This window comes from Lathamus discolor, chromosome Z (genome assembly GCF_037157495.1).
Source record: "Lathamus discolor isolate bLatDis1 chromosome Z, bLatDis1.hap1, whole genome shotgun sequence".
Classification (NCBI taxonomy): Eukaryota; Metazoa; Chordata; class Aves; order Psittaciformes; family Psittacidae; genus Lathamus; species Lathamus discolor.
Window position 1 is genome coordinate 66,736,787 of NC_088909.1, and position 123,976 is coordinate 66,860,762.

Below are 123,976 nucleotides of genomic sequence, written 5' to 3' on the forward strand. Positions count from 1 at the left end.
TAGAGGCTTTTACTAAAAGAGCTTGAAACATCCCAATATCTAAGTTTCAATCTTAAGAGCTGTCAGTGCTGATTATAAGTTAAAATAGTCAAGTTATTGCATTACAAAAACACTCAGTGACGTTAATGCCATCTTCTGGCACAGAAACCTAGCCAGAGTTTCCCTGGGTGAGACTTCTGCCGGGTCAGGGAGACATGACTCAACCCTTGGGTGGGCACAATAAAATGTCATGTAAGTGAAACTGGGAGTGGAGCTGCAAAGGGAAAGAGGTATGTGGCATACTTTCGCATTCAGATTGCCTAATGCCACACCTCACCAGAGGCATTAAATACACTGCCAAGGAATTTCATTGCACATGTGCAAAAAACGATCTGAATTCAGTGGTCTTCAACAGCTAAGGCTACATCCAGAATGTCTGCCTATCCCTGTGCTGCCTTTAAGCTTTGGAAGTTGTGCAGAGTGTTTCCAGACACCCTGAAAGCTCCCTGGGGAGATAGAAACAATGCAGAGTACAGCTCCGTGCTTCCCGCTTTATGGTGGTAAGCCTGAACATGCAGCCACAGCATGTTGCCCCTCTGCTTTCTGTTTTCAATGATTGATGTAACCGGAGGATGAACAGTCACCTTGCAGGTAACCTTTTCTGGCTCTAGTCGTGGTGAAGCTTTGAAGGCTGGCTGGGAAGCCCTTGTTTTCAGGGGATTCAGGACTCTGAGACTAGTTCTGACTACACCTAGCAGCAGATGAAACCCAGAAAATTCATAATGTATGTCAATCGATTGAGAGTGCCTCCTTCCTCAAATTGGCAGGACTGCTGAGGAGTCCTGAATCTTAAAAATTCTCTCTTCATTGACAGCTTCTCAGAGGCCAGCTTTAATGACCTTCAAGCCACACTACAAGACATAAATATCTTAGTCAGTTTGCAGAGCAAACGTGACACAGAAATTAGTAAAATAATAATTCACTGTCTATAGACTTACTGAGAGTGCGTGAAGAGAGACAAGGAGGAGCAGTCATTCTCTTCAGCTTTATGTTTCCTCTAGATAAAATTCAAAAGGTAGTTTGAGATCCAATTTACAAAGAATTGAGATTTCAATAAAATTTGCATCAAGAGAATAAGTAAGTGCAGAAAGTTATTCTGAGCTAAAAGAGAAACTGAGAAGGAGGGTACTGGCAACATTTAACATTTCTCTGTCTCCAAAGTGAAGGAGCATCATTAAAAGATGCAGCTCAGCAATTCTCACAGTGGAAGAGACTTTAACACAATACAGTTCAGTTCCCAAAACTCAGGGGGCTTTTGCCTTGCTAGCTAGGGATAGGCTAATAAGCTCAGGTAGCCAAATCCATGCTTTAATTAGCATCTTTCCACAGCTGCCAGGCAATATACTGACATTTTGCCTACTCCCTGCAGAAAGATTTTGTTGTGTCTTTGTTGTATTGTAATACAGAACTCCAAGAACATATGCAGTATTGCTGTTTTGAGGAAGTCTTAAAAAGATCCTAAAATTTCATGTCAAACGGTATGTATTTGTGTGAACTTCGTATTGAAAAAAATCTGTCAAAACCCCCCAGCCCTTCTTTCTACAGCACATACATCCATATAGCTTAGATCTTCAACATAACCAAGTGCAAGATATACATTCTGTTGAAAATTAACTTTGTGTAGGCATAGGCTGTCATAAAAACATGAACATATTTGAACAAAGTAAAATGCTGAGTAATACTTAACAAAATATAATTTGTATATCCAATATATTAAATATACAAAAATCAGTATTAAATACATCATATGGCTATGTAAAAATATTTTAGTGATTACACATGTAGATTTTCTGCACTTATGATTTTACAGATTTATTCATTGCCAAAATAAAAGCTAAATTGAAATGGGTTTTGATGAGTTCAAAGCAAAAGGAGAGAAAGAAGAGTTGGAATTCCTGGATGGGTCTAACTTTACGTAAGAAATGAAACCTAAATGGTAAACTGATTTTTCCTTTTCTCCCAAGCAGTTCTGTGGTTTGAAAACTGATCTACTGGGAGCAACATAAGGCAAAAGCTCCAAATATTTTATGTTTTCTAGGGCTCCCACAGAGATACTTTGGCAGATTTAGTACTGCAGAACCTAATTACTGGTCCCAGTTTTCTGTCTCCCAGGCTTCCAGCCCATATAAGCATACAGATGCAATTTGGTGAGCTACCTTAATCCAAGAGTGAAGGTTTTGCACTGAAACGGGAGTCCATGATCTGGGGCAACTGAGGTGGAAACGCAATTTCCATTTTGTCATCCTGGCTCGAAAATACAGTAACCTGCAGCTGTTAAAGAGGAATGGGCAGGTGAGGGTAGTACCATCCAAACCTCCTGCAGCTAAATCCACCATAGCTGATCTGTTAGAGTTCTAAACCTCCAGCTGAAGTTGTCAGAGGGAGCCAGCCTATGCAAACCATTTGGAGCAGCACGGAGGAAAAGTCAGGGTCAATCTACGCAGTCAAATCAACCACTTCTCAAATTCCTTAAAATAACTAAATTATCACCGGTGCCAGATATTAGCCTTTGTAGAACAGCAAGAAGGGTGAAAAAATGATGGAAAGGAGGAGCTAAAACATTGAACCCTTCACTAGGAAGACACAACAAGAAACTCACTCCTCTGCTTGACGACTATGCTTTGATATCTGAAACCAGGCAGTGAGCAAGAATGTAACATGATAAATTGCTGGACTTTTCAAATGTTCGTGCAGCTGAGATGCTTATTTGTACATGGATGTTATGTGCTTTACGATGCCTTTTAACATGCTTGTTTTCTCTCCAACTGAATCAAGGACAAGTAAACTGGAACAGAGGGAAGAGTGCCACAACTTCTGAAATCCAATCTCTCTTACCTTATACTGCTAATTTGGGGATGGAGGAAATTATGTGGTTCAATTTACAATTAGGATTCCTCCATAATGATGCCTTTCCTCCACAGCTCTCACATAGAACACAAACCTTTTCCAGAAACCTGAGAATAAAATATATTGCACAGTACAGCTGTACTGTTGTTTAACTTGGTGTGATAGATTGATTAACACAAATATAGACCACACAAAGAGACAGTTAGGTGCTCTGACCAAACATGATTTGAAGGGCATGGCAAAGGAGCAGTCTGAGCAGCTGTCAAAAGGGTAGACTTTCTATAATGCGGCTAATGTTCCAAAAAGTTCTTTATTGCATGCTTATCAACTGCTCATCACAATGAGGCAATACATGTTTATGTAGTGTCTTTGCCTATTGATGCTCACCCATTCCATCCAAATTAAAAATAATTTTACTCACTGCGTTCCAGGTAAACCTGCAGTGAAGGCAAAATCCTGTGCCCTTTACTGCAAACATGAAACTAAACTTACGCAATGTCAAAACTTCTTAATCAATATTACTTCTCATTTTGGCTTGCCAGATTTCAGCAAGTTTAGCTAAAAAACACTACTACCCTTTAGGAATTATGGTTGCCATCTCCATTAACTATGTCAAACTATCTCTTCAGAAACGGAGCTAGAAGTTTGTTATGACACTATATGTTAACTCAAAGATATGTTTTACCTCCAAATTTGCTTCCTTGGAGAGAGGGAATGATGAACTGTTACCCAGAATGACAGGCTAAATGTCTAAAATAGCACCCATGTACTAAGAAATCACCAACACATTATTTTTTCACTTTACTGAAGTTTCACTGTGCAAGAAATAAAGAGCCATAGGGAACATGTAATACCAGCAGCATAGCAAGGTCTGTCATAAAGCTGCTGCTTGGCAGATCAAGCTTTTCTGGAATGAGATGACCCAGTCTTTTGAATTGTGTGCCCTTCCTTTGCTTGGCAGAGAGAGAGACTGCACTGAGCTACCAAATTTGCTTCATGTAAAGCAAAGAACATGCATTTTTTTTCTTGGACAAACTAGATTTAGAGAGCATTCAGAACAACTGGCATTTTTTTCCCGTAGCTCTGCTGTTCTCTGTATCACAAGTGGTGGCTATAGATGGATGGAGGATAAGCGACACAAGTTAAAATCTCAGCCCCTTTCAAATTAATGGAATTCTGCCATTGTGTTCAGAGTTGCCAGCTTCATTCACCAGCCAAAGAATGGCAGGGAGTTGGAGCTTTAGGGGTAAGCACATAGACCTACTCAGAATATTTTTCCATTTTTGTGAATTTAGGTAAAACCAGCCTCAGAGATCCTTCATGTGTCCTCCTGTAATCTGGGGTCTCTTTCAACTCCTTTCCTTTCTTCCCTCACTGGCAGCAGCATTTCTGAGGGTCACAAGAATCACGCCTTTATGAAACCAAATGCCAGAGCACCCTAGGCAGGTTTCCTGCTTCTGTGCCCAGCAGTCCAGACTTCTTGGGCAAGTACTGTAGCTGTCTCAGGAGATGACAGGAGAATACTAAATCAATCATACCATTACCATAGAATATTTCGCATTATATAAACCAACAATTCCACAAATTTCTTTCTCCTCCTCCTCTGTTATTTCTCCAGTTTACAGCCTTGAACATATAATTCATAAACACATAAGATTTTGGTGTGCTGTCTAAAATTAAAGAATTACAAATCAATTTTTCCTTATTTGCACAGACTCCTCTGCTTTTGCAAGAGTTCATATTCAAACATCATAACATTTACAGGAATTGTTGGAGTGCCACCTATTGGAAATAAATATACAAATGAAAAATACTTTGGTTAACCTGCATGAAGTAATCATTTTTACCCAAGTGCTGGTTTAACTATATCAAGTTAAAAAACTTTGAAATACACACATTTCATGTTCCATTCAGAACTATGTTAAATGTTAGATCAGCATGTGACTTAAAAAAACCTGAGCCTCTTTAAGGGGTAAAATACCTGAAACTGGTAAAGATTAATAGCCCTCGAGTATAAAATAGCAAAAATCGGAGGAAATCCACTAAAGTAACAACACACTTAAAACCTGAGTCACATTACTAAGCTCTATATCCACTGTTGTTGCAAAGTTTATATTAAATCCTGGTTTGCACTCTGCAGAGACATATGTATCTTTAGGCTCACACAGTTTAGCTGTGTTTTAGAGTTCAAATGTAAATTATCAATTTTCCCTATGGAAAGCAGTCTCCTTGGGATAAAACAGCTCTGTCTTCCCACAGAAAACTTACAAATCACTCTTGATGTCCCGGGTTTCTTACAATCGGTTTTAATACAATCTTCAACTGCCACTTCTGTTCAGAAGATACTCAGGTAATGCCAAAGCGACTTCTCTCTGTCTCACATGAGCAGAAAAATTTACTGTTTTTATCTCACTCCCTCCCCAGCTTCAGGCCTTGTAGCATCTATTAAGTGAAAGTGTGCTGAATTATACTTGAATGAGACTGCAAAAAATCTAAACTGAAAAATCTGACCCAGTTTTGAACATTGGACTTCACCCTGGAGTTAACTGCCCTCTCCCCTTCCTTACCACTCAGAAAAGAGCAGGCTGGGAGTGCCATTGCCTGAAGAGCATCACTATTGAAATTCTCACGCGTCTGCTTCATCTCCTCATCTTTATTACTGCAGCTTCGTCCTCTGTGTCTTTGTGAGCTCTCACACTAAAAGAAGCAACTGTGTTGCTTAGCTCCTTTCTTTCTAAACATCCCAAGCTTAATCTCAGAACCACACTATTCTGCTTCTGAGTCCTCCTGTTAATTAGCACTCACCCTTACCCAGCTCATGACAGTTTTTCTGACAGCTCTTTTCATGGCTGTGCTTGAGAGCTACACAAACATATAGAGAGGGAGCTTTTGTAGATGGCTCTAGAAAAAAACCCCTACAATAAAAAAAACCCTGCAATTAATTATACCTGAGAGCATATAGCAGAAAAAGTATCAGAAAAATGACATGACACAAAAACAAAGGGAAGCAAACTGCGTGAAGCAAAATACACTGAGTGCGGGATATTGCACAAGCTGAATATCATATATTCAGTCCTCAGAATTATTCTGGTGGCCTGACGTTCCAATCTGCTCAGTCATCCTCAGTGGTCCAAAATTCCCAACTCCAATTCTTTGGCTAAGTAGCATTTTATAATATGTTTACAAAAATGACATATGGCATTGAGTTACTGAAACGCATGCTATTTTCTGTTTTATGCAGTAAAGGCTAAAATCACCTTTCTATTCATGTTGCCTATGAACTGATTTAGATAGTTCGTGACAGGATCACTTTCCAAATCGGTTCCTACTCTGCCATATCTTTATTTCTAGCAGGTGTCTGATAGATATTTTCATTCTTCACAGCCACTTTTTATTTCTCCTGGTAACTTACATCATCCTATCAGTGCACATTTTTTTTTATTTGTTGGTTTTATCTCTTCCTCCAGATCCCACAGAGTATGCTCCAGGCTTCTCTGCAGTTTATAAAAGACCTTTTCTTCTACAGCTTTCTCTTGAAACTTCAATCATTTTCTGTCTCTTCCTGAGGCATGCTCTCACATATAATTTCCTTCCCTTAACAAGCATATTTTCTTCTTCTGGGGACATATTTACAATAGAAGTTCAGGGGCATCAGAAGTAACATTTCTTTGGTGCAACAGTTGTAGACCTATGTCTAAGGATAATGACACGTCTCTTATGCCCACTGTAGTTTTTGCGTTTATATTGCATACTGAGAAGAAGGAAATGTGAGGAGAAATAAACCACAACACAATTCTCAGTGAAATCAATAGGTTTGCTTCAGGTTCTATGCCATATTTCCAACTTAAAATTACTATGCCGTAAGCATTTGGGGAGAGAACTACTAGGGGTAAGCACAGCAGTAATTCTTTGATGATGACAAAAGTCTTGGAAGACTTGCTTGTGACCAGGTTTTTGTGAGTACAGATCCTGGGCTGATCCTGGTCTTCTTTTCCCCACTAACTGAAGCTTTTGGGCACTTCCAATAGTTGTGGAAAATAAATGTGGCACATTTCCTCAGTCAGTGTCTTTCAGACTGCCAGTCAAGGCCTAGATATGAGGTCACCTCACTGTTCTAAATATTCATTTACCTAAAGTGCAATACTAGTAGATTTCTTAAAAAATCGGTGGGGGAAAGGAAATGTAGTGTGCTGATTCTTTTTCTGTTGAACTGCATGAAATATAAGTTAGGTCAGGCTAATTTCCATGTTGTTGTTTAGATACCAGGACTCATTCAACTGGGAAAAGAAAATTGAGTATTTTAAATTTTATCCATAGCTTGGAAGAAATTGCAATTTCAACATGATCTTCAGCTGTAGATAGCTCCTACAATTTTCTCAAAAGCTTTTCTGAACATATTTCAGAGCTGTAAGGAAAGAGAAGTTCAGCTGCACCTATCAGCTAAAAGCAGCAGAGGTAGACTTAGGGGTCATGTTGGCCAGGCTATACAAAAACTCTGAGCAGGTGACATGGCAACTGTGGATGGAAATTAAATTAATAGACATGTTTTTATAAGCAATTAACGTAGCTGGATGAAAACAGAAAAGATAAGTAGGCAACCATCATTATCCTCACTCTTAAAAAAAAAAAAAAATACAAACAAAAACCACACACACAAAAAAACACAAACCCAAACCAGCTGTAAGGCCTGAAGGCTTCTCCAGTCATTTTAGGTTACCACTGATCATTCGATTTAACATGAATAGTCATACTAAATGAATGAAGGGATTTATAATTTCCACACTATGGATTTCTCCCCTGTAGTATAAATATCTGTAAAAGGCTCCCATAGGGTATGGCAAAAGATGCCTTTAACCTTTGCATACATAATTCAGATCAGCTTAGCATCATTTTTGTCAGAATGAAACCATATGTCACCTAATGTCTCGGGGGAGATACTGGCATATGGAGCCTTTCATGCTTTAACTGCCAGTTTGAATCCAGCCCAGGTCAGTAACAACCAACACTGCTATATATGAAGGCTGCTGGGTAACCTATGTGAAATGAGTTGGCCATCTCAGATCAGATCCTACAGCAAAGTTGTACACCAGAACTGACTACTGCTCAAACCCACCTTCAGTCAGCAGTATCAGCAAGTCAGCCAAAGATTAGATGAGCGTTGCACATATATGAGCTTTCACTCTGTAGAAGTCACTCTTCCACGCCAGCAATAAGAGATGCTGACATGCAGGGCTATCACCATGCGACACCACCCTGGAGGAGGACCTCCTCTGTCTATTTTATATTGCCATTACAACACCTCCTCCCAACTCTTCCTCATACAGAATTAACCCATTAAACAGATCAACATTTAGTTCCTGCATCGATATTATATGCAGGATAGCAGCTCTTTGAGTAATGACAACTCTGCTGTTCAAAGTGAGGATTCAGTCCTAGGAGAAATTAAAGAAGGAGAACACAGAATTAAACAGTGTCATGATGAGGTGGGGTTCAAACATGCAATCATTTTATAAAGATTGAAGATAATACTGTATGGTAACAGTTACCTTTCATTGAAATAGTATCCAAGAGTAGAAAATGATTAAATAATAAATATGCATTGCAGTAGAGAACACTGAAGACTTGAGAAAAAGAAACTTTAAAGCCTCTTAGAAAAAGATTGCCAGGGAAATTGTTCCTAATTTTCAACAGGAGGGATTTTTATCACTAAAAGATGTGAGTTTTCTCTTTGCAGTAGAGAAAACATTACATGTGTATATTATTGGTTCTTAGTTAGGCTTCAGAAAGTGTAATTCTGCTTTTATTTCCTGCCGGAAAATTTACAAAGACGGCTATTTGAATGCATCGCAAGGCACTGATGTACAGCTGGGAAATGAAGCCAGGCAATCAACTGGTAATGCAGCTCTTCATGCTGTGGGAGCTGTGTTGCAAAGGAGTCTGACAGTAGGTGTTTACAAATAAAACAGAAACTGGGAGGTAATTTTAAAACCAGGACCACTTTTACTGATCAGATTCTATTCTGCATACTGCCAGGTGACAAAAGCTGTTACTTAGTGTTAGTGAGTCATTAGTTCATTGATGTAACAGCTTCTCTATACCTATTTACATAGGCTTTTGTCTGTTACCAGGATTGTTATTTTGCGTTTTTTCCCATTGAAGCTTTGTGAAAGAAATACGCATACACCAGAAAGCAGCATATACAGTTTACATATTTGCCTTTTTTAATTAATATTTCATAGATTCATAGAATCACAAAATAGTTAGTGTTGGAAAGGACCTTAAGATCATCCAGTTCCAACAACCCAGGGACACCTCACACTAAACCATGCCACCCAAGTCTCGATCCAACCTGGCCTTGAACACTGCCAGGGATGGAGCATTCACAGCTTCCCTGGGCAACCCATTCCAGTGCCTCACCACCTTTACAGTAAAGACCTTCTTCCTTATATCCAGTCTAAACTTCCTCTGTTTAAGTTTCAGCCGGTTAGCTCTTGTCTTATCACTACAGTCCCTAATGAAGAGCCCCTCCCCAGCATCATTATAGACCCCCTTCAGATACTGGAAGGCTGCTATGAGGTCTCCAAGCAGCCTTCTCTTCTCCAGGCTGAACAGCCCCAACTTTCTCAGCCTATCTTCATAAGGGAGGTGCTCCCGTATGAAGCCTGTTATTTTTTATAAAAATTAATTTTATTTATTATTATTTTAATTATATTTTTATTTTAAAAAATATATGTATTAAATCAAGTTCTGGAAAGGACATTATCATATTCAATATATGCCCTCTTTCATCACTATACTAACTAGGCTGCTAATCTGTATCTCCTGTGTCAGACTTGATTCAGTTCACTTACAATGCTTCACACTCATGGTCTTCCAGAGTATCTTTCTACATCTGTCCTATGCTGTTAAGCCTCATAAACAGAGCTATAGCAAAGATTCCAACACAGGGTACCACTCCTGGTGTAACTGTGTGTGAAAAGATTTCAAATGAGGGTATATATGCCCCTGTAATCCTCTGACTCCTCTTGTGACCCAAGTGATGAGCTGAGCAAGCAGTACTGCAGAAGATAAAGAAGTGACTGGTGAGAGCTGAGTGCTGTGCAGAAAACTTTCATATCCAATTCCATGGGTGCAAGAAGTGAGAAAGTGAAATGAAGTGGAGAAACAACATCCTAAAGCAATGGTACATTGCCCTTTCTGAAAAACATTTGGCTGAATCCCACCACTTTTTTCTTGAGATGCCAAATGATACATCACTGGAAGTTATCTTGATTTCTCTCTTAAACACTACCCAGCTATCCCAGTATTTATACTCAGCTACAGACCAAAGTTTGATCTGATAAACCTCAGCCTTCGCTATAAACACAAACCATGTCATCTTCTGAAGCATTTGATTTCAGATGATTAACATAATGCATTCATGTAATATGTATTACATTTACTTTTTCCTTTTTGAACCTTAACTTTTGCCTTATATTTCTATTAGGCACAGAGTTCAGATTTACAAAGGCTTTTGCAAATGGAGTACAGACTATGGTTTCTTCCACTTCTTTTTTGTATATCCTGATAACAAGGTGTTTTCCTCTGGGTTGAAGAAAATATATAGAACAGCAGGAATTAATCTAAAGTTTACTAAAAGACGATTAATAAAAATTTGTCCAGGAATGATTTAGGGAATTCAAAAAAATACTACTTTTTAACCCAAAGTTGTGTTCAGCACAGAAAGTATACGCATATTTCCATAGGTACAGTAGTGGTGATGAATCATGAAAAACAGACATTTGTCTCAATAGGCTAGATAGTCTACATGAACATTAGAAACAGTGCCTTATTGAAAGAACAATGTGCGTAATACTCTTAATGCCTTAAAAAAGTTGGCAGCTTATAAAAGTTAGAGAAAAAATGTTGTTCTGAGGTTTAGTGGTATTCTGCCCGGAAGTACCATTGGTCTGGCTGAGGAAGAGATATGATGTAGTTGGTTTTGGCACGAAGGACTGAGATATTTCAGCCAGGTTAGGTAAAATGGAATGAACAAAAAAGGCTGATACTTGGGCTGCAGAGCTGGTTTTACCTTTTTTGCACCCTCTGTTTTATTTCTTTTGTATTTGACTCCCTTCTTCTGTACTTCTATTTCTTTTTAAATTTTTTTAATTTTTTTGCTCTTAATCACAGCAGTTAGGTAAATAATAGATAAAATGCACATATCTGTCATTAATTACATAATGCACTTACCAGAAAAAGAACAGCCTGTCACTCCTTCCCCAGAGATGGGATGGTTAAGTTTACTACATCATGACATGACATGTTTATCCCCTTTTCTAAACATTTAGCAGAAGCACTGTATTCATAATTCTTTCAGACTTGAAAAAATTAACCATGTAACTTCTGGTTCAGATTTTTCTCAAAGGAGATCCACATACAGGCAGTACAGAGTGGTGAAGGGGAGCCTGGGAAGATACCTTGAGTTCAGCAGCTCAGACAGGAGAAGAAATGAAGACATTGAAGAAATGGGGTTTGTTCAGCCTGGAGAAGGGGGGGCTGAGGGGCGACTTGATGACAGTCTTCCAATCAGCTAAAGGCCAGATGCAGAGGAGGTGAAGATACTCTCTGAACAGGGATGCTTGGTGGCAGAAGGCATAACAGACACAAGTTACTTCAGGGAAGTTCCATCTGGATACAGGAAAAAAATGCTTCACCAAGAGGACACAGTCCTGAGAAACCCGTTTGAGCAAGGGGCTTGAAGCAGATGACCTCCAGAGATCCCTTCCTGCCTCAATCATTCTTTGATCCTATGACAACTAAATTCTGGAAGTGCTAGAATCTCCTTTACTGGAGATACTGATGACTCATTTTGATAAGGTGCTGGATAACCTAAGCAAAGGCCTCATTTTCAACAGAAAGTTGAATGAGGTGATCTCCAGGGGTCCCTTTCAATGTAGACTTTTATGATCTAGTTGAAGATGTCCCTGCTTCTTGCAGGTCGGTTGGACTAGGTGACCTTTGAAGGTCCCTTCCAACCCATATTATTCTATGATTCCATAATTTCTATCCTACTGGAAATTAATGAGGTTTTTAATTTGCTTGCAACCATGTTGAGCCAAAAGACAAATTATTATCAAGAATAAATACTACGTTGAAGCAGATTTAAGAAAAAAGAGCTGTTTTGGAGCTGCTCAAATGTATTATTCCTGATGAGTTCAGCACAGACTTGTGTCTACTCAGCTGCTATCCTGTCTCACTACCATCCAGAGGCTTCACATCTCCTTTTTGCTGCTATGGATCAGACACCAAACCAGGCAGCAGACTTATGCCATCACAGAAATTGTGGGCAAAGTCTGGTCAGAAGAGAAATAAGAATATCAGTTATGCTCAAACTATAACTTTGCATGTAAACATATAGTCATACCAGTATGTCGCAAAACCATTTTAATTGCCACCAAAACTGCAAAAATAGTGTCTACCTGTTCAGACTTTCAGATCTGCAGGGACTAAATCCATTCCAAAAAGGCACATATTTCTTTTGTGAAAAATTCTATTTATACTGATTGCTACAGAGGGCAACTATTCTGGAAATGCTTCTGAGAAAAGAGTGAGAGTACTCATTGCTTTCTGGGAGTTTTAAAAGGGCATGCTAGAACAGGACTACGTGCTTATTGCTTTGTTTAGAATGCAATATAATTACCAATCATAAACAGATTTGGCTTAATTTTAAAAAAATCATTTAAGTCTGCCTTTTTACACAGTTTTTAACAGTGCACATTTCTTTCATCCACATCAAGGCCTTTTACATTTGGAAACACACTTTTCTGGTACAAAGTTACCAATTTCCAGTAATTGCATTGCCTCAGGTATTGTAAGGTACTTGCTTCTCCTCTTTGACGCACCCTGAACTCAGTGTTGCACCCTTTCCCACATAGTTACATACTTTCCCTCCTGTGATGACTAGTACAAGACATGCTATCCCTCGCAGACTGACAGATTCCAGTTTGAGGAATACCATGAGGAAATACTAACAAGGAAATTATGGTTCTGGCATCATTTAGCATAAGGAGCTCAGAAATAGTTACGGTGCAGCTCAACCAGCTTATTTTCTCTCTCCCCTCTGCTCTTACATCCAGATAGCCATTTTTATTAGTTGCTTCCATAATTTTGCTATTCATCACATTTCCCAGTAAATTTTCCAGACTAAAGATAAACCCACGTTGAACATTATTTGCTAAGATTACTAACATCTTGAAATACATCACTGATGTACACAGTTTGTTCCATCATTCTAAGTATGCCATAGATCAAGCTATCTACCTGCATATGGTGAGCATATTAAATCACTTGAAGTTCCATTTGCATGATCATCTTTCCAAACACACTTGCTGTGTTGCTGACTCAAGCACTTTGAAAGACTCACTCGAAATTACTGCTTGAAAAAAAAGCGAACAATGTCTCACTGAGTATGCAGGAAATGAAATGTGTTAACACTTATCCATTTCAAATTAGATTCAGCACATAACTGTCTAACAGGAGTGCACCTAGCTATAGTTTACATTTGTCTCTCAAGTAAGCTTTTTAATCAAAAGCAATCTAGTGTTAAGCATATCGAAAAGCCCTTCATTAGCCATCAAGGGGACTTGATTTTTCATGTGCTGTGTGACATATGTTGCTGGTGCTGCTGTCTACCACATCTCCAATTCTAAACAAGTGTTTCAGTTTGGGGTTGATAGTTTGTAAAGAGCACATCTGCAGTTTTGCATCGTGCAAGGCAGGAATGTTTGGTGTGCTCAAGGGTCTGGTTTGTACTGGTGGCTGAGCTGCAGAAGTGGTCAGTCACAGGACTTCAGGTGGCAGATTGAAGGGGACTTTTCTGTTGGGTTTGTTTTTTTTTTTTCCCTGAAGTAGTTTCATTTGCATGCTGTTTTTGTTGCATAACTGTGAGATGCAGTTCAGAACTTTTCAAGTATGCAACAACAAATGTCACAAGCCCCTGTTTTGAATGAGGCATCTATGCTGAGTAAGATATTTCATTGCACAGCCCAACTGCATGGGAAAGCAAAGCTCAGTGGTCATGTCAAGACATGGCTGTGGAAAGTGGTTCAATGCCTGCATCCACTAAGGTGTCATAAAGTAGGTCACACACAACTAGAATTCTTACAGGTGTATAGGAAGCACGGGGGGACTGCCAAGAACCCTGTTTAGTTTAGCATTATACACAGGCATCTCTATAGCTCCCAGGTAGCTCTGCATATCAGCTATGTGCCTTTCAGAAAGTCCCACCTAGTTCCTTTGAATCTCAGTTGCCCACCTCCAGACAAAAACAAGCAAACCAAACCAACCAACCAAACAAAAAAAAAGCAAACCCACAAGAAACACCACCAAACCAAAACAAGCTTTCTCTCATGCTTCATCCCTGGCAGTGTTTAAGGCCAGGTTGGATGGAGACTTGGGCTACATGGTCTAGTGTGAGGCATCCCTTCCCATGGCAAGGGGGGTGAAACTAGATGACCTTAAGGTCCTTTCCAAACTTAATGTTCTATGATTCTGTGCTTCCTTTTGTCTAGTTAAAGTCCTTCAGAGCAAGTTTCTCACACAGCATGGCTGAAATCCTGGCCATTATTGAGGTAGGTCAGACTTTTGTCAACATTTCACTTCTGTTTATGCAGCAAGAATCAAGAAGGGTCACCTTGGGCTTGCACTAGCTAGGGAGTGTCTGATAATGAGAACTGCATTGCCAGTCCATATCAACATGGAAATCAGTTATGCCACCAGCCAAGACAGAAGCACAATTAAGCAGTCATTTCCCACTGGTGACTTAGATAACTCAACAAGCCCACATTATCTTACATGTTAATGCTACCAAAAGATGTATTTTTGAAACACTGTTGTGAAGATGCTCAGTGCTTTAACAAATTGAAAATAAAGGTGTTCCAGTATATTGCAGAACTCCTAGATATTCTCTAAAGTCAGACTACAACTAGGCAAGACATCATTGTGCATTGTTTCTTACCTTACTAAAGTACCCAGAACAAACTTAACAAAATGCCAGAATCTTGTTGATTCTTTAAAGATACATGCTTACAGCTCACAGATTTAGATACTCAGAAGCAAGTCTTTTGAATTCCCACAGTAATGTGCACTTGTGCAGAGCTGCTTTTATTATAGGGTAGTTGGTGACTATGTCTGGCAACAACTGTTCAAATGCTCTAGTGGTGAAAATTAGCAGGCTTTCATCAATTCAGGAGGCTGGAAGGAGGGTAAAATGAGAGACAAACAGCCCACCAACATAGAAGATGAAGTTCATTTCCATTCATGCTGAGGAATTCAACTCAGATGAATATCCATCACCCAAAATATTTACATTTATGTTAAAATACATGTAATCTCAACTGTGGCAGGAGATGCAGTTCAGCCTCACTTCATCAGTTTTGACTTTGTATCTCCTCAAATGTAGAAGGCAAAGAACAGAAACTGAGGTTTTTTTTTCTTCTGTTCTTCCCCCCACAACCATGAGGGAAGAAAACTTGCTTATACATAGTCTTGCTATGCTCCCATACCTCAGTCTGTTTCTGACAGTCTCTTTCCCTTTGACAATATTTGAACTTTACTTTCAATTTCAGCCAAATAAGACAAAGGGGTCTCAAAGGAAGTTGCTTGGAAATAGGCAGGCAACAAAAGGAGAGAGAGAGACTGCAGTAGTACCCCGAAGATGGAGAGGCTAAAGCATGTATTCTAACATTATTAGTCACCTGAGATACCCCCTGAAACAAAAACTTGGTATTTCTCAGCAGTATCTGAATAGTCCAATTGCTAGCATATGTTAGATTAGAGCTCATACCTATTAGACTCCATAAGGAACAGACATCCATTGGGAACTAGTTCCTAATAGTATTGCAGTTCCTTGAGGAACTGTTTTTCTCTGTCCCACAGCCCAGCTCCCTCTTCCTTCATTGTCTCTACAGATGAGATTAATTTTGTGTGTGTGTGTGAGATGAACTGTTAAAAATCTGCTAAAACAGCCTTCCTCAGCATCACCCTGATTACCCTTTGCCTCTGCAGGCTCTTGTGCACTGAGGCCTTCTGCACCTAGCCCCTGGGACCAACTGCCTCTAGTTATCCATTACTTCATGTAAAGAAGGAAGGCACTAGAGCCCAACAGTAATAAAGGAGTAAGGAATATCTTCTACACAGGCTGAAAAGGGAGCTATACCTGCCTTTAATCACTGGGAAAGCATTTCCTGCTATCTCTTCTGACAAAAGAACTGTCTCTCTGCTCATCTCTCTGCCCCACAAAGACCTCCCTAATCTGTAGGGGACTGACTGGTGCTTTACAATATAAGGGTATGACTCAGGATACTCTCAAAAGCAGTCTTGTAATAAGCTAGAGCCAAGGAAAGGAAGTGATACAACCACAGGCACAATTAACTTGCAATGTTTCCTTCATTAAAAAGGGTATTATTAGAGTTATGAATGGACGTAATTACTTGTATTTGCTACACAGAGTCATCTGTCTCAATAAAATAATACCATGTGAACAGAGGTATATTTTATGATATAGAACGGTGCAGGGAAAGAAAGCATGTATTTTACAAAACAGTCTTTTTTCTGCTTTTTTTTTTTTTTTTTTTTACACTTTAATATGGCAATATTAAAACAACACAAGATGGTTTTAATTTAAACAAAATAATCAAAAGTATTTAATTAAATGAGATTTTGTCATATGGAACTTTTTAATATTTTTTTTTTTCCACCAGCAGAATCTGCTGATGCACTTGGAAGGTCTCCCGCTAAAAGCAGATGGAAACAGAACCTGGATACACATTGCCATCTTGTGGAGCTCTGCCCAGCAAAGCGTGCTGCAGAGACCTGCAGGCTTGCTTTACTTTGGAGCAGCTCCACTCAGAGCTGGTATTGACATTTAACTGAAAACAAGTTTTCAAAGATACATAAGCACCAGAGAGTCCTAAACGCAGTTTGCACAGCCAGATATAATGTTAGAGTTTAGGTCAGCTGAATCCCTGCTGGGATATCTTATTTGGGAAGTAGGACAAAAAGCTTTTCACCTTTAAAGCACTGCTTCAAATCAGAAGTAAAACAAATAAATACACTTGTCTGTTCCGTTTTACGAGAAGTACATGACTGCTAAAGTGCTCTGTTTCACATTTAAGACCACACTCAACAAGCAAGGTGGCTGAACATTTATCATGCTCACCTTTAGGGCAGATTTGAAGACCAGTGGGTCAGTGGAGAGAAAACTGGAGCTTTCCTACTTAAGACCTAGAAATTTGCAGACACAGATGTACAATTTTGTTAGCTTGATGACCTTCTTAAACATGAAATTTCTTTCAAAAACTAAAATGTTTAGCTCCAAGCTCAGATAAGTCAGGGAGTTATTTGGGGACTGATTAATGAATACCAAATAAAGAAAGCCACAGAGGGATGAGTCATATCTCTATAACAAAGAAGTAAAAGATATAGCCCTTCTAGCTCTTACTCCTTTTGTGGCTTTTTTGTTTGCTTGGTCTCTGTTTAATTTCATCATTCAGAGTAACTTCCAGCTATTGCACTTCAATTATAGTTTCTTTAATTATTTTTTTACTAGAGAGCTGACTCACAGATGAAGGAAGTATTCAACCTCCCAATACAGTATTAAACAACCTACAAACTGTGATCTCTCAGTCCTTTTTCTCCTGAGACAACTAGTGTTATCCCTAAAGCCTTTTCACTATGAAGTAACAAAGTCCAATCCCCCCTCTAGCATTATCACTCCTTAAATTTGTCAACTGGGACAGCTGGTAAGCTACAGCTGTGCCAAAACCAGCAAGAGTACAAAGGGACTGTGCATTCTTCTGCACTTTTTTGACAAAGGAAATGCTATCCTTACACAGGTTTCATAATACCTCACTCAAATCAACAGTATGCTAAAAGATGATGAAAGCTGAACCTCAACAAGAATGAAGAATGATGTCACTGGGTAGTTAAAATGACTAATCTGAGAGAGAAGGTGAAAATGATCACCTAATGGAAATGAGGCAAATGGGTTTCAAGGCAGATAGCACGGTCATCTGACTGACCTGTGGCTGCAGCATGAGAAGAAAGGAGCAAAGGTAACTCCATTGCATCAAGAAAGATGTCTTCAAGGTCACTTAGTGATGCTTTACAGGTTAGGTATATACACCCACTTCCAATCAGTGCAACGCAGAGCGTACACATTGTTCAGCTTACAGCACTAAACAGATTAATTGGTGGCTGTTGTCCTTTTTGTAGACTACTGCCAGTGAAATGAATAAAAGCAGTCATTCTTTCTTTGCTGCAGAGTGATGTCATCAGAGGTGGCAGGAAGGGATGTTGCATGTGTGTGCAGCAGTATGCTGGTAAAACCAGCAACATGAGTACCACCATTTAGTAAGCAGAAGCAGGCTGACATGAAGTTGTACTTGAGAAGTGGCTTTGAAGAAGAGCTTGTAGGTCACATTTAGTACCACAGGCAATCAGTAAGTGTTTCCTGAGCATTTATTAAGTTGCTTTCATACAAGAAGAATTGGAACCACAAATGAAAATGCCTGGACCACATGCTACCAGTGACATACACTTGTGGAAAATATATCAAATGCATACAAATTTCATCAAACTTCTAGCCTAAACGACACCCACAGATCACAATTCTATACAGATCAATTACATCTTGCATCATATACTTCTATAAAGTTCATGTTTTCCATTCAAATCTTTATTACAGTGTTTTTTTCCTTAACCTTTACCCCAAGGAAGGAGTCATAGAAATTTTTCTTCTCATACACCTTCACTAAGATTATTATTTCTACCAAGCAGATGGGGTGAATGAAGTTAGGTAAAAACGCTCAGAATTCAGATCCCAGTGAGGGTTGGCAGCTAGAAAAAAACAAGCAAACAACATGTATTATAACTGAGTAAATTTGTTACCAGCACCACTGAAAGTATATATATACCATCACATAATGTCAGTGATTCAGAATGAAGTGTTATAAATGTTGATTCTTATAAGCTGTGGAGGCAAAGGTTAGAAAAATACTGTAGATTATTTTTCAGGCACTGCATAAAGATGATTCAATATATTCCCCTAATTCCAAAAATTTTATCTAAAAATAATATGTCTTTGCCATATTCACAAAGCACCTCTTATAACCATCACGCATTATATTTATATAGTGAACTAGTTATCAATGATAAGTGGCATAAAATTTTTCTCCATATTTACAGTCAGTTCAGAAATGTTCTGTTTCTAAATATGAAGGACCATGAAGTGAAGAATTTTAGCTCATTTAGCTCAATTAGCATGATGTCTACTGCCAACAGACATACAAGAACAAATAAAAATCATTTATCCTAGTAACGTTCTTGAGCATCTCAGTTTTCTTTGAATAGAGCTCAGAGTTAACCCTGAAACTTCAATAACAATAGGAAGAATTGTATCAATGAGGTGTAACATAAACTAAACAAATTAGGAAAGAGCAGCCAGAACCACATGACTCAGGAAAAAAAAAAAAACAAACAAAAAACAAAAACTAAAACCAAAATCCATGTATCAGACTCTCTACATACACCTGTGTGTAGTGACGTGTTCTGCCACCTGAGAACTGGGCTTGGTTCTAGCACTGAGCAAGGAAGTACAGCAGAAATACACACAGCAAGAGATGATCTTGTAGTCCTTAAGATGAAGTACTTTAAGTACATTGATACACTACCATGCAAAATTTCCACCTAGGAACCCCGCATTACTGCCAAGAAAATCCAAGAGGGTCTAAGTCTTTGACCGTGGAGACAAGAGAAGTTCTTGGAAGAGTAGGTGCACATAGAAGAACATGAAAGATTAGGGATAAGGAGGGTTTGCCAAAAGGTGCTTTTGAAATCAGAAGAGGCTGGCCTTCATTCACTTTGTTTCTTTTATTTCCTACCAACTAACAAGAGCCTCAGTTCAGTGTGTTTATTTAAAATCAGCAAAAGGAATTGAGACTGTTGTATAAGTACCCCTTTAGGCCTGTAATACCGTTGAGCACAGACAATCGGCCCATCAACAGCAGCCAGAAACAAAGAGCAGGCCTGATCTGCCTACTTCCACAGTGATGTAAACAGGGTAGCTCTGTTTTTAAAAGAATGGAATTTATTCAGATTTTTAACAGTGCAACTGAGGGCAGATTTGGCCCAGCTTGTTCAGTGGCCACCAGGGCCCACAATGCATGTGCAGCAATGCACAGATGTGCACTGAAGTTTGAAAAGCATGTTCTGTCTTTTTATAAGGTGTGTACAATGAATATTAAACAACCTTCTAAAGTTAATGTTGCCACTCACCTAGAATTAGCACTGCAATCCTTATTGTATGCTGCACTATGTGGAACATTAATGACTACTTAAACTAATTCAGAGTGGATGTGTAGTCACGGCAGTGACAGGGTTATGGCATATAATAAGTGCAAGATTGCTCTGTAGCTTTGTATGATCCTTTTCTTTCTTCTTTATTTCAAGGAGACATTTTTTTTCCCAATTGACTATTTTTGATAACTTCGGAGGACAGAAAATGAGATTTCTACATCCAAATGGTTAACATACCCCCAGGCCAATTTTTATTTAGGAGAAAGGAAAAGTTACCTTTGTCCTGAAAGTACCAGAATACTATGTTGAAGGCTGGGGTGATCAATTGAATCATAAAGGAAATCCATTGGAAGCTTCATTAAAAGTATGGTATATGGAAATTCCCTATGAACCAAAATGCTTTGTATCCTCATACTTGCATTCCAGATGTATTTGCACTAGGTTTCAAAGAATTATAGCACTGAAATATCAGGAATCTTTAGCTAGGAGATAGCAAGCAGGTGAAGTGACAGCAATTATTTATGTAACTAGAAAGACCACATACAAAATGACATACAATCTTCATTAGCATATCTCACTTTCGCCTTCCTTTTTTGAAAAACACAACAGCTAATGCATCCGTCAGCAACAGTCAGAGGACTCCACTTGCTGACATTCACTACAGCTTGCACTTATTAACCCAAATGTGGGTTAGCGTCTTTTTAATTGTTTTTATAACAGGGTTGCTTGTGGCTTGAAAGAACCAGCATTCAAACATTACTCATTTTATGCTACAATAAACTACAGTTAACAGGATGTACTCTGTTCTGGCTTTGTGCCTCTATGCTCTCAGAGGGTGTCTTCCCAAAATCATTACTTCAGTAAATCCTACTCTAAGTTTAACTCACCACTGGACCAATATATCTTCTGAGGAATGCTTCCTCGAAGGGGCAGTCACAACCTGAATTGCATTTTTGTTGGAGAGGGAACTTGCCCAAACCGAAAGTAAATTGTGGATTCTCTGACAAATATACTGGCACAAAAACATGAGAACCTGAGCTATAATTAGCTAAAAAAGTAGACTACAATGGAGTATCCAGATGAACCTACTTGGTTTCAGAGTAAGTTCTGCTCCATCTGAAGGAGAAACAAGGAACTCTAAGAAGCTGAAGCACTTTCAAAGATGAACTCAAGCTGTTAAACCTGGGAACAGACCTAGGTTTTAGGTACTCTAGCATACCTTGACATCACAGTATTAGATGAGACATATGAAATGCAGCACACTGTATTTCTCCAAAGGAGGTTCTCATATAGAAATGTGTATACTACTCCACATTTCTATATTGCATTCTCCACCTGGCTGATCATACCTGTTCCTTACTATCTTCTTCACCTTTCCATGCTCAAAGCAGCACAGTGTCAGAGAAACTGACTGCAATATGAACTGTGCTTTTCCCAGGACGGAGATATTGATGCTGCTATTTCCTTGCCAACTGTTCATAAGGTGGGAAGGATGGAGACAACTGGTCTGCATCTTGCTGACTGCTTGCACAAGGGTTAGACACAATGTAATACCCTCCCCCCAACAAAGCAAACAAATAAATAAATAAAAGCAGCTCATTTAAATCCCTAAAAGGAACATTAGATTGTTACCTAGCTGTCTTTGATGTTCCTTGCTCAGTTTATAGCATTCTTTTACCTAATTAAAACAGTGGGAAGTTCTGTTAATTTTTGAGTAGATGCACTTCTTTACTCCCCTGTACAAACCATTTTAAAGCCAGAGAGCTTCTTTTAAATATTCATTCCTTCAAGCTGCAATTCTGGGGACAAATTCTGAGGACAGAAAATATCCTTGGAAAGATTTGTGTTTCTTGCATACAGCTCCTGCCAATCACATTCCGGAAGGTTTATTAGCATTTTGGCAAACCAAAATAAGTGGCTAAAGAGGAAGATAAAGATGAAGGGGGGAAAAAAGAAATTAATCATGAAGGCCTAAAGATTAGAAAAGAGAAAAGAAAATTAAGAATAAAGAAACGGGAGAGCTAGCCTTTTCTAAAGCCACATCTTTAAAATAAGCCTACACAATGTCAGTCGCAGTGAGTCTAGACATCGTAGCATCTGAGCAGTGCTGGGCTACGCTTTTGTGACACCAAGTGGTTCATCTGTAAAGGTGCATTCTGCCAATCTGCTCCTCCAAATTAAAAAGGCTGTTAAAAGATAGTTGTTCTTAAAGGTGCTTATAAATGCAATCCTCCACAGCCCACCCTTGGTTGGGTAACAGGTCTTAAGATGCTCTTGCATAAGAATGCCACTATAATGTCAACTAAACATTTTTATTATTATTATTATTTCACACCAGCCCCTTTACCTTTCACATGAATTTTCATTTATTCATATTAAAAATACTGTTCAATTCAGAAGTCACATTAAGTATTCTAAAAGATTCCATCCAAGAGAAACCATATTCATGTTCTGTGGAGACTACTAAACACCTACACTATATATTTTGAAAAGAACTCATGAACAACAGAAGAGTCCCAACAGGAGCTAAAACTAAGCTTGTCATGGAACAGACTTGTCCCCCTCCCCTACTGCTAGAAGCAAGGTAGAAAAGAAAACGTACCAGCAAAGAAGAATAGCAAAACAAATGCACCAGCATGACTGTCATTTTGTCGATACAAATTGTTTCAGAAAGGTAGTGATTATTTGGACTCAGATGTCTTCAGACTTTGTCAACAGTAAAAACTCTGTTCCTATTGAATAACTGTGATCAGCATCCAGGGGAAAAAAGATTGAAATCCCATTTTTCTTTTTAATTTCTACATCTAATTAACAATTAAAATGAGCATAATTATGTTTATTTCTGCTTCTCGCATGACCAACACCACCACAATTCCTACACACTTTCAAGTCTTTAAAACATTCAACAAATGGACTCTTGCTCTCCAAATGTCCCTGGTGGACATTTAAGCCAAGTATATAAAAACTTTCTTGCTGATTTCTTTCATTCCTGACCTTCCCATAAAAACAATTCTGTCTGCAGTAACACAGAAAATATTTTCCTAGCAGGTAAGCATTGCAAATTACATTGTAGATTCATATTTATTTCATCCATTAGATCCTTCTACAGCCAGATGAACTCCACTACAGCCAGGTGACTTCCTCAAGGAACCTCCCCCATCTGTCCAGAGCTTTCTATCTATCTACATGGTTTCTGAGATCACAGTTTTTGCATCAAGCTGTAAATGAAGAAGAACTGTTAAGGGCTCTCAAATAGATACTAGAATGAAAATAAGAGACTGGACGATTCCGGCAACTATAGCAACCTGCTGGTAGTGCAGTTTTTTATACAAAGAAAATTAACTGCAGCATTTACACCAGGTAAAGCTATAGCGCCTTTCACGACCTTCAAATTAAATAATTTCAGCAGTCTTTACTGAGGTGATGATCACGAGCATGGATTGTTGTGAGTAGTTTCTTATAATAAAGACCAACAATTTTTGTCTAGCAAGCTGAACATGAAAGAAAGCATCTCCTCAGTCTTTACACAGACTCAGAGCTTTGCAAGACTCATAACTGGTAATTGAAGGCAGATATCTTCAAAGAAAGACAGTTGTGACAAATCATTAACATATTTAATCTCTGAATAGCCTCACTTTCAATTCCATCTGCTTTAATTTTGCTTCTCTGTTTTCAACTGTTATGTCAGATGAATACTCTGACATCCTTGAGGAGGAGCCATTGTCAAAAGAAACTTTGCTACTAACAAGCAAATGCAAATGATTTCTATTTCAGTCTTAAGTATTTCATAGATACACAGTAACAACACACAACCACAGGATACACAAACCAAAAGGCAGCAAAACAGGTATTTAGGTAAACCCTGAACTACCTTGGGACATTTTGGGAGCCCGCACAGTAAGAATTTGTCTCTTACTGTGAGACACAGTATGCTATACCAAGAGACTACCCAGCTCCCACTGGGCACAAACATCAGGTTTTTTGTAGCCAGGGGCTGCAAGGTTGTCCTGCAGGGAGGAATCCATTAGCTGCCCTGTGTAGTAACAGCTGCTTCCAGCTGGCTCTGAAATCAGTGAGCGCCGCAATATTACACACCAGAACCTCAACCAACCACATGGTGCCTCTGTTCAGGCATGTCTAAGAAAGAGTAGCAGCTGCTGGGAGAGGAGAAGCAGGGGGGACATACATACAGGGACATCCCTGAGGTCACAGATGGAGATGGATTCTTCAGAGATGCTCCATGCCAGAGGAGGTGCACCTCGGAAGGGACTGCAGCCCACAGTGGGGATGTCCTGAAGGGACTGTGGCTCATGAGTGACACACACTAGGGTAGGAACACCCCTGAGAGTCTACAGCCCATAAATGGTCACCACCACAACAGGGACATTCCCAAAGGGACTGTGGCTCATGAACAATACATGCCAAGGCATGCACTCCCTCAATGAGACTGTGACCTGCGTATAAACCACACCAGAGAAGAGGAAAACAAGTAAAAAGGGAAGACTGACAGAAAGAAAACATTATGCGTACAACCTCAACCCCAGTTCCCCAGTTTGTGACCATTTTGCTTGTGACACCAACTCAACTGGTCCCACTGGCTCAGGATTATCTTACAAGGTTCAGCGAAGGAAGAGACTCATGGAGCCATGAGATATATTCATGTGAGAGGTACGTAAAAGGTGAGTCCCCCATCAACTCTTCCTCACATTCAGAGGTAACGGATTTGTCTCAGCACTGGCATTAGAGTCTCACAAATTCTTGTTTCCTCCAGGTGCTGCTATATATGCTAATTCTCTGAAAGACAATTAAATCTGAAAGATTGCTAAGTGTAACTTACATAAAATGTATGCTGTGTAGCTTCTTCTTTTTAAAGTAACAAATAACTGCCAAATAGCACCTGTTTCTAGGTATATAGCAGACATAGAATCATAGACTAATCAGGGTTGGAAAGCACCTTAAGGACATTAACACCTGTAGCCCCATAGGTAGTATCCTTACCACTGAGGTGTTATTTAATATGTCAGCACAGTACCAGGCTGAACTCTTGGAAGCACAGCCTTTAAGATGCAATATTAAACCTATATCTGAAATATTTACAGCCCTCAGAGATCTCCACTGCACTGTGAACAAGGTTATCCCTGGAGTTCTGACTAAATCACATTTTTGCAATTCCATTCTGTCAAGCTAAATTTCCACTACATTTTTATTTAGATGATGTACATTCCTTGCCTCTTGTCTTAGAGTGCTGTGCAGTATTTGTGTATAATTTTAGAAGCCCATATGTTGATAAGTGCTTGGAGAAGAAAACACAAAGTCATGCTGCAGCTTCAATGGGAAAACTGCTTTTATTTCACTCAGACTTGAGAAGACTGGTACAACTACATTCTCCCTTTCAAGTACTATTATTTTGAAAGGGGACAGGCTAAACATTGAAGCATTTACAGGAAGCATTAGAAAAAGTGGCCAGTAGTAATGTCAAAATTGCCAGCTTCAAATAAAGGTAGCTCTTGAGCCAGAATCTTTTCAAGGGTGGCACATTTAGGGATCTTTTTCAGCTGAGTTTGAATTTTTTGTTACAAGAGTATTGTTTTCAACCTTCTGCTTGTTACAGAAACAGAATTAGTAGCTTTTGTTGTGAAAGCTTGTAATTTCAGGTTGACACTTGTCATTCAAATAGTCAATGGAGCTAGTAAGAGACTTCTGCACTTACGACACACTACCCTATTCACTACATCTTTTACAAGATTTTCATGAAAGTTCTAGTTCATCCTGCAAAAGTGTAGGACGAAATTCTGTGGCACACTACACTTAGAAGTAAACCACTGTCTAGACCGCATGAATGCTTCAACAGTGCACAGAAGGAGATGGTGCTCCCAGGAAAATAGAATTTTTACACCCACAGCAGGCAGCTTTTCGCCTTTACATGGAAAAACTCTTTCTGGGACTGTAACTTTGTAGAATTTAAGGAAGGTATGACTTCCCTATTTTAGATTATAATACTTAAATTTGTGTGGAAAACTGCAGGCAGTTCTGTGCAAAGACTGTCTATCCATCACTGAGCACAGCAGGCCAGCTGTTGACTCCCTATTGATCATGCTTTATTTTCTGGAACTGGAAACCAGTAAATAACTTACTCTAGAAGATTACCATAAATTTTCTCCTAAGTAGTAGTCCTCTCAGTTGAACTGCAAATTTAATACTCTTTTATCTAAGTGACATCAGAGGTAACAACGAGACTGCAGAAATTTGTATCACCTAAGGTTCTTATAAAAAGCTAAAATAGTACCACACAAATAGACTTCTCACAGCTTGTCCACAATGGGGTACAGATAATATGAACAACTTCATGTTTCCACATGTCTTTTCCTGAAGAATTATCCCTTATTCAGATTTAGTCTCATTATTTGAAATTTATTCCAAATAAGCAGAGCTCAAATAAGCACAACCACAAGTGGAGTTACTCAGCAACAGCTATAGAAATTAAATTTACACCTGCATTAAACAGAATTAACTTTCAAGTGTGAACAACCCCTTATTATAGTGTTGGAAATGGAGGCTGAATTACAATGATCTGGTTAGAATGCAGCAGCACAGATATACAAGGAAAAATACTTGAAAGTAAGATTTTTAAAAGTATCTTGTTAAAGTTTTTTATTCACAAGTCAACACCGTAAGGACACAGAGGCACACACTGCAGAACAAGCATTCCAAAGCAGCTACACGCACGCCCTGCCCATGTGAAAAATGTATTATGGGAAAAAAAGAATAATTACACATTCATCTCCCTGGTGGACAATACTTCCTGACGAATTCATTTTTGAAGTAGAATAAATATGCCCACAGATGAAGCAGATCAAAAGCCATTTTATACATTTATTTAAATAAATGAATAGATACATATATACGTATATACAATCCCTGTTTAGGCTCATCTGCCTTAGCTATCTGCAGCCTATTAAGCAGTAGGAGGGAGGTAGAATGGGATGCACAAAGATCACCCAAACATTTCTGATTAACTTTTTTCTGTCTTATGATCTTCCCATTTAAGACGAAGAAACAGTAGTTATAACCACTTAGAAAGGGACACACAGATTAGCAAGAAGTAATTCCTGCAGGTATGGCAATTCCAGATGCTGCACAGGTCTCACTTGGACTGCCAGCCAGATTTCTTCACTCTTCTGATATTTTCAAACAGCAACTATTGCTTCTTTAAAGAATTTAACTTTGTAGAATTAATGGTAGCAGCAGCATAGAAACAAATATGTTTTACAGATTGACTATTCTGATACCTAGCTAATTTATTTGTATGACCAAACTGATAATGAAGTCATTAGAGATGTATGTCAGGACCTCAGAAATCATAGCAGAGCCAGAGCTTGAATGTTTAAGTGCCTGATGAGAATTTTTAACCAGTGGCTGTTGATCACTCTTTCTGAAGAGAACATAAGAGCAAACGAATTTAGTCTGAAAAAATAATCTGACTCACATACTATGCAGAAACAGTAAAAGCTGCTTTTAACAAATTGTTGATGCATAAAAATCAGTATCAAGGAAACTGTGTTAAAATTGTTGCAAATATTTTATCAAGGAACAACATGGAAAATGAAAGAAAATTGAGAGAGTTTTGAGGAGAATGTAATCAGACATTTTTTTCCTTTTTCTTTTTTTTTTTTTTTTTTGTATGTACTTTATTCTTGAGCTTTTATGTGCAAAATCTTTGGTTACAGACAGAAGAATATTGCACATGCTAATTTATAACATGAAAGATGATGGTGTACTGGAACAACAGTACATAAATTGGTACTAATTTAAATGACATTTCACCAATCTGCAAAGAAAGATAACACCTTTTTTACATTTACAGATGTTTCAGTTAGAGAACTTGGCGTTTAGGGGATAATGTTAATACATTTTTATTTATGATTGCCTGTAACTAAAGTATATATAACTTATTTGTATTCCCCCTATTTTATTCCATTCTTCACTTTTTTTGCTGGCTTCATGCATAAACAAATGACTGCATTCGAAATTTATGTATAAAGAGAATTGAAAATAGCAATTGAAAAATAAGGAAAGAATAAATAGCTTCATTAGAAGTAAAAATCTTCTGAAACAGATTGACATCTTTATTGAAACAAATAACATAATTACGATGCAAACAGCAGGAAGGAAACAGCAAACACATTTCTTGTTTCAGCACTGGAAGATACAGAAGGAGTCAGATTCTTTAGCTGTAAGCCAAGGATCAGCTCTTAAAGCACCAAGCACAGGATTCATGCTGACATCCACACAAACTCCAGAGCCAAAAGGCTTTCAGAGTTGGGTCCTCTTCCTCAGCTCTGGCATGAATTTCACTAGCTGTGGTGGAAGTTTTCATCACTAACACACCAAACACATTATTTCCACTGGAGAGGATTTTAAAGGCCCTCTTAGGACAGCCAGCTGGAAAGTTCTAAAGTTCCTGTCAGAAGATTCACATGATGGCCATCAGACACTTCACCTTCAGACTCCTTTTTTCTTATTTAAATAATTTATTCAGTAAGGCCTTACTAAATGAAATCGGTAGTTTATTTCATTCAAGTCTGGCACACACATCATCTCTGTGAGACACACAGTAACAAGAAATAACTAGGACACGAATTTTAGCCATTTTGAATGGGTGGAGGGCAGACATGAGCCACGGATTTGTTGTCCTCAGGATACGAGCAGTCAGTCAAGTTTAAATGTTTGCAAAAAAATCAAATCTACCTCTGTATGGGAATTGGCCTGGGTTCCTAATTGATCCCTGTAGCAAAGAGGCACAAGACGTACGTCTGATGTTAAAGTGATGCTACTCTTAATTATATACCAGGAAAGAAATGAGATCAGTTTCAAGCGTGTGCTAAAATCAGCTCAAGTTATTAGCCTCCAGCAAATGCATTATACTATTCACTGGCCTTCAGAAGGGAATTCTTAACTGCAGCTAAATGTCAATGTTGCCATATTTAAAAGAACCATTTGAACTGAATCCACGGCTAAGTACATACCCTGCTCTTTATGAACACAGATAATAGAAATAGAGGCTGGGAACCACAAATTTCTTACGGTACGCTTTTCCTGAACAAGCAAAAAACAGTAGAGCAGTACGAGGGGGAGGAGGGAGAAAGAACGAAAAAATTTTAGATCATTTGCTGAAAGCAAAAAAAATAAATGGCATCTGAAGCTTTCAAGAAAGTTTTTGTTTACCTTGTAAGACATCAGTGCAAGAGTCTTAAATAACAAGGCTTAATCTGACGTGAATGGTTCCTGAGATCACCTCCTCTTTTCTTCACATTCTTCATCTCTTAATCCTCTGATCTAGTCCACACTGTAATTTAAACACTAGAGATAATTAGCTTACTTTCTAAGAGCTTTCTTGCTAACAAGATGTAAGACATGTCTGTTTGGCTAGTTTGGATTGCAGCATATCTTTTATTTGCTTTTTCACTGTGTCTCATCCATTTAAGTAGTGATTTCTTCAGGTGACAGACTTTCTTCCTCCTGGTTCTTTGAAAGAAGATTCAAACCAGTGACACTCAGAGCAGCTAAACAGCATCTTCACATATAATTTACTATTTTTGACACATCATCTCTGTTTTTCATTTGCAGCACACAGAGCAGGTAGCTGCAAAACAAAAATAGATCAAATACAGAGAGCTCTTACTAAATGCATTATAGGTTCTCTCTATGCTTTGAGGCTATATTAACCAAATTGTGGGCATTTAACTTAATACTGTTATATTCTGGCGTGTGATGAAGTCTGTAGATACTGGTCTTTCTGTAGGGTTTGCATTATAAAATTAAAAATGGAAAACAGGACAAAATTGAGAACAGGACAAAAAAATTCTCTCCATATGTCAATATAATCACTAAACTATTTTTAATCACATTTACATTATTAGTATTGTGAAACAACAGTTAATCAGTATGCAACACATACTGACTGCAACCAAACTTAAAAAGCCCTTAGTCTTGTAAGTAATCATAGAATTACAGAATCATAGAATGGTTTGGGTTGGAAAGGACCTCAAAGATCATCCAGTTCCAACCCCACTGCCACGGGCAGGGACCACCAGACTAGGTTGCTCAAAGCTCCGCCCAACCTGGCCTTGAACACTCTCAGGGATGGGGCAGGCACAGCTTCTCTGGGTAACCTGTGCCAGTGCCTCATCACCCTCACAGTGAAGAATCTGTCTTATATACAGGACAGTACACATTTTACTGCTTTTTAATTATAATAGTTTAAAAATTACCTATTCTTAGATCTAGAATTGCACACACTTATTTTTAGCTGATAATAACCATCTTATCTCTAGCTATATAATACTTAGGTAAATAAGGACAACAAGTATACTTGTGCTAAGTAAACAATACATCTTGCAGTAAATTGATAATAATGTATTGCTTTACAAATACGCACCACATACTCTAGAGAGTGTTTATTACGTTGATAGAGGTCACACCTCTTGTTAAGGTATTTTGTTCAGCTGTTGTAAATAAAGGAATTCAGGTTGCATAATTACAGATGGTATTTTGTTTCACTAGTCAATACGGAACAAGTAAATTATTCCACATCAGTCTGCAATTATTGTTCTTCCTCTTGAAAGAGTAGGAATCTGAATTTCTGTCTAAAGCACAAAGTAACCCAACCCTTGGTTAATTAAATATTAGCTAAGTGTCTCTTTACAACTGTAAACTGCACTGCAGAGAAGAAAGTGACTTGCATCTTGCATGGTCCATTGTGATTAATAATGCCAATGTACTAATTCTCCTTAAAACAGTGAAAAAGATATCACTCTGCTATAAGTTATCAACATTTCTATATTTAAGAGCTATAAAAAAAAAAAAAAGAGAAGGGAATAAAGGGGAAGTTTCCTTAATTATGGCCCACCTTGAGGAACCATATGCTCAGTAGACTAAACTCTTACAGAGTCAGTGTTTTCCAGAATATCAGTAGATTTCTTCCCATGTACATCAGTGGAACTTGTATCTGTATTTTTGCTAAGCATACATAAATAAAAGGCTTTACACTTCAGCTTTCAAAAGTGACTGCTAATTTTGAATGTTTCCTCTTTCAGAGGATATGACACTGCTCAACTGCCTTTGCCTCTGTTCTTTCTCCATGAAACTGGGCATGACAGCAATTTATATTTTTATTCTAGCCACAGTTAAGAATCAACACCAAAAATTAGAACCATGCTGTCTGAGGGGCTTTAGAGAATGCTCTGGCAAATAGCCTTAGCGGAAAGCTGCTATTCCTCAATTGTATCCTGCTGAAGCCAGGTGTTAAGGATATGCTTCTAGTTTAAGGAGGCCAAATAGCATAAAAGAGCAAGGTCTGCAGACAGTTTCGGCTGGCTTAGTAGAAATGTTTACCAGCTCTCCAGGCAGGCTAGGCTCCTCAGCAATTTCATTTCAAACCAAGTGAGAACAAGCTCTCTGGACTGTAAGCACAAGCTCAGCCTTGTGCAGACTGAGCTGGGGCAGTGTCCTTTGAGTTCTGACACCACAATGCCCAACCCTTTTCATCAGGAGCCTCATCCATGCCTGTGCTCCCAGCCAGAGGCTGTGACAGCAATGTCCTATAGTGGTACAACTGCATGGACTGCAGGCTCTGATTTCCAGCTGCAGTTGTAAGGGCTCTGCTTCAAGCTGTACTGATGACCAAGTGCTGAGCTGTGCCCTTTGGCCCTGCTCAACGCTACCCAGAAGTTTTACTGCAGCCGTAACATAGCAAAGTTATGCACTTCAGCCTCAAGTCAAAGAGCAAAACATGCCAAAAGCAGCCATCCCTCCCTGGTTTTCTATGTCCTGTGGTAGTTAAGGAAAGGGAGGCCATTCCCACCAGTGCAGAGGAGCCACAGAGCAGTGCTGCACAGCCCACGTTTGGTTCACATTTGCTACTTGAAGAAATCTGTCTGACAGTATAACATACAGGCAACTGTTAAGTGAACAAAGAAGCCTGATGACAACAACAATGGGGAATTAATCCTGCCCGAATTCTTACAGAATGATAGAATCATTTAGGTTGGAAAAGACCTTTGAGACCATCAAGTCCAACTGTGTCTAGCAGATAATTTTTAGAAATACTTTTCCAGTTTGAGCTCATTACCTTTTAAATCAAAGTCACTGTAAAGGCATACTGGCCTGCAAGATCAGTCCTTAAAAGTACACAGCCATAGGCATAAGAAGTGCTTTGCTAACATTCAAACACTGATGCAAAGTATTATTATTAGGAACACGTTAACCTGGCAAAGCCAGAAGCTGGATCTATATCATGAAATAAACTTTCATTCCTGAAAAAACAAGGCGATACTTGCGGCCAAACAGTTTCACCTGCGTGTATGTGCTGGAAACCAGTAAAGAGCTATCAGTCAGGGATCACTTTCTCTCACGTTGTTGTTTAAAATGCAGAGCTGTTAACAGGGCACAAAGCATCTTACATGCCCTGAATGCCTTTTTGGCAGGAGTTTGAAAACAGAGCTGGGAGGTATCCCAACTGGAAGGCCAACTACATTGTATCATCCTGTGTAAATATATAGAGCTTATTTGACTTTTCAGACATTGTGACATTGGAGAGAACTTCTTTCATTAAGTATTGTAAGAGAAATGGTGGTAATGCACTCCCTCCTAGGGAAGGTGTGGAGCAGAGTGTCAGGGAGCGATAGTGGCTCTCAGGCTGAACAGGAGTCAATGTGGTGTTGCAAAACGCACATCCACAATACCAGCGTGTTTAAGTGGAGGTGCAGATCCAGGATGTGAAGAAAACCTAACACGTAGCTAAGATACTGTGTCTAGGTTTCGGCACTGAACTTTAAGAATGACTGAAACTTTCTAGAAAGTCCAGAGGAAATTACAAGATCAGTACTCTAGAAATTCTAGGAAACATGATATAGGAGAAGAAAGAATTGTTAAAAAAACAAACCAAACCAAACCCAACCCCAAAAACCACACACACATAAAACAAACAAACAAACAAACCAAGCAACAAAAAAGAAGGGGAGAGGGTAAGGATTACCTAGCATAGGAAACAGATGATCTGGACAACATAGGCACAGTCTGTGTATAGTGTATAAGGGGATTAACCTGTTTTGTGTGCTAACTCCTAGTAATACAAAAACAATGGGCTTAATCCAATAGTTTCAATAACATTAACATTACAGACACTGGGACAGTTTGCCATAAGACATTCTAGAACCAACATCATCAGAGAGCTTCATAAAGCAGAGTGACTTCTGAACACCCCCACAGTCCCATTCTCCGTGATGTTTCTTTGCCCGCTAAGAAAAGTGATTGCCTCCTCATAAGCTTTCAGCGAATACAACAATCCAGAAGGCTATGATACTCTCTCTTCAACTGGCTCTTAAGATCTGTTCACTTATTTCTGGGCACACTGGATGCACTCACACGTGCACTACTCGACATCCAAAGCTCGTCACCTGCCAAGGTCTCTTGGGGTTCAGCTTCCCCTTCAATAGGGAAACTGGGTCTGGTTTTTGATGATGCAGCAGCTCGACAGTTGCTCTGGAACAGAATTTTCTAGCTTGCTCAGTCCATGAAACCCTGCAAAGCGAACCCTGACCTTCAGGCTACAGAATGCTGTCAGTGCTGCAGTTTGCGCGCCGCTCCTGCGAGGCTCGCTGCGGTTTTGTTTCGTTTTCCAGGCATAAATCGCACCCTGCCTGCTAGCGGGTTCCGGCATCGCCTTCCCCACTCTCGGTGCTCGAAGGCCCCAGCTCCCCGTCTCCTCCTTAAGCGGGAGGGGAGCGCTGCACTCCGAAGCGCCCGCAGCGGGAAGGAGGCGGTGCCCTGCCCCGCAGCCCCAGCACTTCCTCGGCGCCCCACAGCCCCCCCTCCTCTCCCCGCCGGCCCCTTCCTTCTGCGTGCGAGGCCGGGCCGGGCCGGGCCGGGCCTGGAGCGGGCCATGGCGGCGCAAGCGGCGCCCCCCGTCACGCAGCAGGTGGGCAGAGCGCGGGGCTGCGGGGAGCGACCGGAGCACGGGGAGCTGCGGGAGGCCGGCCGCTGCCTGGTGCAGGACGGCGACGGCAGGAGCATCCCCTTCAAGGCCTTGTACAGGGAGCAAAAAGCCATCGTGCTGTTCGTGCGGGTGAGGAGGAGCGCCTGCCCGGGGGGTGGCTGGGCGGCCGGGAGCCCCTGCCTGCCTGAGGTGCTGTGCGGGGAGTTTGCGCAGGCTAGGCTGGAGCAGAGAGAACAGAAAATACAAAGCAGATAAAGCAGATCGGTTCTGCTTCCAAGAACTCCCATTATCTGGTAAAATGATACAGTGTTTACCTGAAAGGAAGTAATCCTTCGACCGCGTTTAGGGAAACAAGGGTCGTGTGCCCTCATTTCCCAGCTGGCAAGCCACCGTTCATGTTCCTGAAATATACAGAGATAAAAATACTAGCAAGGTCCCAAGCTCAGTGTCCTTGTTCAGGCTTTGATTAAACCAGGAACCTAAGCCAAAAATTCAGTGACTTCAGAGAACTTTTAGTCCTTCCAGTTCCCTGATCAGTTCCACAGTGGTTTGTGGCCGCAGTCAGAATCTGATGTTACATTGCTACACAATCGTGTCTGTTTCTCACATGTCCAACTGGTTATGTTGCAGAATTTTTTATGTTACACCTGTAAGGAGTATGTAGAGGACCTAGCAAAAGTCCCCCAGTCGTTTTTACAGGTAAGTACTCTGTTCTTGATATGTACATCAGGTTGCTGTAGTTGAGCAGATTTGTGATGTCCCACTGCAGGCTTGTGTGAGGCTTAAACCTTTCAGGAATCAAAGCTTAAAAGTGAGTTTGCACTTTCATTGTTTGCTACAATACCCATAAGGTGTCTGCCTAGGAGACACAGGAAAGGATTTATTGCACTACACGCTCTTTTGCAGCAGCATTATTTCTCCTTGCTCTATTAGCTCAGTGCTGGTTTTCTCTCTTGTATTCTGAGCAGTCAGACAACACCTGACAGGCATTTCTTTCAGTATTAGTATGCCCTGGGCAGCTCTCTTCTCCTGACTACTACCTGACTACTGCCCTTTCCATTATGCTGGTACAGCTGACTGATGGTTGTGCTTGGAACAAGATCAGAAAATTGATCTGGATTAAAAATAGTCTCTTTTTCTACAGTTATTTGTAAGCTGCATCAGTTGTGTGACCTGTTCTCCAGGCAGCTGCACAAACAGGGAGACATAGTGACTGAAAGGACCCATGGCATGGGTAGGGGTTGCTATAGGCAGGTATTTGTTGGGTGGTAGGAGATATTGGAGAAAGACACTGATCTGCTAAAAATGGAAGGTCAGTCTGACTCTTCTAGACTGCTGATTGAAGCTCTGTCATATTTTATTCCAACAGCAGCATAAGTGATGACAGAGACTCAGCTCCCTGCTGACAGCAAGCCTTAGATGGACTAGGAACCTGGGGATGGAAAGAAGCAATTTCCTTGGCAGCTTCTCTTCTCAGGGCAGATATTTCTAAACTGTTCAATCAGTGTTACTCAGAATGGCATTTTCTTAGTTTGGCTGCTCAAATAAATGTATACAGAGAATCAAAACCATCCATGCTTTTCCTAGTGTGAGTATTCTGTTTTTAGCAGGGCCTCTTTTCTTAACAAGCAAAATGTTTCTATATGGGAAAGGCAAGAACTGCACCCTAATAGTAAAACAGCCTTACATTTTATTAACTGTTGTACTGGCATCTGAACGACTTTAAGTTCTGGCCTCTATTTTAGACTCAAGCCTAATGTAAGACCTGCAAAAGAAGCAGTATGTGCGGATGCAAGTTGTATCTATTAATGGGCATCCATATATGTAAATCACAGATGTATGTGCACCAGTATTTGCGTGCTGCTTCTTCAGATGCAGGTGCAACTGAGTGGAAATTTTGAATTTCAAAGAGCAGGTTGCAATCAACTGAAAAGCTGGCCCTACTAATGCTACAGAAAACTTAAAAGTTCACACATTGGCAACTTAAAAGTTATCTTCAAAAACATTTTTTTTTAATTAATTAATGTAGCTGCTAACTGTGGGTGACAGACAAAAGTGCAAGCTCCAAACATGTAAGTGATGTTAGTTTCAAGCAATTTTAACTCAGTGATCATTAACTGAGGATGCCAGATTCTGTTAATGCTTTGCACCCATGCAGAAACACCAAGTTCCTCTTTACAGTTTCAATGCCAATGTTTTGTTCTAGGAGGCAAATGTGAGGCTTATAGTTATTGGACAGTCATCTTACCATCACATCAAGGTAAATAGTCATTCAGTATATTTTATCCTCTGTTGTTTCTTAATGGTTTGCATTTAAGGAATTTTGCTCTGAGTGAAAAGATTTGCAGCCACAGGAAAAAAAGAAGACAGTGTGGTTTTTCATGAAGCATTTCTAAAAGTAGTACGTGAAGAAAGCAAAGAGCAAAAATTTTCTGTTTAAAAAAAGCTGGGGCTTGCAAAGGAAACATTTTTTTATTTCACTGGAAGTTTTGTTTTAGTAAAAGCTTCAGGGATAAAACTTTTTTGCCTTTATTTTACCATGACAAATTTACAGGTTTCCAAATTAGGGGTGGGGAGGGGAAGGGAGCTGGGAGAATGGCTGGGTGTTGGTATTTTTCCACTGTCAGTAGATCCTAACTACTTACTATCTTAACCTTAAAAAAATTACTTTTTCTTGTATGCATGTATTTTGCAGCCCTTTTGCAATTTAACTGGGTATACACATGAAATGTATGTAGATCCACAAAGGGAAATTTATAAAACTCTTGGCATGAAAAGAGGTGAAGGTAATAACGTATCAGGTAAGAATAATTTTCTCCCCTTGTTTGGACTTACACAGAACAAGACCAGAATGCTCTGATAAAATGATATAATCACAGTGTAAATAGGAAGGGAGTTGCCCTCCATCCCGCCTCTTGCAGGCTGTATTTTTTTAAAGTGCTGGTGATCAGAAAACTCTGAGCTATTTGTAGCAGCTGTTCAGTTTTTGTTGTCCTCCTTACATACTTTTGAATTTTAGATAACAAATCTTTTGCCTTTTTGTTCAGTGTGGAGCCCTCATGTTAAATCAAATACACTCCTGGGAAGCATTAGGAGTATGTGGAGAGCAATGACTGGCCCGGCTTTTGATTTTCAAGGAGACCCTGCTCAGCAGGGAGGAGCTTTGATTTTAGGCCCAGGTAAGCTGCTCTGTTTTGTGTGAAAGTTACAGTATTCTCCTCCAGCTGTTCACTTTAATCCCAGCATCTCAGCCACTGTCCCTGTGGATCCCAAGATGATCTGAACTGTGTGATTTGTTGGCTGAAGGAACCTGTGGAAGTGTCATGGTATAGTCCCACCTCCCACAGAGATGGCACAAAGCTGATCACAGTCCTGCAGGAACTGATAGGAGTGCTGGTGGAACAACTGTCTTGAAATTCTGAAGGGTTTTTTGACATTATGGTGTTCATCTACATTATGCTTTCACATTTGATTCTAGCCATTTAATGTGTGTTTTAATAGAGGAATAATGCATGAATGAGGGAGGGGGCTGCAACATGACAAAGTCATCTCATCACATCGTTAGGAAACATCATGCTACAGCAGATTTAATTCAGTTAGATGCCTCAATACTCCTTGCTTCTATAACTTCATTAAAAAAAACCCTAACCTTTGTCATTGTTTACCATACAGTAAACTGTGCCAGATACAGAGCTAGCACACATTTGTATAAGAATTAGTAGGAAATCAGAATGCTTCTTTGAGTCACTTACACCTTTGAATAAATATTTTATTCAACTATTTACATGTTATTCTCATTCCATTCCAGGCAATGAAGTTCATTTTGTGCACCTTGATAAAAACAGGCTGGATCATGTTCCCATTAACACAGTTTTGCAGCTGGCAGGAGTTAAAACAGTAAATTTCACAAACCAACCCCAGATTATTGACATATGACACTGTCATAACATGCTTATTTATTTGTCCACTACAAGAACAGTTTCCTGGTGATGTTCCACCAGCATCAGTACTATTGTGTCTTTATGGGTCATCTGTAACCTTATCTAGAAAATCAGAGCACAAAACAAACTACTTGGCAGTGAGGATGGACACAAAAGTGCTATTTCCATAGCTTGTAAGATAAAACCAAAAAGACAATTGAGGCTTATTGGAAAAAATAAAATCCTGTAGCTTATTATTTCCTTAATCTTGCTACTGTATTTTTTAAAATCTTTGTTCAAGATGCACTAAACTAAAAAATCTAGTTTTGCTCGGGAAGAACTTGGGATTCTCACTTCAGCAGATCACACTGGCTTTCAACCCAATACTTCTCACCAGTGTTTTAAAGCTTCCATCACCGAGTGACACTTGTGTATTAAAGTATACCTTGAAAAATCATGGTTTCAAACACTGGCACTTAAGCTTATGCCTACCTTTGCATCTGGCACTGGCAGACGTTATGAAATACATTTTATAGTTTTAAATAAATAGTCTAAATAAATCATCCATTGTCTGCAATTCATTTGTGTCATGCAAAAAGGTGGGTCCGTAAAACCAGGGAGAGGTGTGTCTTAAATATATTTCTCATTAGATTGTTGTGTTTTGAGTAGGCCATAGGAAATTACTTCTTTTCATATGAAGATTTGTAGCAGAGTATTCTCCCTTGTATGTATGTACCTTCTCTCAGAGAAAGAGGTCTTTGAAAAAATGTCCTTGGTTATTTCTGTCCTAGACAACTGAGCTAAGGACAGTTGGGCAGTGAGTATTTTGGCTTGCAGTACTGTCAGATTTTATTTTTCTAGAAATGTCTTGTGTTCAGAATCTAGTTTCCATTGAAGTAGATGTGCCCTCTTTTTTTTGGCCAGATGAACCACTTCTTTTCAGTAATTTAACACAGACTGTCCAGAATTTATGGAGGAGCATATCCTCCTCTGCAGTTTCTGATCTTTGGCCTTCACTAAAATGCTACTAATCATACTTATCTTACCTGCAAATTCTCTCCGCTTTTAAGCTTTAACAGGAACTCGACTGCAAAATTGTGTTCTATGAAGAGGTTTGTCCCTGCATCATTAAGGTCACTGGCAGGCTCAGAGCAAGCTCTGGAGATCTCTACCATTAAGAGCATGTGAAATTAAATGCAGTGTTCCTTGACAAAAAATAAAGGCTTGCTTAAGAAACACAATGCTACTGGGCAATGTAATGCTGTTAAAAGGTTCTAGACCTTAGCATCTTACTACATACACGTTTTGATACAGTGTATTTAGAAGAAAGATACTGTTACTGTAAAGCTACTGTGCTCAGCTCTCAGCTGTGACTTATCAGCACTCAGCACAGGGCTAAACAGTCTTGTGCAGACTGAACTAGTTTGATGTCAGGGCTGGCTGGAGGCTTCATCAGAACTCAGTGTAATGGACCAGCAGCTGAGGCTCTCCACAGAGTAAAGTCCACTTTCCATGAACTGCTGCCTGCACATTCATAAATAAGAAGCTGCCCTCTTACTCCAGTGCTCGCTCCGCCTACTGAGCATGTCTGAAAGTCTGGAATGCAGCTGCCTCTGTGCTACGTAAGCCGCAGCAGAAAGCAAGGTAGAAAACTGGTGTTATATTTGTAAAACGAAGTCAAGACACGCAGAAAATGCAAATTCTTTTCACAGAGAAAGAATGCTGCTCAGTTTATTTGTAGTGTTTCCACTCTGCTTCACTCACCTGATCATCACTGCCAAGCACAGGCTTTGGTTTGTTTTGTAACCATTTCACTTGCATATTCTCAGAGCTTTTGATTTTAAACAAAGTGTTTGGCTACATGTTTTTCTGCTTGTTTTGCTTCCAGTAGAATTAATACTCAGTGGTAAAAGTTCTATTGCCGCTCATACATTAAATACAACTAACTATAGCTAAAAGAACTGTGGACTTTTAAAAAGGATTGTAATTAATGCAGTTGTAGTTTGACAGCTCTGTAGTCTGAAGTCATCCACCCTCACTGTTTCCATACTGACAGGAACCATACCACAACCTCTGTGTTACCCCATCAAAATCACTTCTTCAGAAAGATTCACAAAGTGCAGACAAACAAAACAAGGGAAGAAGGCACAGAGGAGGATCAATCCTAATTTGGGCCACAGCTCTACAAAATTCACCAGCGCCCTGTGATAAAGTGATTCCCCCGTGCAGAGCGAGCAGGAACAACCGTGGCCCCATTCATCCATGGGAGAAATGCATTTCAAAGTGTCAGCAGAATTTTAGGTCTCTGGTGTCATTTAGAAAAGTTAGCTATGAAATGCAAAGTGGAAGACACTGGGAGAATAACACTGATTTCATACTGACGGCAGGATACGTCAGCAGGGGCTTTTGACATGGCCAATTAGACAGAAGTGGGTAGGGAGCACTTTTCCAAAGTTGTTTTAACTAAAAGCTTGATTTATCCCAACATCTACTTAACGGTTTTAAGGAATCATTGCGCCCAAGAAGGAGGCTCAAGCCCGGCTGGTTCAACTTTCCGTATAAATCCGTTCCATGACCGGACTAGAACACGGCTGCACGCACGGGGCCGCTTTCAGCCGGCCTTACTCGATGCCATGTCCCCGTCGGACCCTCGCTTGTCACGTGTCGCGACAGGCACCTGGAAGGCCTCAAGACGCGCCGCCGAACACCCCCTATTCCAGAGGCGGGTCCCGCCGCCGCCGCCCCTCGCCCCGCCAGCAGCTGGCCACCGCAGCGCGCCCCCCGCGCCACCTGTTACAGCAGACACCATGACATCACCGTCCCCACCGCTCCGCGCTGCTGACGCCACACCGCGCTGACCCAATCAGAGGCGGGGGAATGGGGGGGGAAGGAGGCCCGGAGCTGCCGCTGGCTCGGGGCGGGGTGGGCCGTAGGTGCATGGGGCGGTGGGAGGGGGCGGTGTCCGGGGAGGCGCATCCGCCGTCGCCGCCGTCGCGGGGTCCCTCCCCTCCGGCGGCCCGAGCCCCACGGGGAGCGGTGCGGCGGTGATGAGTAGGGCCGCCTCGCACCCACCATAGCGGCGCGGCCGCCTCCGCCATGAAGCGGAAGAGCTGGTCCGAGGCCCGGCGCCGGGCAACCCCGGCCCCGCCGGCTCTGAAGAGAATTCGGGGAGCGGTGTCGCGGGTGGCGGGGGGCGAGGTGGAGCTGCGGCAGCCACCCCCCGCCGCACCGGAGACCTGCCTCAGGATCGCCGGTGAGGGGGGCGTGGCGGGGGGAGCGGGCGAGGGCGGTGCGGCGGGAGAGTTGAGGAGCAAGTTGGGGACGGGGCAGGGGACGCTGGGGCGGGGGGCGAATGCAACCGTCCTGTCCCGTCCCGTCCCGTCCCGTCCCGCTCCGTCCCGCCCCCGGCGGTGGCCCCCGGTGGGCAGCGCCGCCGCGGGGTTGGAAAACTTGCCCCAAGCCGTGGTGCGGGGCTGTCCCCGCGGAAGCGCGGCGCGCTCGGCAGGCGCGCCTCCATCTGTGCGATGGGTCAGTTCTTGCGTCTCTCTGGCGTTCCGCGCAGCGAAGTGTTACTGAAAAATGCATCGGTAGTGCAGCCAGCCTTCTAGAGGAAGGAATGCCGTGGTTTTTTAGTAACTCTAGCTGTACCGAGCAATTGCCTTGTGCGGTGTCTTTTTCTGCTTGTGAAAGAGTAAAGGGAAGATACATTTGAACCAGTAAAACATATTTCGGGGGTGCTTGGGGGGAAGTAACATCATTTTCTCTAAATTGGGAATATATGTCTTTCTTCTAATGTTCGCTCGCTGGCTAACGGGTAAAATAATGGGCAAGCATCTCGCCTCTTCTTGACACTTGAGTCCCAGCAGCTTCTGCAGGCAGGTCTGCTGAGTGTCGTCTGTCCTCTTCGTGGCCTGCTGGTTTGAGCAGTGCTTTGTTTTGGCACAGAAACCTGCCTCTGTGGAGAAGCTGAAATGATTCTGGATTTATGTTCTGAGTTCCCCAGCTAAAAGGCATGCTCGAGTTTAGTTTGCCTAAAAGTAAATAAAAAAAAAAAAATTACTTTTCATGGCCTGTGTCAGAATCTGAGAGTGGTGACATTTAAGAAATAAGCCTCACAGTCCACTTGTCAGTGAAGGACATGGGAGATTGTCTGTGGACAGATAAAGCAAAAGTACAAAGAGCAGATGTGGTCTAAAGGCACAAGTCTTACCTGTGCCAAGAAACAGCATTCCTTAAATTAATGAGTGTGTCTCCTAGATAACAGTATGTTTAAGAAACGGTCAGATTTTGTTTTGAAAACTGGGTATAGCAATGCTATCAAGAGTGTAAACTCCCAAAGTGTACCAGATTCCTCTTTTTAAAAAGCTCTCAGAGTGTCAGGGAGCAAAATTCTAAAAACTCCAGCTTAAAATACAGCAATATACAATACAGCCTGCTCTGCACAGGAAAACATAGTGGTGTACTTACATTCAGAACCCTAATGCTGCAGTAACTCCATGTGTGTATTTTTTCTGTAACTGCAACCATTTATATGGGAAATGATGGTGGTACAGTTTAAAGGTTAAATGTAGAAATACCTCATTTGGCATGTGATGATGCTCTGATGTCAAAGTAGTTTCACTACCTAGAATACTGTGTAGCCGTGTCCAGGTAGGGTCTCCAGCAAACAAGTCTGTCTATCTTCATGCAGCAGTTGCTTGGATCTGATAATGCACGTTTGGCATCAGCAGGCCCTTAAATTGCTGTATTTTCTCCTCCAAATAAGTGTTCACCCAGTTAATACAGTAGAGCACCTAGGCATTGACATTTTTTTAACTTCAGTGGGATTTCAACATGTGCAGCAGCACATCGTGTAACAAACTTGATTAAATGCAGTAGATTGTTACATTTAATAATACTTAATTTTGTCTTGATCTTACTGCACAGAGTGGCTGCTTTTTACAAGCTTCTAATAATGGAAATATTCTAGTCTAATTTTTATTGCACTGTTATGTCACATATTTTTTAAATGAATAAGCTTACAGTCTTACTCAGCTGTTTTAGAAGTTATTTCAAGTTTTGAACTGTCAGTTCTGTGTTTTCATAATGCAGTTCTGAGAAATTAATTAACAGTTCTGGACTGGAGATAGATTAAAGCATAAGGCCTTATTCATGCAAATGGACACACTGGTAAATATTTTGGCCTCTGTAAAGGCTGAGAGATCTGTGTTAGCTTATCTACTTAGAGAAACAGTGCCAAATTCATTAAGCACATTGCAGGCAACCTTCATTTTCCTTCCTAAAAGAGGCAGAAAACAAAGCCAAATAGCTGTAGATTTATGGATCTTTTCCTATGTGATGTTACGTTCATAAACAGCAAAATTTTCAATCCATTATTTGCATGGATTTCGTCCTCAAAACACCTACAGTAGTTATTGCATTTCTTTATTTCCTAATAGATTACATGAATTAGTCATATGTCAGGATAATTTAAAATCAGAATCATGTCAATATTTTTGCTCAGGAAAATATTCTTTTAATAAGTTGCTCATTTTTGTCTGTTAAGCTGTGTGGTAAGCCTTAACATTTTCTCTTTGTCAACTAATGCGTGAGGCTTGCTGGTATGAATTCAATTTGCTGGAACTGAATGCATTTCTTCTGTTCATTAGAAGCATATTCCCATATCCTTCTGATCTCTGAAAGAAGTAATTTATATGATCTAAAGAAAATGTAACAATTCTCTGTGTGATGCTTTAAAGCTGTTGGTTTCTTTTCCTTGACTGCTTTTCTTTGACATTGCTCTGCTTTTATAAATAACATTTTAAAGAAGAGAATTATGATCCATAAAGCTCATGCAAAAGGTGTGTATTTCTCTCTTATCTCTTTTCAGTAGTTAATTCTAAAATGAAGCAACTACAATAACTATACATGGAATTAAATTTTAAGTGATATAACACCATGGGGCATTTCTTGACGTTTGTTCTCTTGATACGTGTGTATATATATAGTTTGTTTACAGTGAGGAACTAGTATCTAAAGGGATGCTGTATGCCTTTTTTTGCATTGTAATTTTTTTACTTACAGCGCTACTTGGAGTTTTTATAAAATAGCTTTCAGTTTAATACATTCATTGATTGGTGGGTTTGGTGTTTGGTTTGGGGTTTTTTTTTGCCTTTGTGGTGGTGGTGTTTAATTTTTTTTTTTTTTCCAAGCCATTGAGTTGTCTCTTGTTTTTCCAGCACTGCTGGCTTGTCATTAGAAACTTTGCGTATTATGTAGAAAACTATTTTCTGAATGCTAAGGACACTTCTACTGAGTATCATCAAGCTTTCCAACATTCTATCAACACTTTCAATTAGTTTTCATTATACAACTCTCAGTACAAAAGCTGCATTTACTGTTTAATCAATGTGATCTCTCTTACTTGTGAGTATTTTTCAAAGTTAAGATTTTAAATACGAGTGTAAGGCTTTCAGCATATAATCCAGCACTGAAACTGCATGAACGTACATAAAGTAGTTCTTTGTATCAGACTGCAGCAGCAGAGAGCAAGGTCTCTACTTGAGTAAAGTGACAAGAGTGTTGCTGATCAGTCATGACATGACCCTGAAAATATTTTTTTTCATGGCTTTCTGTTAAATAAGAAGTTTCTTTAGCTTTTTAGTGTGCTTTCATTTTCTTTTTCAGAGGCCAGGCTGTTGTTCTAATTGCCAACTCTATCTAAATTTGAAATACCATAGTGATGAGTGAAAGAGCCTTCTCAAGGATAGAACAACTAAAAAGAAATTTTGCTTTACTTCTTGACATTGCAGCAGAATTTGTCTTTTATGTTTTCTTATGTGTCTTTGTGATATTTTGGAGTGTTTTAAATCAAACACAAAATAATACCAGGTACCAACTCTGAATTTAGAAGTACACTCCCCTTACAATAATAACTCTCTGACTACATTCTTGGTAATTCAAAACAGACTTACGTTGTTTTTTGTTGTACTCTCAATCTCCTCTGAATTTTTCATCTAAGGCATCTGTTTAACAATAAAAGTGTAGAATTTATCTTTGTATAAAATAATCTTTGCTGATCATATGCAGACTTGTCCTCCAGCAAGTGCCTTTTGGTATTTAGTTGTCTCTTAGAATCATAGAATTGTTTAGGTTGGAAAGGACCTTTAGGATCATGAAGTCCAGCCATAACTCTTGAATTACTGAAAGGCCTGTGCAGCAGATACCAAGGAGCATCAGGCTTATTCAGAGTAAAGGGAAGGAGATTGTTTTGTCATCTCTGTATTCACATTACATTATCTTGAAGTGGTGTAGCTCTCAGTTTTTCACAGAACACGGTAGATCTGAAAAGCAAGCAAAATGTTTCTCCTCCTGTATGCACACTGCAATCGCGTAAGTGCCTGATTATTATAGCTTGTGTAGACATGCTATAATGCAGGCTTATTTTGCTGTACATTGGATGCTTACTCAAATTAATTGCCTACAGTGTCGTCCATGTTTCTGTATTGTAACTGTTCTGTTCTATGAGGCTAACAAAATTAAGTGTAATTGAAGTATATCTAACATACTGCAGTCATATCTCGTAATTGCAGTGCAGATGCAGCCTGTAAGGCAGCGAGCCCTACTCTCAGAGTTGATTAGAAATGTCTGCTGTAGTTTGATAGTTTTAGGATGACTATTTATCAGAAATTTGCAGGAATCTGGAAGTGCTCAAGCACACTATGTGTCAGTGAAATACTAAAAAGCTAAAATTAGCAAAGGAAGCATAGAAATAATAAAATTGAAGCCCTGCTCCTGCAGTCCAAATCTTTGTGGAGTCCTAGTGGAAAACAGTTCATCAGTGCTGTGGTGTATTTTATGTATGAATCCTCATCCTGCAATCAGATCCTTAATGAAGGAATTCTCCTTCCTCAGCATTTTTTACTCCTAAAAAAAAAAAAAAAAAAAAATCAACATATTAATCCTTGGCTAAACAGAACTGGGAATGTGTTTGCAAAAAAACCCAGGTAAAAACAGACGTGGTGAGTAATGCAGCATTTGTCTCATATTGAACTGGTAAGCCAGTGGAAGGGTAAATAACACTTATGGGAAAGGACTTCTCTGTGTAGCTCATTTCTAAAATCATGTTAAAAAGATGGAGCCTGCAGTTTATGTAATAGCAATTGTTAGTGGTGCACAGGAACAGACAGCTTGTCAGGATATTGGCGTTTGACACACACTTCTCTTATTGTGAGGTAGTTCTGTAAATTCATTAAATTCTAGTTTCTTTCAGGTGTCTCAAGAATAGCAACAACTAACACGATCCAGAGATACCAGTGCAAATTGAATGCCAACAGCAATTTGAAAACCCATATACACACTGTTCACTCAAGATAGGAATTCTCATTTTTGCTGGACATTTTGCAAAAGCTGCCGAGGATTTTCAGTAAAAGTGGGAGTGCCAAGGAAGCAAGTGATTCTATTACTTCAAATCCTGTTTAGGAGCAAAATGTGACATTATTTTAGGTTTCCAGCCTGGGCACATGTATTTATTTTCATTTTGATCCTGCTTTTGTATTTGAGGATTTTGGATTACTTTTTGTGCAGTGCTTTTTTATACTTTCAGAAGTGATGTAAAGTTTATGTGAAGAAGCTGGTGTGCAAGGAGGTACTATGTCAGTTTGAGTACTACAGCCATCCAATTGTATCCATTCTGTGATTCTGCCCAGACTTTGATGCCGATTTGTATACAGACAGAGCTCAGTGTATATCTGTATCTAAAGGACAGATGCCACTGAGGGAAGAGTTCTGGCAGCGTATTCCTACTGTTAACCCTTAGCAGGCCAGTTCAATGAGCGAACTCAGAGAAGACTTTAGCTGGTGGCAGCTAGCCATTACATCAGTTTAGAAGTGGTATGAAATTATAGCTTGGGGCTGTAGCGTGGCGTGTTTAATCTAGCAATGCCAATTTAAACACAATCCCTAGATATCATATCCTCTCAGTTCTCCTTTCTGCTTCCTCCTTTGCCCTCAGTCCTCTTCTCCCCTGCAATGTTAGCTCTGATTCTCAGGGCAGAGAGAAATAAGTTGGGGATTTTTTGGTGTTTTTTGTTTGGTTGTTGGTTTGGTTTGGTTGTGGTTTTTTAGGGTTTGGTTGTTGGTTTTTTTTTGGTGCATTTTTTTTGGGGGGGGGGAGGGGGGTGTTGTTTTGTTTTTGTTTTGTTTGTGTATTTTTTTAATATTGTGCTCGGATACCTGTTACAGTTTCCAGTTCACACAAATCCACCTTGACACAGCACAGGGAGTAACACAGTGGTGGGGACAGATGAAGGGGAGGTGTGGGAAACAGGGGTTCTCTCCACCTCCAAAGTATTGGCCTAAACACTTTCCCAGAAGTGCCTCACTGTGAAGCATTTTCCCCGTAGATTATTTTGCATCCAGTTGTGGTATCAGTGTACTTTCTTCTCTACATATATTTATCTTTTTGGGCCAGTTTAGTAGCTGCTTAAAAACGCACAGCGTTACTCTAAATTTTATCCTTTGGCTCTTTTTCAGGAGGTGGTTTGGTAAATACTGGGAGGTACAGAAGTTCTTAAGCAGGTAAAGCACTTCCCAGCTAGTACTGCAGCTGCTGTGCTTGCAGGATGGGACTATTAGAAATCAGATAAGCAAGTCTGGCGTCTTGCTTCTGCTGAGAGTAAGGAAGGAGGTGCCTGACTTCCTTAGGAATTACTGTACCATCCCACTGGTTGTACCTGACCTGTAAATGTTTAAGCCAAACCATTTACATCAGGCTTCTGTTCTACTGAAATGTGCATTTAGCAAATGTACACTTTCTGATGGTGTTGCCTGCCTTCACCTCCCCAAGATACTGTCATACATAGCAGAGCACTGGCCATGTGAGTGTTGAAATGCAGACATGGGGACCCCTGTTGTGGCATACTTTACCGTGTATTTTCAAGATACAAGTAATATTTGCAAGTACTAGTCATGGTAGATTTTGTTTTGAAGCATGAAGTGATATATTTTTTTCTTTGCCTGCTTTCTGAAAAAGGAGGTACATCTTATCACTAATCACTCATGTTTATGTTTATATGGAGGTGATCTGGTTTGACATTTAAGTAATATATGTGCGCCAGGCAACTTTTTTACAAAAACTGAAGTCTTCTAGGTTTGAATTCTAATCCAAGTATTTTGTAATGATATTTTTGCCGCAGGAGGAAGAAAAGTTTTGCTGTGGTGCTGCAAGGCCTCAATTTTTACTGACCAATTACCGCAAGCACAGCAGTTTACAGCAGCAGCACAGTCAGTGTTTAAAGTTCATTCCCCTCTCCATAAAAATAATTTATACCTATGTGAATACCTACTCCTGGCATTTTTTTCCCCCCTCAGCTCAAAGAAGGCCAGGGCAAGCACAAGGTGCCTCCTGCCTGTGTGCAGGCAGGCTTTGAAGGGGTAGCTGGGGTGGGGATGCGGATGGGGATGCAGATGGGGATGTCTAGGTGGTGCTGTCATAGGCATCAGTGGGCTGGTGCTTTGATCCCTCACATCCCTCCAGCATCTGTCACCTGCAGCTTTAATTGCACACCACTACCGTCAAAATCAGTGTTTTTCAGGAAGGTGGGAAATGCCTGTCTTGGCACAAGCACACTTTGCTGTTTAGTTTATCATAGGTGCTCTGAAGTGCTGAGGGATTTGTGGCTTAGCTGGGGCTGTGTGTGTGTGTTGGTATTTGGAGTGCAACTGGTGGGGTCTGTCGTCAAAAGGAGGTGGCTCTCCTCTGTGTGCGTGGGTGCAAGTCAGGCTCCTGCTGTATTAAAGTTGTCAAACAAGTAGCCTTCCTGGGAACGCTTTGGGAAAGAACACTAAAGAGCTGTGGATTACAGTAACACTGCTGAGAAAAAAAGCCTTAGTTCTGGTGTACCTTTTCCTTAACACTGGAGAAATAATAATATCTAGTTCAGTAATACTTAAAAGGAGATGTGGTGATTTTAAACCATTTTAAGCGATTCTCTTGACAGGTAGTACTTCAGACTTTCTGCAGAAAAGTGTGATGTTTGTAAAAGCGTTACATTTTTCTTACATTTCAGATCGCCTTTATTTTGCAATTCTCTGCCAAAAACCAAAGAGTGGAGCTGCAAATACCCATTATTTCTGCATAGATGATGAATTTGTGTATGAGAAGTAAGTACAGACCTTTTTCCCCCCTATTTTTTACAGAAATAAATTAAAACAACAGCAATGAGGAACCAGTCTAATTGACATTCTGTTTTTAAATGTAGCTGAGAGAAACATACCATTCCCATTACAGAACTAATTACACGAGTTTGGTCCTCTCAGACTTATCTGCCATGGTGATTTATATGCTTAGAATGGCTTCTTGGCTTCCCATCAGGATTTCTTCAAAATCCTTTCAAAGCAGAAGCTTTCATTGTACCCATTCTTATTAGAAGACAGAGGAACATGATACAACAATATGTATTCAGAAGTGCGCACTGGACTGCCAAGCTGAAGGGGTTGTCTTTGGTTGCTTAAGTATTAAGTGTAATGTCTAAACTTTATGGAATAAGAGAAAAAACTGGCAAAATCAACTCAAGCCTTTATGAGCTGACAATGGATATATTATTTCCCCTGTAGTGAACAGTGTATGCCTCTGTATGTGATCTGGAATGCTGCTAATTCTTCAAATATTTTTGACCAAGGGTGTGCTTACTGTTTTTGAAAGTACTAATCAATCTTTATTCTCAGCATTCACTTTTCTTGAGCAATATAATTGCCTTCTTTTAAAGTAAAGTTTTTGGGTTGCTTTTAAAATACAGTTTCTGTATTCTGGTGTCACAGGGTGATACAGTATGAAGAATTTTTCAAACCTCAAGTATTCCAGTTTGGTTTTGAGTGGTGGTGTGTGGAAAACAAAGCTTTAGTTCCTATTTAGACATGACAAAGCTGTTCCCTCCAACAAAATAGTATGTTTGCAAGAAGGTATTCTTGTTTTTACAGTGATGGACATGTTGTATGTATTACTCCTTGCTTTGTTCATCTGATGTAAGAAAAAAAAGGGCATTTACAGAGGTCATTGCAATTTTTCCTCTTTCTCCTACCAGCTTCTATGCAGACTTTGGACCACTCAATCTGGCAATGGTCTACAGATACTGCTGCAAGCTAAATAAGAAATTAAAGGTAATACTTAGATGTTTTTGTTTAATATTCTCAACTTTTCTAAAGAACAGAACCAAATGGACGAGAAGTTTGTGTTTTGGTTTGGTTTTGTTCAGGTGCATTCCTGGGTTCGTAATCAGGTCAAGTTTTGAATATAAATGCCAAATTTTATCCAGGTGAATTTAGGGAGAATCAGGAGCGAAAACCCACTTACTTTTAAGATCCTGAAGATGCACCACTGTGGCAGTAACTAATTTTAAGCTTCTAAAAGATGAGTTGCTAAATGGGTACAGACTTTTTTAAATGAAAAGCTCCCCTTCTGGAATTCATTCTTCTTGGAAATCTGCCAGTATTGAGTGAGCTTGAGGGTGAAGTGCAACACATTTTTATTTGAGATTGGTTTTATTTGCCTTGGGCTTCTCTTCTGCTGCTGACATCTCTTTGATAAGAAGCAACATTTGATCTTTGATAACATTTATGGCATTGTGCTGACAGGGAGTGCCTTGCTGCTGTTGCAGATTATCTTCTCTGAGGGGTGCTCAGCAGTCTTTGGGATTGAGCTCTTGATAGAAAACAGTGTTTTTTAAAACCGAGAGTTCCTATATTAATTAACATGAACGACTTCAAGTTAGTTGACCTCTCACAGATGTTTGAGTATAAAACCTGTCAGGCAGATAAAAAAGCTTATTAGCATTAATGTGGATCACAGTTTGCCTCTTCAGAAATGCTTAGAACTTGAAACTGCCGCTGAACTGTGAAAATTGAGAAGCGTACAAAACATTATAGTTTAACAGACTTCTTTTTTCTTTTTTTTTTTTTTTTCATTCATTCCTTGAATGTTTGTCAGTGGTATTAGTTTGCATAATTCAGACTTGCTTTATCAGTTTTGTCGGTGACTAGATTCTCTGATTTTTGAGTACAGGATGCTCTGAAGCAACACATGTCTATATTATAGTACCTTTGAGTGTTGTGGGTGTGATACTGGAGGGGCATGTTAGGATTGCTGAGAACATACTACTGCTACTTATCTGGCATTTGTCTTGAGTGTGTTGAGTAGTATCTAAGCAAGTAACACTGCTATTTAAATAGTGACATTTTATGATAGCTTAGCATTTGATCAAAGTATACAAACACATCAAAATTTGTTTCAAAGACCAGTTAGGGGATAGTTTTTTGCTGTCATCACAGATACAAGTGTCTTTTCTATTGGCAGTACCATTCCACCTCCTTCTAAGGTAATTGGAGAAAGCCAAGGTGAAATTTTTAAAAATATATTTATGATAAAGTTTAAAAATACTTTTAAAATATTTTAATCTAAGCATATATTTTTCAGGGATTCTGATCCTTAGGAACAACTCCAAGTTGATTTATCTAAAGTCAGGTTTTCTTAAAACAAGTCTAAATTCTGTCTTCCAAGACTGTTGTGACTTTAACATGCCAGTGATGTTTATGAGAATGACACTTTGTATTTACTTCTCATAAACATCTGTCCGTCGTTACATAGGGCTTGAAGTCAGAAATATCAAATACATTTAAGAAGAAAAAGAAAGATCGCTGTAATTTGTACCAAAAATTATTTAGGTAGGATACTTGGAAAAATTCTGGAGCAATCTAGGTAGGGATGCAAACAAAAAAAGTCTTGTAAAGCTTTTGAAAGAGTAGTTTATAGTATACTTGGTTCTCTGAATACAGATGGCTGGAAGTAGGTGAACAGACCCTTGAATTCCTCTAATTTTCTAAAAGAAGGCATGAAGAGTAAAATGCAAAATCATAACATTGTTCATTTTTTGATACAGTCATTTTCATTGATAAGGAAGAGAATAATTCATTATACTGGCTTTGATCAGAAAAAACAAGCAAATGCTGCGTTCCTCATAGGCTCCTACGCAGTAAGTATTTGAATTTTTACATTACATTGGCTTGCTAAATGTGTTAATTTTTCCATACTCAATTTGTAAAAGAGCAAGAAATTGTTTTTAACAATTCTTTTCTCTTGAATAATTGCCATAAGTATGTATTTTATAGTAAGATACCACACACTAAGAGAGTTTTTAAAGTCTAGCAGGTATGTTAGTGGAGTTGTACAGTTTTGGTTTTTTCCTCTTTACAGCAATCTGTGCTCCTGAGAAATAAGAGCACCACTGGAAAAAAAAATAAATCTCTATGAATATTTTAATTTAGAAAAAAAAAATACTGCTTCTTGATGTTTTTGCTTTCCCCCTCCCACACATGGTTTCTTTTGTAAAGCAGAGAAGTATTATCTTGCACTAAGTACAGTGTATCATTTCCCATTGCATGCACGTCTAAATACATATTCTTGCCAGCTGCTTCTTTTCTAATGCAAGGTGATCGCTTCAGTTAATGTAGAAGAAGGAGTCAGATCATGTGGTAGGCTTAGAGCCTGAATGAAGCATAGGAATATGGTGGCTAGAAATGCACTGAGCCAGGTCTCTGATTGCAGGGGTCAAAATGACTGGCTTTACATCACAACTGCATATGTTCAGTACACAAAAGTGTGGTCAAGGAATAAAATGCCTCAGAATGAAAGCTGTGGCGTACCATATTCATGTTCTGCTTTGACCTATAACACACCTTGATTGTAACCATCCTTCTTGTTTATGGAGTAATAAAATGTAGTGAACCTATGTGGTTTTTGATGTTGGAGATTTAAGGGGCCAAAGTTCACGTAGCCCTAGGTCATTCCTGTTTATTGGCTGCAAGGCCATACAGTACTTACTGCGATGCTGGCAGTCCCCTTGCTTCCACGTTTCTCTGTTGTGTATTTTCACACAGTACTTACTACAAATAAAGAACTAGATTTCAAAATGTGTCAGGATTTGAAACATGGTCACTTAGAACTGTTGCTGTAGACCTTTTCATTCTTAAACCAGGTGGCAACATGAGTTACTAAACTTGTTTGGGGTTAAGGCATCATGTTGACAAAACAATTGCAGCTTTCAGGAAAACTGCTTCTACCTAGTGACTTGGATCATAATGGAGGCCAAGAAAGCGAATGGGAACTAGCCTCAGTTATCAGCCATTATTTGAAAGGAAGTGAGTTTTGGTTTTCGCTAAACTTTTGTTCTGAACGTGTATGGTAGTACTGTCCAGCGCAGCATTTGCTCAACATTTTGAACACCGTCCACAGAATGGTAAATCAACCAATGCCCATACAATTTAAACTGAAAATGGTGTGTCTGACTATGTAAATGTGTACAAAAAACTAACATAAATTTTATTTCTGGTCATGCAGTAGCCCTGCCATGTCACAATAACAACATGCAGTTGAAGGGTAATGCTTGGACAGATTTGAATAAAGCTTTAAAATTAATCTGTATGGATTGTGACAGTCCAGAGCATGTAAACTGAAAATGGAGGCTCTTGTACAGATGAGTAGACAATTCCTGCTTCAGAGAACCACAGTGAAGGAGGTGGGAGTTACAAAGTACGAAACAGTTGCTACCACAGATCCAGCTGAAGTATGACAGGAGGTCATGACTGACTAGCCAGTGCGTGTGGGTGGGCTAGTTGTAGACAGCTGTCACATGGCAGGAAGAGGCTAGTCAAAACCACTGGTAATTTGCAGAGTTTAGAGACTTCTGCTTAGGCATTGTACAGGCTGAATATTTCAGCAGTGTCCCTTAAAAACCCATGGCAAAGTGAAGGCACTATGTGAGTATCAGTCCCTCCCTGAATGGGGGTGTGTGTCTTGCATAATTGCAAGTTCTGGGTGGTGAGGTAGCTCTAGCTAGATGCTGATTGTCTTTCCAGTGCAGCAGACTTTGGCTTTAGTACTGCTTTTTCTCTAATGTAGGGTACAGTTTCTTTGCAGATGGATGTGGGAGGGATTCCAGTGAAGGAAGATCACGGAAGAAAGACTATGCCCCTGAGGCTTACTTTTTTTTTCCTGGCACCCTTTGATGATCTTTCATGAAGGGGCAGGCTTAATTACAGCACTTACTGCTGAAATGTTCAAACATACATGTCACACATTTCTGCTTTCTGTAAGGAGAATTGTATTGTTCTTCATGGGATGAGCAGTGGTATAGGATCTGTTCAGAATGCATGATAAATACATCTACAGGCATCTTTCCTGATTGAAAGGAAATATATTGAGACCTTTATTTAAAACATATGTAGACTTAAGCATCCACCTGCTGCTTCAGAGTGCTTTGGTTTTTTGCTAAAAAGGACCCATCTAGCTATTGGCCAAAACTTTTGGAAGCTTTTCTGTAATTTTAGTCAATCAGCCCGTGTCTTGTTGGTAATACTCTTTGTTGCTTGAGCTATCATAATTTAACTTCTGATCCTTTGTAGCGTATGCAGTAAGTTGCCACTGTGTTTTGTTTTCTGAGGGTTGAACGTGGTTTTTTGTCTGATTTTGGTTTTTCAGCTTCATGATGGGTTCCCATTTCAACAGTTTACCTTAAGCTGAGGAACTGCATGGCAGTGCATCAGATTGGAAGAGTTCAGGTTGAAAGAGCAAGGAAGTAGAAAGGGCAAGTAGCCTTTGCAGAGTTAGTCATGAAAATAGTGCTTGTCTGTGTGTGTTGTAAGGGCTTTGATAACTTCAGCATAGTTTTCGGTGCAAGGTGCTCTGTAGAGGCAGGTGCCTTATATTACTTGTTGGGAATAACACACTACCAAGTTTCCAAGAATAGCACAGACACAGTAAATGTGTGTGCTTTCTGGTTCTGTTCTCTTTTTTTCAACACAGTCACATTTTAACTATAAAACTATAAGGAACTGTATATGACTTGTTCTTCTCTGGAACTTATATGTCTTCATAAACATCAAATGTTTGTATGCTAGCAGCTTCTGAGCCTGCCATATTAAGGGCTCGTTGGACTTAGATTTGTATTCTTAAACAGAATAAATAAATATTATTTAACTTTTATTTAAAGTATTGGAATATATTAGCATAATTTATTATTCAGAGACCTTTGTTTATATGTGTGTGTGTGTATCACATGATATATACATACACACATATATATAATGATATGCTCATTTTGATTACTAAGGCAATTACAAAAGTCTTCATTAACTATGGTGAAGTATAAGGGCAGCTGTTAGTGTTCTGGTTTACAAGCAAAGTCTGTTCCCAGTCCTTCTTCACAGTTCATGTGTTTTAATGTTTCCACCCCCTCCCCTTCATATAACTTGTCTTTCTTTCCTCTTCAGTGGAGATAGTTTCTGAGCTCTCCAGGCTGCATACTTTCTTCCCCCTCCTGCATCTGCTGCTTGCTTCTAGGTGTACTTTGATGAGACAGCACAGCCTAACTTAAGCTACAGGGCTCTTCAGTATAACATGGCCTTAAAAATGAAGAACAAAGGTTTAAAATACATTGTTATATATGTAGGCTTAGAATAAATACAGCCTTTTAGAGTAAATCTTAACAATTTATATATTTATCCCTTTATTGTTCATCTTCCACCCATTTTAATTCTGTATTTTGTTTCATTTTTACAGATGATACACTGCATAATGGGAATAATATTCTTCTGTATAGATTAGCATAAATTTGGCACATTCATCCCCACAAAGGGTAGCCAGAATTCAAAGTGTGGGATTGAATGTTTACACATTATTTGTGCACCCTTGTTCTTCACCCTTTAAAGAAAAATTGTTTTTCCTGGGAAGCTGTCTGCACTGTTCAGGCCTTACCACTCTACCAAAGCATCAGTGATCTTCTGAGTTGATCTCTGCAGTGGCTTCTCTTGATTTTCGTCAGGACTTGGCTGTGGGTGAGGAAAGTCTGCTTCTTCCATCATTGCTCCTTCTGTATTAAGAAAGAAAATGTACCCTCTGTGCCCTGTCCACCAATTCCCAAACTCCCCCTTCTTCCCTTGGCTGCATTAACTTAGTGTTTTTTTTCTCAGGCCTGGCTCTAATTATGTACTTGGAGGGTGACCCTCCGAGGGTACTGCCCCATGAACTGCTGTAATTTGGGTCATCTCCTTCAGGACTCATCTCTGTACTTTGTCTATTTTCTCATCTTCTTTCGTCAGGGTAAGCAGCGTTTTTTCCTTCATCTGTTCTCATCCGTAGTAGTGATTTTTTGCCTTTTCAATTTGTTAGTGTCCTTCCTAGCTGTGGGCCTAATACTGGGTAGAAGCTGGAGTCTGCAGAAGCAATTAGCACCCATCCCTGTGATGATGAACTGCTCTGTTCTTACTGTGGCACTTGCAGAATTATCTCTCCCTAGGAAAGCAGAAAAACCTGTTTGTTTAGTGGTCCAGGCTGAGTGGTGATAAAAGGGTAGCTCCAGCAGCACTCACATTATGGGTGGATAAATCATGTGTACCCTCAGTTACGTTTTGGTGAGAGGTGCTTGTGCTTGTGAAGCGAATGGCAGAGACAAGATGGACAAAGTACTGGCCTTTAATTTAAGCAAACGCTGCCTCGAGTCTTGGCTTTCTCTGTGTTCGTGTCCCCTAAAAAGCTACTTTCTCTGAATTGCATTTGGGACGATTTTTGAATTGGTCTTCATGGTGGCACCTTTTCTTGCTGTTTGGACTAGGTGCTTCTTCACAAAGTTCTTAACCAGGGCTCCATAGGGGAAGAAGGGTTGCTCTTTGGGAGTCCCTCACTATAGTACTAGCTTGCTTTCTCAGCTGTTGTGAAGTACTGATATGCCCAGCCTGGTCAGTTCCCAGCTAATAGAGATTTCTATACTTCCCCTCAGCTGCTGAAAAAGTAATTGAAGGTTTCTTGCTTTTGTTTGTGGTGAACAAGAGAGTTGCCCCAGACAGGCAGTTATTCCCTCTCTGCCACTTTGTCCACTTAATGACTGTTTCTGCTAATGAAGGGACTGTTGGCCACATGTGCCAAAATGCATACACTTCCATACAGGAAGCTTTTTATTCTAATACATTTCTATTCTAATTTTGCTGAATTTAACCTTTTCTTTTAAGGAATATTCCTAGAAAATTTAATGTATTAACTGACTAGTATATCCCGTGGAGGTTTTAGTGAAATAAGATATTTAATACTTTTAAATCAGAGTAAAATGAGGCATGTGTGTGAGCTTGTGTTTGAATCTGATCACACACAGAAGTTACCTGCATTTGTTCTGAGTGGGTGGGTTCTGATTATTTGCAGTGTACAATATTTCAGACCATTCTGGGTGAGCGTCATTTTTGGCATATAGTTATATCACATGAAATTTGCTTGTAAGCAGTTTAAATTGAATCATCTATTTTTTCTTGTTTCTAAGCCAGTATGGTTGGTAAAATGTGTGATTTAGAAAGCAACCTTAAGCAGATTTTAGAGTTAAGGTAGATAAAGTTTATTACACTAAGCACATCATAGGTGTGAATTTAAAGTGCTGTTTACAGTCTTGAATTGGTACAGTTTCTAACAGTACCGCATATTTAAATATCCTGTTTAGTTTTCCTGAAAGAGCAACAAGTTATGTCATAGATGATTATCAAACATGTTTTGTCTTGCATGCAGCATTTCTATTTCACATGGCAGTCCCATGTATTGAAGATTAAGATGCTTTTTTTCAACCAGAACCTCCTTTTCTTGTTTACCAGAAATACTTTTCATCCTATTGCGAATACTGTTTTCATGATTGTAACGCTAATTTAGGAAACCTTTGTTTAAAAATAGGGCTGGTTTGAAAACACTGATATGAATCAGATAATAACGTGGCTTGCTAAAAAAGCTCTCATTCTGGGGTCAGTTTTAAATGCTTCCAAATAAAGACTGGGTTTCCATGACCTGCAAGCCCTTCTACTTCATTCAGTGAACATTATAGTGGCTGTTAACACAGTGATGTTGGCAGGAGCAGTGCTTGAGTGCACCTTTCCCAGTACTCAATGCTTGGATGGTTCTTGACCATTCGTAGAGCTGCCCACAGTTCCTTAATTAGAAACAGATGTCCTAAATGAAAAGGTTGATTAGACCAGTGTTAATGGTTCAACTGCTACTCGCAAATTTCTGGCTGTATATTGAAGTTCAGTAGGATATTTTTTTGTATGCATAAAGTAAATTTCTTAATTGTTGGTAGACAAGTGATTATACAGTGTGATAAAACAGTATGTTATTTTTAGTTTGAAAGACATCAGTTCCTTATAATAACAATTTTTCTGGAAGGTATTCTAAGTAAAAGATCCATAAAGGATTTTAAGAGTGTGTCTGTGTGTATTTATGTATGTATATAGATGTGTATGGATATCCTTCTGCAATTGCATTGAGTGCAGGAAAATTCTAAAACTGATGCGGCTGATGGTGGATGATTTCTTTCAGGTCTGCTGAACTTCTTATGTTTTTTTTGGTTTTTTTTTTTAAAGCCCCTTGGGAAATCAACATAAAATTCTAAAAGACTCCTCTTGATTTGTGTGTACAATATGGGATAAAAACTACCCCAGAAAATGCCTGCTTCTGCTAAATAACAGTTAATATAATAGGTTGAATTTTAAGATTTTTCATCTTTTTAATAGTACTTCTTGTTTTTTGCTTTGTTGGGATTAAGATAACAACTTCATTCATTTAAGTTTCTGTCATCTTAGAAAGCACAGCAGAAACATAATCGGCATCTGGACAAACCAGTTTCAGCTGTTGTATATTTTAATTTCTGGAGGTTATGTCTTTTCCCATTTCATCTCCTTCTGCCAGTACATACCTCATGAATTTAAAAATACATCTTTGTTTTGCTATTCATGAGATCAGCATTTCCACTCTCTTCCGAAACTTCAGTTCCGCTTACTGCCTTAGAAAGTTGTTCTGTCTTTCAGCACTTCTGTCTACTACAGGTCTCTCCGATAACCTTTATTTTCTCATTTGCTGCCTTTCTTAAGTACTTTGTTCATGCACATCATTCCAATGAAATTGTTCATCTTTAAGGTTTTAGTGTCCTCCTTGTGGTCAGAAACTGTTTCATATATATGTAGTGTTATATACATATATATATAACAGTTTCAGTTTGTGTCAGGAGTATGTTTTTCAGGTGAATCTTTCCTTAAACTCTGCTCACTGCTTCACTGCAGATGTCAGATTTTCAGTGCTATCTCTCAGTCTACTGCTGGTATTGCAGCTGCATTTCTGCATATACATGCATATACAGATGCATTTCCACTGCCTGACATCTGTTCCTTCCCTGGGCTTTGCTGCTCCTTCCTTCACTCCTTCAGTCTCATCTGTTTCCTTATCTGAAGTTCGGTTCACCCACAACCTGAACCCAGGCTCACTCCTGTTCAGCCTCCAGCCTTGCTTGCATCCAAGATTTTCAGCTGGGTACTCACTTACGGTCTTAAGCTGTGACAGAAATTGATCTGTCTCCACTTCAACTGTCACAGCTTCTTGTGTTGTGTTACTGCCAAGATAGTTTCCTGGTGAAGTCAGTATCTGTTTGTGGTCTTTCCTGTTCTGTGTAGAGACTGAATGCCATTTTTAACTTTTGAAGCACTGAACGCCACTACACCAGATACTCTCAGAGTACCAGATACTGCACAGATACTGCACAGAACATCCAGATATTCTCATACTAATTTGACTTTTTTTAGTAAGCCGCTTTTCACAGAGAACCTGATCTGACCATTTTATGAACTTCTGGCTCTGCAATTGTTCATGCATAGTATCTTGTGTGTGTAGTAGTGTCACAGCTAAAGTGTACTAGGATATCTCTTTGTTTCAGAAAATTCTGAGAAATTCAACTCAAAGAGCCTCCTTCTTCAGTGAATATACTGTATATTGCTTCAGTTATATAGGAAGAACTACATACTTTGCATAGTAGCTTGTTCACATTGAAAAATGCCATCTTCTTGCAGTGTCGTTTTTGTACATACTGGACAATGGTAAACATTGGATTTTTGTGTCAAAATAAGGCTGGGTTTTTTTTGTCCTTATATGTAGCAAGTGTTAATAGAACTGTGTTAAGGAAAGTACATACACACATGCGTGAATGTTAAGATTGTGTTTCTAGCAACTTCACAGGTAATGTAATTTCAGAAGTTGGATCTGTGCATAGGAACTGACATGTTTCAGTATACTGTTAACATAATTTAGACTTATTTTAATACAACACTTCATTTAATGTTGTGGAAAAAAACTTGCCTCTTGCAGCTTCTGCGTTGAAGCTTGTTTTCTGTAAGAAACTGGTAAAAGCTCATCTGAGATACAGGAGAAATCCCTGGCCTTTCTGAGCTACATACACTTGAAGGATTAGCTGGTATTAGCTGCACTTCTGTTTGCCTGTTGTACAAATAGTACTCTCTAGATATTACCCAGCCTTATAGTACTGAATCCCACGTTTTTTCAAGGTGACTCATTTCTGGCTACAAATTCTGTTCCTGTTGTTTAATTAGTTTCTGTTAGCTAATGCCATTTCATGTGTCTGGTTTGTAACTCTTTCTGGGCACGGCTCTTCTTCTGATAAGCAAGTAGTGCCTGATTTATATGGATGCTGGCAATATGTGTTCACTGTGCTGCAAGATGCAAAGTATGACTGTATCAGAGCACACAACTTGAAATTTCTTGGAACGTAATCGTTATATCTGATTCAAGCAATGAATATGCCCGCAGAACAGAAAGTGAACTCTGGTGTCAGAGGAGCAGCCATTCAGTGATATTTTGGGGGCTTTTAAAGTCTCTCTTCTGTTTCTGTTGTATAAATCCAATAGCGACTTACCCCTTCCCAATGAAAGCACACTCACACACAAGCAAAACATGCAGTTTTCATTACTCAACTAAACTACTTAAGCAAGACAGATTTATTTTTTCTTCTGGTTTTGCTAATTGCACAGGAAGAATGCTCTGAAAATAATTAACACAGTAGTCAAATCAGAGGAAAAATGAAGGGAGTCACCTGTTGCCATCTATGTTTTAGTTGCCTGTTAGGATGTATTCAAGCTGGGTTTATGTTTTACGTTTTTTGGCAACATCTCTTCCACCACCCATTCTCACCTCACACGGGTGTATGTATGAGTGTTTGTGGTGAGAGGATGTTGACGGTGTGTTAAGCCATTTGTTCAGACTGGCTTTGCAGCAGCATCAAACAAATTTGAAAGGCAATTCCAACTTTTAAAAGAAAAAAAATGTCAAAAGCACCAGAAAGCAAAAATGCCACACGTAGATTTTTAGGGGATGTTCAGTTAATACTCATTGGGATTCTTACTTTCAAAAAGCCTCTAAGGAAAAAGGTCATTAATATGAGATGTAAATAATTTTACTGATCAGCAGTCTGTATTGAAAACTGCCCAACTTTTATACAGTGTTAAAGCTTAGATAATACTGTTTTAAAGAAAAAGTGTTAACTTGAAATTACTGAATACTCACTTGCTAATGACAGCTTATTAATAACAGTTGTTATGTCCTGCCATGCTGGGTGTGGTATTTGATGGTATTGGAAGACATGATTTGCATAACAGAAGAGTTTTACAGTATTCTGTAAGGATTAGTGTTAAAGGCTATCCAAGAGGGATCAGGCAAGACCATATGGATATTTGTTTTGAGTTGGTCTTTTGTGGATTATTTTCTGAGTGTTTTTGACAGTAGAAGGTTTGATATGTGGTGCTTCAAGTATGTTGCTTCGTTCTGTTGTTAGGGTTTTGCCTCTGAAGATACAGATTTCCTTTTTTCCTTTATGGCATCTGGATTTAGTTACTGGATACTCCCTCACCAGTGGAAATTTGGAATAATGAAAATGAAGTGTTGTAGGAAAATCAAAGCATACATGAATTACTATTTTAATCTTGTCTGCTGAGTGTACACAGTCTTTTGTAGACCAGATGACTCATAGCTTTGCTGATACCTTTGCGGTTTTTTGTGTTCAGATTTATATCTTTAAAGTTTAATTTAAAAAAAGTAAATATATAGACTGGTCCAGCGGAGTTGTACTAGCAAAATGGAAGAATCCAGATAGAAGCTTTTTCACTCTAGCCTATAGTTAACAAAACTCCTGCTTAAATCTGTAGGGTTTTTTTAAAAAAATGCATATTCCTCTGGGTTGACCAGTATTTATACTGTTTACATTAGGTTTATTGTTGTACATTTGCATACATGTGTTCTTGATGCCACTTTTCCCCAGTTTGAGTTTTGTGATAATTGCCTTACTTTAATAAACAAGTGACTTAAAGTTGCTAATACCAATCTTAAAATAATATTTTTATTTTCTTTTTCCACAAAAATAGATAATATACCTGAGAGAATCCCCAGAAGACGTGTACAGGCTTATATTGTCTGGAAGCGTTTCATATCTTCCTTTCAGGTAAATAACAAGTTGTTAGAACTTTCTGTAGCTTGGTACTTTGAATAAGAATGTAGCATTTGTCAGTGCTAACTTCATGGAGGTTTTTTGCTGAAGTTTTAACACGTGACATATTCACTGCCTGAGCTTTAAGTGCAGACTTCTGAACAGGGGTTTTAGCAGCTGGTACTGAAGTGTACTGAGGGAAGGTGAAGTAGCCACACTGCTTTGTACACCTTCTTGTTGAGATTTTTGATCTACATTGCTTCTCACTTGGCAGTCTGCTTTTGTGCCAGTAGTTGATAGTTAAATGTATCAAAATATCTGTCATTCATCACAAGTGGCTTGTAATACTCTTAGCACTCCATTTTTCCTGCTTGTGGAATGCATACAGGAACCCACAAATACTGTTATGTGCATAAAGAATGCTGACTACCCTCATATGATTTAGTAGCTTTAAAAGTATTTATTTTTGCCATTGAGGAAATGTGTAAAACCATTGGTTTGTGGTTGTTTGACCTTGAGGGAGTATAATCCTAGCTGTTTCAGACCACAGACTTCTCTCTGTGGTACATGCTGTGCTGTTCAGTGTAGCAAAAAGTCCACAAGTTGTGCAGAGGAGCAGCTTCTTTTCTTCCCAACAAGTGTTTCTGAATGTTAGACTAATTTTCCATTGACTGACACAATATGCAGAAAAGAATGGCCAGAAAACTTTAGGAGGCAGTTTTACTGTCTATATTGTTATGGGTTGATTAATTCAGTCCTTGCTTGTTTGTTTTCTAGTTCTCTTGCCAAGAGATGGGCTTTTGATGGTTTGAATTTTTATTACTTCCCCCTGCCAACACCACAGTATAATGGTGTAGTAGCATCTCTCTTTATTTGCATACTTCCATCATCCCATTTCTAACTTTTAAATTCCATTTTTATATTCCCAGAAGAACAAAGGTGGTGCTTAGGAATACAGTAAGTTTTGTTTCTAAATATCATAAAGGTGTATGTGAGTGATGGAGATAGCTTTTCACTCAGGTCATATACCTTACCCAGATTTCTAGACCGTCACTTCAACAGCACTACTGAAAGAAACACTGAGATGTGTTATCTAGTAAGACTGAGAGCTGACTTCTGAAGACATGTCTAGCCCCTGGGATAAAGAATACAGTCTGCTGAAGCATCTGCGAAATGTACCATTTTCTTGAGTTTACCAGTGCAGCTAAACCTGGTTGATTTGGAGAAAACTCCAGAACAAATTTGCCAACAAGGTTTTCAAGCTGACAAGCAGGTATTCTTTATTGCAGTGCTGGGAGACACGGGGGATAGCTCCTCCTAACGTGTGTCTCTGTGTTGCTACACCAGCCATCCTTATATAGTCCCTGGGCACACATACATTACATAATTTTCCAGGAAGTTCCCCGTGTGCGTACAGAATTGCGGTGGTGGTCTCTGAAGGTCGTTTACTTCTTCCAACAATCTTCATCACTTCTGGCAGCCTTTGAAGCAGGCATAGTAGATGCTCATACCAGTTTAATTGGTTCGTTAGCGCCAGAGACATAATAATCCTCCTATCCTCCCACTTATCAGTTAGTTTAACTGTAGCCCATCCTGGACACCTGCTGTTCCCAGATACTCCTTATCCCTGTGTCCTGTTCTTCTGGACTGTTTTTCTTAAAACTATGTCAACTATAGCGATTTATCTTGTACAAGAATTCTCAGTGTGTTCTCTAGCTGCACTCTATTTTTTTTTCTATGTATCATGCACTTTAGTAATTTTCCATTGCTACTGTTACAAAGCCATCAAACTTAACATTACTTAAAACTGATTCTAAAGGTTAATATATTCCATTTTGTGATTTTGTGCCCCCCTTGTCTCAGTGTAAATAGAGAAATTCAGATTCTGTTAATAGTGTTGGGTCTGGGCTCTGCTCCTTTAAGATCCACATCTCTGCGAAAAGCAGTACCTTCCCACAGTACAATAAAAAGTCAGTCAGGTAGTTGCCACTTAGGGTCATTATCAACAGGAAATCTTAGGTTCTTAGGGTGCAAAGAATTTTTTTGACTTACAGAATCATAGTGAGGCTGGAAGGAACCTCTGGAGATCATCTGGTCCAACATCCCTGCCCAGGCAGGGGCCATCTAGATGCAATTGTCTAGGACCTAGCTGTTTTCAGCTAGGCAGCCCCCAGCCTATACTGGTGCCTGGGGTTGTCCCTTCCCAGGTTCAGGACTTTAGACTTTCTCCTTGTTGAACTTTGTGAGGCTTCTATCAGCCCATTTCTCCAACCTATGAAGGCTCCTCTGGATGGCAGCACAACCCTTCGGCATATCAGCCACTTCTCCCAGTTTGGTGTCATTGCCAAACTTGCTGAAGGAACTCTCTGCCCCTTCATCCAGATCATTAATGAAGCTGTTGAACAGGATCAAACACAGTATTGACCCCTGCTGTACACTGCTAGTTCCTGGCCTCAGATTAGAGTGTGTCACTGTATATCACTGACCGCCACACTTTGGGCACAGCCATTCAGTTTTCAATCCACCTGTCTGCTCAACCAGGTCACATACCACTAGCTTGTCTGTGAAGGTCTTACATAGACAATGTCAGAGGCCTCACTGAAGTTCACGTAGACAATATTCACTGCTTCTTCTTTCATGTATCAGGCCAGTTATTTCATTGTAGAAATTTATCAAATAGGTCAAGTTGGCTTTTGCCTTGGTGAACCCATGCTGACTACTCCTTGTGATTTTCTTGTCTATATGTATCTGGAAATGGTTTCTGGGATTAGCAACTCAATCACCTCTCTGGGGATTGTGATGATCCTGACTGACCTCTAGTTCCCTGGGGATGCCTTCTTGCCCTTCTCGAAATTGAGAGTGACATTTGTTTTCCTCCAGTCTTCAGACATTTTCCCCAGTTGCCATGATCAATCAGAGATTATTGAGAGTGACCTTGCAATGACATCGGCCATTGCTGATGCACTCATGGGTGCATCCCATCAGGACCCATGGACCTAGATATGTCCCATTTATCAAACTATTGCCCAACCCGATCCTCTTCCACGAAAAGTACATCTTTGTTACTCGAGCCTTTCATCCTTGTTTGTGAGATCTTGGGTTCCTGAAGGCTGATCTTGCTTGTAAAGTCTGGGGCAAAGAAGGCATTCAGTACTTCAGCCTTTTCCATGTCCTGTGTAACCAGGTCTCCCGTCTCATTGAACAATGGGCCCACATCTTCCCTAGTCTTCCTTTTGTCACTTATGTACGTATAGAAGCTCTTCATATTTTCTTTGACATCCCTGGACAGATTAAATTTCATTTAGGCAGTAACCTCATCCCTGGATGTCAGATAGCGTCTCTGTATTCCTCCCAGGTTACCTGTCCTTGCTTCCTTTTTGTGTTTGAGTTTGCCCAGGAGGTGCTTATTCATCTATGCAGGTATGCTGACATTTTTGCCTGTTTTTTTGCCTGTTTTATACTCATTGGAATGAGCTGCTCTTAAGCTTGGGAGTGATCCTTGAATATTAACCAGCTTTCTTGGGCCCCTCTTCCCTCCAGGGTTTTATCCCATGAGACTTTTCCAAGCAGATCCCCACAGGTCAAAATCTGCTCTCCTAAAGTCCAGGATTGTCAGCTTCCTTTTTACCCTCCTCCCTGCCTTCTGGATCCTGAACTCCATCATCTGTCTCATAGCAAGGCTGCCTTTGACTTTCATATCCCCACAGAGGACCACATTGTTGGTGAGTGTGAGGTTCCAGCAGAGCACCGTTCCTCACTGGGTTCTGTATCACTTGGAGAAGTAAATCATTACCAGTTCATTGGCAGGAGCCTCCTGGATTGCTTATGTCCTGCTGTGTTGTCCCTCCAACAGATACTGGAGTGTCTGAAGTTCCCCATGAGGAGTGAGGCTTGTGAATGTGAGGCTGCTCCTATTTGTCTATAGAGGGCCTCATCCACTTGTTCTTTCTGGTCTTTTGGCCTGACAGCCTTTACTTGTCCTCTCTTTTACCTGAATGGGTTATGTTATTTCCTTCTCTTGATGATTTCCCCACCACCACCTCTCACACTGATCCATTAAGGAGGAAAATAAACAAATTGTAGAGGCAGACATACAGATTCTTCAGAAGTTTGTCCTCCTGTCACTTAAAATTTCAACACAATATATTGGAAACATTAATGATTCTCTGCTGATGAGGGTTGCCTGGTCTCAAAAGAAGATGTTCTGCCAAGACATAATATTCTTTGATGTAGACTGCGTTTAAATATATTTCGACTTGACTGTAGCATTCCTGTGGAATGCTAACTCTTTCTGTGCTTATGGAATCTAATAATGGGTGAGAAGAGAGTTTAATGAAAACCAGCTTCTATTCATGTTTGAGCGTTAACTGTGTTATGCATGTTAAGGAAAGCCTTTTAATACATCTTACTAAATAAATATTTATTATATTCTAGTAAAACTGTCAAGACACAACTGTGTATCTTGACAATTTTAGTAAAAAGGTGCTTGCTGTGATCATATTAAGATTTACTTTTTTGAAAGTGTGCTTCATAAGAAAATGTTCTAAGAGTGTGTGTTAGAATATACAAATTTAGGCACTAGCTTTTGTATTGTCTGTTCTTCGTTGACATGAACACTGAAACATGCTGGTTTCAATGCTCATGTCAGAAATTGGAACATGTCAGCTTTACCAAAACTATAACTGGAGTAATCTTACTCTTGGATCATCTGTTAACATAACTTGCTTTATGTTTTGCTGTTATTGTAAGATGCAAGGTGGGGAAAATGAAGTAATCATTTGACATAATTATTTCACTATAATTGTAGTTATTTTGAAACAATTTTTAAAAGTTGTTTTAGAGAAGTATCTTCAGTTGCTTTCACTTTGATTAAAAAATAATAATTTAACTGTTTTGGTCATCATATCTTACAGGGATGCTTCATTTGGTACTTGCAGTTTTCATCTGACACTGCTAGACTGTTTTCATGCAATAAACAAGGTCAGTAAACCAATGTTTTTTGTATTGCAAAAGGTCAGCTAAGTATTGCCCAGTAGAAGAAGTTGGCTTAGGAAACTACCGTCCAATTAAAGCTGTGCAGTAGCAGCAGATTTTCTGATTGTTGCCTAGTTTATTATTCATTGTAACAAAACTTATGGATACAGCATCCATGGAAACTGACCAATACGTTATGTAGCCATCTAGTGATTTTAAAGAGGGAATCTTAAGTTTTATTTATGTAATATTCCAGGACAGTAAATCACGCCTCTAATCCCTAAGAGTCTTGTGATAAGTTTATTTTTATTCCCTCCCCCCCCACCCCGCAGTCTTACAGTTTAGGATGAATATAGCCTTTGAAGGTGGTTTTGCATTGGTTATTGATATGTGCTAATGATTTCAAGTTTTGCTTTAGTAATACAAGTAGAACAACTGTTAGGAGTCAGGTGCTTATTTTACCACCAGTACAGTGGAAAAGTAACATATTGAAGGCCAGTGGATTTTAGCTGCATTCTTTTTTGTCTGTATGAGTAGTGAAATGGGGAGTTCTGCAGCTCTCCACCCTACTACTCTCCACCCTACTACTGTCTACTGCTCCACCCTACTACTACTATATCTGCCAAATACGGGCTGAGATTAAGCCATCTTCTTGCAGATTTGTGATTTTCATCCTTATTGCATGTTTTGACATTGGCAGCTTGTATGCCAAGAGTGGTGAATTGCTGTTCTTCTTCATACCAGTGAACAACCAAGAAAAATATATAAGATGATGTAGTGAAAGAGATTAGAATGTAGTATCTTAAATACCTGGAGATGCAGGATTATATGTGTTTGAGCTTCCTGACCTAACAAGTGGGTAAACTGCCTGTTACCTGAATGTTTACATTTTTTATACAGTATTAAATATAATGGTGTGGATAATTACAGGACATTGGGGACCTCTCTAGTGTCTCCTTACATACAGGCCATGTGCCTGCAAATAATTTAAAATCCATGAAGATACTAGCATTGTAGTGAGAGTAAATAGTGTTCATGCACAAAAATACTTGTAATCCTTGAATGCAGACTTTAGAATGTATTCATAATTTCAATAGATAATTTTTGCCAATTTTTTTATCTTTTTTAAATTTGTACAGCTAGTAGTAATAAAAAGACACTGCTTCTGTAGTCTGGGATTTTGTAGTGGTTAGGTAAAACCAGAAAAGAGTGGATTTGCTTGTCAAACAATACTTAAAATTTTCAAGTCTGTTTTGTACCAGGACTGAGTTGACCTGTATTTTTTTCAAACATGTGAAGAAGTCTCTCTGAAAGAGTAGAACAGGTATTAAGGGGGTTTCAGTAACCTGAAAGAGTGATAAACTGTCTTCATGGAGAAGGTTTTGTCTTTTTTAAAAACTGTATTCTGAATTTTAGGCTTTGCAATACGGTTTCCTGGATTTCAGTACTTTTGATGTAAATGAATATGAGCATTATGAAGTAAGTGTTCAGTATCAATCTTCTGATTTGTTTGCTGTTAGTAATATTAAGATCATTGTTCCTAATATGAGCGGGGTTTTTGTTTGGTTTGTTTTGGTTTTTTTTTTTGTAGTAGTAGTATGTTCCATTTCTGTTTTGTCTCTTTAAACTTTATTAAATAAAGGTGTGTTGTCAGAGAACGTTAAAATTCGGAGCTAAGCATAGTTGGCCTCAAACGTGGTGGGAAAACAGAAACCAAAAGGGAAATAAATACTTTTTTTTTTTTTTCCCACAATTATTAAAGCCCTAGATAATGTGGAGTGAAAATTTGGCCACTTTTTAGAGGTCATGCATATTCTTGAGCAGTCTTGATGAAACACCCGAGGGCATAGTGGTCCAAGCCTAACCGAATTCTGGAGAACAATTAAAGTATATATCTGTGAACACATGGCAAAGGTATAATAACAACACCCTCTGAGGTAAAGAAGGAAACAGGGCTGGGAAATGCTAAGCTTACAAAATTCACTTTGGGGCATGGGAAATGAATGTGACAATGAAGGGCTGCAATTTGTGACAGAATATGTGTAGTCTCAGAACTGCAAAGCTGCCAGTTACCTGAAAGAGAAAATTAATTGTTCTTAGAAGCTTAAAAAAAATAAAAAATCATTATTTAAATTGTGAACAAAGATAAGTCAAGGTTATACTTTAGAAACCTATAAAAAATAAAAATTAGGAGTTCACCTTCATCAGAAGGCCATCCGTTGTGGTGTTCTAAACTAATTTAGAAAGAGGAGAACACAGGCAGAAAACATGAGGTTGAGAGCATCTGGCATCCTCCCAATGGAAAAGAAACCAGGCAACTAACATGACTTCCTTTGGCAAAAATTGTACATCAATTCTATCTAGCATGTATTTTGAACAATAAGGAAAAGCCTGAAAATACAGGGATAATGATAAACCAAGCATTTTCTCTTGACAGAGAGCAGAAAATGGAGATTTTAACTGGATAATACCAAACAAATTCATTGCCTTCAGTGGACCTCATTCAAGAAGTAAAATTGAAAATGGTATGCTTAAAAAAGGAGGTGGGGGACAGAAGCCCACTGCTTTCTTAGTTGATTGTTATCAGTAAGACCAAGCTTTTAAAATTGTTCCTCAAACAGTGTGTTTTTTTTCCTTGGCTCTTTTTCTTTTATAAGAACCCTGGCAGTAAAATTTTAATGCTTGGTTTAATTGTATCTGACTTGGGTCATTATGTTAAAATTCCATTTTCGAATATTCTCTTTCTTTATACTGAACATGAATTCTATTTTGAAAGTGTTTTCATCTGTTGTTGCTGAGTTTTTGTTTATTTCTGCAGTTTGAGCCTTACTCCCTTTTTTTTTTTTTATTCTCTTTCTTTTTTCAAATAGGGTATCCCCACCATGCTCCAGAGGCTTATTTCCCATACTTCAGGAAACATAAGGTCACTACAATAGTACGCCTCAACAAAAAAATGTATGATGCCAAACGATTTACAGATGCTGGATTTGAGCATTTTGACCTCTTCTTTGCTGATGGAAGCACACCTAGTGATACTATAGTTAAAACCTTTCTAAATATTTGTGAAAATGCTGAAGGTGTTATAGCCGTTCATTGCAAAGGTATAGTGTAAAAACTGTTTATATTACAAGCGATGCTTCTAGTTACAGTTCCTGAGGTATTTTGCACTGTAATTCCTTGAACTTGGTAACAGGTCTGCCAGTCTGCAGCTTTTCCATACAAATTTTTTCTGTGCTTATATAGAATCATAGAATCATAGAATAGTTAGGGTTGGAAAGGACCTCAAGATCATCTAGTTCCAACCCCCCTGCTGTGGGCAGGGACGCCTCACACTAAACCATCCCACACAAGGCTTCATCTAACCTGGCCTTGAACGCCGCCAGGGATGGAGCACTCACAACCTCCCTGGGCAACCCATTCCAGTGCCTCACCACCCTAACAGGAAAGAATTTCCTCCTTATATCCAATCTAAACTTCCCCTGTTTAAGTTTTAACCCATTACCCCTTGTCCTGTCACTACAGTCCCTGATGAAGAGTCCCTCCCCAGCATCCCTATAGGCCCCCTTCAGATACTGCAAGGCTGCTATGAGGTCTCCACGCAGCCTTCTCTTCTCCAGGCTGAACAGCCCCAACTTTCTCAGCCTATCTTCATACGGGAGGTGCTCCAGTTCCCTGGTCATCCTCGTGGCCCTCCTCTGGACTTGTTCCAGCAGTTCCATGTCCTTTTTATGTTGATTATGTTGTTTATATGCTGCACCTCGTCTTCTACTGTCTTTAAGTTCCTGAGAAAATTTTGCAGATGTGTCCAAAAACGAGGCTGGGGAAAGTGAGCTTGCCAATATCAGCAGCTCTTTCTACTACTTTCTACTATATTTGCACTTTCAAAGGACGCTTTTGAGCCGGAATTTGAAGTCCTGGCAGGGTTTATAAATCTCTCTGAAAATACACTTTTAAATATACAAGTCATAAACTTTTGAAAATATCAGTCCGTTTTTTTGAGGAGATTCCTCATCAAGTGTGAGAGTTCTTCCAGACCACAGAAGTCTTTATCCCTTTGAAATCCTTTATACTGGCTACATTGAGCATGCTCTGAATACCTGTTCTTCCAGAGTTAGACTGCCAAGGAAAAGATACTCAGAGCATGCCCATTGCAGCTAGAGCAAAGATACAGTTTTCTGTGGTTCTAGAGGAACTATGTTTCTCTTCCTACACCAACTTTGATTGTCAGACATTCTTGCTCCACAAACTTTGCCTCACCAGCATAGCCGCTAGTAGTGTGATTGAAGTAGCAAGGCCTTTTCTTAACCCATTTGCCTGGGACCTGCAAAGACTGCATTTTTATACTGGGATCTGCCATCCATTTGCTGCATGTTTAACATGATTACACAATGAAGTGAAAGAACTGGTTAAAAAAGCATCCTGACTGCTGGGAAAAAATTGCACATTCTTATTCTCCACAGAGGTAATAAATTTGGGCATACTGCTTGGTTGATTACACCTGAATATTGAGTGTCAGTGATACAAGTGCTTTGTTTTCATTCAAATTAAGATATTCCTTGATATTTACAATATAAGTGGTGTCTGAACTACCTTATGTCCCTCAACCTGCGCTTAAGTCTTGAGGAAGACTAGAATACTGTAGCCAGTTCTTAAAGCTGGGTAAGGCATGGAAAGTGCTGTGAGGTTGTCTTGGCTGTTGGGCTATGCTTTTACACTGGGCTACAAGATTTTATGCTGGTGTTGAGCAGTTTATTGTCAAATGGGAGAAGGTGATGTGTGGCTTGACGTTTACAGCAAGTGGTCAAGAAGGGACGCTTAGATGGAGCTGTCCTTTTTTCCCTCTCATGTTTCCCAAGATAGAACCGTTTTGAGAGCCATTACAAAGAAGTTCCTCATTCTAGAGTACTTTTTGCCTGTGTCTGCTAGTACACAGTCCTGTTTATTGCAAAATTGGTGGGTTTTGGGAGCTAAAGTAAGAGCTTAGTTAGAAATGGGTGGGAAGAGCAGCTGGTTTCAGTTTCAATTTGCAGTTAGGTGCTTTGAGAAGTTTGGAAAAAAAGCCAGCTGTTTTATCCCATGCATAAAAGTTTTCTCGTGTCTATATAAATATCAATAGATAAATGTATAAATAAGGACGGGCCTACAGATTTTGTAAAGTCCCTGGCTTTGGAAGATTACCTCACTCAAAAAACATGTGAACGATGTGTTAGTAACCTTGTATATGGAAAAAAAATAATCAAAAGGTAAGTTGCACTTTTGATCAGTAACAGTTTAATATAATTGTTTAAATAAACCAGGCAAGTCCAAGTAACAATGTATGTAGCTACAGCAGATTCCATATGAAGATGGGTGTATGAAAGAAGCCATTCTTTTGTCTTACACAGCTGGTCTTGGGCGAACTGGTACACTTATTGCCTGTTATATTATGAAGCATTATCGGATGACAGCTGCTGAAACTATTGCCTGGATTAGAATAAATAGACCTGGTTCAGTGATTGGACCACAGCAACACTTCCTTATGGAGTAAGTAGATTAACTATAAATTATTTTAAAAATAAATGTAGATGTCTTTTTCTTCTTACTTTATTGAACACTTAATAATCTTTGGTGTTAATTTCTTGTGTTTTGGGCTTTTTTTTCCATGTTATGATAGCAAACAGGCAGAACTTTGGAAAGAAGGAGATATTTTCCCTGCAAAGTTGAAAGGAAACCGTAAAATTGCTGTGACAAGAATTCTGTCAGGAGTAGATGATATTTCAATTAATGACATGAGAAACAGGCGAACTATCCGAAAGGACATTGAACTGGTAACCATCGAATATTGTGCTCTTGTGAAAGTTGTAACTGCTGTTGAGAATCTCTCAGGTTCTGAACAAACCTTTGGGTAAACTAAAACTAGGTTAATTAGATTCTTTTTCTGTTTGCCCTTTTTTTATCAAGGGCACTACACAGGTGAAGTAGGAGCATCCTTATTGTACTTCAGTAATTAGGTAAATATCAGAACAAAAAAAGTGCTCACAATTTGCAACCAAGCAACTGCTTTTTTTGTTGTTGTTGTTGTCTCATTAGATGTGGTGAAAGCAAAGGGATGAAAGGTTTTCTGCTCTTTTAAGTTTATAAGTAATTTCAACTCCTTTAATACCTTTTGATGCTGTGTTTAGAAAGAATGGTATTGCTCTTTTAAAAAGGCATTGAAGGAGGCAAATGCTGTACTTGAGTGAAGATTGTAGGGCACCTAAGCAAAGATTTGATAATACATTTCCACTGTTTTAAAGGTACACAACATTCTGATGCATGTAATTCATGATACCAGTTAAAGGTTTACAGCTTTAAAAGCAGGAAACAGAACAAACAGGAATGTATTTATTCCAGTGAATTTCCTTTGATTTTATGCTGGCAAGCTTGCCTGTTGTGATAATTGTAACTTTAAGATTTAAGATAAGGTTTATTGTTAAATGTCTAAGTGTCTATATTTTAATCTTGTTTTATCCCTTCCACCCTCCGCTGATACAGTACAGTGATGAAGATGAAACAAACTGTGTAACACAAGGTGATAAGCTGCGCGCTCTGAAAAGCAGAAGGCAGTCAAAAGCTCCAACTGCATCTCCGCTAGCGTAAGTCAGTTTCTGAATATATAAATCCAGAATGCTTTTATACTTTTCTTTATGAATATTTCCCTTTGCCCCCAAAATTTTGCTGCCAAGGCTGTTTTTACAAATCTAAAACAAGCATGGGTTCACCATTTCTCTGAAGGCTTAATGAGTGCTAAGGATGCCGATCTTGGTTAAAGAACTGCGTTACTCCATTTCTAGTTTTCTGTGGGTTTTTTTATTCCAGTAGTCTGTGCTTTACAAGCTTCCACTGTATATCTGAATGCTTTCCTCTTAGTTTAACCACAAACATTTTCTTCTTTCCTGTGGGAGTGTAAAAATGGAAGAATGTGACTGTGTGGTGGTTTGACTGTCTGAAGTAAGGTGCACATTGTTTTTTTGAAGTAAAATCAGCTATGTGAGAAGAGTTGGAAGACTGATCTTCAGCTTTCTTTCATTTCCTCCTACTTGGAGAGCAACTTTCCCTGAATCCTGTGGGCTTTGGGATAATAGCTGCTGTATCTGGGAGGAAGAGACAAGCACTATTTCAGCAAACACATTCAAAAGGAGTGCTTTTTTGTCAGGGAACCTGAGATACTAGTGTCTTTATTTTAGACAAGTACTGAAACACCACCTGTAAAAGAAAGTTCATAGTCATCTTTGCATCTGCTTGTAGCATTAGTAACTTTTAGCAGCTGTAGGTAGAAAAACTGTCCATCTACCCTTAAGTAAACTATAGGAGAGTGCAAGACGTGGAAGATTATTTGGATCTCATTTGGGTGCTAGGAATGGAATGGTGACCCCTGGTTGTCAGACTTTTGCAAGCAACCAGAGTCACAGACCAAAGGCAACTTGGCTTTTGTTGTGCTATCTTTCAATAGGGGATGCTGCTGCTAGCTGCTGGCCTTTTTTTTTGTTTCTGTTTTGTCTTCTTTTTTATGAAGACCAGCCAGTGTCATCAGACTTACAGAAAAAATGTGAGAGGTATGTAGTAAGAATGTGCTGAAGGTAAAGGAATGTATCTTTGGAAACTCTCACACATTGCTGTGTATGACTACTGCTTTTGTTTTAAAAGATTCTCTTTTGTTCATACTCATCATTTACACAAGCAGTTGTATAAGAACTAACAGATTCAGAACAAAGCTTGTACCCAGCTGGCATTACAAAAAGTCAAAACACATCACCTCAGCTATCTTGAATAGCTCAGTGAAAAACAGCTACCTTGCACATTAGTTTCTAAGGCACTTAGTGTTTTAGTTTCCACTTAATAATATTTTTTTTCATAAAAGCCACTTTTAAGTCATGCAATAAAGATTGTGAAAGATCACATTTATCTACATTCCATAGAGTGGACGTAGACTGTACGGTAATCTGTTCAGAGCCATTGTCCTAACATGCAGAAAGCCTATCAACTCTTAAAAAATTATTCCATTCAAAGAGCATTCTGCAACATGATTGCTCTAATTAAAACTAGTTAATTTTTACTTCTGTACAATTAAAATAATTGATCTAGGGCTTACAGTTTTTTCTTACAATATGCATTGTGGCATGGGGAGTTAGAATTTGCCTCCTCCTGTTCCTTCACGTTATTTATACGATGTGCAGCTTACACTGAAATAATGTGGTGAAAAATGAGTGTATAACTTCTTAGATTCTTTGTGTTACAATTATTAAACCAAAATATCCCGAGGAATATTTAGCTGTCCTACATGGGTGTTCTGTATTAGAAGAGGTGTCAGTCTTCTTCCATTTTAGGTGACTGTTAAAAATAATTAATCTTGCAGTGAAATTGATTAATTTTATCTAAGCAAACAAAAAGGAGCTTATAAGTCTTCTGTGTAGTTTTATTTCGCAGAAGTGGAAAAGGAATGAAAGAAAAGAGCAGCAGAAGCTGGGACAATTAGAGCCTTTGAGAGCTGGAGGTGTTACTTATGTACAAGTAACAAGGGATCTGTGTATAATGCTTGTTAATGTTTCTTGAACTTGGTTATTCTCACTCTGTGTGCTTTAATGAATGGATACTTTCTAATTAGCAGTATTCTGCACCTTCTGCACCTTTGGCAAAGGATTCTGAATTAGCTTTTGCTACTTTGAACACAGGAAGATAATACAGCCCTTCATCTGGGAGTTTACATAAGTTGCTTGCTCCTGCAAACTCATCTGGCTCTGATCTAATGTTTTAGTATTACAACATATGATGGTGAAGTAGGTTGTATGAATATAGGCTGATCAAACTGCATAAGAAGTGGCAGCAAGAGAACAGAGATGTACTGCTCCAGCATACACTTACTTTCAAAAGAGCAATGCAGATTTTCTTCGGAATAGATGACTTCAGTGAGGATTTCAGAAAATTTGCTTTGATTCTAGCAACACATGGATACTACATTTGGCAATTTATGATCACATGGATTGTTACAGTCATAGAAAGTAAGAAAATGCTTGGCAAAGGTTTTAGGGCAGTATGCTTTTCAAGAGCTTGAAACAAGCCTAAATGCAGCAATAGCTTTTGCTTTTGAATTTTTGTTCATCTTTTCCTCCCCCTCCAACCCCTTTTTTAGATGGCTCCTAGCTATGCTGGTGTCTGCACTGTGTAGCATTGTCATCTGGTGGATTATACGTGGCTCCCTCCTGCCCAGCCTGCTATTCTGTCTAGATGGTTTAAGAAAATAGTAACCATCATCTGAGAGAGAGCCACTGTGTAAGTGTCCCATTCCATTTCTCTACAATAGCTCACGCTTTGTGTCTAGTGTGTCTCATAAATGCATGTCTTCATATCATGTTTCTTACTGGCTTTGTTGCAAGAGTATTTCACTGCGCTGGCTTTGGGGTTTTTTTGTATGTATTATTTCTAATAACTGAGTGATTTTTATGGCTGGCTTGCAATACAAAAAGCTGAAGAGTTTTTATAATTAGGATAACATAATTTTGAAGCCTTTCTTCTGTGCATGCTCCTGCAAATAAGCAAAACTATGTAAGCAAAATTATATTTGTAAAAAGGAAAAAGTACTGCTTTAAAATATGATCCTATCCTTTGCATTTTGCAGATGATATTAGCTCCAGTTTTACTTTGAAATCCATGAACTTGCAAAGTGGGCTAGGTTCTCAAAGGATGGTTTTACTCACGTGAAATGACAGGAATCAGAATTTGTTAGAAATGTCAGTAGGTCTTTGTTTTCACTAAGAGACTATAGGAGTATATGCCATAAGAGGCAGTAACATGGGACTTCTTTTTTCCTTTTTAGCGTAACAGAAGATGAGGCAGGTTGCAGTATTAGGTCAAGGCTGACTTGTTTACCCAGCCAGTCTGGTTTCATCTTCTTATGATCACAAATAGCTTTTTATGAAAGATCTTTATGAAACTACTTAAACCCTTTCTTTCTGTTACTTGGATTCAGGAGCTGGGTAAAGCATTAAAAGCACATTCGTTCCTTGACTAAAGTTTTCACTCTTTCTCCAGTCCACTTTTGTCAGAGTGGCTTCATTGATTGCTGTGCCTTCCTTCCACTTATAAAGTGCCATGTTTTCATCAAGCTACAGCTTCCATCTTTTGGCTGAACAAAAGTTCAGCAGCACACAGAACTGCCAGGAAACCCAAACAGGAACTTTTTCACTTGCTGTGGTGTCTGTGCTTAAGACTTTAGTGCTCTCAGATTAAAAATAGGTCAGAAAAGTATTTTGCATCAGAGTACTAAGCAAAAAAAGACACTATCTCTTGGCAGAACATTAAGAGTTTCTGCCCTTCTTACCTTCAGCTTTGCAACTTTTTGTCTGCACTTTTAAAAAGCCTGGGACTCCTTCTAAAGTGATTTAATAACTAAAGAATGAGAACTGGGAGTTGTGGACAAGTTAGGTACACCATCAACTAAAGATCACTTTCGGTTTGTTGGGTTTTTTTCATTGATGCCTATCTTTGTCAAAGAACAGACTTAAATAAGAGACTTGCTCTCAAAGTTTTGCACCAAATGCATAACTTCTTCTTGTTTCAGTGTTTTCCAGAGTCAGACCTCAGATTTCTAAACTCGGATTAAAAAGCTAAACTTAAAACCTGGGTTTAAAAAATGAAGCCATCTGCCCTGTGTTTTTCTGTACCATAAGATCAATTCCACTCAACTGTCATCCTTTCTTTCTCTTTTCTGTATTCTGTCTAAAATCTTAGTTGCTACAGGGAAAGAGAAAAGATTGTTTGTTGTTGGCAAATACATCATGATGCAAGCAATTGGGTTACTGGTGCTGCTGCCTCATATACAGGATTGACAATCATGCAGTGTTGGTTAATGTCCAGGCAGAGAAAATGCTTAAGCTTTTCTGAAAAGCTAGGCTAACATTCTCTCCCTCATGCAGGTAGTGTCCCTTGTGTTTCAGGAGGATTTATCAAACAGGATCATGAATAAACTTGGGCTGGCCTGGCAGTCCTAGTAGCTGGGGCCCTGTAGAACAAACAGTATCAATCGCTCATTCCCTGTTGATGACTTGGAAGAGGCTATTTTCCTATTTTCCTAAATTCAGGCCTATTTTCCTAAAAATCATGAGGTGATGAAGGGGAAAGCAATACTGTGTTTGACACACCTCATAAAACAGGTAGTCTTGGCAAGAAAAATTGCCTATTGCAGGACAGAGAACACATGCTCCTGTGTAAACTTTCTTTCCCTCATCCTTCTGCAGGATACTGTAATCAGTTTTCTTTTTAAAAAGCTTGCTGTGTGGAATGACTTCCTCCAAGATATATTATCTTGATGACATTTCGAGTTTTGTGGATTTTTTCTTGGGTTGTGGGGTTTTGGGCTTTTGTGTCCTGGTGGTGTACCCGCCTCCACACCCTGCTCTGAGTTAGGTGGTGAAAGAAAAGTAGTGAAGTTCTGTTCTGCCTTTTTTAAAAGTAAAAAAAATAAAAGTTCAGTTAGAAAACCTTTGTGTACTTTAGATGCACCTTCTGCTGGTGTTTCTGGAAGTTCATCATCATGATGTACAGCACGACATGATCTTTAACATGAACAGTTACAAAGCACCAAGGCAAGTGTCCTGAGGATTTTAGCTTTCTCTAATGTAGATAGGGATTTTTTCTGGTGCTGAGATTTTGGGAGGATTTCCTCTACTGTGACCTCATCTCATGTCCATTTAAAAATCTGTTAATCAAACCTGCTGTCAAGTGAGGCTAGTCTCATTGTGTTCAGTCAAAAGTGCATACATTAAAGATAGTTTCTTCTCTTACCTTAAACATATATGCAGTAACATTCTAATGAAAGCTCTGATAGCAGTTAACTTATCCCAAGTTGACAGTTACCGGGCGCAGAGGCAGCTCTGGGTGTTTTATTTATAACACCGTGACAGACAATGATGTAAATGGGACTTCGTCTGTTTTTCCTTCAGGTGCTATCAGCCTTGGAAGTCTACAGTCTTACTCTTCGGTAGCCATGTGAAGTTATGTATTGGTGAGGTATAAAAATGACATTGACTGAAGAGCAGATGATGCTAAAGGTTCTATCATGCTCACAGCTGACTCTGAGCTCATCCCATAAGCCAGCTCCTTCTCTCCCTGCCAGTTGGTAGATACAGCAATTTAAGATGATGTTGTGGTTGGTTTGGTTTTATGGTGCAATTATATATGTGACTATTTCTGTAAGTCAAGTTCCCATTTAGAGTATCTTTTCTTTGTTTTGAACAGATAAAATGAAATTCTGTGGGAAGTAAAGACATCCCTATGATATGCTGAATAAATGAACATTGTTTGTGTAAGAAGCTATCTTAACACTTCATAATGTTTCTTTTCATATTTATGAAGTGTATGGGTTTAAGCCATGTATACTTACCAGTTTTCTAAACTTCTGGTGCCTGGAAAGAGAGAAAGATTAGATCCCGTTCCAATAACTTTTGTTTGCTTTATACATACATTACATGAATTTTATACAACGACACACTGTATGTATATCTTTAAGGAGAAAACACGATTTTTCCGTATTTCTGTCTGTATGATCACTTACAAAGCAGCATGTACCAATATTTGGTCATGCTTATATTTCAGTGACTGAATGTTATGGAGTTAAGCCAGCTTTGTACCTTTCTGTTCCATCCTGGAAGTAGCTAGTAGCACAAATAAAACTCGTGTCATTTTTAAAGCTTAGTTGAAAATGCAGTTGCTCAAATTTGTTCATGTTTTATGGCAGCTGTGGCACCGAAAAGAGAATTTTAAGTCTTGATATTAGAACTTGCTAGAACTGGTTTACAAGCACAGTAGAAATTATAACGTGAACTTTCAGGCTTTGAGCCTTTTCACCTTGGGAATGCAAGGAAAACAGATATTGTTAGAAGAATTTGTGTTGTCTACAGAAGGATGATACAGTGTTGAAGGTATCTGGGTTTTGTTTCCAGCTTCACAAATAAATGATCTCTCCAACTTCAAATGTGTTGTGTTTACAGTAGAATTTCCTTTGCAACTTGCCATTACAGTCTCGTATCTTATCTTGGAGGAAGAGAAGGCTGTTTGGCTTGGAGTTTTGCAAATCAAATGACAAGATTTTCCATGCCTGAAATACTAAGAGAGGCTTGTTGAAGCAGAAATTTAAAATACTTGAACTTTGTGGCTGTGTAGCCATCTGTTTGCTAAAGAATCTGGAAGTACGTGGTAAATAAGGTTGCTGATCAGTTTTACAGCTGTAAAGAATCTATTTTAGATGAAATTGTATTATCTCTAATGCATATTGTACTTCTGGTATCAAACCCATATAAAAAAATGAAAGCAGAGGGTTTGGGTTTTTTTTCCATTTCTGTTTTTTATTAATATGTTACACAAGTATGAAAATACTCATATTTCTTCCCATGTATGCCTATCCGCCTTTGCTCCAGAGGTTAAGTTTTATGTTCATATTTGAGATTCTTTGAAAACAGTTTCTTCAGAGTATTAAACAACCGGACTGCAGTTTACAACCTAATGAAGGTTTTTATTTCCAATCTAATATAATCCACTGACACAAGTGGACTCAGTGAAGCCACTGAAAATTAGAGTAATTTAATAACATCATGGGAAAAAACGTAATAGCCAAGTTACTCTTGGCTCTGAATCTCTAAAATTATACATATTTTTATAGTTGGAATCTTGCACAGATGGAATGGCTAGGAAGTAGACATATAAAATGATCCACTAAATAGGTATCTGTGGGCTGCATTGGCCAGTTGTCTCTTTTTGTCTCCATAGTATCATAATTGCACTACAGCTGTTCAGAAATACAGAAGACAAGATTTCCCTAACCAGTTGGCTAGTGACTAAAAATAGTTGCTTGCATTTCACAATCTGGAATTCTTTGCTTACTGATGTAAGCAACACGAGGATTTGTCCGCCTGTTTGAGAAATAGTAAGTATATTGCTGTGGAGTCTTCCAGAGAAGTGGTTGAGCACAACCACCATCTAAAGCTGAATTTTGAGCATGGTGTAGTAATTCGCTGCAAGAACAGAATGCCAGTATATGCAATGGTTTTCCTAGCCCTACTGTATTTCAAGGGAATAGCTCATGGTTAATTGCAGGAGATTTAGACTTTGATCTTCACAAATTGATTTACTTGGTTTTTTTTCTGAATTTCTGTGTCCATCTCAAAAATACTGTTTATTACATACTTAAGATTTTATCTTGTTTTGTTGTTGTTTTGTTGCAGTAATTTAAAGTACAGTTTCTTTGCCCTTTTTTTTTTTTTTTTTTGTCTCTGAAAACCAGGAAATTCAAACCCATTAATTTAATGCATTATTTGAAAGGAAAAGCAACAACAACCAACAAACTGCTATGCTCCTATTAAACCAACTTGCATTACCATAATTACAAGAAGGATGTTATAAAGAGAAGGATGTGTTTCAGGCAGAACAGTTCGTTTTTTAGTATAATTTGTGAAAAGCCATCTGGTACTTGTTAGCTCCACTGCAACTGTAATATCCTCTTTTCAAGTGTTTTCCTAGAAACGTGGAGGTTATATAATCTTTCTTTTTTCCTACTCTTTACAGAGTAATTCTGCAGTCCAGTGTTCAGAAAAGTAAAACCTCTGAACCTAGCATTTCTGACAGTACAGACATTACTAAAAGAACTACCAGGTCTGCTGCAAGAAAAAACAGTTTAAAAAGGTGAGAGTTACCATCTTTATAGATCCAGTAACTGTTGTCTAGGCAAATACTTTGAGCTGGCGTACCCATTGCTGACAGGAGCTTTTGCCACAGTTCAACTCCTTCGTCTAGCAATGAGAAATGAGGAATTCTATGGTTTATGTCATGTACTGAGAATATTGGTAATGTTAAATCTTAGTTGTGTATGTTGCTTAGTCTTTCAGTTTCAAGAATATTACTTTGTAATTCCTAACGTGAGTCCTAACAAAACTTTCTTTACCAAACCTCTGCCTACAGTAAGAGGTGGAAAGGTTGTTCACAGCATTAAGTCAATTATTAGTCAGTACATTACGTCAAAATTAAGAGGAGTTTGGTGGACAACTGAAATGCAGTGGTACTGGAGAGGTGAAATGTATAAAATGCATGTGTATAGTGCATGAGATTTTGTACTGAGAGTATGGGCTGATAATCTAAAATGAACCTGTTTAATGAAATTTTAAGTTCAGATGGACTTATGCAAAACTGAAAGTGTCTTTTGGCCCAGAAGCATATGGCCTCAGTACTACTATGTTTCTTTGTGTGTGCATGTGTTCATGTCCCTCTATGGCAGCTCTCCAGGCTCAAAGATGAGGCTTAAAGATGAACCAGAGAATATAGCTTAAAAAAATTTCCACGCAATTTCCAGTGGTTACAGTTGACAGAATTTGTCCTGTACTTTCAGTGGAAACCTTTTGAATGTGTCTGTCAGGTACTGAAGAGACTTAATGTGTTGAGAAGAGTAAAACACGGCAAATAATATTAAAAAAAGTAGTTATGTAACTTGATTTGTAAATATTGCTGAAAGTTCCAACTTCTTCTGCTGCTTTTTCCTCACAGAGCTTTTCTTTCTCCTTCCTCATCCTGTTGTCTTGAATGTAACCAGCATTACAAAAAATTTACTATATCAGACAATGGAAATAGTCATTAATAGTAGATTGCAGTAAATTCTAGTCAGAGAATTTTTACAGTGGCTATATTAATTACTTTTAGATTCTTATAACAATGTGTTAAAAATAATCCCTTTTTCCTGAAATGAGTGTTTTACTAAAAAGCCAAAGTATTTCTCAGGTTTTCCTGTTTGGTCACTTGTTTTTTTCCTCCATTTTGCATCATTTTCACCACATCAGTTTTGGTCCAGACAGAATTGGTGGAATTTTGCCTGCTATTTTTCTTCTTCATGACTCTCCCTGTTTTGTAGCTGTATGCATGCACATGTGTAACTGAATAGAGATTTTCAGTTCCTGGAAAACACACCTCCAAGTTGGTCTTTGTGTTGTGTGAGACGAGAATACCTGTCCTTAGTAGGAAACAACATCCCTGAAATAGAGCTCATAGAAGATTTCAGTTATTTTGAAAGAAATCCTTTAAGTATATTAACAGATTTATGACTTTGAGGACCACAGATCAGGCTGATCTCAAACTTCAGGAACTACTTCATATTTTAATGGATTTTCCAAAACTTCTACCCCAAATACTTCATTCTGTATACTGTTTCTTTTCTTCTAATATCTGAGGTCAAAGAATTTAGTCACTTGATGCTTGGATCCAAGAATCAATTTTGTCCTAAACAGTTACGTCACAGTTCTGGAGTTCTTAATTGTCTTGTCATTTGAGAGGACTAATAGGTCCCTGCATACTGGTCCCTTAAAGGGTGTTTCAGTATGATTGTACAATTTTATGGACTTTGAAAGCAGTACCTCGTTGTTAATCTTTTAGGTGTCTCTTTATTTTTCCAGTAGTATTTGGCAAAACCTCACTTTTTCTTTTTTATTTTTTTTTTCTCTAAGCATCCCTTTGTTTTTTCACCTCAGTTTATTGTAACTTCTTGAAGTCTGTGCAATTTGCATTACCTCACAGTGCGTGAATTGATTGACCTGTTACAGATCAAGTGGATTGCAGGGTAGAAGAGGAGAATCATTATTACAAAATTGAGATCATGCCCTTGACAAAGACATCTGTCAAGACCTTGTTGCCTTCTCTGAACTTCCAAGATTACTGTGTACCCTTATTCTTTCAGTATCTTGTCTGATTAAGTTCCAGTGGAAACATCTTGCGGTATTTTTACATTTTCATTCGTTGATGCTTTAGGTCATTTTAGTCAATTCTTACTGTAGATTAATCACATTTGCGACCCATCCTAATGCAGAATAATTCACAGAGCTGGATTATTCATTTGCTGTTTCATCCTTCAGACTCTTGGAGACACTATCATAGAATTCCTCCAGAATGACTTGTTAGCCGAAACAGCAATTTACATCTAAACCCCTCTATTCTGTCTTTGCAAAGAGAGTTTAGGGAATTTCAATTCATTGCATTTATTTGCGGAACTTCTCTAGATGTTGCATGTCACTTAGGAAAGACCAGTGGACATTATATCTTGTGACTGAAATAAGACTGTTGTTGAACTGCAAGAAATTGCATTACTAGAGCATTATCCACAGCCTTATTCTGTGGCTGCCCTTATTTCTCCAGTTAAGATGTCTTCCTTGTAAATTTGCCAGTTACTGAGGAGTTTGAGTCTATATTTTAACAAGGTACATAAATAAGATCCCAACCAACTGAATCTTAGTAAGACGCAAATGAAGCAGTCCTTTCTGTGTTACCACACATAATAGAATTAGGATTTTATATATATAGTAATTTGTTGATTAGAAGTGAAAACTTAAGCAGTGAAAGAATTTTGGTAGGTAGAAGTGCTTCAGGGAATGCAGGTCAAAAAATAATTGAGAATATGGAGGAAAATGTATGAAAAGTGTATTGTATAAATTCCTTTACTTCTGTTAATCAGATATATCACAAAAATTAACAAAGATGAATATGCTTTAAAAATCTCATATGCTTTTGCTTTGCTGGGAATTGTAAAGCAGCCTTCTGCACCCTTGTTCAAACACTGAAAACTACCTGCAGCTTTTCAGAGCTTGTCTATATATAATCTAAATCTAGCTTTAAAAAAACGATGTTTCTTTATTATTCTTTCTACCTTTCCTGCAGTCTGATATCTCAGAGAGAGAATGAAAAGGTATGCTTTACAGCAAATGCGCTTAATGAAGTTATGGTACCTTGAACCCTCTGTTGCTTTTCTCTATGGAATGGAACCTTTATTCATATTGTCTGTAATCAGAGCAGTCCTTGCTTTCTTTACAACCAATACTGCCGTGTACTTGAATGCAGTGACTTTTGTCTTCTGTTTCTTTTACATATTGTTTGCTCATTTTATCTTGCCAGAAGTGCTCACTTGAAATACTTATCAAGTGCATTTTTAACATTTTTCCTTAAATATGTTTTATTTCAGCAGCCAGTCCATCCCAAGGGCTAGAACAGTATTGCGTTAAATTTCAAATAAGGAACCGGTATTGAAGAAGATACTCAAGAATGATGGGGACATTACTAAAGGGGATGTAATGCAATTCAAGGAGGATTACTTTGGCTCCATCTTTCAGCAAAAGTGAAACAGAAGAATCTCTTCCATACTCGTAGAATAAAATGAACTGTCAACATGCTTGGTAGACATGTTTCTAATGTGCTAACACTTTCTCAGACAAAACCAACAAAATCAATGTACATTCAAACTCAGGTGTAAATACTTAAGCTCTCTATTATAAAGAGGGCTTGCTGGTGTGTATGATGCATGTGTATAAATTGTGATGGCAATCACTTAGCTGCTGACCACCAGAAATTAAAGATGGTGGGAGCTTTTAAGTATATAAATCTGTGTTGGCTGTTCAGACTGGGCTCAAGTCTTCACTTGGGTCTGAAAATCAACCACAGTAGGTTTTTTCTTATAGTCTTGGTACTCTCCTGTGTTAATTGGCTATTCTTTCTTATTTTGTATGAAGTTTTTTATGAAGCCGCAGTAGTGAGTACACAAAGTGACTATTGCCCACCAAAGAGTGCTTTATTTTCAAGGGTTGTGTGGCTTGTTTATTTTGAAATACACTAACTGTGATTAACTTGTTTTTAATAGTAGTAGATTCTTAGTTGTTCACAACCAATGGCACCTTTAACTACTTGCAGTCGCTTTAAATCTGGTACGATTTCAAGGGGGAGGAAAAACAACTTACATTTAAAGCAGTGTCATCATATTGAAATGTCATTATTGTTTCCTTCCCTATCTTCAAGTCTTTTAGGTGACACTTCAGATTAGCATACCTAATAGGTAAGATTTTTTCCCAGGTTTTATTGGTACACTTGACATGTGTATGTCAAGTGTACAGTGACATGTGAATGTCACTGGTTTTTAGCTTTGAGACACTTAATGAGTGCAGCACACTAAAAAGGGAAAATAAGCTTGCTGTACAACTGAGATTGGTAGTGGAACTCAGGGGTGAGTAGAGTTTTTTAACATCTAATTAACACTTACAGCTCCTCTCTGTTAAAAAAAGCAGTGTGATTTTTAGAGAGAGCTGCCTGACATTTTCATCCACTACAAGACTGCCTTCAAACACTGGCAGCATTTTTTCCCTACCACTTTTCGCATTATGAAATCTCAAAGCTGAACTTTGTAGCTGCATATCCCTCAGACGAGGACTGTTACCACGTAGCCTTAAATATGATGGAGTTATGTGTCACTTTAGTGGCTCTAACAGTAGAAAAAACAGAGAAGAAACAGAGATCTGAAATGTTAGCAGTGGAATAACTGAGGATTTTAAATACACAGATTACCTCTGCACAGGGAAGAATTTTCTTTTTCTGAATGTAAGTGGGCAAGTTTGGTGACTAGTTTCAATCTACATCCTTCTAAATTAAACTGTTAGGCTGGTGATTTTTGAATTCTGATACGAATAACCACACACTGGCTTGAAAACATTTTGTGGCAAAAGCAACTTGAGTTGGAGAGGAGGCAAGATGTAAGCTTACAGGTAGCATCCATGAGTTTGGATAGTCAAAATTTGCAAATACAAATAAAACAGAAAAGGCTTATATGGTGCAAAATAAAGGACCATTGAGACTCAGATATTTTTTGTTTTCCTCTTATTCTTAACCGTCACCACCATTTTCTTACACGTGAAAGCACCTAAAAGAGAGGGACTGAATTCACCTTGATACAGTGATTAAAATGTGTATTTTCTTTTTATTTCTTTATTTTTTTAAAGCCATTTGCCCAAAAGCTGAAGTACAGGTAACCACAATAGCAGATATATTATGCAAACATGAATCTGTGTTTATTTTTGACAGAAATTCTTACCTTGGAAGGCAGAAGGGATGAAACTAGTGATGTGAGAGGGTGAGAGTCAATACAAGAAGTAATATTTATTGTGCTTGGCTTTACCCTTCTCTCAGCTGAGCTTCCTGTTTTACCATCTTTGTTCTAAAAATAACCCGTCCATTTCACACCCCTTATGAATTCCAAATTGGAATCTGCCCTTTTTAAAACTAACCAGCATAGCCATTAGCACTTTCAGGCTCATCAGAAGAAAGTTTGCATAAAAGAAGCGCACAAACACAACAAGAACTCTAGCTAAACCAAAACTGCATGTTTGGCACGAGTGTGTTTCAAGGTACCCCTTCCACCTCCCAGTATCTTAGTGACATGTAAATGTCAAAGGCAATTTATATTTGAACTCTCCAAACAGCCTTAAATGGAAAATTAACTCGTTACCTCATGGTGTCCCATCTAATTGTATTGCTTAGTTTGTTTTTCTGAATTTTTAGTACTTTGTCTAGCATTTTTATTGTACCACACCAAAGCTGTCTTAAGTGCAAGAATGAAGAGGGGGCATGGGTGAGCATTGGTGGGCATGGTTTCTCAATCTTTTTTGAATTGAGGGGTAGTATGTGCCAAAATGGAATGTGTGGCAGCAGCTGCATCACCATTGCACCACAGAGCAGCTGAAGGAAGTTATTTCTGCTGTCATCAATTAGAAGTTTTCCCTTAGAAATTCTTTCCCCCCTTTTAGATATATGACAGATGGAATCTTCTTTGATCTCTTACTCAAAAGTATGCAATATACTCAAAAGCTGTAATACCTTGTGTCAAATTGCTAGCTCCCATTACAGCATCAGTACCTTAACTTGAATGTTAACCCGTACGTTGTCTTTTTGCCCCAGCATGGCAATAGAAGAGGTGTTGCTGATTTAAAGCAAAATAGGATTTGGAGAGACTCGTGCATTAAAATGGAAAAAAAAAAAAAAAAAAGAAAAAAGAAAAATGTGATGTTCACCAGTTTGTTGCACTGCAGTTTTTATATTAATGGTTTGCAGACTGTTTGTCTTGCGTAAACTCATGTACAGACTATCAAGAGCTAAAATTCCTAATCTGTTCATCCTGATTATTTTTAAATTGTATATTTCTAATCGTATTTTTTTAACTTAGATTGACAGAACGGGAGTTTATTTTGCTGACTGTATTTTTAAGATAAAGCTTCATATTATCTTGTAATATTAAGTAGTTCAATACGCATTTGTGTCTCATTGGAAAATACCGCATATTGATTTTATACAAGTATTGAATAGTGAGAATTGTAAACATGAACTGTGTAAAATTAAAAATAATAAGAAATTGTTTTCTCACTTTTATTTCCAGTATTCTAAAAAATTCAGCACAAAAATATCATCTGTACTACACTGACTCAAATGTGCTCTGAAAAATAATGCAGGAATCTCAGCTGCCTGAAAACCTTTAATTAAAGCACAAATCCTTGAAACATACACTTGTTTCATTTCATAAACAAAGCCCTTGGGCTCATTATTTCAGGGGACTCACTTTGGAAAACAATAGTAATTGTACTTGAATTGTTGGGATACTGCTACATAGTAAAAAACGTGGGTAAAACAGAAAAATGGAGTTCTGGTTAATCTGTTTCTGGTTAATCTCTATGATCAGAGTGCTCATTTTTGGAAACAGGCATTGTACTTTGATACTTACTATGAAAGGGAAGGCTTCACAAAACTAAAAACTAAGCCTTGAGGAACACTTGTTCTTGCATAAGAGTTGATGGTGGTCTAGTGTAGTCTTTAAAAAGAAAATCTAAACACAACAGCCAAAAATACGGACTGACTCACATGGTTCTGATCGCCTCACCTACATTAGAAAATACAGAACTTGCGGATGCCAGGCAGAGCCTGTTTGACAAGCAAGTAAACTTTCACTTGTTCCAAAGGTTTGTTTTTATGGTTGGAAAACCTGCATTCACCTCTTGCAAGGTCAACTTTAGAATTCTAAACTTACATGAATGCTTAAACCACCTTTCCCTGAAAAACGAGTTGCCTGCTGAGGATTGAATGGTGGGTTTTGCCTGGGAAAATACTGGTCTATGCTTATGTCAGTTAAGCCCTATGGTATAAGTAGCCACTTAAGGAGTATTTCACTGGGCAGGGGCGGGCAGATGACTAAAAGATCCTATAGAGAACAGACCTGTGGCCCATGTCAAATCCATCAACAAGTCAGTAAGTGCACTGCAAGAGTAAGCTCTTTACAGTATCTCTGAATGTCTTTGTTTTGGCTGTCTTTATCCTCCTTTGTATTACAGTTTCTACACAGTGTATGTGAGAGGAGATAAAAATAGGCTATATCAAAATGGATGTGCTGCTTAGAAATACTCAAGTTTGTTGTTAAAGAGAAACCGCATGCTTTAAGCCTAACTCACTGAGAGATTGTTGGAGGAGAGGCATCTGCTTTTTTCTTGCATTTGTGGTTTGGGGGTTGGTGTCACTTGGGTGTGAGTGACCAGTTAGCCCTTAAAACACAGGAAGGATGAGGGGAGATGGCCAAGGGTGATGTGCTTGTGAAGCTGGGGGAATGACTGGACCACAGCTCTCACAAAGAAGGTGATTTTATCTCAATACAAAGGGATTGGAGGGTGGCCTATGTTTCAGATAAACCACTATCAATATCTGAGTATTTCAACTGGTGATGTTGATCTGGTATATCAAGACTGAAGGTTTCCCTGAGCTGGCCAGGATCAGCGTGGAGAGAGAGAGCAAATACATAACAGTATAATCCCCAGACACCTGCCAAAAGAATTTTGAAGAGAGGAACATGCTTGAGCTGGCATCAACTCTCCTATTCCTTCCCGGCTACTGGGGACACCCTGCATGGTGATGGCAAGGGTATCATAGGGACCAATAATGGGAAACACACTGGTATTGTGATTGAACTGTGCATTGCAATTGCTCTAAGTTACACCGTGTAACCTTCATTTGTGTTTTGTTTTCGGTCTACACCAGAAATACCATGTGACATCAACCATCTTCAGGTAAGTAAATTTGGTATTAAGCATGTCACCCTCCATCCATGGGTTATCTCCCAAGAAACTGGTCCAAGGGTTGGACGGTGACAACAGGGCTGAGGGAAGACATCTAGAAAGGCTGTCACTTGAACAGCTCCACTCCTGGTCCGTGTCCTCCCTATCAAACTCTGCCCCAGTTCACTATGATGTAAGGAAAGCAAGTACCTGGAAAACATAGGGTTAAAATACTTTTAACTTAACTTAGGTCTAACATAGAGAACAATGTTTGTGTTGTAAGTCTGTGGTGTGATAACAGAATTTAGTAGGCTTACTAACAAGAGTGAACTATTTCTTTCCATCCCTCTAATGAGTGAGCATCCTTCTAATTATCAGTTAGTCTGGAGACAGTGACTCCCAAACATCTGCTAGCTTAGGATACTCCTTGTCTGCCCATCCTGTTCTGCTTGCAATAAATTTTGCAGGAAGGTCACACTGTTCTAAATCTTTGCCTGCAAGTTTTGCAGATATGGTTGGTTTAGCTAATTTGTGATTACTGGGGCATCCAACTGTGCCAAAGGTGAAAAGTGCACCCTGAGGAAGACTGCTTACTTCATCTTGAAGACCCCTGCCCACAACCACTGAAGGGCAGTGAGCAAGCTCCAAAAGGGAGGAGACTTATGATAATGAGTGCCCAAACTAATTATAATATTCTCGGGAACCTAATGAATATGCATGCTTGTGTGTAATAAATTTCTGCTTGCTTAACCCCTCGGTGTGCAAGTTAGGAGGAGCGATCCGCATTGCACCTGGCGCCGTAATAAACACACCTGCTTTATAACTCTCTCTGAGTTGTAGAGTCTGATTCCGTGCTTCACACAAGGCTGCTAAAGAATCTCCAGCAAAACCAGACAGTCCAAGCAACTTGTTTTCATCCCTTGGCCCGGCACAGCAGCAGATACAAAGGACTTGTGTGTCACTGGTACCTCTAAGCCCCATCTCTTCCAACTACGTCAGCTATGCCACAAGCAGGATAAATCCCAAACTCCTTGTACCCTGACAGCATAGAGGGAAATTACCCTTGGCAGCAGCTATTATTGAAAACAAAAGATTTCCAAAGTGATTGCTGCCCATAGCAGAAACATAGCAACTATGCAAATACAGAAGCAGACCAGTTCTCGCTCTTGTGAGCTTGCTCTTGCTTCCATCAGTGCTTTGATGCCATTCTCTTCAGATGTCAGGACAGTTCCTTGGCTTTATACTCAGTGAAAGGGTTCCTTATTACCCCTCCTTTATACACAGTTTCTCTATTGGCCTACTTGTGTTTCTTCCCATGTTTGAGTTCTCCAATTACAAGAGGCATTTCACTGTTCTTCACAAAACATCATGCTCATAGGACTGAATCTCTACTCAGTACTCCCAACAGGTGATATTTGTCCTGCTGTCATGCTTCCAGGTGCTTTTGTCCACCTCTTGCACACTAACATAATCTCTCATCTTAAATAATTAATGTTCTTTGTTGGGTTCCCTTCCCTTCCTCCTGCTGATCAGACCTTTCCCAGCCTATGGCCTTCTTTCACTTCTCTAGAAGCTTCACTGAAAAGGTTACTAGGTTTTAGTTTCCCTATAATAGCTTCTTCCAAGGTCCAGAGCCTTTGCTAAAGCCAGAAAGACCTCTGAAAATAGCATTCAATCTGCAAGTAACAGAAATATGACAAACCACGAGCAAGCACAGAATTCCTGCATTATAGTAGGTCAACTTGTTTCTTCTCTTACCGGAATAAATCTGTATCTTGTTGCTACTAGATTTGCCTTTTGTCAAAGCTATCTTGCCAATTCAAATACATTACGCAAACATGGTTTCCTTGATTAAGTAGTAGCTACTGTACAAATCTAAACAGAGGAACTACCAATGCTAACAGTAGACAACAGCTTACTGAGTCTGTTAACTAGATGTAAAACATTTTGGACCAAAAAACACAGAATTCACACTAGCTGCCGAAACAGGGTGAGCAAAAACTTTATTCAGTTCATTAACTGCTAGTTTGTCTCAGATATAACACAGCCATTAAGTGTGATGCAGTATCTAAAGCAGTTCTGAAGATGCAGCTCTAACATTTGCTGAATCACACCTTCAGAAAGGCATTTGTGTGCAGACAATAAAGCTGAAGATTTCATGTATTCCACGTTAAGTTCTAAGTAATAGAGCCAAAGTGTAACAGTTACCAGTTCTTCCAAAGACTTCAAGCACAAACTGCTCAGTTCTTGCCCAGCTTGTGTTACTGAAAGAGAAAAGCTCTTAATTCCACGCCTGTTGGTTGGTGACTGAAATGCACTTCTGCAAAAATAACCACGTTTCACGTTCAATTGTTGATCCACTGACAGTGAGTCACTGTTACACTACTTTCAGCACTGCATATATGTATGCGTATATATATGTATCTCTATGTTGATGAGGATGTGTGTGTGCGTATGTGCCTCTGATGGCTCTGAAAGGAAAAATAAAGGCTAGAACATTATGTGAGACTAATCTTATTGACATCGGTGTACTAGGGCTACAGATCTTGGTTTTGGGCCCAAAGGCTGCACATACCCCAAGCCCTGTCTTCACGTGAAAAAGTGTAATCAGAGCTGAAAGCTCTAACCAAAGTTTTTTACCAGGGCTTTTTACTTTTGATTCTATTTAGTTATTCTTTAGTATTTTTAAGTTAAGCACAGACATTCCTCTTTCCTTTCAAGGCACTTTCATAGTAATAGAGAGAGATGAATTCCTTTGTTTGGAAACTTACTGTGATTTATGTTAATCTAAACCTCAAAGCTGAAATGCAGTAGTTTTTCCCTACACCACTCACTACAATAATCCTAACAGCAGAACACCTTGTAGTAGTGCATTAGAGAGTAACATGAGTAAGCAACACAACTTAATCTTTTCCTAAGATGCATGCCATGTTCTACTAGTGTTTATATTTACAACTGCTACTGCTTTATATGAGGGAGTAAAACTAAACCAGAAGTAACTTAGCAGCAGACGTGTGCTTAACAGACACGCTATTTTGATACCTTAAACATGAGCCAGCAGTGTGCGCTCGCAGCCCAGAAAGCCAACCGTATCCTGGGCTGCATCAAAAGGAGCGTGACCAGCAGGTCGAAGGAGGGGATCCTGCCCCTCTACTCTGCTCTTGTGAGACCTCACCTGGAGTATTGTGTGCAGTTCTGGTGTCCTCAACATAAAAAGGACATGGAACTGTTGGAACAGGTCCAGAGGAGGGCCACGAGGATGATCAGGGGACTGGAGCACCTCCTGTATGAAGACAGGCTGAGGAAGTTGGGGCTGTTCAGCCTGGAGAAGAGAAGGCTGCGTGGAGACCTCATAGCAGCCTTCCAGTATCTGTAGAGGGCCTATAGGGATGCTGGGGAGGGACTCTTCATTAGGGACTGTAGTGATACAACAAGGGTTAAAACTTAAACAGGGGAAGTTTAGATTGGATATAAGGAGGAAATTCTTTCCTGTTAGGGTGGTGAGGCACTGGAATGGGTTGCCCAGGGAGGTTGTGAGTGCTCCATCCCTAGCGGTGTTCAAAGCCAGGTTGGATGAAGCCTTATGTGGGATGGTTTAGTGTGAGGTGTCCCTGCCCATGGCAGGGGGGTTGGAACCAGATGATCTTAAGGTCCTTTCCACCCCTAACGATTCTATGATTCTATGATTTTATGATTCTATGATTCTATATGATTCTATGATTGATTGATAGATGACTGATATTTAACAAGTTTTCCTTTCACAGCTAGGCAAAGGAACTGGATAACTGTCACCACTTGCAATTTATAATTCCTTCTCTATACTAAGACACTATCAATTAGATAAGTGTAAGCCAGATTCAAGTCTGACAGACTGAAACAGAACTGTCACAGCTAGCTGCTTTAAGACACTTTTGGTTTAATTAGCAGTACCCAGCTACAGCAAACCTCATTTTCATATGGTTTTGGGTTGGGTGGTTTGTGGGGTTGTTTTATTTTCTGGTTTTTGCTTGGTTTGCTTCATTTGGGTTTTTTTTAAATGAGAAAGTCTTAGAAACAGTTTTTTTTTTTTTATTTTTTTTTTTTTAACCAGGAGATTTTAAAAAATCTCCTGATCACATGCTGATTATACAGATACACTTTGACAAGTCCTCTAAAGCAGTCCCCAAAGACTCAATTGGCCATTCTGTTTTGAAAAGAGAGATCAAAGTTAGGGGAGAAAACAGTAACTTCGCAGGAGCAGGAACCAGACTGAGAAATAAAACAGTGCTTTCAAGCTTCCCAGAGAACAGTCAGAACTGAACAAAACGCTTTACACCTGACTCAGCTCAATAGCATAACAAGGTTTCAAATTTGTAGTAGAAAAAGGAAGGGTTGCTTTCATTGCTTTCCTTAACAAAAAGGAGGTTTTTGTAAAAGAAAAGCCTACACCTTCAAAACACAATGGGAAATGGAGGTGAGCCTTGCAAAGGAGCTCTCCACACCTATACATACTCTTAATCCTGCAAGCAAAAACATCAGTAAAAATTCAGACACGTTCTTCCCTGTCCAATGGTATAAGGGGAACAGGAAGGGAAGAACAAGCAAAAAAAATTTGCAAGACCCCCACAAATAAAGTCACTTCTGTTCTACAATCATGAAACTGCCAATTTTTTGGCAGAAACACCCAACACCTATTCAAAGAGCAGCAGAAGCAAAATACTAAACTGCAGTGATTTCACGTAGTAGCTTGCTCCTAAAAGGCAAAATGGTCATTTACATTATTCCATCCAGTTCAGTTACTTGAAAAGCAGCAGCATGGGTTCCTCTAAAACCAGCACTTCTTTTGCCTTTTCGCAGTTTTATGACAGGTTGTCTAAGTACCTCTATGTCCCTACAACAAGCAACTTGTGGAATCTGAAATCTCACATTATAGCTAATTGTCACATCAGTTATTTAACAGTGTAAAAAAGGTCCTTTGGGCAGCACTACTTCACAGGCCATCTGTTTTGAACATTTAGAAAAAAAAATCAGTGGTCTTTCTTAGGATGATTATATCCTGCTGTGTAAACCCTTACCACTGAGATGAGTTATGTTAAGTTTCTGAATACTCATAAAGCGCACTCATAAGCAACAGGTTTTTTTCTTCATCTCACCCACTATTTGCTCTCAAAGGAGACTGCCTGGAAGTGACACAAAACAAAGTGAGGCAGAGCACAGGAAAAAAAAAAAACCATAAACAAAACCAAACAAAACAAACAAAGAAAAAAAACCCACAAACCAAAAACTTTATATTCATCTGCTTTCCCATCAAACAGAAAAAATGAGAAGTTGAGCAGGCATTTGTAGACTCCTTTGAGGCTGACAGCCATATCTAAAACATCCAGTGTGGCTGTCCTCTCATTTCCTTCCCTCATCACTTTTGGCATCACATCCTTGCTACTCTCACATCCCTGAGAATGGCTCTGAGTGTCCCCACCCTGTTTGACAAGGAATGTTAAGGTATGTGGCTCAAGTGAGGACGTATGTTAAAGCTACAAGGAAATGATATCCCCCTCATCCCTTCTTGTTTGTGTGTAAGGCATGAAACATTGTAGTTTGTAGTCAACTCCTGGTAAAATGAAATGCTTAACAGTTTAGTTCTGTCATTAGCTAAATGTTCTTCCTCTACTTCAACATCTTCAAAGGAATTGCAGATTATAGCTTCTTACTGAAGTAAGACTGAGGTTAACTACTAGTTGAAAGAATCTGCAGCCTTAATTTTAAAGATCATTCCTGCTTACAGAGATGCTCACTGTTTTGGGCAAGTGAGATCTGCTGTTTAGATTGGTTTGGGTTTGGTTTTGTTAATTTTTCACTGTTGGCTTCGGTTTGCTTCTTTTTTTGGGGGGTGGAGGGTTTTGTTCCATTTGGGCTTTCATTTTATGGTGGGTTTTTTGTTTATTTTTGGTTTTGGTGTGTTTTTTTGGGATTTTTCAGACTGGATCCAAACAGCAAAAGCTCCAGTTTGCTTCTCTGACTTGTGAAAATAATACTTCAAACCCAAACCAGTGAGCCTTTATTTGCGAAACTCAAGGAGAACTGCAACACATGATTGTGAAATATACACTTCACTCAAAGAAACAGGGAAAGCAGTTTTCAAATATACAGTGAAATAGAGTCCCAACTGCAGACCATGTTGTGCAGTTTACACTTCACCATGGTTCACATTTCACCATGGTTCACATTTTCACTGTGGAGAACTTAATATAATCTTTATATACACATTTTTAAACATTCTACTCTTGAACTTTATTAGAAGCCTTGTAGTGAAGGACTGTAAGCCTTCACACAGTTTTCACAGATGGAAGCAGACACTGGAACCTGCGACATGATCCCAGTCCAGTGTCTCCAGAACCCAACACCATTAGCAGACATCTGCAGTCATTCTATACCTAATACACAAACAGCTTTTCCAGTTAGAAGAGATTTTCTTTATAGGCACCCATATAATACTGGTCCCTTCAGACTACGCTGAGACATCATCATCCATGACTGTTCTTCATGCCAAAGCTGGAAAATCCTCAGGATCATCAGGATTTGGAGCAACAAGCTCCACCTACAAAGTAAAAAAGGAAGCCTTGTAGAAAAATTAATGCATTTCAAAAGAACCTGACAACTACAGATATGTATTTTACCCTGAAAAGGGTTAATTCTTCGATTAAAGTTAAATGCTTTGTATCCATCGCTATCACAGAAACACTACGTATTTATCTCAGAAGTTATGACTACTGTAATGTCTTCAGCATGAACTGACCCAAGACCTAAGGAGGACCACAGGATCACAAGTTCTGCAGCACTGAAGTGAAGAAAAAAAAGTAAAGCAACCTCGCCCAAAATACTCTCTGCTTTTAGAAGCTGCATTACTATCCTGTTACATTCTGAGGCTACTGCACGTATCAGATTGTAGTTTTAAATTCTATGCTGTGTGCTTAAAGAGCCTTTTTCATTCAGATGAAACAAATGCACCAACTTGCTTCTGCATTATTGTGTAAGTTCCCAACCTTTAAAACTTGACTCATGCTAGACAGAATTGAATCGAGACCTTCATTTAGCAGAAAGAAAAAGATATTATTTTTTAGTGCACAAATGCTGCCTTTTTTTTTCCTTAAGAGAAAATGGTCAGTAGAGGGTTTTTTTTAATGGTTACATTGAACACTTGTCTCATTCTGTAGGATGCTGCACAACCCTAAATTTACTTACTGATCTCACTCTCAGTAATCAAGCTATTACTGTACTATACTGAAATTTGCTGTAAGAGATACAAGGCTTCAGTCATTTTAATTACTTTTCCATTTATATCAAAACTCATTTCAGAAACTGATCTTCATTACATCCTTTCCTCTAGTTACTATTACAGCGACTAGTAATCAGACCTTTTGAAATATATATGTTAAGAGTTGTGAGCCTGAACCAGTATTTGATTTTGGGTCAGGAACTCAAAATAACCAAGCGACCATACTATGAGCAGGAATTAGAAACAAGTCTGTCACTACAGAAATCAGTAATTCCACAGAAAAGGGGGCAGGACACACACACTTGTTGAGACAGTTTAGCTTAAATAATTAAGCTTTAGTCTGAGTCACTTATAGTATTATGCTGTATGTATACAGCATAACAAACTGTACATAGAGTTTAGTATGCCATTTGCTTAGCTTTACTTGTTTAGCATGAGCAGCTAGATTTATTGAAGCCTTAGGCCATAAACTATGACTTTTGGCTGGAAAAGAGTTAAATTTTCTTAGTAATTTTCCTAGTAGCTAGTACAGCACTGTGTTTTGTCTTCACTGTGAGAAGAATGTTGATAATACACCAAATTTAGTTGTTGCTAAGTAATGTTTATCCTAGGTCTAGGACTTTTTTTAGTGTCCTGTGCTCTACTGACAAGCAGGTGCGCAAGTGGGACTAACCAGAAGATAAAGAGGCTGCAGCCATCAGCAGAAACTGCAACTCAACAAGATAACAGTTAACAGCCTGCCTGTGTGAAGACAGAGAAAGAATCCAGTAAGGTATTAGAAGACCCCATATCAAAAAGTCACCATTAGACTAAAAAGGCCCATGAGGGGTGGGTGAACAAATCATAAGGGGTTTCTTTGTTCAGGGTCCCTCTATGGAGGCACCCAGCTTGTGCTGTCCCTATAGCTATACCACTCAATTATCTAATTATTTTTTCCTGGAATTGAACAACTGAGACTGCTGCAGGAAACCTGGAACAGAGCCTGAAGGAGGAAGTGAGTATGTCCGAGAAGTCAAATAGAGCACCCATCAGGTCAGTGGAACCATCCGCTGCAGGGGAACTCCAGTCCTAGCAGTTTTAAGTCTTGGCTGGTGTGTAACTTCTTGAATAGTGTGTGAATGTTCAGGCAGCAGCCACTCCCCTAACACATGCACACTAATCACCAAGAAAAATCCCCAGGCAAGCAACAAGATGTCGCATAAAATCCATTACCATTACTGCTGATTGAGGTCTTCTCTCCTCAACTTGTCTGCCACGACCACCACCTCGTGCTCCTCTTGATCCACGGCCAGGGCGAGGAAGACTCCCAAAATTAATATCCAGCTGAGATGTTATGTCATTCACTGGTCTTCGGAAGACATGAGAATCATCTTCATAATCTTCCTTTCGCAACTAAAAAAAGGAATCTGGTTAAAGCCTATAGCTTCCACATAAAACCTTCTCCTCTTCCTGCTACATACATATTATAGACCAAGCAGCAGATAAATCAAGGTAACATCTGGAACAGAAGACAGGCCTTAACTTGCACGAGGTTTTAACTGAGGTGAGACAATCATAGCTTCCCAGGTACCTGGGATAGTTCTTCACTGGCTCAGATTTTGTCCTGGCAACAAAATCATTCGTATCAGCTCCGTAACACTGAAGAGGATTTTCAGAAATATTATCTATGAGGTTTTCTAATGGACTGGGGAATCAGGCGTAAGCTTACTCACTTCTACAATTATCTTGAAGTAATGGTTAAAAGGAAGCAGCAATGCACAGTATCCAGCCACTAAGCAACCTATTAGTCTGTCTGCAGCTATGAGATTACTGTTGTTTTAACTCTGGATATTTCTAGTAGCTGTAGTGGATGTAAAACTACTTCTCATCATTATTCTAATGTGCATTATAGTAACAATAACATACATGTATAAACTCATCCCATACAGTGATGTCACTTACTTTTTTCAATGTCTAAGGCAGGGATTTGACTTGCCTGTGCTACGCAGCTCCCCGTAGCTCTTATTCTATGTTCGCTTTGACAAGGTCCCTTGATACTACCAGAGAAACTTCATGGACAAAAAGAACTGAAACTTGCATGCACACCTCACATACTTTCATAGTCTTTTCAAAGCTTGTGAAAGATATTCACTCTACCCCTACCACTGTATCCCTCTGAGAAGGATGAAGAGGGTAATTAAAACTGTGACTACCAAAAGCCATGCTAAAAAGAATGCAGGCCACTTCAGTATTAGCATCTGTCCCTGGAAGTGCTCAATGACCTGAAGCAATTAAGGCTTAAAAAGCTGTAAGTTTTGATATTAGTATTATAAACAAGACAAAGGATACTATGTGTATCTATACATGCATGCAGTCATTAAGAATAAAAATTCCGTTAGGCTAGACTATTTTGACAACAAAAATCTGAAATCTTAGTAAGCAAGAATCTGTGAAAGAGTCTCCCCTCTCACCCTAATCATATAAAAAAAACCCCTAGAAATTCTCCCTAAAATGGCGGTTTCAGTAGAATCGTGGAATAAAAGTTAGGGAAAAAGGGGTGTTGAGGTGGGGGGGAAGCACACTGCTGCAGAACAAGCTCTCCAGAGTTACTTCTAGGAAGCAGGGCCCTAAAAGTAAAAAATGAAAAGCAGTACTAAATTTATGTATTCCAAATGAGCAGTGAAAGCTGTTACCCAGCACAGATGAGAAATAGGACACTTAACACCCAGACTAACCCAAGTTTAATGCATACATGCAAGTGTACACTGGCAAGTAAGCTAACCAGGATTCAAAGTCAGGGTAAGTTAAGTAGTGTTTAGCAAACACAAGTTTCTCTAGCAGCACTACCAGAGATCTGCCTAGGTGGCACCAGCAAGGACGCCGGTTTTATATTGCTAAGTGTCAGCTATAAGGTAGAACAATTTGATATATTTGTAGACAAAGTAGGGGTGGTGATCTGAGAAAAGAAAATGAACAGACGTTAAGTTTAAAGCAAGTTTTGAGGCACATACGTCATTACAGTAATCAAGCTTAGATACTGATTTCTAGGCTGTTCAGAATGTACTAAAACTAGTAAAAAAAAAAACAATAGAGGCAGTTTCCTAATCCTGGGTATAAAGCAGAGAATTCCTCAGGCAATGCTTACACGATTGCTGTATTTTGACTTGTGAATCACCACTGCTCTGTAAGGAACAATGGATTCTGGCTTCCGAATGTTGAATTCAGGCTTTGGTCGATTCCGTTGCTGAAGACTTTTCCACTCATCTAATGTCATTTCTTGAACTACTTCTTCCATTGTCTCTCCTTCACGAACTCTAGAGATTTACAGTTGTAAAGTAAAAACCATTAGCTTGCAACATGCCAGGACAAACAAAAACACTAAAGTCCAGGGCTTTGTCTGTATTCATAAGACAAAATACGTAAGTCAAAACTAAAGATTCTTCTCCACGCGTCACTGCTTGACTACCCTTCTGCCATTTTTCTGAGGCTGACCAAGACTGACTTGCCCAAAACCAGCAGCTATTGGAGTACACTATGGGTGCAATGTACTGGTATTTGAGGAAGGCTGTCTTCTACTAAGTAGCATCACATACATGGAACACAGCTCGCTTCATCATATAATTGTTTGCTGAGAAACAAGTCAAATACCATGAACTATAGGAAAACCTGCACCGATTACTCCCAGATACTCGAGAAACCATTTCTTTCTTTTCCCACACAAAACTGTTACACATTGCAATAGCAGTCAAACTTGGTTAAGTACTTCCCTAACATTGATTTTTCCAGCAACCCTTTCATAATTAGGTCCCTTCTGGTACGAGAACTATGTATTTGGTTTTCCTCACTCAATCACAGTTCTAAGTCATGCTGTAACAAATGCTAATGATTTTTCCAATGTAAATACACAGCTGATCAAATGCAAGTTGTAAACTTATTTTATCATGGAAAGACACAGAGTTAAATGACAGTGAACTGTGAATTTTGCTTTTGAAGTTGTACAAGCACCCCATCAGAATACACACATCTGTTGGAAGTGTTCTGTACATTTAGAACTAGCCTGTATAAGAACAGGCCTGCTCCCCCTTGATACTGCAGAAAACCAACCCATTTTTTGCAAATCAAAGTGACACAGTGTCTTCCTGAAGAATCCGGCATATGACAGGCAGAAGCAGAACTGAACAGTAATTTGGGTTCTAGAATGAACACAGCTTTAAATGCAGTTTGCAGAAAAAGTTAAATAAAAAATATGCAAGTCCTGTACTATATGCCTACCCTCTGACATGCCTTCATACCCTGCTCGTTGAAAAATTCCAGCTACATGAACCAGAAGCTAAAGGTTAGAAGACTGGTAAGCAGCTGTAGTTCTGTACAGATTAAGAAGATCTGAAACTGTATTAGAAGGACTGTTAAGAAAAAAAGATTAACTGGTTTAGTGAGTTAAATGAAAGAAACATACAGGTGATAGATTCAGCTGCTTCTGGAAAAACACCAACAGATGGTGTTCCATGTGCAAGAGTCTTAAGAAACAACTGCACCCCAAACATTCCAATTTGTTGTCCTCAAGAGTAAGAGGCCAGATAATTCTTTTTTCATCGATTATCTGAAGCTTCACTTTTGGGAATGGGTGCTGGAAATGTAGGACCAGTTGCAAGCACCCAGAGGAAATAAAAGGAGAGAAAATACACTAATAAAAAGGGGTTCTATGAAACTGGTTTAATTTCTTCCTAAGCCACTACCCATGGGACAGAATCTGTAAATGGCATATCTGCACTTTAGGAAGTCTTTTGTCATCCTCTCCCATTAGGTTTTCAGCACATTAGGGAGACACTATTTCAGTTCTTGGTAAGAGCTGTAGAAAGATACAGAATTGGCTGCAAGAAGTATATGAGAAGGAGCTGCCTATTTTTCAACTTGCAAAAGAAAAACAAGCATCGGAGTGGAGCTATGAGGCTAGCGCTGTGCAGTTATCAGCAGTGTAATTTTCTAAACACATTTTCTACGGCACAAAGCTTGTGAAAGAAAAGGGCAATGGCACAAAGCTTGTGAAGGAAAGGGTCAATAGCACAAGCGCTCAAGAACGCTGAATGACTGACCTTCGCATTTCAGTGATATGAAATGCTAAGGCTAAGTAATTCCAAAACAACCACCCAAAACAACCACCATCTGCAAGCCCCAAGGACAAGCAGAAACGGGCAAAAGTATCAGCTATCCAAACACAGAAAGAACTAGCAAGGCAGAAGCTCCAAAGAAGGGACCCCAAACTCCCCAAACCGTGCAAGAGTATTCCAGTCTACCCAGTCAAACTGATCTTTAAATCAACAGCACTTTTCTGCCACAGTGTACTATCATAAGGAGGTACAGTTTTATTTGGAACACATGTCACTGCCCGTGGGGTAGAACAAGGTCTCAACTGAGTAATGTCTTCTATGTGGGAACAGGAAGAAAAAGTCCAAAATAGGACTGCAAGACAGATAGGTCTAAAATACATGATCTACATGGGAAACCTTTAAAGAGATGCTGAGGAGGAAACATGCATAACAGTAAAAAAGAAGGAAACAACAGTAAAAGAGAAATGAAATTTTGCACATTCATGGTGTTTCTCAGGAGAAAAACACCCCAAACACAGTAATTTCTATTTTCAAAGTATTGGAAAGACCAGCAAGGAACACCAAACTCTCTATCAGTAGAGGACATTAAAGTCACCTAGACAGATGTGAAAAGTGGCACACATATGTCTGGTCATACCTTAAGTCACCAAGATCTCCTTTAGATCTAAATTCCTATGATTGTAAGACAACACAAGGACATTTCTACACAGCAACTTGACTTCTCAAAAAAAGCAAACACAAGTATTGCTTTGATAAGTACATATCTATCAAAAATGAGCACTTAACCTGTTCTAAAGGAAATACTAGTAGATTTACACTGCAAATATTTGGCTTTTCAACCATAAAGAACGGTTTGATTTTTACGCCAAAGGATGGCTTCAACTGATAGGTTATTAGCAGTACAAGTGTACTTTAGGATGCTAAGACTCTCAAGGGGAAACACCTCCCACTAGTGAATCACAGCAAAAGGAACCTGCACATTACATTTTGGTCAGAGACTTGATTGTAGCAGGTTATTCTGGGCACCAAGCCTATATGGAAGTGCACTCAGTGCATGATTTTCTATCTTGAAACCTTAAGCATTTTCAGTAACTGCTCGGTGTACATCTTCATTAATCAAGCATGCCACCAATCACGCTTAGAAAATATTGTGAGACACGTTAAGTGCAGCCTCTGGACAAGGGCAAACTGAATTAACAGTGCAAGTACATACCGAAACACTGAACAGGAGTCTTCAGTAATGGTTCCTACAGCCTCACTGCTTTCAGTGGATGACCATAAACCTCTACCTACACCTTGTTTACTGTGCATTCCTTTCCTGCAGGAACCACTCTATGTGAATACAATAATATGCAGAAGAAATGCCAATGGCATTCAGCTATTTGGATGATTACTTTAATTAAAAATAATGATAGCATGTCTTTTTCAGAAGATTTTTTCATATTCAGCTATATAAAGCGAATACTTACTCAGCTTTTACCAAGAAATCAATTACATCAATCTTTCCTATTAGGCACAATTTGCAGGAGTTAAACAAGGTCATACCAAGCAGCAACTGTACAAGTTAACTATAGAAGAAAAAAACAACCAAATCCTGATGCAGAGCTGCCTGGTCTGTCACTCTTAAACAACCAAAAAAACCAACCAACCTCCCATCACCCAACCCCCAAAACCAAACAAGAGGTAAACAGCCCTGCAAACTTGAAGACAAACTTTTGAAGTTTCCTATTAAATGACCAGAAGAATATACAGCTCCACCAAAAAGGAAGACAGTCCTGTGTGAGAAAGTGCAAGAAAGCCCCACAGAATAAATACTAACTCTGCGAACACCTTTGACAGGAATTGATCAGACTTTGTCATACTGAGTAAAAAGAAAAATCTATTCATTTGAATTACCAGTCAACACAAGCATGTTACATTGTTCAGACAGGGAAGAAAAGCTCAACTGAAAGCACCTGTGAGGAAAGCTTATACTGCTGTGTACTTGTACATTCTATACTTACTGCTTGCAGCAAAATACTCCAACTATTAGCATGGAGTTTGGGATGCTATAAGCAGAGAGAGACATTGATATATTAAAGTAAACGTGAAGATATGGAAAAAACCACCCTTGATTTATACTATAGAAGTATTAAAGAAACTTCTGTTCTTTATGTCTTCCCCCCCTTTCTTTTGAATGGAAGCAGTTACAACAGGAAAGCGTAAAAGAAGAAACAAACAACCCAAGTCTTCCATCTCTTCCTCAATGCAAGCACAAAACTGCAGTCAAGCAGTAGGCAAGAAAAGGATTCTTTAGAGTCGCTGCATTTAAGAGTCAAAATGAGAACAATCCTAGCAGCAGCTTAAGCAAACACACATCCTACACCCAGTACTGAGACTGTAGCAAAAGCAGAAGGTAGCCCAGTTAGAATATTTTGATGGGGTGTTTTACCTGCCAGAAGCCAACACCTCTGGAAAGCAGAGGCAACCTAAGCATGTAACACCTTAAAATACATCCACCAGCTCTTGTTCTTTAATATTAAAAGAACAATTAAAAAATATTCCACCTTGTTAAGGTGTATGCCATACAACCCTCCCTAGTTACCTATGCGATATTCACACATCTCCTATTATAAAGCACATAGTCACCAAGCTGACACTATTCCCAGAGGTACATGCAATGAGGTATATGCAATTTGTATTTTATATATAGATTCGTAAGTCTTCATTCAGGACACTATTTACCACACTGGAAACATACACAAACCAGAACTTTGTACTTGGAGGTTACTTGCATTTTTTAATCTTACAGATTTCAGTGGACTATTCCTAATCAAAGAGTTTTTTAAAAACATGAGGAGGAGTAAAATCTCTAAAAAGAGTCACAGTCTGTCTGAATACCTAGTGATTCCTGAGAAAGGGAAAAGAACTAAAGGCAACTGGCAGATTCAGTCAGACACTTCCACTTTTCTCATGCCTTATGCTCTACAAGGGACTGACGTCAGGATGTATCTACAAAGAGCCTGGAGTAGAAACCTAAGTCTGAAACACATAAAAGGTACTTATAGCTGACAAATAAACAAAACCAAACTGAATAACTGTGCTCATATTTAGCTAATACCATGTATTTTTGATAGCTTATGTACATTATCCATCCAACTTTAAGTTAGTCTAGATACAGTTTTCTGGAAGCCCAATCAGTTAATTTCAGAGACAGATTTCCTTCTATATGACTCTTCATTAAAAGCCAGTTTAAAATTTAAAAGAACTGAAACTGTATCAATTCCACTTCTTACAAGAAATTAACAAAGCCATTAATAACTGGAGCTGCACCACTAGGTCAGAAGGACTTATTCACCACATGCTATTTGATTATTCTTTAAAGCCTTTTAACTTGGACAAGACTGCCCAGTTACTTTTTCTTATGGCAGTGTTTATTTGCTGCAAATTCTCACTGGACACTGATCAGAACGAAAGCCAGAAAACTAGCAGATTTCTCTCTCAATTTCTCTACTCCTAAGGCTCAGTGCAAGACTATTTCCAGCAATATTCAAGCTCTGCAGAGGACCTTCAGGTACATGTTGACAACTGCATGATAGTAGTGAATGATGAATACTGCCTTATAGAATTTTATCTTAGTGTATTTTGATTGTGTTTGCATGATTGCATAGGCATCTTCAATACCTTTTTCCTCAGAGAACTTCAGAACGCAGGGCAGTTTTTACAAACAGGACAAGTTAAAAGGATAACAATCAATATACAGCTCCTTCTTAAATTATCACCATATCTTAGCAACTTAAGCACCACTGGCCAACAAAATGCAATCTGCAGCTGTATAAACCAAGCTTTAGTGAAGAATTAGGGATGCATTTTCATGATTCACACATACAGGCAAAGCTTTTCTATTTTTAAATATGTGTAGTAGCAAAACTTCACAGTTCACATTTCAAGCGTGTCTCCCAATAAAAGTGTATCAGTAAGTCAATTGTTTTCTTTGCATTCATAAAGAAAATACTGTGGTGAGACTATACTTGTTCAGAGACTCTCCTCCAGATGCCCCTGGCTGCTCATCTGTTTCTGCAGTTTCTTCCATAGAAGCAGTCTGTTCCATCCCACTAAAATGGTAAACAAGTGAAAAACAACAAACAAATGCATTAGAAAAAAAGCCCTTCCTGATCAATACACCACTTTTGTTCAAGAATTCCTTGAGACAAAAAAAAAAAAAAAATGAGAGGAAAACTCCAGAAACAGAAGCAGAAAGTAGACCTACTAAGTGACTAGTTAGGCGATATCCTGGGTTCAGCAGTAGCCGTCATTTTTCTCCTTCTTAGTAGCTGGTGCAGCTCTCTGTTTTTGACTTTCAGCTTGGGAACTGCACTGGTAACACTGACCTTTTTAGTTGCTGCTCAGTAATGTTTACTCTGACCAAGGACTTTCTGAGACTCATGCTCTGCCAGGGAGGAGGGGAAGCCGGGAGGAAGCAGAGACAGGACACCTGACCCAAACTAGCCAAAGAGGTATTCCATACCACAGCACATCATGCCCAGTATATAAACTGGGGCAGTTACCTGGAAGGGCTAGATCACTGCTCAATTGGGCTGGGTATCGGTCAGCAGGTGGTGAGCAGTTGTATTCTCTTCCCTTGTTATTTTCCTTATTATTTATTATTATTATTGGTGATAGCAGCAATGGTTTGTGTTATACCTTAGTTACTGGACTGTTCTGATCTCAACCTGCAGGAGTTACATTCTTTCAATTCTCCTCCCCATCCCTCCAGGAGAGCAAAGAGGAAGTGGCGGGGAGTGAGCAGGCGTCTGTATGGTTCTGAGTTACTGACTGGGTTTAAACCATGACAGGCAGCTAACAAAATGAGAAGCATGAGAAAAATCTGACTTCTATGTACTATCAAAATAAGTGAAAAGCATGCATGAAGACAAAATAATTTAACAGTAAACAGTAACACCAGTACTTGATTACAGCTTACCACTGATGCTTAGGTTTGCCTTTTTGTTTCTTTTCTACTATTAAAATGGTAAAACCCCGTTTTTTTCCATAACATGGACATTAGTTACTGCTCTCATTTGACAGTGAACAAGCACTTAATTTTAAATATGTATGCCTACCAACGGAATGAAAGTAACACAACTTTAATGCATCACTGAGCACAATTAAGGCACAGACATACTTTTTGAATTGTTTAGACAATTCCAATTTAATGCCACTTCTACCACACACACTACATCACAAGAAAGCATTGGCATCTCATGTTTGTATCAAGTTCTGATGCTATTGAACTAAAAAAATATAATGGATCTTAAATTTCTTGTATTTTATGAAGTTCACACAACCTTCCCTGACATCCTATAGAAGCTGGTTTTGTGATTTTGGTCAGCTAGTTTTGTGCCTTCACCTCAGAGCTATGTAAAGCTAGTTGATCCTTCGTTTTGAGAAGGAACCTAACCAATCTTTTAGTAAGAAATTTTATAGAAGAGAGGGAAATTAGTACAACCTTCCATGAGAATATGGAATATTAAGTCCGAAAATTATTACCCATCAAGGCTATATTTTTCAGCCTTTTAACAAGATTTTCTGAATCCATGATTTAAGTTTAAAAAAAGTTTTGCTTTGTTTTGGTTTGTTGTTTTTTTTTTTTTTTTTAATTTCATATGGCTACAGATTTTTTGCTGTAAGTTCAAAGTGCTGCCTTTTCTCTGTCCTTTACCAGCCTTCAGTTAAAAAGTTCTACATATATATAAGAACAAAAGCTACTGGAAAGAGTAGCATATTGAGAAAAAGTCCTACTGAGACTATTGAGAAAAATCATAGCTCATTTCAGCTAAAAGACTTGGCCCCTGTCAAAAAAAAAATAATGTTGGCAGTCTTATTTGAAGAAACATCACCCACGCCTTTGCTACAATTTAATCTCTCCAATATGAAGGAGGTGAGGCCAGAAAACTGCAAAACTACATTCATCACAACAACTAACAGAAAGCGAGACTCAAAACGTACATGAAACCGCTGAATATAACATGATAAGATGGATCATAGCAAATGATGATCTATGACGGGCACATGTGTATCTTTTACCTTGTATCATCTTTAACTCTTCTCCAGTTGAAAGCTCCACTTCCACCCTTTTTGTCAGCTGTTTTCATTCCCCTAGAGAGAAAAGAAGGGTTCTATGAGTTTAAGAGCTTGTTTTCATTAGGACCTCAAACTAAAACCAGCACTGACTTTTTGCCAGCCAACCTGGATACAGAAGAAGGGATCAGAATGCATAGGAGACACTACTGCAGTGCTGGCTATTGCTTACTTGTACACTAAATAAGAAGCAGCACACAGAACACTTACATTTTCACATTCCCGCTTTGTCTTTCAAACTCCTGTCTTCCTCTCTGGTCAAAGCCATCAAAACTTCTATTTATTCCACTACCTCTTCCTCTACCTCGCATTCCACCTCCTTTGCCACGACCTCTTACTGGCCTTTCACAGCGGTCTAATCTTTCAGTTGATCTAAAAATAAGATTTCTAGTCAGATTCTTGTTCTGACAGAACAGTTAAAGAAAAAAGAATTGCATGGTTGTATTTGTGCAGCTGTGAGAGATAGAGTATTAGAGCTACCACTCAATATTCAGAGCACATCTTTACACAGTACAGTTGTGTTTGTTTTGTCATTAAAAGTAGATATAAACTGAATACAAATAACAGGAATAGAAAGTTCAGCTGTTTATTGGCAACACTGAAAACATCCAAGAAGTTAAATAATACATTATAAAACTGTCAAATCCTCAACAGTTTTATCAGTCAATAGCCCACTGTCTAAACACAGACTCATATGCAACTGCTAAAAATTTCAGGGAACATGTTAAATACCAACTATTGTGATACAATGTAAGAACAGACATGCTCCCAAGCATTAAAGGTTTAGGTGGGCTTTTATAGTACCTGTAAGGATAGTAAAACTGACATGCATTCACTATCCAGTAGTGAATAGTATGACAAAAGTTTATTTTCAGTTTGAACAGTAAAATTCATTCAACTTGGAACCTGCACTGTATGTTCTGCAAAGCTTGAATAGTACAAGAGCTCAGACATGAACATTTATGCGGCAGACTACGGGTTAGATTTTCAGATCCTCACACTGTTCAGTTTTGCCTTATATTTCTAACATTTAACAGAATCATTCGAAGTTCATCTGCAAGAAAGCTGAAATTACAGCTCTGGTGCGCAAGAACCAATCTTTCAACAAATCTACACATTATTAATGCAACCATACCTTCAAGTTACATCTGGCTACTAGATCTGTTTTAAGGTTAAACCTTTCCCAACCCTGTGCAGACCCTCCACGAGGCACCTTACTTCTCCCTCTATGATACATACCTTTCCACTGTGGGTTCCACTTGTCGTTCTGCTTCATTGGAACAGAATCTTCCAAAATATGGTCTCTGTTCATTTTTGTCTTGTTTCACTTCTGCTCTTCTGTTATTGAACCCTTGCTGTTCTCCCCAATAGGGTGTTTGCTTCTGGTCTACACAAACACACATATACAGATTACTAACAGTTTAGTAATAACTGAATTGCGGTTACTACACTGCTGACTGAAATGAGCTGATTACACCTTACAGTCTTCTGCAAGTCCACCCAAACCAAAAAGCACTTAATGTTGCCAGACACTGTTTTAAAGACATTCAATTACTTTCCCTTCTGTATTGATGAATCTACCTCAGGAAAAAATACTATGGATATTGACAACAGCTTACACATTTCCAGAAAAGACAGGCTACAGAAAAATCTCATTTTGCTCTCAGAAATGGAGAACAAAGACTGTTTCTCTCATGTTCTCTCAAAGATCTTGCTAGTGTACCACAGAACAAAGCAGAGAAGCTTCAATGAAAGACATGAATTGCAAGACTGCTGCAGGAGCAACAAAGGTGGGAGAAGGACTGTTAGGTGTTAGTTGTCTGTCATGAGACAACACATCTCTTGCCAAATGAGCTGAATTTAGAGGTCTGAGCCTGCACATTTTCTTTAAGCTCACGGTTACAGTATCCAGTAACCAGAAGAGGGTCACCTCCTTCTGGTACTGTTCTCTGGAATACAGGACCATTCACCTACATTAGAAGTCACTGGGTTTAAGCGGCAGAAACCCAAGCATTAAGTACAAAGCCTCCAACACCGTTAATTGTCAAAATGTCAATATATTTCACAGTAAAACACATTTAAGCTTTTTTGGGTTTTTTTTCAGCCACTGTCAGGGCTAAGGAGGAAAAGGCTGGGCAAGGTGAATGCACAGAAACTGTGTATTATAGGAGAGAATAAACTGAGGTTATCCACTCAACCCATACAGATATATAGCATATAAAAGAAAAAAAGCCTATTCTACCCAACAATACTAAGATCAAATTAATTCACAGCTCCACAGAAATGCCCTATAAGATCTCTGATGAAAGCTTCAGTGGCAAGCATGAAGACTGTAACATCACCTTTAAAAACAAAACCTCAAAGAATTATCCACTCAGCAAATAAGTTACAAGAACGATAAAACAAGCTTGTTATGCAGTGAGGACAGTCATTTCTGTGTACAGATGATAGTTTTGTCTGTGCCACAGAAGCAACACAAGCTTTGGTTTTCCTTAAAGTACACACCACGTGACATAAGATACCCCAGTAACTCTCCTCAAGGTTTGGTTTCTCAGCCCTCACAGCAGCAAGCACACTTGCATCCTAAAAAAACCTACAACGTATACTCTGCATAAAGGGCAACTTTTGAAACCAGTTTCTGAGTAAGTCTTTCAAACCAGGATGCTTTAATAAATAGCAAAACTTTAAAGAACACAGAATTGTACACACTGTTAGGAAACATGTCTACCCTATACAGATCTCAACTACACCACTAACTATACAAGTGATAATTCCAAACCAGAATCTTGCTGTGGAAAGAGTGACTGATTTCTGACCTAATGTTTACTTATTTTGTTTGGATCTGAATGCACAACTGCAACACAGAGCACATTTTTATTTATTTTTCAGTTTCTCACTGGCTATCAGAAACATCAATTATTCTAAACAGACTAACTTGGCAAGAATGCACTAGTCAGAGACCACCTTCCCTAAGTACTTACTATTAACCTCAATTACACCTTCTGATTCAAAGAGCTCCTTAAAACAAGTAAACCAATGCCAAAACATTCAGGTGCAAAAGTAATTTTAAAAATATGGTCTTCAGTTCTGTTACACAGTACCACTTAGAAGTAGTTCAAAGTCTTCTTGCCAGAAATGCCAGTGTATTATGTGTCACTAGCACTGATCATGCTAGACACAATAGTCAGCCCTACTCTGACTTCATTGCAAGGCTATTTCACTTTTTTCTAGCTGGCGGCTATAATTACTAAAGATGGATTTTAAACACTAGAAAGGTGGCACTTATTACCTGTACAAAAACACTTTTTAACTGGTCTGACAGACATGCAGCAGTGGCTTAAAGCAGTATGCAGCAACTACACTTCTCTAATAAGCCGAGTCACCCTCAGGGCAGAAGCTTGTGAATCAGTTCAAACACCAGCACAACTTTCAGCTCTGCGTATTATGGGCAAACTAAACTGGAGTTTGGCAGCAGTGACAGCATAACCTATTAGGGTTTTAATCCTCTGCCATGTCTGTCCCAGTGCAGGCTCATTTTTATTTAGGCAGCTTAAGGCCATCTACACTTTTTTTTTTTTTTGGGGGGGGGGGGAAGTAAAAAAAACACTACAAACCAAGAATAAAAAACAACCACTGCCAAAACAAAATCTTTGTAGCAATGCCACAATAGCTTTCACTTGAAAGGAACTGAGCTATGCTTTGAATGCTCACTGTGTCTTCCAAGTACACCCCGATTTTGTCTCCTTGTTTGCATACATAGACTAGTATGCAGGTTTTCTTCAAACCAGGAAAAAGAACAACAAACAACAACCCTCTGGAGTGCTGTGGATCATCTGCTTGAGGTCCTACAAAGCTCATGCTGAAAACTGAAGGTCACTCTTTCCAAGTTACCAAGTTGAGCCTCTCTAAGGTGGTTTTCCTGGGTCTTACATCTGCAGTCTGTATTCAGCTGAAGATGTTGACCACCATTCCCCACTTCAACACTGCTTCCCTGGGAGGTTACTGCAGCAGCCCAGTGTGTCAGCTGAGTTGCATGTCACTTTATAAACCGAGGAATCAGAAATCTGATGCTTAAACTGTTCACGCAGACCCAGCTTCCCCACCCCAAGAACCAGCTGAACTAAAAATAAAATAAAATTTGAAAAATATATAAAAAAAATTAAAAAGGTTGTGTGCAGTAAACCTTGACTTTGGACAAACACCACAAGAAGTCCAACTTGCAACTGCCAATCAGTGACTATAAGCTAGATCAGGAATCTTGCTGTTTCCCCCATTGCTTCATGTAAGGAGCACAGCAGGTGATGGTGGCAGCTAGCATGCAGTTCACAGGCTGAGAGAGGTTACTGCTGCAAAGAACACCAAAGCCTTGCCTTCTGACCTAACGTCCAGCTGACAGTTCTTCACCTTCATGCTTTATGAATCCTCACAAGCCTGACACCAACTAGTCTCACCAAAACAGGTGACACTCAAACCCAGTAAGGCAATTCCATCAGTACTCCATTTCTACAAATGCAGCCTGGGATGAAGAAGTGCCAAACAAGGGCTTATTTCTACTTTGCTCAACTAGCCCACACAGGAACAGTGTAGCTTTGATCCAGTTAGGATGAACATTAGACCAAAGAAAGTAGTAAGGTAAAAGACTTGATATATCTTGTAGCATGTATTTGAAAAAAGAAAAGCAATGACAAAGTGCTTTCCACATGGTAATCTACCCTCAGAGGTTTTCTGAATCAAAGACTAGAAACATTGATTCATGCAGGACAGATCTACAGATGGGCTGCCATGTCTTTACCCGGACTCCTGTCAGAATAGGTACATGCTTTGATATATCAACGTCACCCTACAGCAATAAGGGCCACAGGTCAATAATAGTCTCTACAGAAAAAGCATTCTTTCCCCTTATTCCACAAAAATCTGACTTATATTATATCCCTTTATTTCCACAAAATAAGAGTCAATACTCTTCGCCTTCTCCAAGTCTCACCTGCAGTTCTATGCACATTCCTTTTACATCCTCAGGTATCTCTTCTCAAAACAAAGCCCTTGATTTAAATTTCTCCCAATGCAGAAATAATTCTCTGAGTTTCATTCATCACTCTAGTGTTCTTTTTCTAACTTTAGCATGTCTGAGGTGAACAAAAGAGCAGACATACTTACAAGACTTTGGAAAGTAAGATTCCTTCAAAGGCATGATGATTCCTTTTCCATTTTCCCTGCTACTGCTACCTCAGTAATTCCCACCATTTGCTTCTCTCGGACACGGCAAGTGGAGATAGATCTGCTGTCCTACTCTTTAACAGTCCATATGACTCCAAGCTCTTGTTCATTAACCAGAATAGTCTGAATAAGAAAAATCTTCACATGGTAGTACAGTTTGCAATGCTGCCCCTCACCTCAATCAAAGATCTCCCATACGTATTACTTTACACTTACTGATGGTGAAATTCCTTTACAATATGTTACTTGTGTCATTGCCCTGTAACTCTACTACTACAACCTTGTATCAGCAAACTTTGGTTATTTATTGGTTCTGTTTTTCTCTCATAGATCTTTCGGCAAAGTCTTCTCACCCACCCACGAAAATAATTTAAATTGTCCTTAATTTTTTTCATTTCAGACAAGTTTCAGATGCTTTGTAGATGTTAAAACAAAGCTAACAACAGCACAACCATTGGTCCTAAACTCAAATCTCTCCTTCGTCTTATTCCAAGACACCCTTCTTTCCTCATCTTTCAGCTTAACTTTTAAATTGAAAACTCTGAGCCTCATGAAACAATTTAGTAGGAGTTCAGAGGAGAAGAGGAAAGTAGAAAAAAAACAATAGGAGTACTGCTCCAGTTTGTCTGGAATGAGGGCAAGTGAAGAAATAATTCAAGGATCTCTGTTATTAACTATGGCTGCATGCAAACACACTGCTTCATTATCATCTCAGTAACACAATGATACCTATACATGTACAGCTCATCTTCCTTTACAGTAAAGCTGTATAACTGGAAATAGTAAAAACAATACACACTCTCAGGGACATATTTTTCTATACTTGAGAGTGCAGCAGATGTAAGACTGCACACGCAATCTTATCTCCTCCCCTTTGCATGTGTGTGTTCATGTGATTTTGATTTCAAACTTCAAGCTATTAATTTTGTAAACTAAAGCATGGCTAATTATATGATTTGCAGAATAATAGTTCAGTATCTGAAAACACACACACAAAAAAGCTTCAGCTACTGCATATACCACATGAAAATGAGACACATGCAGTTAAGACTCCATTCTGTGCTACATTTTGGTTTCATGTGTGCCAGCACTCAATCACAGAGATGACTACTGCAGCTTTCCTCCTGGCAACCTTATGATTATGTAGCTGAAAGAATGCTATTGGAAGAACTTATTTAAGATATGAAAACTGCAATCAGTACAAGATAAAATTCCCCCGAAACATTCCATGTCATGTGAATTTTTAAAACAGTAGCTAAAAACTCAAACATACAGTATTCAGTATTGCATCTAACTGTTACATGAATCATCAAATTCACATGAAAGAAGAAAAACTTTTAGAGGTATTAGCAACAAAGGTTTAGAGATTTCAACAGAAAATAGCTTATTACTGCATGATCAACACATTTAATTTGCCTGGACCGGTAAAGAATGCAAACTCTGCAACTGGGACTTTTGAACAAAGAGCTGGCAAATGCAGTTTGGCCACTGTGCTAAGAATGAACTGAGTTAAGAGTAAGAGGTACAATTATAAGAGCTGTAGTATCTACAAACAGCCTTTACCCAAATCCTTACCATACAGTATAAAAATCACTGAACACCACAGTCAGTAAGGGAGAAAGAAATACATCGTGTATATATAAGGAGGAAGCTCTTTACTGTAAGGGCAGTGAGGCACTGGAATGGGTTGCCCAAGGAAGTTGTGAGTGCTCCATCCCTGGCGGTGTTCAAGGCCAGGTTGAACAAAGCCTTGGGAAACAGGATCTAGTGTGAGGTGTTCCTGCCCATGGCAGGGGGGTTGGAACTTGAGGATCTTAAGATCCTTTCCAACCCTAACTATTCTATGATTCTATGATCATTAAGGTGAAAAGTATAGGTTTTTATGGGCTATGAAATACAAATCCATTTTCTCCTTAAAGATAGATTCAAAAATAGTCAGTGTGTCAATTCATAATAAATAGGTTAGATTCTACAAGCCGAAGTACTGGATTATCTGGCCAAGTCCACTTGGGAGGCTTGTTTCAAACTGAAAACATCTCTAGAAAATAAGTAAAAACTCCCCTAGAAAAGGCAGTGAAGAATTAAGTAAAAAAAAAAATAAAATATCAACTCACAGAGCTTTGTGAGTAAACTTTCCACCCAAACTTCAAAACATAACACTGAAAGAAGCCTCTCACACTACTGTAAAACCTTTTCTCTGTTTCAAGATAAAAGACTACGCCTGCTTCAAGTCTCTCTAAAGGTAAAGACTATTTTGTTCAGATTTAATATGCTCAAGAAATAATACAATAATAAAACAAAAACTGTGAAACTTCTAACAAGACTTTTTGTAACCCAAAGCAGCGAAACACCCAGTAATGAGAAAAAACAGTTTGGAGGTGGTCCAATGGAGGGCCATGAAGATGATCAAAGGGCTGGAAAGGCTGCCCTATGAGGAAAGGCTGAAGGAGCTAGGTCTCTTCTCCCTGGAGAAGGTTCGGCTGCGGGACACATCATAGTATTCCAGTACTTGAAGGGCAGCTACAGAGCGCAGGGAGGATGAAGGCTTCTGTCTTCACAAGAAGCCACGTGGAGAAGACAAGGGGCAACAGGTATAAGCTGCATGAGGAGAGTTTTCATCAGTTATCAGAAAGAAATTTATAACAATCATTCACTGGAACAACCCCACCAGAGCCATGGTGGAGTCCCCATCACTGAAGGTTTTCCAAATGCAATGAGACAGGATGCTAGATGATCCCTTCTAGGCCGCCTTTCCCAGGAAAGGCTGGACCAGACAATCCCTTGAGGTCCCACTCAACCTGGGCTGATCTGTGATGATTCTATTAACATGAATACAATACAGACTGAATTTTGTCATTTCAACCACAATACCATAATCTGATTCAGCTGTTTAGATGGGTCTAGATTATTTTTTATGGTCTTTAATTCCTAATCAGTGAAATGAAGTTAGAGGGAGTTATGCCAAAATCTGGACTTTTTTTTTTTTTTAATAAAAGTTTAGTGATGAGCACCCAGATTTCATCATTTCAATCAATATGCTTTATTTTCCCAAACAGAGCAGTACTGCTCTAGCAATGCATCTACCATTATAAGCTTTATGTCAAACTGAGCTGATATGAGGATCTTCCCGAGTAAGCACTCATTCTCAGCCACTAAGCTGGTATCTTCTACTCTACCCAGAAGTTTTCTGGTTGAATCCTGTATAACAAATCAATTTTGTATGGCCTAAATAAAAAGCTGCCCCTGCCTTAAAAACAAAACAAAACACTAGGTTTTTCTACCCCCTCTACCCACCACATACTTTATGTTTGCCAGCTGCGCCGTGACTGTATTTGCCCTAAGTCAGAGGGTGAGCTCTGGCCTTCAGAGCAGACTCACTAAGACACTACTTCCACAGGAAGAACATATAGGCAGGAGCAAGTGTCAACTCTCCGCCCTAGTTTTACATCCTGAGTACCATACATTTGCAATCCTTACTTCACAACAACTTCAAGACACAAACATACAGCATATGCAAAATCCAGGATAGCCACTTTCTGTAAAGAAAGTGTGGCATTTTTTTCACAGCAAATAACTCTTCTTCAAATAGATATTCATTCACTTTCACGAAGACTACTGTAAGTCACTGGTCTTTTCTCCACTTTAAATTAGCAAGCAACCAGTTAAAACAAGGCATGTGTGCCTCATCTCTGCATATGAGAAACTAGGTTTCTTAATATCAAGGTATTAGAAAATAGTCAAAACCACTCCACAGAGTCACTGTGTATTATCACAGAATTACACTCAGAACCTGTGTGCTCAAGATAGCTATAGACAAGTAGCAGGTAAAAGATGCTCTTCACATACTTCCAACACTCCTGGCAGGTTACCAATAACCACCAGCTCTTGTTCAAGAACTCTTTCATTAAAACTTGAGACTTTGAGGTTCACTGAACAGGCCTCTTCATCTCCATTTAATATCCACAGCAAAGTATCCCTGAAGTAAAATAAACCTGTTAATAGTGTGACTATTGGTCTTACAGGCAGAGATCTGTGACAAAGTCACATAGCAATCACAGAGGAATCTCAAAAGGCAAGTTTCATACAACTATCCAAAGGGACAGTGACGATTTGTTAAGATCATCCTCTGCAAAGATGATCATTAGCCAGTGCTTATTTGGCACTGAAACAGTCTCTGCTGCACAAGGTGAAATAGTTGCTGTTTGAACAGTGTAAGACTGTATGGAAGTCTAAGCAGTAAGAACTGGTAGCACTGGCAATGTCTTGATGGAGCAATAACCCAAACTGAAAGGCCACACCTTTTTCTAGGGAATTAAAACACACAGTTCAATTACTATGAATTTAACAGGATCTTTTACTACAGGAAAAGATCGGTATCTTAATGTGTTAAGCTCCAATGCCTGCAGCAGGTGAATGGGAATTTACAACTCAAGAGGGTAAAACCAGAGTTTTTGGACACAGTGTGCAGAGCCAGCCCTCAAATACTTTAGATACTGAATCCATCAGCCTGGGGCTCAATACCAGGTAAGTAATAGTAGTAAGACTCACAAGAAAAAAATACTCCAATTGCGAGGAGCCACTGCCCAGCAAAGCCTTCAGCTGCAAAGAAAACTGTGACAAACATTCTGATACAAAAGCCGACTGGCTCCCTTGAAGCAACATTCTGCATCACAGCCTTGCAGCTGACACAGCCTAGACTATTCCCGAACGCCGTGCTAAAGAGTTCTAGCAGGTAAGTTTTTATTCAAATGTTTGTGCAACAATGCAAGCTTAAGGCGAACTAAGTACAGATTCCGGGCCATATGATAACCCTGAGGAAGCTGAAGTACCAGAAGATTCAGAGGGACCAAGAAAACAAGTCTGCAAGCATCAGACACCAAAGGTAAACGGCCACTGACGAAATGCATCAACAGGGATGCTAAACCAGCAAGAAAACTACAGGTGCCGCGGTGGCAGAGTTAATGCTCTTTCACCTGTCTCTTAGGTCTATTTACGAAGTTCTCGCTTACTCGTCCGAAAACCCATTCACCTTCCGAAGCCCCCCGGGTAGGATGGGAGAGCTCCCACGGCGGCCTCGGAGCTCGGCTCCGCAGTGACGCCCAGCTGTCCCTGTCTCTCCAAGGGGCCGTTCAGGTACCCACTCGCAACGACAACCCAATGAAATCCATCTTCTCATTACCGCAGCCGCAAGCGGCGGAACGCCAGGACGGCTGAGGGGAGGCAGGGCAGGCGCGGGGCCAGCCGCGACCCCCGCCACGCTGCAGGGCCCTCTGCCTGCTCCGGCACCCGACTCCTACGGACCACCGGCTGCCGGGCCGCTCGCCCCGCCGGGACCCCGTCTCCCGCCCCACCGCCATACCGGCTTCTGGCGGCCCCCAGGGCGCAGGGGGACTCCCGGGCTGCTTGCGCTGCTTCTGGGACTCCCTCTTGCCGCCGCCCGCCCTGCCGCCGGGACCGGCTGTCCTGACGGCTGCCGCCACCGCCTCTTCGCGCTTCTTGCGCTGCTGCTGCCGGCGGTCGGCCTCGCTCAGGATGTCGAAGGGGTCAGACTCGTCGTCCAGGAGCTGGTAGAAGCGGTTGGCGATAGAGCAGCCAAAGCTCTCCTGCATCAAGGCAGCCACGGGACTATCCACCGTCCCCTTCATCATCGCTGCGGACAGCTGACCCTATCCCCTTCCCTACCGGCGGTCTGTTACGAGGCTGCCGCTGAGGCTAACCACGGAGCGCTGCACCTCGGTGACTGCTGCCCCGAGCCCGGCACCGGCTCAGCACTACCCGGGCCGCCGCTCCATAGCCATTATCATTGCCGGCGCCCCGCCCTTCACTGAGCCGCGAAACCAATGAAACGCCGCAGCTGCGAGCGGAGCCGCAACCGCCACCTATCGGCGGCGCCGCGCCCACCCACAGCGACACCCTCAACCAATAGCGAAATAACGGCGAGAGCGAGCGACCAATCCGCAATAGCGCCTTTAGGCTTCGCCCCGCCCCTGACGTGCAGCGCCTGCACAGTCAATAATGGGGTACTGACCAATAGGGTGTGCAGCTCAGGGAGCCCGGCAGCATTAGCTGTGCATGAGCCGTGGCGTTGCCCGGAGTGCGCTCCGCCGCTGCTCGTCGGTGGTAGGGGGCCGGCAGAGAGCCGCTGTGTGTGCGTGGCTGCGGAGGCTCTTCAGTAAGAGTCCGTAATGTAATGTCTTCACATTACTGTCCTCCCAGGGGCTTCTGGTACAATCCACATGCACTAACGGCTGACTTTAATGAAACGCCGCACTGGGAGCTCTCAGTGCAACTCTGCTTCGAGCACCTAGCACACTTTCACAAATTCGCCTCGTATTCCCTCAAAGTGTTTTAATTGCCTCTTTCCGCTTAAAACGGCGGTGGTGTTGGTTCCTTACATTGGTGGACCCCTGCGGGCATAACAGCTTACAAATGCAGCACAAGGGTGAGACACACAGGTTCCAGAGTCTAACATGGAAAGATGCTCTGTTCAGCAAAACCAGCAGAGCCCCCAAGGCCATCACTCAGCCCCGTATGATGTGAGAGTATACATGCAGGCACCCTCTGACTGTAGGAGCCATGCGGTTCGGTGCCAGCGATGCCTGGAGTGAGCTGCAAATCCTTTTCCCAACTCTGAAAACCAACAGCACAAACACCCCTGGAGACTCAACAAGGTTCATTCACCGTGTTCGGCGGACAGGCAGCCATGCAGGCAAACCACCCCTGCACCCTCCATCAGCTACAGCAACCCCAAACACATGGTGTAAAAATCTCAGCCTTTCAGACACATTCACCTAAAGAATGCCAACTGCAGTCGAGATTTCTGTGGTTAAACTCTGTTATTTCTGTGGTTAGACTGTGTTTTTATTCTCGTCATTCATAGGAAATTTAGCAGTTCCTCTATTATGACAACTTCACTGTATATCCTACCTTGCCTTGAAATTAATCTTATCGTTAGCACAAGTGCTTGAAAGTAAATCAGACTCTGCACTATGCTTCATAAAGCGAGATTAGAGACAGCACTGGCAGCATAAAAACCACCTCCCTCTGTCTCGGAGTGCAGATAAGTCAAAGCACACAGAACATCCTCCGCTATGGTGGCTCCACCGAGCCTTGAACATAATCACTCTATCTCCCCTAGCCTTCACATAGACCCACGTATGCAGGGCTTGCTTGCTACAGAATAAAAATGATTTCATTATACTGTGCCCTTTTACAGCTTCATCCTCATTTGTGAAGTCACAACCATGGCAGGGGGGTTGGAACTAGATGATCTTTAAGGCCCTTTCCAGTCCTATGATTCTATCAATGGAAATAATGACAGCAACTAAGTTAGGGCTATTGTCTGCTCACAAACAGCTTCACAAAAACCTGATGGTCAAGTCCAAGCTCTTAGGCTCTGACATGCTTCAAATTGAATTAGGAAATTCTAACTCTTCAAAGAGAATATATCTATTATTACTAATTCTGCACAGTTTTGAAATTGTAAAGAATAGCTAGCCATAATTAATAACAAATTAAGAATTTCTGAAGGTACTTCTATGAATATGACACAGCAATAAAATACTGTAAAAGAAATGTTTATCCAGATCAACTGTACTTGCCTCTGAATAGTTGCTTTATTTTGTAGCAAGATGAAACTACATGTATTTTCAGTGAAAAGAAGTAATTGGAAAACTACTTTATCCTGTTTTTTTCAGTGGAAATACATTAATACCACCACATTATCACAGCACATAACAAAAATACCTAATCTTTTGCAGGCCTTTGTGCAGCTTTTTGGTATCAATCACAGCATCCACACTACATTTCCTCAGCAAACACTGGACCCAGAAAGCTTTTTAGAAATTTTTGAAACCTTATTTTTATTTAAAACACTTTACAAATATGAATCAAAGCCTCCTGAATTTATACTATATATGAAAAATGGCATACAAAAGGGTGTTTTTATTGACTATACAGACAATGTGCTTGCAGCTTCAACAGGTGTTTTGGAGGTCATCTTTGGACAGGAATTCAGAAATACTTCAGCAGCAAGACTAGCGATATGGTGTGTTGTGGAATCTGGCTTTGCTTTCACGAAGTTTCAAAAGAGAAAAATAATAAGGGACTCTTCATTAGGGGCTATAGTGGTAGGACAAGGGCTAACAGGTTAAAACTTAAGCAGGGAAAGTTTAGGCTAGGTATAGGGAAGAAGTTCTTTACTGTGAGGGTGGTGAGGCACTGGAATGGGTTGCCCAGGGAAGCTGTGAATGTTCCATCCCTGGCGGTGTTCAAGGCCAGGGTGAACAGAGCCTTGGGTGACATGGTTTAGTGTGAGGTGTCCCTGCCCACGGCAGGGGGGTTGGAACTAGATGATCTTAAGGTCTTTCCAACCCTAACTGTTCTATATGTCTATAAATATATATAAATTACCCAAGAGATAGCCAAAAATAGCATTGATCAAGGACTTTTCAGTCTCTCATGCTCTGTCAGTGAGGAGGGACACCAGAAGCCAGGAGGAAGCAGAGACATGACACCTGACCTGAACTAGCCAAAGGGGTATTCCATACCACAGTACCTCATACCCATTACATGAACTGAGGGGAGTTACCCAGGAGGGACCGATCGCTGCTAGGGCTGGGCACTGGTCAGAAGGTGGTGAGCAGTTGTATTGTGCTCTGCTGTTTTCTGAGCTTTCATTTCTTCTCTTGTTGTTTCCTATTATTATCAGTATTGGCATTGTTGGTATTCTATTATCACTATATTTCACTTTAGCTATTAAACTTTATTTCACTTTATTCTAAACTATATTTCACTTTATTCTAGTTATTAAATTATTACCGAGTTCTTATTTCAGCCCAGGGGTTTCACATTCTTCTGTTCTCCTCCACATCCTGCCCAGGGAAGGTGGAAGGGGCAGGAGTGAGCAAGCAGCTGCGTGGTGCTTAGTTACTGTCTGGGTTTAAAACACTACAGGTGCCCTGCAACCCAGGCCATTCTCGTTTGGACCTGCAATGCATTGCACCGTTCACAGCATATGCAATTTTCCATACCGAATCCTAACATTAGTTCCCGCTGTCACGGGAGCTGCTCTGCAGCTACATGTACTACTCGAAGCGCGAGTCGTGTAGTTTTGGAAATTTATGGTGTTCTTTTTAGTGTTTCTACCAGCCAAAGCCAAGTCGGTGTATGCCACCGTATTCCAAAACCATTCCTCGCTACCACCGCATCTGTCTCACACGAGCCAGGCACCTCTTACCCACACAGATGACCTAGAGCCGGCATCACAACTCCCCCCCCCCCCCCCCCCCATCTCCCGTGGCCGCGGACCGGCAGCCGCGCTGCGTGCATTTTGTGCTAGCGGGCTGCAGACCTGGACTGGGTTTCCGTTTCGAAGGATGCAGGCTGTAAATCTAAGTGGTAAGATGCCGTTTTGGTAATTACAGTGCAAATACCTGAGCGACTACATTAGACGGGGAAACAAACAAGCAAAACAACAAACAAACAAAAACACCACCAAAACAATCCACACACCAACACCTCTCAAACAGTAACACACTGAAATTGGCAACCGGCACAAACTTTTACTGTCTCATGCCTAAGAAGACCCCTGAAATTCCCGAGCCGCGCGTCCCACGGTGGCCTGCCGACCCGGGACAGCCCTGGCAGCCGCTGGGCACAGCCGCTTCCCGCTTCTTTCAGCCTTAGGGACGGTGCCTGTTGCCCCACAGGGACACTGGCAGCCCGGCCCGACGGCAGACCACTCCGGCGGGGCGCAGCGGCGCTCCCCTCCAACACCTCGCAAAAGCCATACTGGCCGCACCACGGCGCCCCCCAGCGGTACAAGCGCCGCTGCCGACTCCTCGCTTGGGGAACCCTCCCTGCCGGCAAGCGCGCTACCAGCGCTGCGGACAGAGCCGCGGCAGGGGAAGGGCGGAGAAAACCAAAACCGGACCCGGACCCGGACCCGGACCCGGACCCGGACCCGGACCCGGACCC

At 39.6% G+C, this 123,976-nt stretch overlaps 3 protein-coding genes across 13 annotated transcripts; 2 read left to right on the forward strand and 1 right to left on the reverse strand.

Annotated features, from left to right (window-relative positions):
• The first annotated feature begins 33,781 nt into the window (after positions 1-33,781).
• Positions 33,782-39,380, forward strand: PRXL2C (peroxiredoxin like 2C). 3 transcript variants are annotated; one of them, XM_065663188.1, is made up of 6 exons: positions 33,782-34,348; positions 34,850-34,918; positions 36,426-36,479; positions 36,915-37,020; positions 37,267-37,398; positions 39,210-39,380. In XM_065663188.1, the coding sequence occupies exons 1-6, from the start codon at positions 33,797-33,799 to the stop codon at positions 39,245-39,247; spliced, it is 951 nt and encodes a 316-aa protein (XP_065519260.1). In that variant the 5' UTR covers positions 33,782-33,796; the 3' UTR covers positions 39,248-39,380. The 3 variants fall into 3 exon arrangements, with proteins under 3 accessions (XP_065519260.1, XP_065519259.1, XP_065519261.1); XM_065663187.1 differs by lacking the exon at positions 39,210-39,380 and adding an exon at positions 38,028-38,159; XM_065663189.1 differs by lacking the exon at positions 39,210-39,380 and adding an exon at positions 38,028-38,159 and having other exon boundaries at positions 33,782-34,201.
• A 1,729-nt stretch (positions 39,381-41,109) lies between these two features.
• Positions 41,110-88,787, forward strand: CDC14B (cell division cycle 14B). Of its 9 annotated transcripts, none has more exons than XM_065662392.1 (14): positions 41,110-41,392; positions 49,188-49,281; positions 50,202-50,277; positions 52,053-52,145; positions 62,395-62,471; positions 67,370-67,436; positions 68,847-68,909; positions 69,868-69,955; positions 70,301-70,531; positions 72,815-72,953; positions 73,084-73,237; positions 73,944-74,044; positions 76,579-76,718; positions 85,432-88,787. In XM_065662392.1, exons 1-13 carry the CDS (start codon positions 41,236-41,238, stop codon positions 76,688-76,690), a joined length of 1,452 nt encoding a protein of 483 aa, XP_065518464.1. In that variant the 5' UTR covers positions 41,110-41,235; the 3' UTR covers positions 76,691-76,718; positions 85,432-88,787. The 9 variants fall into 9 exon arrangements, with proteins under 9 accessions (XP_065518464.1, XP_065518460.1, XP_065518462.1 ...); XM_065662388.1 differs by lacking the exon at positions 76,579-76,718 and adding an exon at positions 82,005-82,121; XM_065662390.1 differs by lacking the exon at positions 76,579-76,718 and adding an exon at positions 82,005-82,121 and having other exon boundaries at positions 85,435-88,787.
• A 7,553-nt stretch (positions 88,788-96,340) lies between these two features.
• Positions 96,341-119,834, reverse strand: HABP4 (hyaluronan binding protein 4). The gene is made up of 8 exons (XM_065663246.1): positions 119,358-119,834; positions 110,021-110,168; positions 108,992-109,153; positions 108,728-108,799; positions 106,672-106,755; positions 100,699-100,867; positions 98,787-98,966; positions 96,341-96,896 (listed from the first exon to the last, which is right to left on the reverse strand). Exons 1-8 carry the CDS (start codon positions 119,644-119,646, stop codon positions 96,840-96,842), a joined length of 1,161 nt encoding a protein of 386 aa, XP_065519318.1. The 5' UTR covers positions 119,647-119,834; the 3' UTR covers positions 96,341-96,839.
• Positions 119,835-123,976: the final 4,142 nt, after the last annotated feature.

Excerpts from the sequence above, each read along its gene's own strand:
- PRXL2C (XM_065663187.1), top strand. The coding sequence starts at position 33,797 with ATGAAACCCTGCAAAGCGAACCCTGACCTTCAGGCTACAGAATGCTGT. Across the intron at positions 37,021-37,266 it reads TGAAGGTAATAACGTATCAG|TGTGGAGCCCTCATGTTAAA; the intron begins GTAAGAATAATT and ends CTTTTTGTTCAG. Across the intron at positions 37,399-38,027 it reads AGCTTTGATTTTAGGCCCAG|GCAATGAAGTTCATTTTGTG; the intron begins GTAAGCTGCTCT and ends ATTCCATTCCAG.
- CDC14B (XM_065662388.1), top strand. The coding sequence starts at position 41,236 with ATGAAGCGGAAGAGCTGGTCCGAGGCCCGGCGCCGGGCAACCCCGGCC. Across the intron at positions 52,146-62,394 it reads TCCTCATAGGCTCCTACGCA|ATAATATACCTGAGAGAATC; the intron begins GTAAGTATTTGA and ends CCACAAAAATAG. Across the intron at positions 73,238-73,943 it reads TCCGAAAGGACATTGAACTG|TACAGTGATGAAGATGAAAC; the intron begins GTAACCATCGAA and ends CCGCTGATACAG.
- HABP4 (XM_065663246.1), bottom strand. The coding sequence starts at position 119,646 with ATGATGAAGGGGACGGTGGATAGTCCCGTGGCTGCCTTGATGCAGGAG. Across the intron at positions 110,169-119,357 it reads CTGGGGGCCGCCAGAAGCCG|ACCAGAAGCAAACACCCTAT; the intron begins GTATGGCGGTGG and ends GTGTTTGTGTAG. Across the intron at positions 100,868-106,671 it reads GGAGGAGAGTCTCTGAACAA|AGTTCGTGAAGGAGAGACAA; the intron begins GTATAGTCTCAC and ends GTAAATCTCTAG.